This window comes from Trichosurus vulpecula, chromosome 9 (genome assembly GCF_011100635.1).
Source record: "Trichosurus vulpecula isolate mTriVul1 chromosome 9, mTriVul1.pri, whole genome shotgun sequence".
Classification (NCBI taxonomy): Eukaryota; Metazoa; Chordata; class Mammalia; order Diprotodontia; family Phalangeridae; genus Trichosurus; species Trichosurus vulpecula.
Window position 1 is genome coordinate 122,220,400 of NC_050581.1, and position 139,838 is coordinate 122,360,237.

The 139,838-nt window shown below is 48.5% G+C and overlaps 6 protein-coding genes across 10 annotated transcripts; 3 read left to right on the forward strand and 3 right to left on the reverse strand.

Moving 5' to 3' along the window:
- The first annotated feature begins 948 nt into the window (after nt 1–948).
- On the forward strand, nt 949–2,046 carry GPR62 (G protein-coupled receptor 62). The gene has a single exon (XM_036737624.1). The coding sequence runs from the start codon at nt 949–951 to the stop codon at nt 2,044–2,046; it is 1,098 nt and encodes a 365-aa protein (XP_036593519.1).
- A 932-nt stretch (nt 2,047–2,978) lies between these two features.
- On the reverse strand, nt 2,979–17,191 carry PCBP4 (poly(rC) binding protein 4). 5 transcript variants are annotated; one of them, XM_036737412.1, is made up of 14 exons: nt 17,049–17,191; nt 16,622–16,720; nt 9,273–9,423; nt 8,425–8,448; nt 8,292–8,324; nt 7,888–8,004; nt 7,152–7,283; nt 6,826–6,954; nt 6,101–6,175; nt 5,828–5,857; nt 5,588–5,651; nt 4,933–4,985; nt 4,550–4,719; nt 2,979–3,997 (listed from the first exon to the last, which is right to left on the reverse strand). In XM_036737412.1, the coding sequence occupies exons 3-14, from the start codon at nt 9,396–9,398 to the stop codon at nt 3,688–3,690; spliced, it is 1,263 nt and encodes a 420-aa protein (XP_036593307.1). In that variant the 5' UTR covers nt 9,399–9,423; nt 16,622–16,720; nt 17,049–17,191; the 3' UTR covers nt 2,979–3,687. The 5 variants fall into 5 exon arrangements, with proteins under 5 accessions (XP_036593307.1, XP_036593304.1, XP_036593305.1 ...); XM_036737409.1 differs by having other exon boundaries at nt 3,131–3,997; nt 5,828–5,872; nt 17,049–17,190; XM_036737410.1 differs by lacking the exon at nt 17,049–17,191 and having other exon boundaries at nt 3,131–3,997; nt 16,622–16,734.
- A 1,349-nt stretch (nt 17,192–18,540) lies between these two features.
- Nucleotides 18,541–24,290, reverse strand: ABHD14B (abhydrolase domain containing 14B). Its single transcript, XM_036737481.1, has 4 exons — nt 24,210–24,290; nt 22,589–22,820; nt 20,279–20,520; nt 18,541–19,530 (listed from the first exon to the last, which is right to left on the reverse strand). Exons 2-4 carry the CDS (start codon nt 22,797–22,799, stop codon nt 19,351–19,353), a joined length of 633 nt encoding a protein of 210 aa, XP_036593376.1. The 5' UTR covers nt 22,800–22,820; nt 24,210–24,290; the 3' UTR covers nt 18,541–19,350.
- A 151-nt stretch (nt 24,291–24,441) lies between these two features.
- ABHD14A (abhydrolase domain containing 14A) lies at nt 24,442–39,652 on the forward strand. Its single transcript, XM_036737414.1, has 5 exons — nt 24,442–24,793; nt 36,898–37,106; nt 37,905–38,020; nt 38,177–38,412; nt 39,232–39,652. The coding sequence occupies exons 2-5, from the start codon at nt 36,901–36,903 to the stop codon at nt 39,412–39,414; spliced, it is 741 nt and encodes a 246-aa protein (XP_036593309.1). The 5' UTR covers nt 24,442–24,793; nt 36,898–36,900; the 3' UTR covers nt 39,415–39,652.
- Nucleotides 39,653–43,259: 3,607 nt separating this feature from the next.
- On the forward strand, nt 43,260–54,172 carry LOC118831529 (aminoacylase-1A-like). Its single transcript, XM_036738900.1, has 15 exons — nt 43,260–43,346; nt 44,570–44,707; nt 45,063–45,127; nt 45,306–45,410; nt 48,112–48,206; nt 49,206–49,282; nt 49,459–49,548; nt 49,639–49,695; nt 49,859–49,932; nt 50,033–50,082; nt 50,218–50,362; nt 50,549–50,617; nt 51,801–51,880; nt 52,042–52,102; nt 52,404–54,172. Exons 2-15 carry the CDS (start codon nt 44,602–44,604, stop codon nt 52,566–52,568), a joined length of 1,239 nt encoding a protein of 412 aa, XP_036594795.1. The 5' UTR covers nt 43,260–43,346; nt 44,570–44,601; the 3' UTR covers nt 52,569–54,172.
- Nucleotides 54,173–58,105: 3,933 nt separating this feature from the next.
- On the reverse strand, nt 58,106–63,659 carry RPL29 (ribosomal protein L29). The gene is made up of 4 exons (XM_036737442.1): nt 63,579–63,659; nt 62,296–62,340; nt 61,962–62,026; nt 58,106–58,796 (listed from the first exon to the last, which is right to left on the reverse strand). Exons 2-4 carry the CDS (start codon nt 62,330–62,332, stop codon nt 58,215–58,217), a joined length of 684 nt encoding a protein of 227 aa, XP_036593337.1. The 5' UTR covers nt 62,333–62,340; nt 63,579–63,659; the 3' UTR covers nt 58,106–58,214.
- Nucleotides 63,660–139,838: the final 76,179 nt, after the last annotated feature.

Genomic DNA, 139,838 nt, shown 5'->3' on the forward strand with positions numbered 1-139,838 from the left:
TTAACCATGGAATGGGCTGTCGAGAGAATGAGTTCCCCATCACTGAAGGTCTCCAGGTGGAGGATGGGGAACCTCTTGAATAGGATGTCAAGAAATTTTTGTTCAGGTGCAGAGTAGACCAGGTGTCCCAGATGTCTTGGGGAGCCAACAAACTCGGAGGGTCCGGTTCTATTCTTGATGCCTGGACTGATCTGCCCCCATCATTCCAGAGTGACACAGACCTAAGGCACTAGAGAAACAGCTGCCACTGCACTCCAAGACAAAAAGGCTGCTGCTAGGACCCAGGGGTGGCCTCATCAGCCCCCCCAGGGATCGAGCGATCTTTAAAGGGCAGCGCCAAGAGTGACAGCCTGTACCATCTCCGAGAAGAGCGGCTGCAGCCCTGGGTAGAGGGGGGCGAAGATGAGCCCACAGGGCCCGGCCTTCCTCATTGTGTGCCCAGCTTGGGGCAAGACAGTGCCCCCCAGGGAATCTCCAGCTCCTGCTCCCCCCTGCCTCTTCCTGGGCAGGGGATGAGGTGAGATCTTCCCAGCGGACCCTGGGGAACAGGAGGGTGGGGTGATGGATGAAGGATGAAGGGGTCAGGTGGGTGGTTAGAATCGTGAATTTTAGCACTAAATGACCCCTGGGAGCCTTACCAGTCCTATCCCCTCCTTTTACAGATAGAGAAGCAGAGGTCCAGAGAAGGCAGGCAAACTGTCCAAGGTCACGAAGCTTCGTAAGTATCAGAACAGAATTCTGAACCCAGACCCCATGACTCCATTTCCAGAGCTTTTTTCCCTGATATCATTTTCCCTTAGTCTCCCCAGTTCAGGGGCAGGGCACAGCCCTGGAACTCAGCTCCGTCTTTCCTTTTCCCTCCCCTGGCCCAGCTTGATGTCATCAGGATGCTAGGGCTCCCACCAGCCACTTGGATGCCGAGGGCCATGGCATAGCCCCTGAGGGCAGATGGCCAACTGGACTGAGCTAAATGAGACACTGGGGGCAGGATCCCCATCATCCCGTCTGGTTGGGCTCATCCCAGCTGCCTTCCTGGAGGTGGTGACCCTTCTGGCCAACGGAACCGTGCTGGCTGTAGTGCTCCGCACCCCTGCCCTCCGAAAGGCGATCTACCTTGCCCACCTGTGCCTGGTGGACCTGTTGGCTGCCATCTCAGTGATGCCCCTGGGCCTGCTAGCGGCTCCCCCGGGCCTGGGAACCGTGTACCTGAGCCGGGGCCAGTGCAGAGCTGCCCGCTTTGTCACTGCCACGTTGGTATCAGCCTGTACCCTGACGCTGGCTGCCCTTGGCCTGGAGCGCTACCGCTACATCCTGCATCCGCTGAGGCCCCGGCCTCGGCCCCCGCCGATCTTGGTGCTAGGGATCGTGTGGGCTGTGTCTGGTCTCCTGGGGGGGCTTTCCCTCCTGGGCCGGCCTTCTCCAAACTGCTCCTTGGTGGCTGGTCCCCCAGGACCTTTCCGGCCTCTCTGGGCTATCCTAGCATTTGCCCTGCCTGCTCTGCTCCTCCTGGTCTCCTATGGCAGCATCTTCCGTGTGGCCAGATTAGCAGCCCTCCGCCCACCACCCCCTGCTCCTGGCCCACGGCCCCGCTCAGACTCGCTGGACAGCCATCTGTCCATCCTGCCACCCCGGCTGGCCAGCCCCCACCTGGTAGGGGGCAAGGCAGCCCTAACATTGGCACTGGTCGTGGGTCAGTTCCTTGGTTGCTGGCTGCCTTTCTTTGCTGCATGTCTGCTGCCTGGGCGCTGGAGCATAGGGGTAGAGGTGGCCCTCACCTGGCTGGCCTACTCTTCCTTTGCTGCCCACCCTTTCCTCTACGGCCTCCTGCAGAGGCCTGTGCGTGAGGAGCTGAGCCGTCTGGCCCGAGCCTGGCTCCGAGCAGTACCAGGACCCTGGCACTGCCCACCAGGAGCTTGGCTCCCCCAGAGCTTCCTGAAGCTCCTCCGGGGAGACCCAGAGAGCCCAGCCTTGGATCCTTCCGCTGGCCAGGAAGCAAACACCATGACTGCAGAGGGGCCTGGCCTGGACCAGGGAGGGAGCACCTGAAGGAGGAGACTGGGGGAAGAAAGGAAAAGGGAAGGAGGAAATCCTGAGATACCAGAGAGACAGAAGTTGGCCAGCCAGCCGATACACACCCCTGCACTAGCAGTTGTTGAGGTGGTCTTGTGCTGTGTCTGGCCTGGGCCTCCTCTCCCCCAGGACTTTGCTGGGGACAAGAGCCCCTGGGCAGCCTCTGCCCTGGCTGGGTGTGTATGAGCTCTCCTTCCATCTCATGGGCCTCCCCTGACACAACCAACACAACCTCGGCTCCTCAGAGGATGCCATCTGGCAGCTGGGAGCCCTAGGAGTCTTCCCCTTCCTCCTGGGCCCCTTCTTCCCCAAGGCCCCCCAAACTGGCAGTGGACAGTGGAGTCCTCGTACTCCATCCTTCACTGCTCCACAGTGTGTCCTGCCCAGAACCTTCCCCACCCCCGTCCCACACACACACACCTATTTTTCCTGTGGTCAGATAAACAAAAAGGTTTCCTGGACCACCTCAAGGAGGTAACTCGAGTCTGTGGAAGCCTCCTCTGGGTTGGGATTGGCTTTGAGACTCCAGCATATTCCAGGAATGGGTCATCACCCTGGCGCAAGAGCCTGGGTGGGATGACCTTGAAGTGCCTGGCAACCAGAGGATCAATGCCTGGGAGGAGTATAAAAAGCCAGGCTGGCCTGGATGGGGCCAAGAGCCAAAGCCAAGCCTGCAGGGGCAGGAATCCTCAGACAGCTACTCGGGCTGCGGGTCCATCCCGATGAGCAGGGGAGGGGACAGCTGAGATGTGGACAGACCCTCTAGGTGGCCTCAAAACAAGGATGGTCCTCGGGCCATGGAAGCGCATGGGAAACGGGTTGTTAAAGATGCCTTCGGTCTTGCCACCCCACCCCCCCCTTAGCGCCCTGCTTATCCCTCTCCTCAGTTCAAACTGGAGACATCCAGGTCACTGAGAATATTTATTCAAAAACTGGATTGAAAAAACTGTACAGAGTCTTGGCTGCTGAGAGCGCGCCTACCCCGCCCCCTCCCCTGTTCCCACCCCCAGCTGCCTGGCAGTGCCCCCCAATCCTGGCCCCTACCCCCCGCTATGCCCCTTCCCAGCCAGCCTGTTCCAGTCAAGAGGATGTTGCTTAAGCAGCAGGAGCCCTATGTGGGTGGAAAACAGGGGGAGCCTCCTTGGAACTCGCCTTCCCTTCCCCCTAGGATGTGAGGGAGCCCCTCAGAGAGGGGGGCACCAGAGGCTTTTCTCTCCCCTGGACTTTCCTGTGTCCCAGTCAGGGATGAGCAGAGGGCAGGGAAAGGGAAGGAGGTTCAGTCCCCTTGGACAGGCAGTTGGTTTGGGGCTACATAACTGTCTCTGCCATCTCTTCCCTCTCCCGCTGGCTTCCTAGAATTGGGTCAGCACCTCCCCCCTCAACTTGGCCTGAGATAAGAGATCCTGGATGGACGGCACTGGCTGAGGCCAACGGGGCCCTAAAATCCATGTGTATGGGTGTCAACATTGCTAGGGAATTGTCTGCCTTGGCCCCTAGTATGGATGTGGTGGGGGTGGGGGTCAGGGGAGAAGCAGAATGGGGCTCCTGAGGAGCAAGAGTCAGGGCTGTTCCCCGCCCCGCGGTGTCACTCCCTGGCTCCCGGCTCCTTCCCTGGCTTTAGTAGGGGGAGAACTTCTGCCTTTCTGACTTCTTGTTGCCATTGGCGGCTGCCATCTTGGCAGTGTAAGCGGTAAGGCCGCTGGGAGGCGGCCCTGGCGAGGACGGGGGCAGGGCCAGGAAGGGCACGGGCTTGAGGCCGATGAAGTTGGAAAGGGAGATGGCGTAGGGCGTCCCCAGCAGGCCCGGAGGTGCCGCCGGCAGGGCAGTCAGGGCTGGTGATGGGGCCAAGGGGGGGGAGAAAGGGGCCGACAGGTCTGCAGGACCCGAGCCTGGGGTCCCTCCTGAGGTAGATTTGGCCGTCTCTAAACTGGAGGCAGAGGTAGAGAAGGGGAACGGATGGGGAGAAAGACATGGGCCAGACGGGGAGAAAGAGAAGGAATGGGAAGGGGAGGTAGATTATCAGGGGCAGGGGATGAGGTCAAAGAAACAGAGACAGGAGGGAATGGGGAGAAAAATAGAAGAGGGGAGGAATGGCCAGGGAGGGGTAGGGGGAGAGCAGACAGAAGGGGAGAGTAGAGATGTGGAAAGAGGGAGTCACGAAAAAGGGAAGGAGAGGGGAGGGGAGAGCAGGAACAGGGGAAGGCAGAGAGACAAGGAGAGGTGGGAAGGGGAGAGCAGGAACAGGGGAAGGCAGAGAGACAAGAAGAGGGAGAGAAACAGATGATGGGGGGAAGGGGAGCGAGGGGGAGACAAAAGTCAGTGTCAGCCACCGTTCCCAGGTCTTGGGTCACCCACGTGTCCTGCACCTTGAGAAGGCGCTTGGAGTGGGAAGAGGAGTGTCAGGCTGGGGGTGTTCCTCTCCCTCTCCCCAGGGTCCCCATTCTGGTTCTCCCCTCCCCCAGTCTCCCCCAAAGCTCACCAGGCAGTGATGAGGTACTGGGCCAGAGCGATGGAGACAGGGGAGCCCGTAATGGTAACATGCCTCTCCCCTGAGCCCTCTGCCTGATTCCCGATCTTGATGTGGGCCCCAGACATCTGTCGGATCTCACTGATCTTGCTGCCCTGACGCCCGATCACACAGCCGATCAGCTGAAAGGAATGGAGAGGCGGTCAGTCCTGCCCCTCAGACCCAGAGTGGGGATAGGGCAGGCCCCCTCCCCTAACTTGCCCACCCCCTGGAGTTGCAGAGATGACAATAGGGAAGCGGTTCTTCAGACCCCATCCTTATCTTTCCATTCCCTAAAGCACCATCCCCCCCACCCCATCCCCTACCCACAAGCACCCTGCCCACACTGGGCTCACGTCATTGGGAACCAGGAACTCCTGGGAACTGGTCTGGGCACTGGGATCCAGTCCTAAAGGAGGGGAGAAGAACCCAAAGGATTGGGACAACCTGGACATTACAACCAAGTCACTTCACCCCATCCCTGACCTAAGAGCCCAGGAAATCCAGGGAAGCACAGATGGTCAAGACACAAAGGGCCCTAGAGACCATATAGTCTTGTCCCTCATTTTACAGGTGAGGGGATGGAGACCTGGAGAGGGAAGGGGGTCTGCCCAAGGCCACCCAGCGGATCATCTGCAGAGGCATGAGGAGATATCCAGCGTTTCCCCCACTATTCAATGTTGCCACTCAGTGTAGACCCCACAGGCTCAGTGGGGAAGAGTGCCAGGTTTGGAATCAGAGGGACCTGGGTTTGAATCCTGCCTCTGCTTCCTGTGGGTATGATCTGGGACAAGTTTCTCCCCCATTCCTGGGCCAGGTTCCTCTTCCATAAAATGGGAAGTGGCAGGCATAAAACTAGAGAGTCTGTCTCTACAATCCTTTCTAGCTTCACAGCCTGGCAGTGACTTCCTCCCAGGAGCCTCTTGGGCACTGTGAGGTGTGGGGCCCAAAAGCAGAGTGGACCCTATTTGTGGAGGCATTTGCCCCCTGCCCCAGCCTGCACTCACTTACCTGGCACCACACTGGGTGAAGCAAAGGGGACGGGATGGCCAGACAGCTGCTGGAGCTTGCTGACCTGAGCCAAGGAGAAGGGGGAAGGAGATAAGAGGGCATGTCCCCTGCCCCACCCCAGCCATGGCCCAGCCTTAGCCAGCTTTCCCTCTGCCAGCCTGCCAGGCCCTAGCTCTGGGAAGGGGAGAGAATATAGAGGGCATGGAGATAGCAGGGGTAAGGGGGCCTGGCCCCACTCACCTCTGCTGGAGTCACTGTTCCATACTGGCCCTGAACAGAGAAACCCTGTGTGGGGGAGGGAGGCAGTTACCATGGTAACAGCCAACCTCCTTTTCTCTCTGCCTCTCCATCTCTCTGGAGTAGTGGGGGCAAGACGTTCAGGCTGCTGAGGGGATGTTTGGGGAATCCAAATGCATCCTCCTACCCCCACCCCATTCCTTGGACCCACAAATCTCCTTGTCCCCTCTCTCCCCTTCCCTTGTAATCCCCCCTACTGTACCCCCTTCTCATTACCTGGTTGGCGGAGAGCAGGACGGTGCCCAGGGAGAGGCTGGGGTGGTAGGGGATGGTAGCTCCTTTGGGAGGGGACTGGAGGGGATGGGGAGGGGGGTATTTGGACAAGGTCCCCAGTGACCATAGGCCCCTCCACCCATAACCCAGCTGACCCCCATAACATCTAATGACTCCCCATACCTCAGAACCTCACTGATCCCTAAGTCCTCATTGAGGATAACCCCAATACCTTACTAATCTCCTACTGATTTATTCAATATCCCAATGACCTCCCCTGCTCCACCTCTATGAACTTTTCTAAAAAATTACCATCTGGTTTTTCCTGACTACCCACCCCCCACCTCCACCTAAGACGATTCAGAAACCACCCATGCCATATCCCTCCCACCCCCCAGACCCCCCACCCACCCAACAGGTATAGAGCGAGAGTAGGTGCCCCAGTCCTGGGACCTTGATACCTACCCTCACTAGTGGGTACATAAGAGCTGGTACCCAGACTCAGCTCATAAACTTCCTACCCTCACTCTCTGGGATCCTCCTCAACCATCTGCCACCCCCCCCATTCTCCACATCCATTTATGACCTCTGACACTGCCCTCTCTAAGCTCCTGCCCCCTTCATCTCTCCATGCCCACAGCCCTGTTTCCAGAACAAACCAGCTGTAACCCCCAGGTGGATGGAGGCAGGGATAGGGGGAGCCAGAGAGGGTCCATTCAGTCCAGTACCTCTAGGATCACTGCACAGATCTGGCGAACACAGAGGATGATGGCATCTGGGACCCCAGAAACAGTGACTGCCCGCTCTGTGGAGTTGGGAAGCAGGTCTCCAGCCACCTGTACCTGAGCCCCTGTAGTCTGGGTCAGGGAAAAGGAAAGACTCAGACCCTTGCTGGCTGAGACGGAAATGGGGGGCTCCACCTAGCTCCTCCATGGTGGGAGGCTGGGACCCCTGGATTCCCCCTCAGTAGGGAGCAGAGAGGGAGGGACATCACCCTGGGCAGGGCTGGGAAGGCCAACTCCTCCCTAGACTTACCCCAAGAGGGCTTCCATACCTCTCGAATCTCCTTAATCTTGGTCCCTGCTTTCCCAATGAGGGAACCACACTGACTGGCTGGAATGACCAGCCGAAGGGTAACTGGAGGCTTAGAGATGCTGCCACCATTTGGGGGGCCTGTACATAAGTCCTAGAGAACAGGGAGGGGTAAGTCGGTCATCTCCCCCCACAAATGTACATCCCCATCTCCAGGCTTCCTTATTTCCATTATTCTATAACTTTCCTCAACCTCAGAAAATGTAACTCAGTACACTTCATGCAGGAAGATTTAATTAATATCTGATTATCTCTTCCCCTCCAATGCCACTCTCTGGTTGTTCTTTATTCTTTAACCCTTCAGGCCTGATGGACTCAGGGCTAGATGCATGGGTGGACATTTGTTCATGCTGTCTTAAAAGAATACGCAGGGGGTGTTGTCTCCCCTTTAGACTATGGGCTCCTTGTAGGTAAGGACCCGATTTCCCCTTCAGGTCAGGGGTTCCATGAGGGGCAGGTCTTCCCCAAGACCAAGGAACCCAGAGAAGAGGGACTGTGTCTTCCCCTTATACCATTGGCTCCTGAAGGTCGGGGTCATGTCTCCCCCATCCAGCCAGGGCCTGTATCTCCCCAGTTTTGTGGCTCAGTCCCCAGCCTAGGTTTCATAATTCAGATACTGAAGGTCCGATGCCTGACTCTGGCACAGGGGGCGCTGGAGCAGAGACAGAAGCCCAGGGCCTTGGGTTCTAGTAACCCACCTCATCCAATTTGAAGGCAATCATGGACACAGCGTGGAAGACAGCACCCGTGGAGCCGGTGATGGTGGTGATTCTCTCTGGACAGGAGCCCTCGGAGATAGTGATCCGAGCACTGCTCTGGGGGGTGGAGGGTGGGGAGGGAAGAAGGATGGCAGGACAAGGGCAGCAAGGGCCAAAGCCCCAAGAGGAGGGCAGGCACAGCCATTTGGCCACAGCCCAGCCCCGTTTTCCCCAAGAAAACTCCCTCCGCTGCCTTCCCTGTCCTCCCCAACCCTCACAGAGACTGGGAAATCCCTCTTTTCTCTTCTGGGAGCCTCTTCTTTTCAGCCCTGGAGAAGGACATAGCTGTGTCTGTTTGTCCTTGTCCCAGGGAGATCTCAGATCCCATACCCTCAGCTACTCACCTGCTCCCGGATCCTCTTGACTGTCTCCCCTTTCTGTGGAAGGAAGGAAAGTACAATCCTATGCTCTGGCAGGCATGGGGGGAGGACGGGCAGGGGACTTGAGGGGAGGGCTGGGAAGACGATTATCACTCACCTTTCCAATGATGCTGCCCACCTCCTGTAGATACAAGGAGACAAGTCTGGCTCAGAGAAGCCCTGCCCTCCCTCTCTCTTAGCCATCCCCTACTTCTGTGCCTCTAAGGCACCAAGCCTCCCTCTCCCTCCTACCTAGCACTGAGGCACCTTGAGCCTATCCAGGCCACAGTAATCAATTTTTTAAAAATCTGTTCTATTGTAGTGGATCTAGGGTGCTTGACTTCTGGAAGTACAATGCTGGTCCAGCCCCAGTTCCCCTCGGAGTACAGGTCCATGGGCTCTCCCACCCCCAGATTCCATTGTTCCCGACAAATAAGAACCCTAGACCAGGAACAAGGAGGCCTGAATTCTAGTCTTGACTGTGCCACTAACTACACAATCTTGGATGCTCCCATTCCTCCTCTGGGCCTCAGTTTCTCTATGTAAAATGAGGGGGTTGGTCTCTAAGGGTCTTTCCAGCTCTGATGTACTATGATTTTGGAATGATGTTCCTTTCAACTTTTTTGGCCTGATACCTCCTGCCTCCCAGCTCCCCAACCTCCTCCCCAAGTACCCCTTGCCCATTTCCCTATTCCCCTGCACCAACACTGGACCTTTCCTTCCAGGACTTCTATTTTGGAAAGGGACTCAGGCTAGACACCTTCAATCTGGGGTGCAAGGCTTTCTTCAACACTGCCCCAACACTACCTCGACCCACCGTTTTCCCACTTTTCAACTCTCTTTTGGGTGTAGTCTTCCCTCTATTAGACTCTAAGCCCTCTGAAGGCAGGGACCACCTTTTCTTTTTGCCAGCTCTTTGCACAGTCCCCAGCACACAGTAACCACAGAACAAATACGTCGCTTTACCTTTCCATGCATGATCATGCGCAGTGTGAGGGTGATGCTCAGCTCCGGCTCCTCCTCAAGCCCCGGGTCAGAGCCGCTCATCCTGTCTAGGGAGGTTGCCACTGAGGAGGTGGCCCGACAGTGCATCCACCTGGCCTGATGGCCGCCTGCTCTGCAACGGCAAAAGAGAGAGGATGGAATGGGCCCCTCGCACTGTGGTGCCAAACATCACTGAAGACACTCAGGGCAATGGAGAGGGCCTGTCCTTGGGAGGTGGGAACACTGGGCTCTCAGCATGCCCATGGCCCCGGCCCTAGTCTGGGTGAGCAGTTTCCCTTTTCTGGGCCTTACCTCTCTCACAGCCTTCCCAGGGAGTTTGTGAGCATGAAATGAGAGGAGAGAAAATTGGACTCGGTCAGCTATTAAGCTCTGTATCAATGTGAGAGACTATCACTATAGAGATTCAAATTATTGCACGTACTTCCTACTAGTACCACAATTGTCAGGACAGACTAATGGTAGAATCAGCTCTTGGTGCCATCTAATGACCACAGCTGAGGGAAGGGAGTTGGGGAAATCCCTAGCATTGGCAAGAGGGGCTGCTGTCAGTACCCCAAAGATAGGCATCCTCGCCAACCTTCCAAAGGCAAGATAGACCAGTGGGGCCTTTGCCAAGTGGGAGCCACCCTACCAATAGTTGGTGTCATCCATGGTACTCCTATCATCTCCTCACTCTGTATCTTTCTGGGGCTCCCTAAGGCCTACTGGAAGGCCTACAGCCTGGTGTGAGGCCCCCCCATTACCTCCTCACTCAGTATCTTTCTGGGGCTCCGCAAGGCCTACTGGAAGAGCCCCAACTCAGCCTGATGTGAGGCACTCTAAGATACAGCTCCAGCTTCATTTCCCACTCCTCCCTGTATGGCCCCTCAGCTTCAACCTGGCTGGTTTCCCCCTTGTCTTTCAGAGGTTTCTTGCCTCCAGATCTTTGTTTACAGAGGTCTTTATTTGCCTTCTCACCCACTTCTCCAACTTCTTCATTCTTTAGAATACAACTCAAAATCCACCTTCTCTGGGTTGTGTTTGTCCTTCGTTTTCAAAGAGGACCATGACATCAGGGAAGTGATGGCACGACTAGCAGTTGACTTTGATTGGAGTGAGGAAGGCTGTGCAAGGTCACCAGCCTCACTTTCTCGTCCAGAGTCATCTGGGTCCAGTGGCCTGATGTTCATCAGGATGACTGGAGTTGACCCAGGATGCATACCCCAGCCCAAAGTCACTCCTTCAACCTACCACCCTTGGAGTTTGTGCTTCTTGCCTGCACAGCCTTTGGACTTGGTCTCCCCCAGAATGTGAACTCTCCAACCCTTCTCTACCTCCCCCAGGTTGTAAGTTCCTGGAGGGAAGCACTATGCTCTAGGAGGAAATCTATGTCCTGCCTAACTACGAAATAGAATACAAAGTCTCCTATTGATCAGCAGTGTCAGTGAGGCAGCAGAACCAGCCTTAGAGCCTGGAGAGCTGGATTCAAGTCTCACCTCTGATAGATTGGCTGTGTGACCCCAGGTAAGGCACGCAACTTTCTCAGGGGCCTAGGGAACTGCTGAGGACTAGCAAGTGCAGAGAAGGTGCCAACCTACATTAGTCGAGGGAGCTCCCCATACCAAGGAAGTCACAGTTCATGAGTTCCCATCTCTATTAGAATTCTTAGCCTGGGAGGCAGGAGTCAGTGGCCATAGGTTCCAAGAGGTTCTAGCCCTTAACCCGCTGTGTGACTTTGGACAACTCACTTTCCTTCTCTGGGCCTCAGTTTCTTCATTTGTAAGATAAGAAGCCTTTCCCGATTCCCCTTCATGCTAGTGCATTCCCTCTCTTTCCAATTTATCCTGTATGAATCTTATTTGTACACAGTTGTTGGTATGTTATCCTCATCAGACTGTAAGCTCCCTGAGGGCAGCAACTGTCTTTGGTCTTTCTTTGTATGCCCCTTGCTTAGCACGATGCCTGGCACATAGTAGGCACTTAAAAGTTTACTGACTGCTCTATCACCCCACCAGACTGTGAAATATGAAAGTACTTGGAGAGGAGCAGAAGGCACCATAGAAATGTCAGGGGTTATTAATGTTATTACCAGGACCCCCCTGAAGAAGGTGGGGCTGAGCATAAGGCTAGGATTAAACCCCTAGGTTTGGAGCCCCTCCCAGACACCTGGTCTCCCCTCCCAGGTCTTGGCCCCTTCCCCCCCCCCCCCCACCAGTTTTAATCCTAGATCTTAATCCTGTTTGGAAATCCTTGCCCAGCTTGCCTTGGCCAAGCCCCCACCCCCTGAAACAAACCAACCATCCCAAAGATGAAAGCAGCCCAGGGAATGGGGTGAGCTGGACACACCAAATGAGGGGGCCACAGTTCATATGTGTGGTGGAGAGACACACAGGACCCTGACTTTGGCAGTAGACTGAACCCAGAGTCCCATCTCCAGTCAGACAGAGCCGTGACCCTCTTACCCAAGTGGGCCATTTCCCACATGCAGGTAATGCGGGCTGGCTGGCTCTTTGCATACCATCCCTACTGCTGGGGGTGAGGTGTCCCCACTGATAGGCCAGACTCATTGAGGGGGGTGTGGGTGACTGTAGAACTCGGATTGCCATGTTCACCGTTACTCTACATAGAAGCACACTGGTCTTGAACTGCTTGCAGCTCCTGAGGGTGGCTATCGGCCCTCTCGTCTCCTCTCTCCTCTGCAGGGGAGAGGATACAAAGAAAAGACCCTGGTCTCCCTTCCCCGTCTCTGTCACTTTCTTGCCTTCTCTGGCCTGTTTCCCGATCTATAAAATGAGAAGTCCAGACCAGAGAGTATCTGGGGTCTTTTTCGTCTCTGATGTTCTCAGGGTAAGATCTGCTCCCGGATGGGGTCCCTGGTGTCTCTGTTCACTGCTTGGCAGCGCTCTTCTGAACCCAGCCGGGGGCCAGCTCCTTCAGGGCCCTTGGGATCTGGGAGCCCACTGCTTATCTGTCATTCCAAGCCTGGCTTTCTGCAGTTATTTATTGCTCTGGCCAGGTCGGGCAGGGTGACAGTGGGCGTTGGGCCCCTGCCCAGGGCCATGTGGCGGCCACGCGTCAGGACAGACTGACCTCACCCTCACCTCTGGGGTTCTGGGGGGCATGGTTCCCTCTTTATAGCTCTCTTGTCAGCAAGAGACTCCCTATATAGCTCCTACCCTTTGTTTTTCTAGGAAATCCTCTCCACGGGCCCCCAACCCCCATGGAGCCAGCTCCCAGGGTCTCTTCCCAAGCCCCCAATGCCCCCTGTTCCTATAGTCTTCTCCCACTCCCACCCCCTACCCACGCTGCCGGATGGGGCACAGGGGTGACAGCTGTGTAAGCAGCCTGACCCTCCTCTCTCCCCTCCCCCTACTTTCCCTCCCCCTCCCCCCTCCAGCTGTCTCTCTCTCCCGTGACAGCTGCCCCAGCAAAGGGCTGGGGGCTTAGCTAGCCCCGCTCCCCCTCGGATCGAGTGTCCACCCAGGCTTTGTTCTAGGGCAGAACAATCCAGTGGGGGTTGGGTGGGTAGGGAAGAAGGCTCTTGGGGCTAGGGAGAGGGGTTTGGTTGACTCCAAAGTGCCCATGGAGGGATTCCCTCCCTCCCTCTGCTGTCTCTCCCCTTCAGTTCAGGCTCCAGAAGGAGGATCCCAGTGGCATGGAGTGGGGGTGGGCTTCTGTGCTTGGCTGCAGGGCTCAGGCCAACTCCTTTCTTAAGCCCCATTCTCCAAACTCCTTTTGCCTGCTACACATCCCTCACCAACCCTAGGGATGGCCTAATGGCAACTGCTTTTGAGTTGGGCTATCCTAGACTGGAGTGATCTCTCCTACCTCTTGCTCAGCGCCTAGTCCTGGATGCCAGCTCCTAGCTACTCCATACTTAGTAGGCCTCTCTCTCAAGTCTGGGACCAGTCTCAGGGCCCTCAAGCCATCTACTAAGAACGGAAAACCCCAGGGACCGAAGGGGAAACAAACAGAGTAAGTCCCTCGCAGATGGGAAAGGAGGCAAATGCCCAATTTCAAGGCCCCCCTCGGCAAACACCCTCCCTCACAAGCCCACTGGATTCCTTAAAAATGTTCTTCTACCTGCGTGGCTAAGACGATCCTATAAATTAGCTGTCATTAGTTATTTCTGACCTTTCCCTCCAAAAATGCCAAAATGTCTTTAACTAGCCCTAGAGAAGATCACCTTCACAAAAGATGCTTAGTAGTGGACACAATGAAAGAGCAAAGTTTAGAAATCTGAATGTGTGGCACTTTGCGGATACAACCCAGGAATCTGAGAGAGCTCACCATTACATACCACAAATCGACGACTGCTTTTATAAAAGGTGGTGTGGTGTTGTGGGAAGAGCTGTGGACCTAGAGTTCAAGGGCCTGGGTTCAAATTCCGGCTCCGACCTTGGGCAAGGTGTAAGTAATCTTTGGCCTCAGTTTCCTCATTAGCAGAATCTCTATGGCCCCTTCTAGCTCTAAATCCCTGATCCTTTTATTCTGGACCCAGTTTTGGAGGCTCTGTATCCTTATCTTCATCAAAATCTCCCAGAAATGGATGGTCCAGCTGAATGCCAGGGCAGTCAGGGCCCAGCCAGGAGGCTGTGGATCTGGCAGGTCGGGACGGCCGATCAAGCAGATGAAGTCACTTGCCTTGGTCTCCTGGCTCTCAGGTCTGTCTCTCAGGCTCAGCTCCAGACAGGGAGGGATGGGCCATGAAGGCACCAAGCTCAGGGCAGGCAGGGAGGGACAGAACACCCTTAGAGATGCTTCAAGCTCTTCAGGGCATTAACCTGACAATCCCTGGATTATTCCTTCCCACACTCCCAAGGATTGAGAGGAGACCAAAGCCTGGTTACTGACCTTCTATCATCTCTTCTCTAAGGGAGGCAAAACAGCTGGGGGTGGGGGGTGCGCAATGATTGAATGGAGCTGGGATCTGGGAGGGATGGGAGAGGTCCGTCAACCTCTCACTTGGGGAACCTCCATTGACCCCAATCCCTGCTCCACTGAGTCATGGACAGGAGGTGGATAGACTACAGGATGAGGAAGAGGGAGAGGCGGGGAAAGAGACAAGAACCAGGGAGTAGGCTTAGGGCAAACATTGGTGGGCAGAAAATGGGTCCTGAGCCACTGTCCAGCACCAACCCAAGGGGTGGGGGGAAGAAGAAAGTGGGTGGCTCCTCCTGGGCCCCCTTGGGCCTGAGGGAGCTAAAATGGTCATTGCATCATTTAAACAAATCTTACAGCTTATACAGCCCTTGAAGGGGCTCAGGTCTAAACCCCCTTCCCCATTTTGTAGATGAAGAAACAGACCCAAGAGGTTCTATGACTTGCTCAAGGTCAGGGTCAGAGCCAGAACTAGAACCCAGGTCTTCTTATGTACGACCTAAGTATCTTTCCCTTGTACTAACCTAGAGCCAGTGGGACAGTGATAGGAGAGGATGGGAAGGGACCAAACACTAGAATAAGGGGTAGCTGCTGAGCTAGGGGGCAGAAGGGCTGGGTCTCAGCACAGGCTGTCTGCCTTCATCCCTCCCTCTGCTTTGGCCTGGGCCTGGCTGGGGTGTGTGAGCTGTGGGCGTCCCCCCCCACCAGGCCTCCCTCTCTGAGCAACCAGGGAGAACAATCCCCTTGTGTTTGAGCCATCCAGCTCTGCATGCTGATGAGGGGGGGCTACTGGGGGAGGGGAGCAAGGACACTGGGCAGCTAGGACCCTGGAAGGGGTATCCCTTGGTGGGGGGTACTGGGATAGAGGATCCAGAACACTGGGCAGCTAGGACCCTGGAGGTGGTATCCCTTGGTAGGGGGACGGGGATAGGGATCCAGCACACTGGGCAGCTAGGACCCTGAAGGCGGTATCCTTGGTGAGGGGACCTGGAATGGGAATCCAGAACACTGGGCAGGATTGAAGCTGGGACCTCTAGAAGGCTGTTCCTTGGGAGGAAGAGAACTGGGACCCTGGGTAGGGAGGGGTCTTGGAAAGGGGAAGGGAACTGGGGTAATCTGACTGCGCATAAGGATAGGGGTGGGGTTGCCAAGGCCAGGAGGGCTAGGAATGGAGGTTGCAGGGGGTCAAGGCCCTGGCATCTCTGGGTACCTAGTGCTCCCCCTTCTGAATGCCACTTCCCCCAGAGGAAAGGGATGAAATGGATAGAGAGAGGCAGGGGCTCTGAAATGCCAAAGGTCATAAGATGGCAGGCAGAGTAGGACAGGCAGTGGGCACCTCCCTGCGTTTTCTGGGGCTGGCCGTGGTCCTGCTGGGTCTGGGGCCCTACATGGTGGGGGCCACTGAATCCAAGCTAAGATGAAAAGCCTCAGAAGTTGGGGGAAAGAATAGGAGGTGCCTCTGATTCCAGGTTTTGGGACAACAGGGGAAGATGTCCAGCTGCCCAGAACTCCAGGTCTCCATCCTGATTAGAGCAAGCAATAGTCTAAGTTGGGAGTCCAGGAGCTAAAAGACTGGAGCTACTTGGCTGGAGGAAGTAGGGGTGTCTGGGCCAGTCAGGGCTGGAAGTTGACTAAGGTAGTAAGGCAGAAGTGGGGTCTGGGGTTGGCATGAGACTGGGCCAGAAAAAGCTGAAGTTAGGGAGCAGGGACTTGGATAGAAAAAGTAGAAAGGACTAGGGAGTTAGGAGAGCTTCAACAGGGTTAGGCAGCCTGAGAATGTGGGGAGTGGGTGATGGGGGTCAGGTGCCCTGAGCAGAGGAGCTTGGCTCCAAGTATTACAGGTGTCTGGGTGTCAGACTGAGGCAGAGCTGGGGCTCAGGGGATGGGATGGCGAAGCTAGGGTAGAGAAAGCTGGAGGAAGGGGACTGAATCAAAGAACCTGGGGTTGGGGGGGTGGGTGCAGGGCCCTGGACAGCAACCAAATCAGTACCTGGACTGCCAGGCCCACCCCTCCCTAACCCCCACCCCAGCCCCGCCTGCGCAAGCGTCCTTGGTTCTGCCCTGTCCCTTGGGGGCCAGCAGGGTGTGTTCCCTGCAGCCCCGGGTCCAGCACTGCGGCCTCTTCCCTCCCTGGCCCCCACCCCAGAAATCTGAGCCCCCTAGAAAAGGCCCTCACCCCATCTCCAACTTTCCCTAGGGCCCGGCTTGGGGCTGTGGTTGACGCCCCTGCCTGCTGGGGCCCTGGAGTCACCTGCTGGGAGAAGGGTCTCTCCCGAGTCCCCCGGCAGGGCCGGGTGCCTGCCGTGCCCCCTGCCCGCCTGCTCAGCCCAGGGTGCAGTCCCTTTCCTCCCCAGGCAGGGTCCCTGCCCCTTCCCCCTCCCCGGTCCGGCCCAGCCCAGCCCAGCCCAGCTCAGCCTAGCCCAGCCCAGCCCAGTTCAGCCTGCCGGTACCTCTGGGGTCTGTCCTGCAGCGCTGGGGGGGTGGCTGGGCCGCTCAGTGCCACATTGTCCCCGGGAGAGGCGGCCGCTCACAACTGCTAGTGACATCAGCTGCGAACAATGAAGTGTTTGACAGGCGAGCCTGAGCCGGGCCAGGAGCACGGGAATATGTGTGCCCCCCCCTCGCCCAGCCTCCCTCCCTTCCCTCCCTCCCCTCGGCCTGCCTGCCTGCCCGCCCGCCAGCCCCTCCCCTCCCCCCAGCCCCCTCCCCTCCCTCTGGGATCCGATTACAGCAGATAAAGGCGCCAGGGCCCCAACAATGCCGCAGCCTCGAGCTCCGGCCCAGCCCAGATGCCAGGGAGGCCAGGGCTGCCCCCTCCCCCGGGATGCACTGACCAGGCTGGCACGGGATGCCCAGTGCCCCCTCCCTTGCACCCACCTGCTTCTCTCTGGGCCACTGTCTCCTTTCTGCTCAGCTCCCTGCCCTTGTGGGCTTTCATCCTCCTCTGGCCCCCTCTGAGCAGCTTCTAGCCTCTGCCTCCTGCCTGGCTGCCTGCGGGCTTCTTCTCTTTTCTCATTTCTCCTCCTCTCCCTCAGTCTTAGAAGGAAGGACGTGCAGTAGAGGACTCTCTGGTCTCCCTATCTGGGTGTGGGCAGGGTGCTGGGGGGGGGGTGTGAGGAGGGAGGGATACACACCCCCAAGAACTGCTTTAGACCTAAGCCACATTTTTCTGTGCTCTAAATCCCAGTGGCCCAAAGTACCTCCTTGTGTCTGTCACTCCAGCTGGAACACCTAGCATGGGGTGTGGGGCGGGGGGGGGGGGGGGGGGGGGAGGAGAGAAAGAAGGCAGAGGGGGCAAGGGCTTATATTTAGCAGAAGGAAAGGCTGCTCGAGGTGGGCCCACTCCTCCTACCTGGGGCCAAGGATGGCAGTCGGCAGAAGACTCATTTGGTCTCAGTTTCTCCTTCTGACACCCCTTCTCATTATCAATAATCATAAATACAGTACAATAATACAGTACAAGGCCTCTGAGTCAGGAAGGCCTGGGTTCAAATCCTAGCCCAGAAACATACTGGGCTAGAAACCCCGCCCCCCCCCGGGGGGGGGGCAAATCACTTAATTGCAAGTGCTTCGAAATTAGGGAGCAGGTCATGAAAGTACCTTCTTTTGGACGGGAAGTGGGAAAGGAATAAGCATTTATGCAGCACTATGTGTCAGGGACTATGGTAAGCACTTTTTACAAACATTATCTCATTTGATCCTGACAAAAACCCTGCTCAAGCAGGTGCTCTCCCTCTGGTAGAGGGAATGTCCTCATGGGGAGTTTCCTAGATCAATGAAATCACGGGTCTGGTTTTAAAAAATATGTATTTGAAGGCTTTCAAGGTGTTTTCCTTCAAACACCTGCAAAGTGGGTGCAGTATGAATTATCATCCCCATTTTACAGATGGTGGAAAGTGTTCAGAGCTGAAGTGGCTTCCAGTCATGTGGCTGGGACGCCTGGGAACCTGGAACCAGTTCTTCTAACACCAACCACCAGCTCTTCCATTAGGACTCTCGGGGTGTGTGTGTGTGTGTGTGTGTGTGTGTGTGTGTGTGTGTGTCTAAGTTCAAGAACTTTCTACCCACAGAGGCCAAAGCAGGAGGGAAGGGGAGCAATTAACCCTCCGGTATCTCGGTATCTCGGGATGCCCCACCCCAAGCAGCAAATTCCCTTCAAGGTAATCGGATCATGCTGGGTGCTCTGATCTCCCTGCACCCAACTGAGCCTCTTGGGACCTTGGAGGGGGGTGGGGTGGAATCCAAGTCCACTCTCCATCTGGACAGGAGGACAAGGGTCACAAGGCCATCTGCTGGACGGGGGCGGGGGGGGGGGGTGGTGGAATGAGGAAAGGATCTGGTCAAGGTAACAAGGTCTGAGCTGGTGAGACAAGGACGAGCAACTAGAGGTTCTTATCTCTTTATTTTTCTGTTCTTCTCCCAACCCCCCATGATTCAAGGGCAGGAAGAGGCAGACCCTATGGGTGTCAGGGACTCAGGTGTCAGGATAGAAAGAGGAAGGAGATCCCCTCAAAAATTGCCTCCTTCCTTCAGCAAAGGCCAGAAAGAAGCACTAATGGAGAGCTGAGCCCCCAGCCCAGGGCACCTGAACTCCAGAGCCGCATGCCCCAGAACCCCGGGGGCCAGGACCTTCCCCACCATCGCAGGGAGCTCCTCTGCCCCTGGAGACCTCAGGCTGGAGTGTGTGTGTGTGTCCATGGAGGTGCTGCTACATGTGCAGATGTTCCTAGATGTGTGTCTATAGGTGTGTATGCCTGTGTGTACATCTGTAATCCTATAAGGGCATGGGTGGGCAGAGACAGAGGAAAATGGAGATGGTGTGGAGCTGGGAAAGGTTGGAGTTTGGAGGGGAGCAGAGGAAGCACACTGAGAGGAATGTTTCTAATCAATTACCCTCCATGTGGATTGGATCCCTGGTTTTGCACCTTGTTAATTCTCCGGATTCTTCCCATCCACTTACAGCTCTAAGGAAAGAGAGACAGAGAGAGAGCAGGCACTAGACAGACAAGTGGAGAGATGGACAGACAGCTGGCAGGTCAGCCATGCAGGCAGGGAGATTGTCAGACAGCCCAACCAGAAGGAGAGGTAAGACGCCAGGTGAAAGGGGGAGGGATGTGGCTGAGTGTCCCCTCAATCAGGAGAGGGTGGGGCCAGGGGAGGCTGGGACCAGCCAGGGCCCTTATGACAACCCATTCAGGAAATTCAGTAGCCCAGAGTGCCATTCATCTGGCTTGTCCAGGTAGCAGGGGTGTCCCGCACCCACTATCACCATCACCTGGTGGTTGGGCAGCTGTTGCAGGTGCTTGAGGCTCGATTCCCCCATGGGATCCTGGTCTCCATACACTATCAGGGTGGGAGTCTGGGAGAGAGGAGAGAAAGAGTGGAGGAAGCCATCAGAGACCTGTTCACCTTGGCCTAACTCCTGACCCCCAGGTCCCCTGACCCTAACTTCGTCTACCAGGAGGGCCTCCTTTTTGTTCTCAACCTGCAGGTCGGTCGGATGAGAAAAGAGATGAGGAACTTGAGGGGGTAAAACTATAGGATGCTTCCCCTAATTAAGGGGTCCCACATCAAAGGAACGATAAAGATCAACCCAGAATGGCTGGTGTCCTCTAACTTTGGTCAACCCTTCCCCTTCCACGCAGGGTGGACAACCCCTTAAAAAAGGTCCATTCTACATTCAACAATTATTTATTAAATGTCTATAGTATACAGAGCACTGTGCCCTCACCACTCTGAACCCTGGAGACTGGAGGGTGCTAGGGAAGAGAAGGGAAAGTTTAGGTAACTGACTATATTTGTTACAAGGGGTTCTCTCTCTCTCTTTTTCTTTCTTTCTTCTTTCCTTCCTTTCTTCTAATGGCAAGGTAGGAGAGAAAATAAATGCTTGTTAATTGAAAAAAAATATAAAATGAAAGTTAAATTTTTTTAAAGAAGAGTTTCATTAATTCCGAGTCCCTTTGCTCATGGAGCTTCCAGTCCAGCAGGGGAATATACTGACAACCTCAGCCCTTGCCTAGTGGGGGCCCATCCATTCCCTTGGTCATTCCTTCTCTGCTCCGTTCTTACCTCTGACTCCCTGTTACCTTCCCCTCAAACACACGTACCTTCACCCGGCCATAGTCATCGGGGCTGATTTTATCTGTGCAGATTGGGGCAACAGGCACATAGCCACAGAGCTGGGAGCCGGGGGCTATGAGGAAGGGTAGTGAATACATTCCACTCAGAGACGGGCTGACCAGGGCCGTGGAACCCAGCTCCAGAGCCTCCAACACGGCTTGCAGAAAGCTGCTGGGGGCCAGCTCCCCAATGGGTGTGGGGGCAGCTGCCTCCTTGGAATGTCCTAGACCTGGAGGGATGCAGCGGGGGAAGAGAGGAAGAGGAGACAAGATGGCGGGTCGGTAAAGCTGGGGAGAATAAATGGTTCATCGACTCCAAGAAACCTCCCCTGATGTTGATCCCAGCCCACTCTGGTCAATCAGCTATTTTGTATCAGATAGGGTTTATAGCTAAAAGGGACTAAAGATACTGGGACTATAGCGGACAGGGCACTGAACTGGGAGTGATGAAGAGCTGAGGTCAAATCTAGCCTCTAACCAGGTGTGTGACCCTGGGCAAGTCACAACCTCCTAGAACTTCAGTTTCCTTCTGTAAAATAGGGAATAATAGTAGCACCTCTCTCCCAGAGTTGCGAGGATAAAATGAGTTACCATCTGTAAAGTGCTTTACAAACCTTAAAGTATGAAAATACCCACGAGCTACTATTATTTAGCCCAACCCATTCCCTTTACAGATTGCAGTGTAGAAAGTGTGTTAGACTTGGGGTCAGGAGAGAGCTGGGTTCAAATCCTATTTCCAATACTCCCTAGCTGTGCGACCATGGGTAAAGATTTGACCTCCCTAAGCCTCATCTGTCCCGTCTGTAATATAGGAATAAAATCAATAAAATTGTCTTACTAGGTCCTTGTAAAAATCAGATAAGGTTATTCAGTGCTTACCAAGGACCAGGAAAGGGAACAAGCATTTATTAAACAGCTACTATGCTGTGCTAATTGGGAAAGGTAGGAAGAGGCCAGGTAATAAAGGATTTTAGATGTCAAAGCGTGTATATTTGACACTGGAGGCAATAGGCAGCCACCGGAACTCAAGGAGCAGAGGAGGGATGATCTGGTAGCTGACTGGAGAATGGATCAGAGTGTGGAGAGACTGGAGGGAGGGAGGGAAGGAGGGAGGGAGAGAGGTCGGAAGGCTGTAGTCCAGGCAAGAGGTGTAGAGCGCCTGAAGGAGGATTATGGTCATATGAGTGAAAAAAGGCAAAGGATGTTGGGAAGGTAGAAATGACAAGATTTAGCAAGGAGCTGGATCTGTGGGATGAGCAAGAGTGTGAAGCTGAGGATGCCCCTGGGGTTGGGAGCCAGGGTGACCAGGGGGATGGAGGTGCCCTGACAACAAGTTTGGGGGGTGGGGAGTCGGGGTCATGGTTACAAAGCAAGAGCTGGCACTAGAAGCCAGAAGACATAGTGAGTGTGAGATGTGTGTGGGACACCCAGTTGGAAATGCATGGTAGTAGTCCAGCAGAGAGAGCTGGGCTGAATAAATAGATCTGGAAATCATTAGCAAAGTGATAGACTACTTGGGTATCTGTATGTGCAAATAACCATTAGGTTTTTTATTGTACGCAAGCATCCTGCCTTCTTTCCTGGGTGGGGGGGGTGTCCTTGAGAGTGGAGCTGTGTTTCCATCCCCCCATTCTCTCCCCTATATTGCCTAGCTTAGGGCTCTATCTGTGGGGATGTGGAGGGAGAGGGAGGACATATAGTTGGACAACAGGGTGGAGATCTAGGGCCTCCCCCTCCCTTGAGTAAGCCTGCTTGGACACCCATCACAGACACACTTGTTACGTGTGTGGTTCTGTGGAAAGAGTCCTAGGCTGTAAGTCGGATGATCTGGATTCTGGTACCAACTCTGCTATCCATTAGCTTTCTCTGGGCCTGTTTTAAATGAAGGAATTGTACTAGATTATTCCTGAGGTCCTGTCCAACTCTGACATTCTATAAAACTTCCCTTTTGGTGGGGTAGGTGGGATCAACAGCTGTCTAGAGAGATGTCTCTGTTTTCAGGACTTAGAAGTATAAGATACAAGACCTCTCATCTTCCTAACCCCCTCTGACACCTATTTAGAAGGCTCTGAAATCCTATCCCAAACAGCTTCATTTTTCCCAATCACTGCCCTTGTCTCCTGTTGACTGAATGAAGGTACTTTCATCAACAGGGCCTGTAACCCCATCCATTGTGACACAATTTGAATTAAGCTCCCATAGCCATGCACTGCTTCCCAGGCCCATGCATACACTTTTCCACTGAATGAAGGCATTAAACCTGTCTGCTCCAGGGAACTGAGGCCCCCTTGTCCATACCTGGCAGATCAATGCCCACGGCCCGGTAGCCAGCTTCAGCCAGTTTGTCCAGAGTGCCCAGCTTGAGCCAAGTCTCAGAGGAGAAGCGGATGCCATGGAGTAGGAGCACTGAGAGGCGTGGGGTCTGCCCACCACTAGGCCGGGCCTCCCGGTAGAAGAGCTTCTGTCCCTGCACAGAGATGCTGCCTTCATTGGACTGTACACTGGTCATGTTTCACCTCCAGTGCTGGGCCTGCTGGGGTACAGAGCACAGGGGGATTAGGGCCAGAGCCTGATGGCTGAGGTCCTGGGAGAGGCTGGGGAACCAAGGACTGGGGAGGTGAAGTGGCTCTGAGGGGAATGGGCAACAGGCCCGATGATAGAAAGGAAGGCAAGGACCATAGGACAAACAGAAGGGAACACAGAAGGTATTTGTACGGTCCTGATACATGCTAAGTATGTGGAAGGGAAGAGAAAGAGAACAAGCATTTATTAAGCACCAGTATGCCAGGTATTGTGCAAAGCATTTTACAAATATTATCTCACTTGATTTTCACAACAACCAGGGTGGGGGGAGGGGGAGGTGAATTTTTTTATCCCCATTTTACAGCTGAGGAAAGTGAGGCTGGCAGAGGTTAAATGACTTGCCCAAGATCATACAACTATTAAGTATATGAGGCCAGTTTTGAGCTCAGGGCTTTCTGACTCCAGAGCCACATGGCTGGCCTTCTCCAAACCAAACCAAACCCAAGGCATCCAGTGAAACATCAGGGTACTCTTTCTCCACCTGTAAGATGGTAAGGACATAGGTATGACCCTTAGACACGCAAGCCTCCTATCGATCTGAAGATCATGGCTATGGAGACTTCATACACCAAAGTCCACAGGGTCTTGCACATAGGTGTTTCATTAATGCTTATTTAATTGAAGGCCCTATGCATATAAAGATGGGTACAGGCCCTACACAAACCAAGGCTGTGAAGACAGGCCCTGGACCCACTAGAACACAGGTAGGTATGCTATACAGTCCTATTCTGGGACAAATCATGGCTGCTGATCCTGCTTGTCCCAAGCTGGGCTGGCAGGTGGCCAAGGACACAACAGACAACTTCCTCCCAGGACTCATATTCTGGCCTAGACTCAGCCGCCAGGGGCCCACCTGGAGGAGAGGGGGAGCAAAGAAGGATGTGGGGGATGGGGAAAGGGGTTCCTAAGAAGACAAAGGGAGCCGGAGGGGTCAGCAAAAGATCAGGTATTGGGGGCAGGGGGGCGACAAGTGTGTAGTCGGGGTGGGGAGAGAGTGGGTCCATCGGACTGGGGGACCAGGTATTGGAGAAGAGGGAGGGGAGGGATCCGGGTGTAGTGGGGGTGGGGAGAGAGGGTCCATCGGACTGGGGGACCAGGTATTGGAGTGGAGGGAGGGGAGGGATCCGGGTGTAGTGGGGATGGGGAAAGGGTCCATCGGACTCGAGTATCAGGTATTGGAGAAGAGGGGTAAAAGGACCAGGGTGTACAGGGGGTAGGGGGAGAGACCAGAGGGTCTGGGGGAAGAAAGGCGGGACAAGGTGGGGCCAGGGTGCCCCGGGGAGGTCGCGAATAGTTCGGACTGGGTGCCCGAGGGGGGCAAGAGCCGGGGCGATACCTGGCGGGCTCAGAGGGCTCAGTGCAGGCGGGCCAGGGCCAGGGCGACTGTGCAGGAGGGCGGTTCCAGGGGCGGGGCGGGGAGGCAGGGGAAGGGGCAGGGCAGGGACCGGGCCCGCGCGCGAGCCCTCTGGCGGCGGCACCCTGAACTAGCGGGGAGGTGGGAGGCGGAAGGCGGATCCCGCTCCGGCCCGGCCCGGCCCCGGGCCCTCCTCCGGCTCTTCCCCGCCCCATCGGGGAAGGCTGCTCAAGGGAGGTGGGGTCGGCACTGCCCTCTCCGGCGCAGGCTGGGCTTGCCCTCGCGCGGACCCGCCCTCCCAGCCCCCTCCCACCCCAGCAGCCCCCGGCCCCAGGCTCCATCCTTCCCAGGGGCCCGGGCCTGGGGAGCCCCGGAGGCAGCAGCGAGAGCCGTGGCCCAGGCGGGCCGGGCGACTCTGCAGCCACTTCTGGAACTCCGCGTCCCAGGGCCTAGTGACGCGCCGCCGTCCGGCGCCCTCATTGGCTGCTTCTTGCCCCGCCCTCCCCAGAAATCTGCGTCCGCTGCGGAGTTGCCCGGCCCCCGCCGGGCTTTCGGGGCGGGGCCCGGTGAGTGCGAGCGTCCGCGAGGAGGGGGCATAGGGACCCCTCCTAGACTCCTGGGCCGACCTGAGTCCCGTAGCGCTCCGGTCTGGCCCAGGGTGCTGGAAGCGTGGCTGTGTGCGTGTGCGTGCGTGCATGGGTGCGGTACGTTTGTGCGGGCTCGGGCTGGCGAGTGCGGATCGGGCCGGCGAGCTTTAACATTTGTGCCCGAGAGCCTTTATGGGGATTCCGTGCGCAGGAGAGCGAACTGTGTCGGGGTGCAGGGACGGTGCTGGGGCTCCGGGCCTCGCGACGGGCGCTGCTGGTGCACGTGCGAAGAGTGCCGAGGTTTAGCGGCCCAGGCTTAAAGCTGGAAGGGACCTGAGCTGCCTCCGTTAAAATTTTATCTTTTTGTTTTGCTTTTTATTGGTGGTTTTTGTGAGAGACACTGCGGTCGTGTCCAGGTACCCCTTCCCTCTAAAACAAAGAAGTTAAGCAGGACCAGCCAGCACCTCTGCAGCCTCAGTGTCCAATGGCGTGCCACACTCTGCAGGGGGGCAGTAAATCTGCCCAGTGGCTGGAGCGCCAGACTTGGAGTCCAGAAGGCCTCACTACCTTGGGCAAACGTGTAAAATGAGCACGATCATAGCCCCCACCTCCCAAGATGGTGGTCAGGACAGTTGTAAAACCTTTGTGCTATCGTATAACATGCTACCGGTTGTTATTGAAGGCTAAGTGGACACCCTCCCCGACTTCTACTTAGAGGGAGGATATGATTTTCATTAAGTTCTCAATTGAGCTGCCTGATCCAGCCGTTTTCAGGTACAGCTTCTGACCCTCCGTGACCCCATTTGTGGTTTTCTTGTGTCTGAGGGATTTGAACCCAGGAAGATGAGTCTTCCTGCCTCCAGGCCCGGCTCTCTAGCCCCAGCAGTAGGAGTTAATGTTCTGATTTTGCCCATTTCCATCATGTGATGTAGTTTTTTCCATGTTGCCCCAAATTCTTCATTTTCCTAGTTTCTCACCCCAAAGTACTATTCCGTTAATATACCACATCCACTACCAATATACCACAATTTGCTCATTTCCCGGTAGATGGGTACTCATTGTGTTCCCAGTTTTTTGTTATAATAATGATAAGTAGCCAACATTTATATGAAGCTCCCCACATTCCAAGCATTGTGATCAGAGCTTTCCAATTATTATATGAGCCTCCTAACAACGCGGGGAGGTAGGCACTATTATCCATGTTACAGATGAGGAAGCTGAGGCAAATGGGGTGAAGTGACTTGTCAGGGGTTACAGATCTAGTAAATATCTGAGGTCAAATTTGAACTCGAGTCTTCCCTCCTTCAGGCCCAATGCACTATCCACTGCCCCATCTGTTGCTGACTTAGGAGGAGAGAGTGAGGCTGATGACTTTGCACAGCTCTGCCTCACTTAAATCTAATTCACATGCAAGTCAAGCCCTCACCCTTGTGATGTCCTCGGTCTTCTTTGAGAAAAACCACAGAAAGTGCTGCTGCGAATATCTTGGTATAATATATGGAGACTTTCTGTTTTTCACCTCCTTAGGGTAAAGGAAATGAACACTTTAGTGACTTTAACCATAGTACTCTAAATTGTTTTCCAGCATATGTGAACCAGTTTCCAGCACCACCAGCATCATGTCAGTGTGCCTGTCTTCCCATGGTCCCTCTGTCTTTAATCATTTTTGCCACTTTGATGGGTGTGAGGTAAAATACCAGAGTTGTTTCAATTTGCATTCCTCTTATTCAAAGTTATTTGGAGATTATTTTCCCACACTGTGGCTGATAGTTTTCCCTCCAAAACTACAAGCTGTTCATTCGTAGCCTTTGACTGCCTACCTATCCGAGAATGGCTATATTTGAGTGCCTTTTTATCTTTCACCAGTGAAATTGAATGCAAAGATTTTTCTCCTGCTCAACCCTTCCTCTTATTCTAGTTGCATTGATTTTATTTTCATTTTTTATGTAGCTGAAATTATTTATTTTATCTTTTATAATCACCCCTGTCCCTTGTTTGGTTAAGAATCGCAAACCCATCCCCCTTTACCCCCGGCCGTAGTTGTGAAAGGCACTGACTTCTGTCTTCTGATTTTTCTTTACGCTTTGACTGTTTGTTTCCATTTAAGCAGTTTGGAGCCTACTGTGCTGTCCCCTGGTAGCTGCTCATCTGAGTATACTTTCTGCCAAACTGCTTTCCAGTGCGCTCAGCAGTTCTGGTTGAGTAGAGGGTGCTTTCCCAAAGAGTTTGTGTCTGGAGTTTAGGGGACACTAGCCAGCTGCCCATTATTTTGCAGAGGAGAAAACCCAATTTGAGGATGAGTGACTTACCTAAGGTCATACGGCTTGTTTAGTTGTTTCAGTCATTTGGGGTTTTCTTGGCAAACATACTGGAGTGGGTTTATCATTTCTTTCTCCTGGTAAGTGGCAGAACTGTATTCAGATCTATGTTTGGATTCCAGTCTTTGTTCTTTCCAATAGAAGAACATCCGCTCTTGGGAATTTTCCTGTTACTACTGAAGGCACCATCATCTTCCTGGTCAGCCAGGCTTACAGCCCTGGTATGATCCCTGACTCCTCCCTCACACTCACTCCATGTGGCCAATCTGTTGCCAGATCCGATCTTCATAACCTCTCTCCTCCAGGTCCCCTTCTCTATATTCACATAACCACCCCCACCTCTAATTCAGGCCCTTATTATTTCTCACCAGGGCTAATTGGTCTCCCTGCTTTAACTCTCCTTACTCCAATCCATCCTCTGGTCAAGGAAAGAAGGAAGGGAGGGAGGGAAGGACAGAGGGAGGTAGGAAGAAAGGAAGGAGGAAAGGAAGAAGGGAAGGAAGGGATAGAAGGGGGAGGAAGGGAAGAAGGAAGGACAGAGGGAGGGAAGGAAGGAAGGAAACATTAAAACTATGATCCAGGTGTAGTAAGCTCTTTAGAAACATCTCATCTGATCCTCACAACACTTCTGGGAGGTAGGTGCTAATGTAGAGGGGGAGAAGAAACCCAGGGATGCAGGGATCCCAAACCAAAGTTCCCAGGGTGAAGCCGCCTGGAATGAATTCACAGATGCAAGCATTCTTTAAGTCAAGGAGGCAAAGATTTATTACGCTTTTCAGCGGGCAAGGGTTCTTAGGGAACCTGCTTTAATTTTTACTGCAGCCCTGGCTTGGTCAGAGACAGGATGGCAAGGTGAAAGATCTTAATGATTCTGACTTTTTACTCAAGTAAACTTCACTTTTGTGTTCACTCCTTAAAAACTTTTGAAAGTGAGAACTTTGAATTTGCCAGTCAAAGGTGAGTGGGACTCTGGAAAAGATCCAGTGGCGCCTTGTCCCTTCTACTGGGGAGCTCAAAGTGTCTCTTTTTCAGATCTATGCATTTTCCCAATTTGCCTTTGTGCCAAATGGTATAATAAATTCTGACTTATCTTAAGCATCAAATTAGAAGTAACACATTTCACTTAAATTTAAGGGAAAAGTTTCCTGCTTTCTTTCTTATCTCTCTTCACATTCCAAATTGGCCAGATTTGGAATGGAGGAAGAAAGAAAGCATTTTTCCAACAACTTCCCAAAAGTTTCTAAACCTTTTACTCTCAAAACCTCTATTCACATGCTTAAACTGTCTTGCCTTTTTTTTCTGGTAGACTTTGATCAAAGCCTCTTTAAAACTGCACATACCCTCTTCAACTTGCCTTTTCCATTATATAACATAAACAAGAAAACACTTTTCTCTCTCTTTCTCTCTCCCCCGCCCTCCTGCTCCTCCGAAGAGACTGGAGTGAGGGAGGGAGAGAAAGACAGAGATAATGGACATTACAAGGCGTTAGATTACACACACACAGAAACACAGATACAGAACACAGACTGAAGAAATCTCTGGGAGTGGAGAAAATTTTCCCATGTGTCCAGCCTGCTCAGCAAACAGCCTGTGACTTCTTCTTACCTTCAGGAGCACATATAAAGCTACCCACCTTTCCAAGTCTCTTTATACTTTATTTCCCTGCACATACTCAACAATCTGTATTAATCTTCTTGCTACCGGGTTATCCCACACGGAGTCCCTCCCATTAGAATGTGGATTTCTCAAAGGCTAGGGCTGTTTTTTCCTTTCTTTCCCTAGCCTAGGCCCTTTGCACAGTAATTGACCAGGAGTAAGTAAGTGGTATGTTTTTTGATCCACTGATCTACTGGTTATTAGGGCAGCTAAGTGGTGCAATGAATAAGGTCCTGGGCCTGAAATCAGGAAGATCTGAGTCCAAATCTAGCTCCATGTACTCCTATTTGGTGACTCTGGACAAGTCACTTAACCTATGAAGAGGTCAGGGAACCAATATGAAGAGGTCAGGGAACTATATGTTTTTAGGGGTGCTTGAGATCCCAAAATACCTACACACCGGGTCCTGCTTGAATGAATTTGACTCAAGCCTTCTCACAGCCAAATATAGGCAAAGTTTATTACAGATTTGCCATATTGGGTTGTTGTTGGGATTTGGGTGGGGGTGGGACGCCGCTTAGGGCTGGGTGGAGGGTGGGGCAGGGACTACAGCTTTCCGGGTATAACGCTTTTCCGGGTATATCGCTGGGCGGTGCCGGCTTAGGATGAAGCCCGTCCATATAAGGCAATGTTATAGCTCTCGCCACTGGATTGGCTGCAATAGGTTATATAATGTACGGGGATAGGGGAAGAGAGTCAGAGTCAGAGTCGAGCAGTCGCCGTGGAAGATGTACCAATAAAGACCGTGAGCGAGATCCTCTGGCGTTCTGTCTGGTGAATTCCGGTCTGGGTGGAGGCCAGGCCGGCCGGTGACGACCGAAGGCTCGGTGTAGGAGCAGAAGAGGTCCCCCGGGGAGGACTGCCCGCGACCCCCGGCCCAGGAAGAGGCCTAGGGGGAACGCGGCAGGTTGGCCCCCGAACAGGGACCGGCCTAGGACGGCTGGACCGTTGCAGAGTTCCGGAAGAGCCCCGGTGATAGGGGGGACTAGCCCGACTAGGGCGGACCAGACAGCTTCTCCGTGCAGGTAACGGGGGAAAGGCCCGGAGATGGGGCAAGCGCGCAGCCTCCCTTTGCTGCGGCCAGAGGATCGGGACTTATTAACTTTACAGGTCAGAACTGCTTTGTCTAAACGGGGGTTGTCCGCCTCCACGGAGCAGCTAAAGCGGCTCGTGGAAAAGTTGCTGGTGGTGGCTCCGTGGCTCATACACTCGGGGTTTCAGCCGGACCGTTTTCCGGTCTTACAGCAGCAAATGCTGTCTTATCAAAAACAGTGCCCGGGTTTTCTTCTTCCGGAGGACTTTGGCTTGATGGCCGCCATTAAGGGGTTGCTCGACCCCAGGCCTCCTCCGGACACCAGCACGGCAGAGACTCAGACGGAGACCCGGCCGCTCGGTGGGGGCCCGGGAGGGGAGACTGATCTGACTGAGGTGGTGGTAACTGGGCCAAGGCCCGCGGCCTCTGCTCCCCCGTTGTACCCTTGGGAGGATATGCAGGAGGCGGGAAATGAGCGGCCTCAGGCGGAACATACAGGACAATGGCCCCTTTTTGAGACGAAAAGACTAGTCTCGGAGAACTGCTACCACGCTTCAGGCGCAGTTCGACTTTTTGGAGCGGTGGGCGCACCCAGCAAAGATGGCGCCGGTTTCCGGCCGAGGGAGGAGTCGCGGGCGGTTCCCTCCTGCGGGGAAGGGGAGGCGCGAGGGAGGGGTGGTGTGCCAGAGGGCCGCCCACTGCCCCGCCCTCCAGAACAGGAACGCAGATCTACTTCCTCTTTTCCCCACTCTGACGGCGAAAGCGAAAGCTGCTATGAGCGGCTCAGCCCGGGGGATAGATCAGGCGGGTACCTTCCTCTGATACCTCGCGCGATCCGCGAAGCTATGCGGTCCGGAGAGGTGGTGGACTCAGAAATCTCTGAGGCATTTCCATTATTTCTGGATAATGGTACCCGAGTTTTTCAGCCCCTGCCGCTGAAGACCATTAGGGAATTTAAGCAGGCGGTGCAGGAGAATGGCCCCGCTTCCCCGTTGGCACAGCGCCTTCTTTCTAATATGACTGTCTCCACAGTCTGGACCCCGCGTGATTTCGATGACCTCGCGTTGGGGGTCCTGAGCCCTGTGGACTACACGGCGTTCCAGGCTATCAAAGAAGCGGAGGCTAGAGCGCTCCAAGCGCGCACCGAGGGGCCCCCGGGGCGGGTAGACCTGTTGTTGGGCCGGGGACAATACAGTGATCCCCGGGTACAGGCCACTTTTAGTAACCAGGAGCTGGAGGATGTGCGGGTAGTGCATCAACAGGCATGGCAAAGGCTGGGGCGTACCTCTGCAGGAACCCCAGCTGGCCTGGCCGATATGCGCCAGAAGCCAGGGGAGAGCGCACTTGAGTTTGCCACGCGAGTGCGGAGATACGTGGACAGCACGTTTGCAGGGCCGGGCCGGGAACTCATCATTAAGCAGATCCTCCGAGAGGGGTTCCGGGGGGAGGCGAAGACAGCTCTGGCGGCCTTGCCCCCCGACGCCACCCCGGACCAAATGATAGAAAAGGTGATGTCCCTCGCTCCTCCCTGTCCCATGGAAGTCTTGGCGACGGCCATAGAACGGGACCGGAGGGATCGCTTGAAAGAGGAGGCCGCGAGAAATGACGCCCTGGTAGAGGCTTTGAACCGCCTCGCGGTCTCCCGGGACTCCGGATCCGACCGTCGGTGCTTTAAATGTGGTCAGCTGGGTCACTTTCGGGCCCAGTGTCCACAAAGCTGCGGGTCGGGACGAGGCACCCCAAATTGCTTCCGCTGCGGAAAGCCTGGCCATATGGCGAAATTTTGCCGCTCCGACCAAAGGAACCCCACCCAGGAGTCGGGAAACGAGCACGGGGGGCCGAGAAAGCGGGCAACTCGCCCCCCCCGGGTCCAGTCCTTACGGCCCGAGACTCAACCACCCTTCCCTCGTGGGGGGCAATAGAAATCCCGGTCCAAGGGCCAGCAGGAGTGCTCCTGGCCACGGGGAACCCTTTTCAGTCCCGCTATACCGTTCCCACCCAGGTGCTGGCCCCCGGTGACCCGTTACTGGTAGTTAACCCACACCCTATTCTAGTTGATATTTTCCCAGGTGAGGTCCTCGCTCAGGCAGTGCCGTTCCAGGACACAGAGGCTGATTCTTGCCTTTGGATGGAGAAGATCACAATGGACCGCCCCATGATGATCCTCCTGGTGGAGGGACAGCCAGTGCGGGGTCTCGTAGACACGGGAGCCGATCGCTCCGCGCTGCCCCGCAACCAGTGGCCTCCTCAAATTCCACGCCGACGAGCTGGCAAGCCAGTAAAGGGAGTGGGAGGAGTAGTGGAGGCATGGGAGGCCGCCAGGCCTATGACTTGGAGACGGGACGCGCTTGAGGGCCAGTTTAGCCCTTTGTGCGTTCCGGGTCTCACCTATGCACTATGGGGTCGTGACATCCTTGCACAGCTCGAGGTTACCTTGTCCGGCCCGGATACTTTAAACTCTTGAGGGCCACTGATCGTGACACGGGCACCCCCACACCCCGAATCACTTGGACATCTACCACGCCAGTGTGGGTAGACCAGTGGCCCCTCCCGTTGCAAAAGCTTCACCGGGAGCGGCGGTTCTCTCTTGGGAGAAAGAGGGAGAAAATTGGACCTTGACTCCTCAGACTGTTCCCCCCCCCCAGGACGTTTGCGTCCAACCCCCTTTCTTCTGGCTCCTCATCAACGCATCTCTCTCCGACCCCCTTCTCAACTGTTCAAAGGTTGAATGTCACCTCTCCCCTTGCTGGAATGGCCCCTTTGCGCCGACTGCGGTGGTGGCCCTACCTGGCTGCTGCGGCGGCCTTCCTCGCCCTGCTTATTGCGGTCCGCGTTCTTTGCGCCAGCGGGTTGGTTACCGCGCCCTGCGGGCCGTAGGTGTGGGGGAGGACCCCTCAGGTTGATTGGATCTTGATTCCGCTTTGTGAGCACTGCCCTATGTTTCCCCTTCTTCCTTTTAATTTTAGTTTAAGGGGTGAATTGTTGGGATTTAGGTGGGGGTGGGACGCCGCTTAGGGCTGGGTGGAGGGTGGGGCAGGGACTACAGCTTTCCGGGTATAACGCTTTTCCGGGTATATCGCTGGGCGGTGCCGGCTTAGGATGAAGCCCGTCCATATAAGGCAATGTTATAGCTCTCGCCACTGGATTGGCTGCAATAGGTTATATAATGTACGGGGATAGGGGAAGAGAGTCAGAGTCAGAGTCGAGCAGTCGCCATGGAAGATGTACCAATAAAGACCGTGAGCGAGATCCTCTGGCGTTCTGTCTGGTGAATTCCGGTCTGGGTGGAGGCCAGGCCGGCCGGTGACGACCGAAGGCTCGGTGTAGGAGCAGAAGAGGTCCCCCGGGGAGGACTGCCCGCGACCCCCGGCCCAGGAAGAGGCCTAGGGGGAACGCGGCAGGTTGTCTTAAGAAATCTCACCTTTTGTGAGCTCATTTTCACAAGCAGGCCAGATGCCATCTGAGCATCTTCATGGAGACAAGACAAAACTTATATACACAAAGATTGTGGGAGGGATCTAGGGTGGTCCTGGGGTGATGGGAGGAGGGGTTTAGGGAGGGTCTTGAGGAGGAGTCTAAGGAGGAGCTTGATGGGACTGGGATGAGGTCAGACTCCAGGAACCAAGAGAATGGATTAAGAGTGGGAAGTAGCTGAAGGCTACCTGGAGTTAATAGACCTTGCAGAGCTAGGCTAGTTTAAGGGTAACAGATTTGGGCATAGACGCTTTGACAAGATCAAGAGTGGAAACTAGCCAGACAATGGAGGGCTAAGCTAGGTTAGAGTAATCTAGCCTAGAGATTTGTGCCTAGCAATAATGAAAGGCTTATGGCCTCAGGCAAACGCCTCATCAAGTGGGAAGATTCAAGGGGAGTTCAAGTGGGCTCCTACAATCTAAACCTCATCACTCTGCCTGCCTCAGTTTCCCTATCTGTAAAATGGGGATGGCACAGTGGATAGAGAGCCAGGACTGGAGTCTTCCTGGTTTCAAATCAGGCCTCAGACACTTACTAGCTGTGTGACCTTGGGCCAGTCACTTAACACAATTTGCCTTAGTTTCCTCACCTGTAAAATGAGCTAGAGAAGGAAATGGCAAACCACTTGTTTCAACAATCCATCGAGCAGCTGCTGTGGGGGTGTAAAACCAACAACAACCAGCTCACAGAATACTGTAAGCCCAGGTTCTTTTGATCTGCTTTACTAAGGAAAGCAACGTTAAGGGGTTAACAATCTTATTTTAATCCAGCATACAAACATCATTCACTTAGTTCAGGGGAAAAATCCAGCACCCTGAACTTCAGAGCAAATACAAACAAATTACAAACATCGACAGACCAAATATAATTCATAGTTACCAAGAGAACCATCAACATCTGAATTTAGCCGGAAGGCCCTTACAGGCTGCCCAGAGTCCCAAGCCTCCAGGAGTGAGAGCCTTTAGCAAATAGCTCTGTTCTCCCTTTTTATACAATTTCAGACGTCATCAAACATCATCTGAGGGACCAGAACGTAGGCTCCTATGATTGGCTCTGATGTTAGCCCCTCACTTCATTGGCCCCACCTGGAGCCCCACCTTAGTTACCAATTCACACCCACATAGTCTTAGAACCTAATAGATAGGGGTTTGGGCCCAGGGCTTAGCACCTAGTAAGACTCAATCAAAGACACTGAATTAATCAAAGGAAACAAAGACCAAACTCTTCAAGGGCACTTGAACTAAGTGCTAAGGAGCCCATTTTGATTGCCAATACCAGTATCTCTGCCAAGAGAACCCCAAATGGGGTCATGAAGAATCAAACATGACTGAACAGCAAGAAAATATGTAAAGGGCAGTGTGTATAGGTGCCAGGGGCGTTATGTGACGAAGCTGCCAAGCTAATTAACAGTGCTGTCCCTCTTCCCTGTCCCCTTCCTCCCCTCCTTTCCCCCTCCTCTCTCTACCTCCTCCCTCTCTGTCCCTCAAGGCCTGGAGACCATTCCCAAGAGTAGAGGAGGGGTGTCCCAGAAAGGACAGAGGCAAGGCCTGGTTTAGGTTGTGGTAAACACAGGAGGCTTTAACCAGATTAAGAGTCTTTGGGATTAATAGGCTGGGGGTGGCTGGGAGTGGGGAGGGGTGGAGTAGATGGGGTGGTTAGGGAAGCGAAGAGTTCCTTCGGGAGGTTTAGAATCTTTCCAATCATGCCAGACTCCTTGCCCAGAGGGAATGGAATATGTTACCAGTGATGTCTGGGCCAAGTATTCCAGTTACCTCTAGGGAAGTTAAGTGACTTTTCCAAGTTCTTACAGTTAGCAAGTAACAGCTGGAATTCAATCCCAGGTCTTTGGATTGAAAATCTAATGTTCTTTCCACAGCTGAGAGATAGAGTGGATAGACTTGTGCTCTTGGATTCATGAAGATCTGAGTTCAAATTCTGCCTCAGATGATTACTTCTCTCACCCTCAGTTTCCTAGGATTTAAATGGAGATAATAGCATGAGGAGCAAAGGAGGTGATACATGTAAAGCACCATATAGATGTTAGCTATCTTTATTGCTATCATCCCAATTTTACAAATACATAGGATCCTTAGATTGTGGAGCTGGAAGGGACTTAATTAATTCAGCTGTCTGGGTTTACAGAACAGGGGAGTGGGTCCCACAGAGAGGGGAAGGAGCTTAACCAAGATCACACAAGTGGCAAGTGGTATAGCCAGGATTTTGGTTGTAAATCATCTGACTCCAAATCAAGTCTTCCTTCCACTATTCCAGGGGTAGGGAACCTGTGGCCTCCAGGCCACGTGTAGCCCTTTAGGTCCTTAACTAACTAGGGCCACACTTGAGGATCTAGAGGGCCACATGTGGCCTCAAGGCGGCAGGTTCCCCAATCCTAGCCACGAGTTGTCAGATTCCAGCCATGGAGGGGAACACAGACACACACAGAGAAGTCCAGTTTGAGCAGGGGAATTCTCTTGCTCAGGGTGATGGTTTTGTGGTCCCTATTTTTCCCTTTGCCTATCAGTAAGTGTTCCTTTGGTGAAACTCTAGTACCTGCTGAAGGGTGACCAGGTTTTTTCTCTCTGACCCCCTGAATTCCAGAGGGAACAGTACAGGCAGCGCTGTACCTCCAATGGCTGTGGGTAGTGGCAGTACACTATTCTGATCCTATTCCCAGGCATTAAGCAGGAGGGGACAGAGACCAGGCCTGGCGCTACAAGCTTCTCTCCCCACCACAGTAACTCATTGCTTGGGATGAAGAGGACTTTCTGTGATTTGGGCCAGTGAGCCCCGGGGACTCTGGGTAGTTTATACAAGGACCACAGGGGCTTATGGAGGATGCACAGGCCTTTTTGGGCTCAATGTGAAAAGTGTCTTTGCCATTCAGGGGGTGCCGTGAAAGGGTGGGGCCAGGATATGGTATCTGTGTGTCTAAAGTATGTGTATGGGAGATGATGTTTCTATAAGAGATGTGTGTATGTGTATGTAAGAGGCATGTGTCTGTGCATGCAAAGGATAGTGTCTGTGTGTAAAACCGTTTGGAAGGGACACTGTATGCCTGAGGAAGGGACATAGAATCAGGTGGGCAGAGTTGGAAGGGGCCTCAGAGAGCACTGGGTATATAAGCTGTCCCTGGATAGGAATCTTCTTCCCAGTAGTATCAGCCAGTGATCATGCAGCCACCACTGGGGGGACCCTACATGCAGCTACAGGTTGCTCTGTTGGCAAGGAAGGGCAGCGTACCTGTTCCATTGGGATGTCCAATATGGGCAGGGGCGTGTGTGTGGACCTTAGTACAGATGTCTTGAGAACCCAGAAGCCTTTGACTATTGGGGTGGGTCCCTGGAAAGGTTGAGAGGCTCAGCCCCAGTTCACACTCCAAGCCTGGGAGAATGAGGGAGCAGCGCAGAGGCTGAGCTGGGAGTTCCTGAGCCCCAGAGCTAGCTGGGCCACCCTAAAACTAGCGTTGGCTCTGACTACCCCTGGGGGATGGGCTAGAACCCTTTCTCCAGCCAGAGGTTCCAGTGGGGTCAGTTAGATGTAGAGTCCGTTGAGAAGTGTGTGGGAATTCCTTCCCTGACTCTCAGCCATCCTGTTCCCTGCAGGGCATGCAGGGCACCCCAAAACTGCCCAAGGGGGTCCTGCTGGCCCTGGGCCTGCTCATTACTATACTGCTGTACCTGGGACTGCCTAATCTCCCCCATCCCCTCATCTGGACCTGGGACAGCGACAATGTCACCATCCTGGCTGGTCTTACACACAGCAACTCTTCAGTCTTCTACCGGGAGGTACAGCCCCTTCACAAGCCCCACAGGTGCGTGTCCATTGTACTTGGCTCAGCCACTGTGTGACAGAGCCCCTGTATCGGGGTCCTGGCCTCCTGGGGCCACCCCTCCCCCTTCTGGCTGGTGCTTCAAGGATGCCGGGCTTCCCCACCCTCGGGCTGAGTGAGCATCATCAGCCTCGGTTTGAATCCTAGCTTTGCTGTGAACTCGCTGTGTGACCCTTTAAGAAAAGCCCAGGCTTTGGAGGCAGTGGACCCAGGTCCGAATCCCAGCCCCTTTCTTACTACTTGGATGATACCCTGAGCAAGTGACTGTAGGTTTCCTCATCTGAAAATTCAGGGGATTGGATTAGATGGTCTCCAAGGTCCTCTCCAGCTCTGATTCCTGATATCCCCTAAATCCTCTTACCTTTCTCAGTGTCAGTTTTCCCATCTGTGAAATGGGGATCATAATTCTGGCACCATTCACCTCACGGGGTCAGATGAGAGAATGTGTAGATAAAGTGCTTTTGTAAATTGTAAAGCGAGTCTCTCTGTCCCTGGGACTGAGGCTAAGCCTTTCTCAGGCCCATCTCTTCATGTCACCCTCTCCCCCAATGGGACAGAGTCCAGTCTTGATACCCTATCCACTGGGGGGAGGATTGGAGAGGGGGTACCTCTAAAGTACATAGAAATCCTCAGAAGGTCAATGTGGTGGAGACCTTTCTCACTTCCCCTTTTCTGCCTCTCCTCGTCTGGCTGAGCTGGTCTGAAGCTGGGGAGGCCAGGGTGTGGGAGGGGACATCAGGCTCCTTGAATCTCAGGGTCATGCATCCTGTCTTTCCACAGGATTGAGGTGGTATTACTACATGGGAAGGCCTTTACTTCACACATCTGGCAGCAGCTGGGGACACTGGAGAAGCTGTCCCGAAGGGGCTACCGGGCCATTGCTCTAGACCTCCCTGGTGAGACCCAGGATCCCTGTGGAGGATCCTCTAGGGAAAGAAAGCTTGGTGGCTCTAGGGCTGAGAGAAGGGCCTGAGGGGGAGGGCCATGGGAAGCCTTCAAATCCTACCTTCTCTGTGTCTCTCTCTGCCCCACCCCCCCATCCCTGTCTCCAGGTTTTGGGAATTCATTCCCCTCCCCTGCAGCCAGCACAGAGGCTGGACGGGCAGATCTCCTGGACAAAGTCCTGAAGGACCTGGAGGTCAAAAACCCGGTGTTGGTCAGCCCCTCCTTGAGTGGCCTCTACTCTCTGCCCTTCCTGATGCGTCCTCACCAGCAGCTTTATGGCTTTGTCCCCATTGCTCCCACCTTCACTGAGAACTATACACAGAAGCAGTTCTCAGCCATCAAGGTACGTCTGATGAACAGGAGACCAGCAGAAGGGAAGGTGCATGGGCTGGTGGGCGGTGGAGGGGTGGCACCTGATGAGTCAACAGGAACCCCTGGTCAGAGTGGGGAGGCACAGCTTCTAGAAGAGACCTCAGAGGCCAGGAGTCCAACCCCCTTTTTTTTAAGTGAGGAAACTAAAGCCCAGGGAGGGGCAGTAAGTTTCGGAGGCAGGATTTGAACCCAGCCCTCTGCCTTTGGAGCCACAATGTCCTCTGACCTCTTTTGGAGGTCCTGTCCTCAGGAGGCCTTGGACTGAGGAGGAGACCAACAGCCAGGATCAGAAGGGTGGCGTTACAGTTGGAGAATGTAGGATAAAATTTTGGCTCTGCTGCTTCCTACCAAACTGCTAAGCCTCTCTGGACTTCACTGTCTTCATCCTGTGGCCTCCCCTGTTCTAAGAGTGGGGAGACATTGTCTCATCCTCAGGGAGCCCCAGGACCAGGAGGGGAAGTGGGAGACATCCCAAGCACTATGGAAGCAGCTCCAGGCACATATGCTACCCTGACAAAGGATCCAGTTTATACATTGGCTGATGGCATTGTGCTGGGAAGGCTTCCCTGTGGGGGTATACCTCAAACCGAGCCCTGAAGGAGGGTAGGGACTCGGGATGAAGCTAGAAGGTGGTGTTGAGGAAGAACGCCAAGGACTAAAGGCTTCTTGACAGGAAGCCCAGAGGATAGGGCTGCAGGCTAGTGGCCCCCCACTTCCTGGCTGCCCTCGGGGCTCCCTGCTCTGGGTCAGCTCAGGCTTTTTCCTTCCTCTCTACCACCACCCCCTGCAGACACCCACACTTATTGTATATGGAGCTCTAGACAAAGGCCTGGCCCAGGAGTCTCTGCGGAAGCTTCGATACCTCCCCAACCATTCAACAGTGAAGTTGCAGGATGCTGGCCACGCTTGTTACCTCCACCAGCCCCATGACTTCCACGACGCCCTGCTGACCTTCCTGGACAAACTGTCATGAAGTCTGCATCTCTGTGATGACCATTCTGTCTCTGGGTGGAGCAGGGTGGGCCCCGGGAATCCCAAGAGACTGAGGTAGGGGTCAGCAGACCTTTGCAAGACAATGTGTTTCTGTTCCCCAGTACCACAGAGGTACACCAGGCAGAAGGCTGGTGGAACAGGGAATGCCTGGTTGCCCTCTTGGGGCCTTGCCAACCCTCCACTCATTTGGACTTTAATAAATGAACTTTGTCTGCTTCCAGGGTATACATCCTGTTTGGGGTTGGGGAGGGCATGAGGTGGAGGGGGAAGGGTATGAAGGAAGGACGTCCTTGGAGACAGTTCACCCCACTCCCCTCTAGCATCTGACTTAGAGTTGTTTGGGGTTCTGAGGATGGGGGTGGGATGAACTAAGCCCTGGGCCCAGGAGCTGGGAGAACCTGGGTCCTTGCCCTTCACTTGCTGTGTGTTTCTGGCTAAGTCCTTTCCCCTGCCTAGACTGGTTTCTTCATCTATATAAAACTCACATCCCCAAAGAATCCTCTCTACAACATAATTGAGAAAGTTTCAGTCTATGCTTTGAGAAAACAAGGTCTTCTAAGGAAACTCCAAGGCTGGCCAGCTGAGGTGATGTCTTTTAGTGGATTCTCATAATCTTGCCAGGCAGGTGCTCTATTATCCCCATTTCACAGCTTAGGAAACTGAGGCTGAGAGGGGTTTGAAGTGACTTACCCAGAGTCCCACAATTAGGAAGCAGCTGACATTTGAACTCTCTTCTTCCTGTTGCCCAGTCCGGCTCTCTCTTCCTGATGTCCCCTAATGCTTAGGCTAACAACTGCTGAAAGCGAGGGCCTGTGACCCCACAGAGATGGCTGACTACGGTAATTTAGAGGATTCTTCATATCAGGCACCCAAAGGATAGCCTTGTCTCTATCCCAAATCAAGTATGGAATCAGGAGACTGCCAGGGGTTGCTGGCCCTGTCTTTAGGAGATGGTGGCTCAGTAGAGAGGCCTGCCCAACACCCCCAAAGACATGGAACAGCCCTCACAGATGACCCCCAATTTCCCTCCTCTGCCCCCATTAATGACTGGGGAAGCAAGGAGGCCACAGGGATGGTGATGGAGAGCAGTTGAAGAAGCCTTTTAGCCCGGGCCAGGACAAGCTGTGAGGGAGAGAGTAGCCTCCAGTCCCTGCCTGTGCCTTCTTTTCTCAGTGTGTCCAGGCTCCCAGGACCAAGCCACCTCTGACCAGGCTTGGAGGCTCATGTGTCCTGCTTCTGAAAATGAAGCTTGTGAGACCCTGCTCACTGTGATCAGGGCAGGGCCCAGAAAGGAAAGAGATTGGAGGGGGCGGGACAGTGAGACCTGATCTCTGTGGCTTTTGACGGGGGTACTCATATTGCGCCAGTGGGGTGGGTGACCTTTCATTGCGTGCTCAATAGAGTATGCGGAGCCAGGGGAGAGAGGATTGGGACAAAGAAGCTCAGAACTTGAAGGTGGGGGAAAGATGAGGGTAAGTGAATCCAAACCCCAGGCTGTGCTGAGTGGGTCAGTATCTTCCCCACCCCCACCCTCCACAAGCACCACTGCCCTGAGAAACACACCCAGCTCTCAAGTGAAAGCATTCACAGGCGGAGGGGGGGGGGGAGGGAAGGGGGCGTGGAGCTGACTCAGCACCTTGCACTGGGGAAGGGTAGGGGGAAGGAGACCTCGAAGTGAGTTCAAAGGCCTCCAGTGATGAACTGGCTGTCCAGGGAGAACAAAGGGCACTCGTGGTCAAACATTAAACATGCTAGCATACACTCTTGCACCCATCCATGTCCTCACCTCCACTAGGGTCCTGGAGTTTGGCAGCGGCTCGTCTCATGGGTCCTGGTCCTGCTATCCCAGAGTCACTCAGAGTAGGATGCCCACTGAGCCGCACCTGCAGGGAACCATGGGCGGTAAGGACTGCACAGGCAGCTTTCTTGTTAACAACACAGTCATCCTCAATAAACATTTAGGCACATTGCTTCGTATACGCAGAATAGAATTTATACGGCATCTTAAAGTTTGCAAAACATTTTCCAAATATTAGCATATTTGATCCTCACAACAACCCTGGGAGGTGGGTGCTATGATTATCCTGGTCTTACAGATGAGGACACTGAAGCAGACAGGATTAAGTGTCTTGCCCCAGGGTCACAGATATAATCAATATTACATACACTTGGTGATGAAGAGGTCAGAGAACCATATGAAAAGGTCAGGGAACCATATGTTTTTAGGGGTGCTTGAGACTCCCCAAATACCACCAGGTCCTACTCGAAAGAATTCAACTCAAGCCTTCTCACAGCCAAAGAGAGAGAAAGTTTATTACAGATTTGCCATATTGGGTTGTCTTAAGAAATCTCACCATTTGTGATGCTCGTTTTCACAAGTAGGCCAGATTTCGTCTGAGCTACATGGTATCTGAGCACCCTCACGGAGGCAAGATGAAACTTATATACACAAAGATTGTGGGAGGGATCTAGGGTGGTCCTGGGGTGATGGGAGGAGGGGTTTAGGGAGGGTCTTGAGGAGGAGTCTAAGGAGGAGCTTGATGGGACTGGGATGAGGTCAGACTCCAGGAACCAAGAGAATGGATTAAGAGTGGGAAGTAGCTGAAGGCTACCTGGAGTTAATAGACCTTGCAGAGCTAGGCTAGTTTAAGGGTAACAGATTTGGGCATAGATGCTTTGACATGATCAAGGGTGGAAACTAGCCAGACAATGGGGGGCTAAGCTAGGTTAGAGTAATGTAGCTTAGAGATTTGTGCCTAGCAATAATGAAAGGCTTATGGCCTCAGGCAAACGCCTCATCAAGTGGGAAGATTCAAGGGGAGTTCAAGTGGGCTCCCACAATGTAAACCTCATAAGTGACAGTGTGTGCATCATACAATTATATCTTGTGCTGCCAGTGATAAGACAGTTTGATGATATTACAGTTTACACCTAGTACAGTGTTAATAGTGGGAGGTACTGTTGTGTCCGATGACAGAATCACACGCGCTATGTACAAACTGCTGTATTAGTCCCAGGGGAAGAAAAGAAAATCAAAATAGCTCCTGCCCTTATGGAATTTCGGTTCTGCTGGGGGAGGGGCGGGGGGGGAGGGGAGGTTGAGAATTGGAAAGAACATGTGTACAGAAGAGTAAATGTAAGGAGTATACAATACACTACAAATTTAAAGAGGGAGAGTGTTTACAAAATTGGGATCCAGAGAGGCTTGGAGTAGGAGATGGCACCAGCAGTTGGTGATATAGGAGTTCAGGAGGGAGACAGGAGTTGGATATTATAAATTTGGGAAACCTCTGCAAAGAGATCATTAATTTTTTAATCGTGGAAATTTATTTTATTTTTTACAACTACAAAAGAAACCAGTTATATTGAAATACAGATATCAAAATATTTTTAAAAACAAGTTCAAAGATCCTAAGGATAAAAATCCCCAGTATAGATACAAACAAATAAGCAGATGATATAGTGTTTTAAAAACAAGCCAATTTTACACTTATATATAGAAATTAAATCTAGGGCAGGTAGATGGCACAGTGAATGGAGTGCCGGTCTGAAGTCGGGAAGACTCAACTTTGCCCCCAGACCAAAGAGACCATTTTGAACCCCGGTGAGCCAAAAGAGGGAGGGAGAGAAGAGTCCAAGACACTGCTCTGGGGAGAAGACCTGGTTACAATGTCTCTACTGTCATGGTGACAGTTACACATAGATGGGGGAGACAGAGCGACGCTCACACAGAAAGATCCTCACACCGGGACATTGCGTCCCCGTGTCCCGCCTCCTGGCCGGCCCGGAGGCGGGGTCTTCCGGGGGTGGGGTGGGGTGGAGCCTCTCACTGATATTGGGCCAGCCCGGGGCAGGCCGGCCAGATAGTATTGCAGCGTCTGGACTGGCAGCTGGGAATCTTGGCGCACCGGGGTAACAGTTCGGGGTTGGGGTGGGGGGTAGGGAGAGGAGCCCAGCGGGGCAGTGGGCCAGGTCGAGGCGGCCATCGCAGAAGCCTGCCCCCGCAGGCCTCCACATGCAGCGGAAAGTAACGCCTCCCCCATCTCCCCTAGCCGGAGACTGCGCTGAGGGCGGCGGGGTGGTGCTAACCCTGCTCGGGCCAGATGTGCTGTCGTGGGTGGGACCCAGATGTTGTGGCCTCGAGTCACCAGCTCGGGCTTTTAGACTGAGCCCAGGGGTGGGGGTGGGGGGTTGAAGGATTTATTGGGGCCGAGAAGAATTGGGGGCCCAGAGGCAGCAGAGAGAAATGGGAGGGCACTGGGCAAGGGTGGGAAGGAATCCTGAGGGTCTGTGAGAATAGGAAGGGAAACCTGGCCACCCCTGGTAAAACAGAGGTCTGAGCGACTGTGGGGAATAAAAGGATGTGGAACGGAGAGACTGAGGGGAGAGAGGGATCCGAAGTCTTCCAGGGGAACAATCAACAAGTGTTTGTTCGGCTGTAGGTAGGGAGGGGTTAGGGATGGGGGTAAGAAGAGGTTTTGGGACCCTGCAGGAATGGAGAGAGGTCTGAAGGATTTTAGAGGTAGGAATACAGACCCTGGGAGAATGCAAAGTGGTCAGAGAGGCTCTAAGGGTAAGGTAGGGAGAGGTTGAGCTAGGTGGCTCCTTGGATAGAGTGTAGAGCCTGAACTCAGGAGGGACTGATCTTAAATCCAGCCTCAGACACTTACTAGCCGTGTGACCCTGGGCAAGTCACTAAACCTGTTGACCTCAGTTTCCTGATCAGTAAAACGAGTGGAAAAGGAAATTGCAAACCAGAGCAGTATGTTTGCCAAGAAAACCCCCAATGGCGTCACCAAGAGTTGAATATGACTGAATAACAACAGGGAGAGGTTGGAGGCCCACATGGGGCAAGGAATTGGAGTGGTCTTTTGGGGAGGAAGGCTGAAGTTGGGTTGTGTTGATCCACAATGGAGGAGTCTGAGATGGTCTCTCCACTATTGGGCAAAAAAGGAAGTTCATCCTTGGATCTACTCATTCCATGGGCTTCCTGCTTTAACAGATTATAGGCTCAAGAGACCAAGATCTGGGGTTCCTTTGTAGGTGAATGGGAAGCTGCGGGGTGCAGGGCCCCTTGAAAGCCAGCTGGAGTGATCTCCAAAGAACTGCTGACATTCTGTTTTACCATCCGGCAGGGGAAGGGAGCGAGGCATCCAGGACTACTACCATGCCTGGCCAAGACCACCACCAGCTCTCAGAGGGGGAGCATCCGGCTGTGACACTGTTTCGCCAATACCTCCAAATCCGGACCGTGCCGCCAGAGCCCAATTATGGTGAGAAAGCTCAGATGAGGTTCCCTTGCAGAAGGTACTATGTGTCTGAATGGGTTGGGGATAAGACCTCTCAAGCATGGATGCTAAAAGCAGGCTGGGGAACCTTGGACATCAGCCTCTTACTAACTACAAGACATCAGGCTTTCATGGCCCCCATCTTGGTTGGTACAGTAACTGAAGGAATGGTATAACAGGCCTCTAAAATTTGAAACTTGACCTAGACTCTGCCCCTTGTTGATCTTGGACTGAGGCAAAGATCCTGGGGAGAAAAAAGTCCCCAGCCAGATTCCTGAATGGGATGGGTTCTTGTCTTTTCTCCCTTTCCCTCCCACCAGAGTTTCTGTCTCCTCTGCAGATGAAGCTGTGCTTTTTCTGGAGAAGATAGGCAAGGACTTGGGCCTTGAGTGTCAGAAGGTGGAGGTAAGCAGAGATCTATGACCTGACCTGAGGCTTGGGTGTTAGAAGGTGGAGGTGAAGGGAAGGGGTGGGGGAATTGTGCTCTGAGCAGGGGAGGAGAGCCAGCAGGGCTAAGAGGACTGGGAGCAGAAAATTTCTTCCTCATGTTCTCAATCCTCCTCCCATTTTCTCCTTTTGCCAGGTGGCCCCAGGCCGAATAGTGACTATATTGACCTGGCAAGGCACAGATCCCAGGCTTCGATCCCTTGTGCTTAACTCCCACACTGATGTGGTGCCTGTCTTCAAGGTAGATGTCTGGGGGTCAGAGATGGGTGGTAGAAAGCTCCAGTGCCGTCTCTCCCACAGTCCCTGGTGACGCTGCAAGGTCCGGCACCTCCGATCTCCCCCTTTCCTTATCACTCAGGGAAGTGGCAGGTAGGCACCCTGAGTGATAAGCAGGTACTTCTGTTCGAAGGCTTATTATGGGCTTTCCTCACAACCACCTTATGAAACAGGTTGTGCAAATATGATCCCCGTTTTACAAATGAAGCAACTGAGGCTTAGAGAGGATAAAAAACTTGTCTCTGGTCCCCGAGTAGGTGTCAAAGCCAAGACTTAAACTCAGGTCTTGCAACTTTAAGAAGATAACATGGTCCAAGAGCTTATAGCCTGGTTGGTGGGGACTAGAGCAATACATCCAAGATGGAGAAGAGTATGGGAGACAAGAATGATTGTAGGAGTCGTTAGGTTAAGATCCCAGCGAGTTGGGGTTGTAAGCAATGGTTTTCTGGAGGCCACTTAACCTGGAATGTTTGACGGTCTGGGGAACAGGAATGAGAACAACATATATGTGATGGGAGTTTGGTGAAGTGGTCCGTGAAGGAGGCCCCAAGGGCCCTTATCCCCAAAAGTCACAATCCTCAAGAGCTGTACGCTGACCACTGATCACACATTTAAGGGCTGAAGGGCCCTTGGAGGTCGGCTAGTCCAATTCCCTAATTTTACAGATGAGGAAACTGAGGCCCAGAGAGGTTTGGTGGCAGGGTGTGAAAAGTTGGTACTTGAACCTGGGTGCTCTGAATGCCAATGCAGTATATCTCCCCTGCTCCACTGCCTCCCCCACTCAATTGTTTCTAAAATAAGATGCCAACTTGTGTGGCTGGCGTTGAAAGCCCTCTGAAAATTGGTTCCACTTAGCTTTCCCCTAGTCTCATTTCACCTTCATCTCCTTCATGTGTATTCTGTGCTCCCCATTCCCAGTATTCCATTTTCTTCCTACATGCCTTTGCCTACATGGCTCCTTTGTTGGGGATGGGGGGGAGGGGATGCACGATGCTCTAAAGCATAACTCTGGGACCACCCAAGTGAGGTCATTTTGTTATAAATATACTCACATTGTTGTCTAGGAAAAACAATACTCGTTGGGAAGCCTGGAAGGTTTTAATTACATTTATTCATTCTGAATAAATGGGTAACAACCCCTGGACAGAGTACAAGAGAGTACAAGGACTCAGACAAATGCCAGTCCTTTTATTGACTCCCAGTTGATCTCCCGCCTGGCTTTTCATTGGCCAGATGCAACCCCCTGACTGCCCACATCATGCCCTCCTCAAATGGCTGGTCAAGCATTCATACAGGCCTCTAACCTTTCACCAGAAGAAGCTGCCTAGATCACAGCTCTGATTAGAACCAGTCACCTGACTTACATTCTGCTAAAGCTGGGGGGGGAGGGTAGATACTTTCAACCCTGAGGAAACAAAACGGCTCCCACCATTTCTCACAATTTCTTGATGTCCCAGGTTGTTCAGTGTTTTCTCCTCTTCATATATTTATACACACACATATATGTACACATATACACACATATATACATATATGTATGTGTGTATACATGTATATATGTGTAATTTACCTTGTATATATTCTGTGTTTATTTTTCTTTATATGTGGTATATTTGGTCCAGAGGGATGTCAGCTCCTTTGAGGGCTGTTTTTGTTTTTGAATCTCTTAGCACCTTGCATATATTTGACATTTAATAAATGCTTGTTGAGTTCAGTTGAAATGAGGAACCACAGACAGAGGTTAAGTGACTTGCTCACGATTGTAAAACTGAGAAAGTGTCAGAGGCCTAGGGTATCCAAACCCAGGCCCATCCATTGCTTTTGCTGGGAACCATATGAATGAAAGCTGAGGAAGGAATGTTTAGGGTGTACTGAGGTCAGGAAGGAAGCTGGTGTGGATGGAGGGGTGGGAAGAGCTGGGGATGGTTTAGAGAACGGGTGCTGGTTAAATGTGGGATGGGGGTAGGACACTGCCATCACTGAAGGACGTGACACACATAAGATAAAGATGTACAGATGGAGGCACACAATGTGAGAGCTGGCAGGAAGAGTTGTGGTGGAAATGAGGGAACAGTGAGTTTCAGTTTGCTCTGAGAGGGCCATAGCCTGGAGGCCTCACAATTTAGGAAGGCTTCCTGAAGGAGGTGGGCTTTCTTTTTCTTCCTCTTCTAAAAAAAATTTTTATTTAATTTAGTAATATTTAATTTAATTAATTTAAAATTTGGTTTTTAATTTAGTTTTCAACATTCACTTCCATGAGATTTTTGAGTTCCGAATTTTCTCCTCATCTTTCCCTTCTTCCCACCCCAAGATGGTGTGTAATTTGATATAGGCTCTACATACATATCGTGTTGAACCTGTTTTCGCATTAGTCATGTTGCGAAGAAGAATTAGAACCAATGGGAGAAACCATGAGAAAGAAGAAACAAAAAAAGGGAGAGAACAAATACTATGCTTCAGTCTGCATTCGGACTCCATAGTTCTTTTTTTGGATGTGGAGGAGGTGGCTTTTCAAGGGCCACTTTATGTTATGAGTGGCAGATGGGGGATGCAGATGACCGCTAGCATGGGGGAAGGCTATTCTGGGCAAGTCACAAGAATGGGATTGGACAAGACCAAGGTGAGCAGGACTTTTGCATCCAACCCTATGCTCTTTTTGTCCTCAGGAACACTGGAATCACGATCCCTTTGAAGCCTTCAAGGACAGCCAAGGGAACATTTATGCTCGGGGTACCCAGGACATGAAATGTGTTAGCATTCAGTGAGTCCCTAAATCCATAGCCGCTGGGGAGACTGGACATTTCCACACCTCTCTTTCTCTATCCACATGGCCCATCTCCTTTTCTGGTTTTCCTCTGTGGCCACTAGAGGACCAGAAGAGTGAATCACAGAATCTGGGAATCTGGAGGGACTTCAGAGGCCATGGAGTCTCCTGCTGCCTACACAGGAGCTTATCTTGTCCTGTGCCTTGCAGCTGTCAGCCTTTGGTTTGAACTGTCTAGCATTCCCTCAGACTCAGCTTGAGCTTAGATCTATAGGGACAGGGTACTCAAGGCTTCCCTGGGGAGATAGCACTTTTCTCCTGGGCAGGATAGTGCAGATTCTTAGAGTTTCTCCTTATAATGGGTAGAAATTACCCTCAGCAGATATCTCTAAGCTCTGCCTTCCTGGCTGGGCCAGGCAGAACCAGTCTGATCTGCCTTCCACAGTTCGGTGCCTCTAATATTGGAAGACAGAGATGTCCCTAGTACAGTGCTTGGCACATAGTAGGCACTTCATGTTTGTGAACAGGCTGTGCTTGATGTGGGAGCTGTCTTCACAGACCTGAAGGGTTGTCATGCTGAAGGAGACAAGACTGGTTCTGTTTTTTCCTGGAAGGCAGGATTAGGAGCAACAGGTAGAAGGTCAAAGAGGCACATGTCCTTTTGATAAAAGGAAAAAAAAGTTCTCCCTCCTCTGAACTGCCCCAAAGTTGGAATGGGCTTCTTCATGAATCAGTGGGTTCCTCATCATTGCACTCTTTGAGTGGGGGCTGGAAGAACCCTTTGGTTCTTCCTTGAACAACCCTTTGGGATATTAAAAAGGTACTTAGAACTAGATGTCCTCAGACATCTAGTTTCCAACCCAGATCCTTTGATAGCCTGAGATTCTTGGGTGGCCAGCTGTGGGACCTTGGCCCATGGGTTACCTGGATGCCACACCTGCCTCCCCCTTGAAGGGACTCCATGCTTCAGAGTCTTATCCTTGTGTGTCCCTCCAGGTACCTGGAGGCTGTTCGGAGGCTAAAGGCAGAAGGGAAATGTTTTCCCAGGACCATTCACCTGACATTTGTCCCTGGTATGGCTGTGGTGGGGGTTGAGAGTAGGGGCGTAGCCTAGTGTCAGGGGTCCACTGGGGGCCTCCATCCCTGCTGTGGGAAAATGGGCTCCTCTAGCCCTAGAGTGGAGAGCAGAAAGTGGGCCCAGAGTTGTGTGTGTGTGTCTTTGCTTCATGGTACTCTCTTGCTTGCTTAGAAGAGGAAACTGGAGGACATGAGGGCATGGAGCTGTTCGTGAAACGGCCAGAGTTTCAGGCTCTAAGAGCTGGCTTTGCCCTAGATGAGGGTGAGTCCTGACACTGGGCAGAGGTTTTGGATGGCCTGGGCCTGGGCCAGAGACTCCATCTTGACCTTCCACTAACTTCCCACTCCCTAGGCTTGGCTAGTCCTACAGAAACCTTCAACGTCTTCTATGGTGAACGGAGCCCTTGGTGTGAGTATAGCTCCTACCCTGGTTCAGGTGAAGTTGGGGGAGGAGACAGGAGGGAGCACCTAGCCCCTGACCTTGGGGAGCCCAAGTCCAGGGTGCAGACATCTCCCTTCTTCAGGGGAACTCTTAGTCTGATGAAGCCTCTGGGCCTCCCTCTGCCCATCAGGGCTCAATGTTACAAGCTCTGGGAACCCAGGCCATGGCTCACATTTCATTGAGAATACAGCAGCAGAGAAGCTGGTGAGTTGAGAGTATTGGGAAGTCTGGAAGATGGGGGTGGGCTATCAGTGGAGTGCCCCTGGCTGACTTCCCTCCCCCCACCCCCTGGGTGGCTCTACAGTGCAAGGTGATCAACTCAATCCTGGAGTTCCGAGAGCAAGAGAAGCATCGGTGAGAGCTTCCCCTTCCACTTTCCCTGGTTTCTGTCTTTTCCCTCAACTTTCACCCACCTCTTTTTTGCTTGGGGGGCCCTCAGGAAGGAGACCATTGGGAAGTGTTGGGGCTGAGCATTATACTTTCCCCCAGGCTTCAGTCAGACCCCAACCTGACCCCGGGGGTTGTGACCTCTGTGAACCTGACCATATTGGAGGGAGGAGTTGCCTTCAATGTAGTACCGGCCACCATGAAAGCCAGCTTCGACTTTCGAGTTGCTCCAGATGTGGACCCCAAGGTGCTGGGGGTGGGGAGGGCCTTCATGTGGTTCTGCTTTGGGAAACTAGGGGGGAAGCCCTGGGTCAGGATATTATTATCTGTCCAGGATTCCCCTCTCCTCCTTTCCCTCACTCCCTAGCATGGTTTTGGGGGTCAGATATCAGGGGTGGGAGTGCCGCCTGCTCCCTATGCTTGTGTCTCCTAGGCCTTTGAGGAACGGATTCAGGGCTGGTGCCAGGAGGCCGGGGAAGGTGTCACCTACCAGTTTCACCAGGTACATGGGCCCCCACAGATGGAGCCTTCTGGTTGAGTTTCACAGTTGGAGTCAAGGAAACGGTACTGGGGGTGCTCCAGGTGGGGTTTGGGCCATCTGAGTTTATGTCTGTGTATATGTGAGAATGTCACAAAGTGTATGTTTGTATGTATGTCTATAGATGTGTATATTTGGGTCTGGGTACAGATTTGTGTGTGTTGGTTTGTGTTTGCCATTCTGGGTATTTGTGTCCCTGCATGTATCTTCCCACATGCTTGAGTGCGTGCTGTGTGTGTGTGTATGTGTATGTATGTGTGTGTATGTATGTGTGTATATGTATGTGTGTATGTATGTGTGTATATGTATGTGTGTATGTGTATGTATGTGCGTGTGTATATGTATGTGCGTGTGTGTACGTGTGTGTATGTATGTGTGTGTATATGTATGTGTGTGCATGTATGTATGTGCATGTACATGTGTGTGTATGTATGTGCGTGTGTATGTATGTGTGTATATGTATGTGTGTATGTATATGTATGTGTGTATGTGTATGTATGTGTGTGTATGTGTGTATATGTATGTATGTGTGTATGTGCATGTGTGTATGCATGTATGTGTGTGTATATGTATGTATGTATATATGTGTGTATATGTATGTATGTATGTGTGTATATGTATGTATGTGTGTATGTGTGTGTATATGTATGTGTGAGTATATGTATGTGTGTATGTATGTGTGTGTATGTATGTGTGTATGTATGTGTGTGTATATATGTATGTATGTGTGTGTATATGTATGTGCGTGTGTGTACGTATGTGTGTGTATATGTATGTGTGTATGTATATATATGTATGTATGTGCGTGTACATGTGTGTGTATGTATGTGCGTGTGTATGTATGTATGTGTGTATATGTATGTGTGTATGTATATGTATGTGTGTATATGTATGTGTGTGTATGTGTATGTATGTGTGTGTATATGTATGTATGTGTGTATATGTATGTGTGTATGTATATGTATGTGTGTGTATGTGTGTGTATGTATGTGTGTGTATATGTATGTGTGTGTATATATGTATGTATGTGTATATATGTATGTATGTGTGTGTATATGTATGTGTGTGTATGTATGTGTGTGTATATGTATGTGTGTATGTGACCCTTTTTTTTTTTTGACCCTTGTTTCATCTGGCACCTCCCCAGAAATGGACAGAGCCCCGAATTACAGCCATTGATGACTCTAACCCATGGTGGGTTGAGTTCAGCAGAGTCTGTAGAGAGATGTAAGTAAGACCCTGGAACAAAGCTTCTCCCTGACCCTGGTCCCATTCCCTGTTGTGCCATTTTTTTTTTTCCTTCTGTTTCCTCCTTTTGACATGGTCTTCTTCTGAGGTCCCCTATTCCCTCTTGGAAAGACCTTTGTGTCTTCCTCTGCTCCTGCTAGGAATCTCAGCTTGAAGCCTGAAATCTTCCCAGCTGCCACTGACAGCCGCTACCTACGGGCCGTGAGTATCCCTACCCTCCTGCTTTGAGATCAGGGCAGTGGGAACCAGCTAGCTAGTGTTAGGATTAGGAAGGGCAGGTAGGGCTGTGAGATGAAGCTAGAGGACATCCTCCAGGACTTCCGGTCTGTGCCGGAACACAGAGTGTTGACTTTGTCTCTAGGACCCTGGCGGGGGAGTGGGGTATGCTCTGGAGAGTCCCAAGCTGCAAGGGAGGGAATAGGCTGGCTTCTTCCTGTCTGGACCACTCTCCACCAGGCAACAGTGTTAGCCCCCTATCCTGAAGCCATCCACATGCTTGCAGGCAGGGGTCCCAGCGCTGGGCTTCTCTCCGATGAACCGAACTCCAGTCTTGCTGCATGACCACAATGAGTTCCTGAATGAAGCCGTGTTCCTTCGGGGCATTGATATCTATGCCCGACTGCTGCCCGCCCTGGCCAGTATACCAGCCCTGCACAATGAGTGCTAATGGCCGCACCTAACAGTAGCTTCTGGCTTCTCCTAGTGCCTTCCCCTCCCCAACCTGCTTAGGCCTGGGACTTCCCTCTTAGGAACGTAATGCCAAAGACCCTGACCTCCAATAAAACCTTGTTTTGGTGCTGAGCTGCACTGTGTCCCCCCTCCACCAATAGACATACACTCCTACTCTCCTTCACTCACTGAGCATCTTCTGCACAGCCCTTGCTAGGGACTGCGGGAGGAGGAAAGGGGTGGCAAGGGGAGGGGCACAAAGCTGAGGAAGACCAGTGATAGAAGTGTTGCGGGACCTGGAGTCTGGAAGACCTGGGTTCAAATCCTGCTACGGGCACTAGCTGTGTTCATGGGCAAATCACTTAATGTCTGGGCTTCATTTTCCTCATCTGTAAAAAGTATTTGTTGTGCCCCTTTTTTTTTTGTAGTAGTGAAGGACTGAAATGAAAATGGACGCCCATTGATGAGAAAATAATCGAACACATTCTAGTTCATTGTACAGGGTGTCCCTAAAGTCTGGACACATAGGCAAAAATGCATATTTCCAAGAAATGAAATGAATGAAATTTTCAACATTTTATTTAATTGGAATATTAACAAATAACATCTTCGATACGATTTCCATCATTTGTGATGCAAAGGTTGATGTGCTTTGCAAGATTCACGTGAACTTGATGCAGTAACTCCACATTGTCGTCAGCTTTAGCACATTCACTCTTTATGAGTTCCATCAAGTGTGTTGCATCTGTGATTTTCGTTGAGTACACCTTCTCCTTTAGCATACCTCAGAAAAAGAAGTCAAGGGGGCTAAGATCTGTTAATATTCCAAATATTTCAAAATATGCATTTTTTGCCTGTGTCCAGACTTTAGGGACACCCTGTAGCTGGACTGCAGTGGTTTGTCCTGTCCTCCTCTAGCTCATTTTCCAGATGAGGAAACCGAGGCAAGCAGGGTTAAGTGACTTGCCCAGGGACACGCAGCTAGTAAGTGTCTGAGCCCGGATTTGAACTAGGGTCTTCCAGGCCCAGCGATCTATCCATTGTACCACCAGCTGCCTCTGGCGTGTTACATAAATGATTTACACCAGTATAGGATAAGTTGTGGGAGCGGGGAGAGAAGAGGTGGTGACAATTTAGAGAGCATTTATTAAATCAGAATGGAGCTGAGATACAAAATGTGAATAAAACAGCATGTTCCCTCATGAAGCTCTTAGCCTGTTGGCAAAAGTGGAAACACCCTCCGAGAAGACAGGCACTGTTTTTGGTCTAGGCATTCTGGAAAATATTTTGGAATTGTACTAGAAAAGCTGCTAAATAGCTTGGCTGCTTCCATGATACCGCAACCAGTCATGTGCACCAAGGAGGTTAATGGCCGCAGGAGGGGGCCCAGAAAGACAAGCATTTGCAGGGGCACTTTTTTGTAGTAGCAAAGGGCTGAAATGAAAGTAGTTGCCCATTGATTGGAAGAATGAACACATTCGGGTCCACTGCAGTTGGACCAACATTATGCCATAAGAAATAATGAATGTGAGATTCAGAGACTCTTCACAAATAAAAGTCATGTGAAAACAAGAGATGCCAATAAAATATTTTTTAAAAGCATTTGGAGAAACCTGGGAAGACTTGTGTGAACTGATAAAGGGCAAGCCAGAACCAGGAGAGCTAGTAATAACACTTATATAGTGTACCAGGCACTGCGCTAGGTATTTTAATAATTATTTGATCCTCATGACAGTCCTGCAAAGTAGGTGCTATCATTATCCCGATTTTATAGGTGAGGAACTGAGGCAAACGGGGGGAGTGACTTTGCCCAGGGGTACAGCTAGTATCTGAGGCAAGATTGGAATCTAGGTCCTTCTGGCTGTAAGCCTGGCACTATCCACTACCACCTAGTTGCCCTATTTATGACTTTATATAATGACCACAGAAAGGTAAAGAAAAAGACTTCAGGACTTGGTGGTGAAGCATGTCTTCCACTTTAGGCAAAGAAGTGGTAGACTACAGGTGTGGAAAATGAGACACATTTACGGACCTGGCCAACGTATTGGTCTTTTTTTGCTTGATTGTAGTTATTACAGAGGAGGGTTCTGTTGAGGAAGGGATGGTCCTTGCAAAGTGACAGTCATGTTGAAAAAAAAAAGCATCAATGAAATTATTTTCATAAAGTGCCTTGGGGGAAGCTCCATTAGAGAGCAGGGAGATCAGAGAAAATCTCATGAGGTGGCATTTGAAGTGGGCTTTAAATGACAGGAATCCAAAGGTAGGTGTGGAGGGCTGGGCCAGGGGGGGAAATCTCTCTTCTAGTGTACCAAAAGCAAAGGAATGAGCTTAGGAGTCCATAGTGGAGCTCACTGAATGCTGAGGAGAGTCCAAAGCAGCTTCCTGGAGGAGGGGGATAGGATTTGGATTGGGGGGGGCAGGCATTCCAAGTGAGTGTGAAAAAAAGAGCTTTGGGGTGGGGATGGTGGTGGTGGGTTGAAATCTCCCCGAGGTCTAGAATTTGTAACCCTGTGGGTAAGGGAAGGCATTGGAAGCTTCTGATCAGGAGAATCACACGTTTCCCCAACCTCCTTGAAGACATCCTGCTTTTTGGGGTGGGTGACTGGAGTCTGTCCCCCTAACTCCAGCTTTCTGAATGTTGCCAGGCTGGGATAGGAGTCGGGACACATGAATCTGAATCCTACCTCTTTGACTTTGGGCAAGAACGTGTTCTGAACCTCTGCCCTCATTTGCAAAATGTGGACATTAACTTTGAAGTACTCAACGCCCAAGGTGATGGTGGTGGTGGTGGTGGTGGTGAAAAGAGCTTTATACACCATAGGAAATGGGAATTAAGTAAGGAAATAAACATCCTATATGCTCAATGCAATAGAGAGCCCCTGGAGTTTACTTGTAAGGGGGTAACATGGTCCTGATGAGCAAGCAAACATTGGCTGCCCCTCACACTGCAGATGTCCTAAGGCCAAATTGGCCTCTTCCTCCATCTGCTGGGTTTGTCCTACTGGTACTTTTGTACCCTGTATCCAGAATGCAGCCCCTCATTTTCCCCTCTAGGAATCCTTCCTTTTGGCTTAAGACTCAGCTCCAGAGTAGCTCCTTGCCTGTCATACAGATGGCAGAGCTACACCTGTTAAGTTTCCCCAGATTACCTTGTGTTTACATTTTTTATGTAAACTGAGTACTGTGTACTCAGAATGTAAGCTTCCTGAGGGCCTAGCACAGTCCCTGGAACATAATAAATGCTTGTGGATTGCCTTCAAAGGGAAAGGAGATCGGCGATATTACCTAGAATCTGTGATTTCCCGTCACCTCTCAAACAAATATAAAACAAATCTTTGCTGAGCATCTTGGAATGTTAGAGCTGGAAGGGACCTAGGAGACTGAATGGATTCTAACTGATGCCCTAATGAGGAAACGGAGGCACATTACATGGCTGCTCAACTCTCCTGATGCCCAGTCCTGGGAGCGCTTGAAGAGCCCCACCCTATTTTCATTCTAGGGAGACAAGTCTGCAAGGCAGGCTGGGAGGCATCCAAGGGTGTTCAGAGCCAAGTGAGAGGGGTGGAGCCTAGAGGCAGAGATCCAAGGAAAAATCCATTATCTCAGTGCTTATAAAACATCCTTCTGGAGGACAGCAGAGGGGAAAGGCAAAGATCCTGCTTCTTCCAGCATCCCTGGCACAAGATAGTGAAAAATTAACTCAGGTAGGAACACCATGGGACCTGGGACAGACTAACTGCTTGATGCAGCCTGGTCTAGCTAGTCCTTTGAACTTGGTCCTTGATCTTCAAGGAGTAGCCTACCCTGAGGGCATTAAGAGGCACAGGTGGTCCTATGACTGGGAACATGGAAGATTCCTAGGAGTGACCGAAGCAGCTCAGAGACAAAGCAGCCAGGTGACAAGACTAGGATTAGTGTTTTCCAACAACGGCTGGAATTATTAGGTTCCTTTCAGCCAAGACCCCAGGATGCAGCTGTGTTCAGGGGCCCGAGACCCTAGTTTCCTCTACCATCATCCATGCCCCAAATCCTCAGTCCATTGTGCAAATTATATGCTAAGGGCCTCCTTGGCCATGACTTTTGCTCTGCTCACCTGCCAGGCCATCCCTAAAGAATCTCGGCAGAGCAAGTTCCTTTCCCCAGACCCCTACCTTCATCTGGGCTCTTGGGGTTTGGGTCCAGCAGTGGGTAAGGGTATCACCATTCCTGACTCAAAGCTTCCCAGACTGATGAAGGCTTGGGGCTAGAAGTCACCAAACTGTTCTGTGACTCATTCTGAGGCTACAAGCTTATCTAAAACTAGGTATTAAGGAAGCTCTGGTACTGGGAAGGTCTTGGACAAGTCTGTAACTTAGTGATACACTTGGAGTTAATGATGGTTAATGTTCCTAGAACACCAAGTACCTACACTCTTCAGAGCTCCCCAGGCATCTGCAGAATATGGGACACTGGGCAGGAAATTGTTACACACTCACCCTGCTTGCTGCCCTTCCCTGCAAGCATGGAATGTGAAATAGTACAGTCCAACATCCACTTTGAGAAATGGTTCAGGGTGGACTACCTTAGAGAAGGTAAGAAGCCTTGTTAAGGATAGGATAACCCCCAATCTAGCCCCCAGAGTGACACACACACACACCTAGGTGTCTGCAGTGAGTTTCTCCCTTGGTCATGTGGCTAAGGAAAGCAGGAACAGGATCCCTGAGCCTGAATTGAGGCTCAGTCCTCTGCTGGATGGGATTGGCATGGGGTTAAGGGAACTATGACCTTCAAGGTATTCTGATGGCTTTAGATCATACCTGGGAGGGATTTGACAGATCAGATCCTCCAACCTCAATGAAGATGAAGAAACTGAGGCCCAGAATGGGTGTGAAGGACAGGTGTAGATGAGGATGTGGTCACTTAACACAGAGAGTGCAGAGGGCACAAACTAAGTCCCTAGGTTCCAAACCCCATACCCTTCCCACTAAGACCGTCTACGTTTTCTGTTGGCAACCTCAACTCACATTCTCCTTTAGATAGTGTTCCCTCATCTCTTCTGCACTCATCTTTTAAAGGGTTCCTAGCCCCTGATGATTTGAGATACCTTTACAAAAACTATGCATTTGGAGCTTGGAAGGTGATCAGTCTACGCCCCTCACATTTTAGAGTTGCAGAAATTCAGGCCAAAGAGGTGAAGACTTGCTTCAAGTCAAAAAGCGCAGTTAAGTTCACACTAAAGGAGACATTGACTGCCTCTGTGACCTTGGCAAAGTCACTCTTGGAGCTTCAACCTCCTTATCTGAAGAAGCGCGAGCACGTGTCTGTACATGCATACACACATGATGCGGCAGGGGTGAGGGTGAGGGCTGTGGCTCACAATAACTCTGAGCCTATTTCCTCCCCTATAAATCACTACTGTATCACACCTCCTTTAAGGTAGTGATGTGAGCAAAGTGCTTTGAAAACCCTGAAGCACAACAGTGATGCTCCCGAGCTGGGCTTGTAGGCCCCCTCGCCTATCCCACCCTTTGATTAGAGAACAGAAAGACTGATGGATCTTATGATTCACCATTTCCTTTATTTGTACAAAATAGTGAATAATCATACCCTGGCTAGGAAAAAACGGTGGTTTAGGGTTTAAATAAGTCCTTCTGTCCTGAAGCGTCTACTTTGAAGGCTTGGGACTAGCAGCTTTAGCCCCAGCATCTTTGGGTTTGGACTCGGCGGCCTTGGGGTCAGTAGGCTTAGCAGCCTTGGAATCACTGGGCTTCGGGGCCTTAGAATCAGACTTGGCTACTTTGGGACCGGACTTGGAGGCCTTAGCATCAGATTTGGTGGCCTTGGGGCCAGATTTGGTAGCCTTGGGATCAGACTTACTGACCTTGGCGGCAGACTTGGTGGCCTTGGGGTCAGTGGGCTTGGCGGCCTTGGGGTCAGTGGGCTTGGCAGCCTTGGGGTCAGTGGTTCTGGCAATCTTAGAGTCAGGCTTTGTGATCCTGGAGCCTGGACGTTTGATGCCGACCCTAGGGCCTGGACGCTTGCTCGCCATCTTGTGGCCAGCACGCCGGGCACTGGCCTTGGGGATCTTGGGCCTGAGGAGCTTGGCCTTGGAGGCCTTGGTGCTCAGGGCCTTGATGGCCTCTGCTCTGGCCTTGATGGCTTTGGCGTTGTTGGCCTGCATCTTCTTCAGCCCCTTCTTGTTGTGTTTCTTGGCAAAGCGCATGTTTCTTAGAAACTTGGGGTCAACCTGGAAGACAAACAATGTGTTTACTAATTTCATCCTAGACAACAGAAGCCCCAAGCTGCTGTGATTATCTCATCCTGGGTCCTTTCCTCCCTGGCTGGGTATCTTCATTCAAATCATACCCACCAATCATGGTTACTCTGACTGCCTCATCAGCTCTCACCTATTCAACGACCATCTCTATACAATTGATCTAGGCCTAGTCGCTCTCTGGAGCTCCAGCATCATATCAACAGTTGCCTTCTGGACACCTCCAATATAACCTCCTCAAAGCAGAACTCATCCTTCTCTCCAACTGTCCTGTTGCTGTCAAGGCATCACAAGTCTCCAGTCAGCAGGCTAGTCATCTCATCAGTGTCATCCTCAACCCCTTTTATGTCCACCCCAGCCAGAGAATGTGAGATCTTGGGGGTGGGGGGAAGGGACAGCAGGAATGCTTTTGCCTTCCTTGTGTCCCCAGTGTTTAACACAGAATAAGCATTTAAGTGCTCAGCAATGAACTAAATTGAACTGCTACCAATGTGCTGTGTATCTCTGGGACAAGCCCCTCCTATTTCCTTTCTCTATTTACATGATGAATGAGTTAGACTAGATCTTCAGTGGCTCACCTAAGTATTTTTTAACCTAATCAGCTCATGAATTAGCAAATGGTCCTTAAGCACCTGCCCACTGACTACTAAGGCAGTGTAAGTGACTATCAGGTGCCATGCTAGCCACCTTCAGTTATTTAGTCATTTTAACTGAAGCTGAATGTAATCTTTAGATTCATTTGCTTCAAACAGATTTCTCATACGGCTTACTCATAAAAACCTGAATGTTCTTGGATCACATAATCTCTAAAGTCCCTTCCATGTCTAACCATCATGGATTCTAGAGCCACTGCCAAATCTGGAAGGGCATATTTTAAGAACTGTTTCCCAAGGGTCTAGCAGTACCAGATCTCAAATTGTCCGACAAAAGAGTAATCATTAAAAACAATTTGGTATTGGATAAGAGGTAGAATGGCTGTTTAACGGAACAGATTAGGTACTTGGTAGACAAAACAAGCGAGTGCAGTAACCTAGTGTTAGAGAACTCACTATCCGACAAAAACTGCTGGGAAAATGGAAAGTAGTCTGGTCAAAACTAGGCACGGACTGACATCTCACACCACAAACCAAGAAAAGCTCAAAATGAATACACGATATAATCATAGATGGGGCTATCATGAGGAAATTAGGGAAGCATGGAAGAAAAAAATACCTATCCGACCTACAGAGAGAGGAAGCATATGACCAAACAAAAGATAGCAGGTATACGGGAGGCAAAATGGATAATTTTGGTTATAAAACAGAACCAATGCACCCAAAATGGTCTCATCTCTCAAAGAGATATGGAACTCAGCTAAATTTACAAAAATGAGCGCCATTCCCCAACTAATAAATGGTCAAAGGGTTCTAAACCATAGAGAAATGCAAATTAAAACCAACTCTGAGGTACTATTTCACACCTATCAGATTGGCCAAGATGACAGAAAAGGAAAATGACAAAGGCTGGAAGGGATGTGGCAATTAATCCAAGCATTCTAGAAAACAATTTGGAATTATGCTTCAAAGGCTATAAAATGGTATGTTTTGACCCAGCAATCGTGTTATTAGGTTTGTACCCCAAAGAGATCAAAGAAAAAAGGACCCATATGTACAAAACATTTCTATCTGCTTGTGTTGGGCAAAGAATTAGAGACTGAGGAGATGCCCACCAGCTGCAGAAGGGCTGAACAAGTTGTTGTATATGACTGTGGAGGAATAGTCTTTGTGTTATAAGAAATGATAGAGGGGATGGTTTCAGAAAACCTGGAGAGACTTATATGACACAGTAACATTGTAATCTATGTCTTAGTAACTCTGATCAATACGATGATCCACCACAACTCCAAAGGACTCAAAATGAAAAATGCTATCTACCTCCAGGTAAGAGAACTGGTGGGTTCAAGAGTGCAGACTGAAGCCTATTTTTTCCCTTTATTTTTCTTCTAGAACATGGCTAGTACAGAAATGTTTTGCATGACTTCATATGGATAATGGCTATTCTATTTCTTGCCTTCTCAATGGTTGGGGGAAAGAATTGGGACCTGAGAACTAAAATTTAAAAAACAAAAACAGATCAGGGACATTTAGCTAAGTGACTGGTACCCAAAGGTGGCAATGAAGTTGGCCTTTAAACACCCCTGCAGGGGGTAAATCATTTGTTAAAGTATAGTCACCAAGAAATTAAAAATTACCTTTGGAAAAAATTACCTTTGCTTGAATACTGCATACTATATAGTTACTTGAGTACATGATTTTTACCTCCTACTGGACTTTTGGATTCCTGAGGGCATCGGTCAGATTTTGTGAATATATCTCCCCTACCAGCTCAAATCACAGAACACAATGAGCATGACTGACAAGTGGTTAAAGGATTAATACCAACTGTTCAAATCCAAGACCAAATGAGCTCATGTGTCCCAATTATTAACAAGCTGAATGGCCTATGGCCCCAACAGTAACACACCTAGGTGGTACACATTTAACCATATTCTGGAACAATCAGAAGCGATGCCATGTATTTAATTCAAACTTTTGTCAAGCCCCTATTACGTGCACAATACCGTCCCAAGAACACCAGATAAAAAGATGAGGCCTGAAGGAACACATGGAAGTTTGTGCTTTGTCCTACTGTGCTGTGTACATCTTGTCTTCTCTCTTAAGCAGACTGTGAACTCTTTTAGGGCTAGTAGGTGTTCCTTTCCTACTGACAGGCTAGTGTCCTGCAGAATATCAAATAGCTAAAGGAGACCCAGAGGTCATCTAGCTTAACCCCAACATTTTATAGGTGAGGAAACTTGGGCCCAGAAAAGTTAACTTGCCCAGTCACATGTACCAAATGATAGAGCCAGGCTTCTAATCCAAGTCCTTGCCTCCAGAGCTACCACTCTTGCCAATGTGTCACAGTATGGTGTAAACTCCTAGATAACTTTTTTAGAGAAGCCTCTTATGCCAAGGCTGACATAGAGTAGCAGCCTCCCCATACTTTGAAGGTGAGATGAGGGCATAAAACAATGTAACAAAACTGACCATTTAAAGAATCAAACCAGCAACCCAAGTCTCTCATCAAAGAACCATATTCACACAGTATATGCACACTCACCCCTTTCAGAGACTCGTATCTCTGTGACCTAGGCTTCTTGATGCCATTTCTGTGCCATTTTCTTGCTATAGACAAGAAGGGAAAAAGAGACCCAAATTAGGGAGTTTGATTTAACACAGCAAATAACAATAACCTAGAGTATTTTACATTTAGATTAGCTGTTTTTCCTCTTTCCTGTAAAGTGGCACAATCATCACTATTTAAAAGATGGGGAAAAAAAAAAAGGTTCTGAGGTCAGCAACTTGTCCAAATTCAGAGCCTGCAGATGGTCTTGACGGTTAACTCAATCCAGTTACACCACAAGCTACCTTTCATTTACACTCGGAGAACTTACACTGGTTGTGAGTGGTATGGTTCTTAGACTTAGCCATTTTTACACCTGTAGAGGAGAAATGAGAAGGATTTCAGAATTAAGATCCAAGAACTAAACATACTGCCATGAATCTGTCATCTCATTTTCACAGCGTACTAATGAATTTTTCCGGGTCACAAAGCTAGAAAGCTCTTTGTGAAGCAGGATTTGAACCCGTTTCCCCATTCCAAGTCTAGTCCCATCTTTTACAGGAGGCCTTTCTCAATGTCTCTTCATTCTAGTGCCTTCCCTGTGTTAATGATTTCCTATTTATCCTGCATGCCATCTCCAACTGACTGTAAGCTCCTTGAGGCCAAGGACTGACTGTCTTTTGCCTTTTAGCCAGCTGTTAGCACAGCACCCAAAGCAAATGATTATTAATAAATGTTTACTGATTGGTAGTCCTTCTCTTCAATCAAGCCCCCAAATATAATAAGATGAAATTTAATGGAGATGAATTTTTAAACTTGGGCTTTTAAGAATGCAAAAACCCAAGACGGGAGGAAGCATCAGCGGCAGTTCATACGGAGGAGGGGTTGGACACCAAGTTCTAGAGAGTATGGTTGTCAAAAACGTTAATGGAGTACTGCGCTCAGTTCCGGGTACCACACTTCGGGAAGGTTACTATAAAATTAGGCTCAATGACATTACTATGGGACTTCAAAGCTTCTCTCGTTGATGGCTCTTAACTACTCTGAAACAAGACGGGGGGGAGGGGGGGAAACTGGAGATTCTCTCATAGAAAAGCCGGCTGAAGGATGTTTCTAGCCTGGAGAAAGTTTCCAGTATCAGAAAACAGGAATTAGGGCTACTTTAATCGGCCGCGACCGCGCAGAGAGGTGGTCGTAGAAGCCAGAGAGAAGGAAGGTTTAGGTTCCCCTGTTAGGGAGGGGAACAGGTGCCCCGCGTGGGATTCCGCTCCTGATACTTCACACTGGGGGCCCCGAGGTTTCTCCAGACCCTGCAGGACGCACAGCCCCATGTGGCCCTCTCCTTCCCTCCTCGACGCCCCGGTCCTCGCCCCCGCCCCGGGACCTGGACCTCACAATCCCCGGCCGGGCCCGGGCCTCCCCCGACTCTCCTACCAAGGCCCGGACTCAGCCCCGACCTGCCCCCGCCCGCCGGCCCGGGCCCTGCCTTCCTCCAGCCCCCTCCCCGCCCCCCGGCTCAGAATTCGTTCACTGTCTCCGAAACTATGTGCCGGTCCCCCCCACGTCCCATCCAGGCCACGGATGGCGCCGGATGCGACCCCCAGAGCTCCTCACCGCAGCCTGCGCTAACAGGCGCTCCACCGACCGGAAGAGGCCAAAGCGAGAGAGAGAGAAAGAAGGAAGGAGCGCGGGGCAGTGTGGGAAATAAGGGCCGCGTGGGAGGAAAATTCCTTAGGAAAAACCTTTCCCCTCGGAGTCTTGCGCCTGAGCAGAAAGGTTCCGGGAAGAAAGGGTCCGGATCGCGCTCTTCTGCCAGAGGATCGAATTGAGCCGTGGCCTCGGAAGTCCCGGAAGCCGGCCCCGCCCGTGGCCCCTCCTTTCCTGTCTTCCACGTAAAATGGCTGTGATGTGAGGGGCGCGAGCGACCCAGCCCCAGGGTCTGAACGTCTTTCCACGTCGCAGGCTGTGTGACCCTGGACGACTCCCCGAACCTCCCCGAGTCTCGGTTTCCCCATCTGTAAGATGGGTGTAGGAACGATTTGGCCCTTCTGTTCGGCTCCGTCCCCGAGCCTAGCTGGTCCTCAGTTTCCCCACCTGTTAAACGAGGGGTTGGATGAGGTGCCCTGGAAGGCCCCTCCCAGGCCCTGTTCTGGAGGCAGGTCTAGATCCTGGAGTCGGATACTCACGCGCTGTGTGACCCCGGACAAGGCGCCTCACTCACGGCTGCCCGCCTCGGCGTCCTCATCTGTGAAATGGGTACAATCATCGCGTTGCCAGCGACGTTCTAAGGGCCTTCGCTCTCCCCAACCTCCCACTCCCCGTTTTGGAGCCCGGGGCACAGTTAGACTCCGCCAAGAATCCAAAGCTCGCGTTCCAGGGGAGCGCTTGGGGTTTCTTTCTCTTTATCAGAAGAAGCAAAATCGGAGGCTTAGGACCCTGCCTGCCCTTCTTGGGAGGCGGGTCCCAGAATAGAAGAGAATGTCAGCTCCGGCAGGAGCCCGCCACCCCCACCACCTCCCCTATAATCTGTAAATTCCGTGTCAGCATGGATGGGCCAGTGACCCCTCCCTCCCAGCACCCAGACCAAAGGAGTGAATGAAGCTAGTTATATTTCATCTTCGTCATTTTCCGCATAACGAAATTGACATCTGTGGGTGAGATGATAAAGGAATCCTCCCCAAGGACCAGAAACAACAGGCGGGCACTGCCTTAGTGGCCTCTAGTTGTGATATCTGAATAGCCAGCTTTTGTTAGAAAAACCCTGCCCCCAGCCCCTAACTGCAAACCCCAGTCTGCATAAGAAAAAAAACAGACTAAGTTCCTGCCGTTTGGCGAGTGTCCTGTGCCCCTAAGACTTTTCCAAGGAATGTAAGCTAATTACCAGGAAAAGCCTAATGCCTAACGATCTTCCTTTGTCTAACTGAGTGGGCTTAGAGATGTCTCTATCTTATATCAACACACTTAGAGCATTCCTTGCTCTGTCCATGGCCATTAAGGGTGAAAACCTTGACCCCAGACACTATCTTGAATTACGTGCCTTTTCCTTATCTTAATATTTTATGGGCATGTACTATATTATGGAATGTTAATGGCAAATTAAACACAGAGATCCTGGGTTGTAATTCCAATTGACACTTTGTCAGCTATCTGATACGTTGTATTTACAATCTATTCAGGAGGTTCCTCTTATTGTATCATGGTCATAAAAAGTGAAATAACACAGGCTTGCCGAGTCTGCAAAATAACATGTAAACTTCAAGAGATAATTAACCATTGTAGCCTGTATTCGCTATATAAACTACACTTGCACTTCAAGATGAGGCCATTGATTGGGAAGACCCCAATGGCTGCCGGCTAATTAAATTCTCCACTTAAAACTTATACTCTGTGGCGTGTCTCACTCGCTTCTGGTATAACATAGTCTATTGTGAGATTTGGGATTAGACAATTCCTTTCCATTTCTTTTCCACTTCTTGGTCGATCCTGGTCTGTGTATTTGTCGTTCCCCCTCCCCACAAGGGCAGGACTGAGTCAGGTTGGGTAGAGTTGGTGATGCTATTACCCTCCCTACATAAATGTCACTTACCTTCGAAAGACCAGTGTGGGACTTAAGACCCACATCTCTAACTACCTTAGAGGCAGTGCGGTGGCTGGATGGACAGAGAGCTGGAACTGGAGTCCCGATCCAGTTCAAATATGGCCTCAGACATTGCTTAGCTGTGTGATCCTGGGCAAGTCACTTAACCTCTGTTTGCTTCAGTTTCCTCAAATATAAAATGGAGACTAATAATAGCACCTGCCTGCCAGGGTTGTTGAGGATCGAAAGAGATGAGGTTTGTAAAACTCAGCACAGTGCCTGGTATGTAGTAGGTGCTATAAAATGCTAATTTCCTTCTATTCAAGTAAATGTAATAAACATTAAGTACCTACTGTGTGCCAGATAATTTTACATAGAAACAGGAATAGTGAAAGTCCCTGCATTCAAAGCGTTTATAATCTAAAAGATATCTCTACTTAGATGTTCCAATGCCACCTCAGGCTCCATTATGACTTAAGAATCTGGGTATGCTTTGGGACCTCTCACTTTTCTAACCCATTGTCCCCACTCGAGTGGGATCTGCAATTTGTGGCGCCCCCCTGAAGGAAAGCCACCAGCTCCATTTACAACGACTCAGGCTTACAGAGCATTTCATCATAGAATAATTAAAGGGCTTGTATCTGGGTCCACATAGTCAAGAGGACTTTTCCTGTCTTCAGTGGGCCATCCGGCTTTAGAAACCTGTACAGAGCAGATGACTTCTAGGGCTGGCCAGGTTAGGGCTTCATTGAAGGAGAAGGTTGGCATTGCCTCCCTCACTGTCCTGTGATGAAATGTCTTTCCACCAGCAATTCAATTCTGGTCCCTGCTTCATACATTGGCCTCGATTCCCAACAGATATCCTACGTAGCTCTTTTTGGCAAGTACAGAGACTGGTTTACTTTGCTTCTTCCTCATTTTCAGTTCTCCTCCAGCAGATGGAGCCTGTCACTCTTCTCTTCTCTGGGTACCAGAGCCTGAGCATCACCAGCTGATAGCTTAGAACTCTTCTGTGTCTCTGAGCATCAAGTGTTTCCAGCCTAGTTAAACTTTCATTTGTTTTTAATTGGTGGTCGCACAATTGGTTGTTCAAAATTTTTGGTTAGTTGTGAGAGCATTTCTTTCTTTGTCAAATCAAACAAATCTCTGTTTTTCACTTTAAGGCAGCTCACAGTGAGTCCATAGATGTTTAGTAGATTCTGTCCCTCAGTGTCTAGACTCGGCCATGCCAGCTGGTCACATGGAATCTTTTGGAATTTGGAAAGGCACTCAGGCTTCCAGCCTTCCTCCATGCCAGCTGGACCAGGTTATACAAACTACTTGGAAATGCTTCTTTGGAAATCTCCAAAATTTTCATTGGCTACTTCCAGTGCAGGGGCCTATGACTCAGGGGGAAAAAGGGAAAGTCCCCAGTGCCTATGTATAGAAATGGACATGCTACTAAAAATATCTAGTGGTTTCCTTTTGTTTAAAAGTCCAAATTCCTCTCCTTGGCACATAAGGCCTTCTATAGTCTGGTACCACATTGTCTTTCCAACTTGATATCATATTTTTAACTTTGATTTTAAAGTTGAATTTTATTTTCAGATCCACATCCTTCCCCACTGCCCCCACTGAGAAAGTTAGAAAAACAAAACTCTTTACAAACATGTAGAGTTAAGCAAACAAATTCCCACATTGGCCACACACTTACTTATGCCCTGCAATGACCAACATTAAACTCTGGACTGATAAAATCACAGATGTGTGTGTGTGTGTGTGTGTGTGTATGTGTATGTATAAACACATACATACATTTATATATATGCCTATATATACATGCACAACATATATATGTATATAGCTTAATTTGCATTTTGAGTCCACCATCTCTGCATCAGGAGCATGTTTCACCATGATTCCTCTGGAACTGTGGTCGGTCATTGTGTTGATCAGAGTCCCTGAGTCTTTCGAAGTCTTGTTATCATATAAATCGTTTTCCTGAAGTTCACTTCACTTTGCATCAGTTCGTACAAGTCTTCCCAGGTTTTGCCATTCTCTTCATCACTTCCTGTAGAACAATACTATTCCATCACATTCATATCTAATGTCACCGGCCTCCTTCCTGGGATGCTTTCTCTCCTGGCTTCCCTCACTTCCATCAAGTCCCAGCTAACAGCCCATATTCTACAGGAAACCTTTCCACATCTCTCTTACTTCACGTGCCTTCCCTCAGTTTATGTATGTGTGTAATGGGTTTGTTTGTACATCATTAGACTGAGTTCCGTGAGAACAAGAATTGGTGTTTTTTTTTAACCTTTCTTTGTATCCAGAGTTGGAACCCTTGGTCTGCTAAAGAAAAGCCTTTTAAAGATGACACCTGTAAAATGAAAGGCAAAGTGACATCTAAGGTCTCTTCCATCTCTAAATCTATAACCCTCTGGTCCCAGGGAGCTGCTGGGGCAGAGAGAAGCAGGCTAAGTAGTTAGGAACCCTGGGTCTACTTTCGGCTCTTCTGCTGAATGCGTGACCTTGAGTCACTTTCCCATTTTAGGCCTCTGTTTTCCTATCTGTAACATGACAGGGTTAGACCAGGTGATTGCTGAGGCATCTCCTTTTCATCTCCAACATGATATCACAGTTCAACCGGACTGTGGTTCTATGATTCTGGTAGAATTGCCCAGGCAAACTGGTCTGAAGGAGAAGATGATGGGACACTCATCTAAGGGGGTATAAGCCCTTGTCCTCAGGGACCCTCTACTCTGAAACAGTTCCAAGGCCTCTGCTCTCAGGGAGTCAGTCCTGAGATCATAGACCTATCAGAGACTTAAGAGGCCCAGTTCAACTCCCCCTGATTTACAGATGAGTAACCAGGCCCAGACTCCTACAGCCAGTCAGTATCTGAAGGGAGATTCAGACCCTGGTCTTCCTGACTCCACATCCCCCTTACACTACCCACTTCACCACACTGCCTCTTCATTGGGAGGAATAAGGAATATTCTGGTGAATGTCAGAGTGGGGATCCCAACAGATATTGACAAGCAAAAGCATTGGGCTGAATCTAATAAGATGGAATTCACCAGAGAGAAATGGAAAGTCCACCTATGTGAAGCTAATTATTCTGAACTCAAGTACAAGATGAGGGAGGCATAGCTAGAAAGCAGTTTGAAGAAGGAAGACCCGGAGGTCTTGGTGGATCCAAAGGCCCAATATGAGTCAGCAGATGTGATCGGGGAAGGGAACAAGCATTTATTAAACACCTACTATGCGCCAGGCACCATGCTAAGCACTTTACAAATGTTACCTCATTTGATCCTTATAACAACCCTGGGAGCTCCTATTATCCCCATTTTACAGATGGGAATACTGAGGCAGATAGAGGTTAAGTGACTTACCCAGGGTCATAAAGCTAGGAAGTGACTGAGGCCAGGTTTGAACAGAGATATTTTGGACTCCAGGTCCAGAGCTCTATCCATTTGACCATAGTTTCCAGGAAAGAAAAATAGGTGATATCCTCCTCGCTGTCCTCTATTCTGGTCAGATCATATTCGGTGCGTTGTTTTTAGTTCTTCGTGTCAATTTAAGAAGGACAGTGGAAATCTGGAGTGTGTCTGGGGGAAGCAACTAGAATTGTGAAGGGTCTCGAGTCCATATCATACGAGGATGTTTGCCCTGAGAAGACAAGACTTGGGGATACCTGGCAGGGTTTGAGGGGACAAAGGGAAATGGCTGTTTTCAGGCATTGGAAGGATGGCTGGTAGAAAAGGGATTAATTTGTTTTATTTGACTGGGAGGTAGAACCAGGAATAATAGACTTAGGAAAAAACGACTTAGGGCTAATGTTAGGGAATTTGATTGATCCCAAAGTGGAATTTAGGCTGATTTGGGAGGTAGTGAATTCTCCTGACCAGTATGATATATTATAGTGTGGATTCTTTTAGAGTGTGGTTTGGATTAAATGACCACTGAGGGTCTTTCCACGTCTAAGATTTGATGATTCTCAATGAGTCCCCAGTCGGAGGAGACACACTCAGCCCTGTCTTCAGAGAGCCCCCAAATCTGAAAGTGGAGAGTAAGATCTGTCTTGGGTCGGGCATAGGGAGGTAGGATGGTTAAAGACAGGAAATGCCAGGCCATCCATGCTCTTGTTTCCTCACTTGGTGGCACTGTTGGGTCAGGAATGGAGTGTCTCACATCCACTCCCTTCAAGCCCGAGCGTCTAGCTCCCGGCTTTGTGTAGCTGTCCGTCCGATTTCTGGGGCCCTAGGATAGTCCAACCTTCCTCTGAGGCTGTAGCAATGGCCCCCTTTTCCTGGGTCAGGCTTTTCATAAATCTAGCATTTTAGTGGTCTAAAGAGGGTTCCATGTCAGTGTGTGGCATGGAGTAAGAGCTTAATAAATGCTGTCTCTGTTTCTCTCTAGGCCTCTCCCCTACCTTGTTCTGTCTTCTTCACTCCCTGTCCCTAATTCCAATTCTGGTTCTTTCTCATTGTCTCTTTGTCCCAGTCACAATATCTAAGATGCAGCCCTAGACCTTTCGGGGTCCCTATCTCTCTGTCTCTACCTTCATCTCAGACTCTGTTCTCTCCCGTGCACATCCTTCAGGATCCATCTCAGTCCCACCTTGGCCAGAAAGCTTTTCCTGACATCCTGCTTCCCATAAACCCTGGGGCTTTTAGCTTGCTGTAACACACTTTGAAGGAACTAGAGTCCCTCCCTATGGTCTTGAGTGTTCCTCATTTATCCAACTACACTGGTAGGGTGTCTTAGCTACTTTTACTTCCCCAGAGCCAAGTCCAGATCACTCTTATTTCCAAGTGGAAGAAATAGACTGCTAACTGAACACAGGAGCCTGCTGAAAGGCCAGGGGCCAGGTGTGAGCGACCTGTGTTCTACTCCGAGTTCTGCCACTGACCATCGGTACAACCCTGAGGATATTGTTTTTGTTGTCCAGTCATTTCAGTCCTGTCTGACTCTCTGTGACCTCATACCGGGTTTTCTTGGCAAAGATACTGGAGTGGTTTGTCATTTCCTTCTCTAGCACATTTTCCAGATGAGGAAACTGAGGCAAACAAAGCTAAGTGACTTGCCTGGGGTCACACAGCTAGTAAGTGTCTGAGGCTGGATCAGAAAGATGATTCTTCCTTACTCCAGGACCAGTACTCAATCCACTTTCTCACTTTGGGCTTCCCTTTCCCCATAGGTACAATGAAGAGGTTGAATTGAAGTACTTTGATGTTGAACTGTGGTAGTCTAGTGTTGGGTTTTGAGATGGGAGAGAGATAAATACCAGCCCTCAATCCCTCTCTCCTTCCCCCCACATTTTTCCTACCCCACACCATGTTTTCTAGGGTTTCCTCACAAAGACTAAGAGTGAGATTCAGAAACAATTCTTGAGGTTAAAGATAATCTGAAGGGTGGAGCAGATCTTGTCCATTCTGAATAGGGACGGGGGAAGTAGTTTTCCCAATTATCTAAAGCAGATTATTCTCTCTTCAAAGCCACATCCCCAGGAAGCCTTCTTGGACCAGCCTAGTTGATAATGCCCAGTCTCATGAGTGCTCAGAGCTAAACTCCTATGTCCAGGCTCATGAGAGAGTCCTTCTTTCTTGGGGTCAAGCTTTGTTTGTAAATCCTGTAGTGGGCAGACTCCATGGCTAGGCTGGTTTCAGCCAGCATCCCCTGAACTCTGAAGATCAACACAACTGTAAAGTGTTCGTGTAAACCCTTGTGGGACATGTAATGGTGGGATGGGGAAGGAGCAATGGGAAGGCAGACAGGTCTGGATCTCACAGGTCTCAGTGGACTATCTTATGAGCCAAACTCCAGTGTTCAGCCCCTCAGGCAAGAAAGAACAAGTCTTTGAGACCAATCGATTAATCATAAACAAGCATTCCTTAAACTTATGTGCAAAGTACTGTGCTAACTTCAAGTCTTACTGGTCTTTATCAGGTTAAATAAATCCTTCCTAGGGAAAGGACATTTAATCAGGTAAAAGATAGTTGTAGTGGTTTTTTTCTGGGCTCCTGAAAATTCAGGAAGCCAAGGAACGATAAATCAAGAGACAGAGACACTGATAAAAAGAGAAAAAGACGACTGAAATGGGATTAAATTCAACAATTTAAACCTACTAAGTACAGACAAATGGGCAACAAGCATTTATTCAGCACTTATTGTGTGCCAAGTTCTGTGTTAAGTACTGAAGATAAAATAAAAAAGATAGTCTCTGCCCTAAAAGAGCTTATATTCTAATGAAGGAAGACAGCACATAAAAAAGGGGGAGTGGTGGGCCATGGTGGTAAAGTCTGGAGAGTCAGAAAGAAGCACAATCAGGGAGAATGAAACACGTCGTCTAGGCCCATGCTCAAACGGACACCCTATTCCAAGGGACTCACCAAGTGGATAAAGGTTGGCAAAGGGAAATTCTAGGGTGAATAGGCAGCTGAGTCATGGTGACAAAGTCCAGAGAGCACATGGACAGAGGATACAGAGGTAGAGATGACCAAGTACCTATTCTTATGGAACTTATAATTGAAAGGAGATGCCTAGGAGGAGCCTAGAAAGACTTTTCCTCAATTCCTCTCCTGTCTCCTTAAGACTAGGTGTCAATGCCTTGCTGAGGTCAGCTTTTCGATAAAGTGTGGGATCACTTGGACCTAGGTGCCACATTAAAACTGATTGATTGATACCAGAGCAGTTCCTACCTGAGCTAGCATGGATTTGGTACTTCAAAGGGAGAGGAGAACCAGATGGGTAGAATCAGCTAGAGATGGAACCTCTTTGGCTCAGTCTGACAAGCCTTGATCCTGAGGTCCTCTCTCCTTGGACAGGGATGAGGGGGAGACTCAAGATCCTAGGAGAGGGAGTAGGAAGTTATAGAAGTCAACTGGAAATGTGCTGATCCTCAAGGCCAGATATAGCCCATGGGACTAAGAGGTACCATGACATCCTAAAGTACTGGATTTGAAGTGAGAAAGATCCAAGTTCAAATTCTGCCCAAGACACTTAGTTGTGTGATCCTGGGCAAGTCACTTAAGCTCTCTTGGGCTCAGTGCACTCAATTGATCTCTAAGGCTCCTTCTAGCTCATGATCCCAAATCCCTAAGGACCTTTAGCCCTCTTGAGGTTGGGTTGGAATTGCTCTAGGAGCTGGGGAAGGCTTCCTTAGACAAAAGATAGAAGGGAGGTGCCTCTGGGGCCTTTCAGTTCTCATTCCAGGGAGTAGGAGCACCTTAAGGGTGTTGATGGGAAGGGAGATGTGCTTTTTAGCACTGCAATCAGTCTGGGGAGAGGAATAACACAGTTCTGGGGTAATTCTGGGAGGATCAGTGGGCTGGAAATCAGGAATCAAATCAGGAATTTTATGTGTGCGTCCATTATCGCTGCTTCTTGTCAAATGAATTTTCTCAGAGTTTCAGAAGTTATGTCTCTATGTTTCTGCTCCGTAAGATGCGGAAATTGGACCAGACAATCCCTAGCCAAGGTCACTTCCCATTCTAAATCTCAGGTCCAGTATTAGGTGATGTCAAAATGGATGGGAATAAAGACAGAAGGAACAACATTTCCCCTGCTTAAGATGACTCCTTTTCTAAGAAGTCTTCCTAATTTGACAGCACGTATAGTCTGTAACTCAAAAAATTTTAAGCACCCACTATATGCTGGAGATGAAACAGGAAAAAGAAAGATAGTTCCTGCCCCCAAGTAGTTTAAGATATAATGAGGGAAGACAACACATAACAGGAATCTGCAAAGGGTAGGGGGATGGTACCAGCTGGGGGCAAGATGGAGTCCAGTCCAGAGGAGTACAAGCTGGTGAGAAACGAAGAGACACCTGTCCTGGGAGCCCTCTTTAAATGGAGGTTTTGGAAGGAATCCCTTGCTTTGCCCTCCAGCCTTCCAGTCTGGATCAGACCCTCTTCCGTCTGGTTGGGGTCCTTTCGTCTATGTTTTGTCACTATTTCCTGTTTGAGTCCAGTGTCTGTGGCAGACTGAGTACTCTATGAGGTCTGGGACTTTTCTCCTTCCTGTGTGGGCCTAGGATTGCTTCTTCTGTGTGCCTTTATTCCCCTTTCTTGTGTCTCCCAATTCCCCTAGCCCTAGGAGTAGAGGAGAAGGGGAAGGAAAGCTCAGAAAATGCATTAAAGTTTTATGTTCCAGGTTGGACCTCAGAAGTCTGGAATCCTGGGTGGAGGAAAGCTCCAGGTTAAGCTGGGCCTTAGGAGAACCTGAGACTGGCAGCTCTCAGTTGGATGGGAGGTGGTGTCCCTACCCATCCTCTTCCCAGGGAGGTCTGGGAAGGAGCCTGTTACTGAGGGGAAGTACCATCAGAGAAACTGCCATCAAAGTTCATTCAGCAGATATTTCTAGGCCCAGAAAGTCTTTGAGAGTCTGTACTGGCCCTGGGGATATAAAGATGAATAAGAAACAGGGGTTGCCTTGAGGGACCTTGTGCTCAACCAGTCGGAGATAAGATAGGAACACAAAAGAATATGGTACCAATTATCCCTAGATATGTGGACAGAATTGTAGATATGGAGCCATAAATGCATAAGATCAGAGTGCAATGCAGAGAGAGAGCCAAAGAGGGAAACATCCCTTCTTGTTGGGGGGAGAACTTCCAGGAGCTGGTGGTCTTTGAGCTGGCAGGGGTGGGGGTGGGGGGCTCTAGGAAAGAGGAAATGGGGTGGGACATAGAAGGTCAAAGTTGGAATCAACCTCAGAAACCATCTAGTCTCACCCCCACATTGGAACTGAGGGCTCAGAAAGGGGAAAGGTCTTGCAAGTCATGTCTTCTTCTATCTCCTGATGATCTTCCCTGACGCAGAGGGCCGGACAACAGCTTTGTAAATAAACTCTCTGCAGCCTCTACAACCTCTGTGTCCCCTTATCCAGAAAGGGGCAGGAGATGGAGGGTGGGTGGAGATAAGGGAAGAGGCTCTGACCATATAGGGTCTGCTCACTGTCCTGGATTTCCAGGGCTAACCATCAGAGTGCTGTGGCCCTGTAAATAGGGGAGGGGATGAATGGCTGTGCTGTCTGAATGAAGGAAGGGAGTTGGGTAGAGAATGAGAGATAGATGGAAAGAGCAAGATTAAGGAACCAGAACAACTGGCAAGCAACCCTTGCCCACTAGAGTTCCCGGCCCTGGTTGGGGAGGGACTGCTAACCTTGAATGAAAATAAAACTGAACCAGTTGATTTCACTGGTTTTTTTTTTTTTAATTCAAACAAGGAGGAACAGAAAAAGAAGAATGAATGAAGAGGAGTATAGCCCCTGTCTCTCCCCTCCCCCAAATAGCCTCCTTTGGCTTGCCTGCTCTTTGCAAAGTCATCTCCATGGCAACTCACCCCTCTCCCTTCATCAGACCCAGCGATTCACTAAATCATCAGGGACCTCAGAGGCCATTAAGTACAGCCTGCACCTGCCTGAAACATCCTTCTTCAACATACCTGAAATCATCCAGGCTTCCAGTCCACCCATCCATTCATCCAGAAGCATCTATTAATCACCTCCTGTATACGTTAGGCACAGTGCTAGGAGCAAGGGAATAGAAAGCCAAGGATGAAGCAATCCCAGTTTTCAAGGTGCTCATATTCTATGAGGTGGGGCAGGCCACCCACACAGCTATAGGTACATACACTGTATATACAAAATAAATGCAAGGCTGTGCACACGTTGGAGAATTAGCAGCTGGGGATCAGGTGAGGCATCATGGAAGAAGAGACACGTCAGCTGAGTTTTGGAGGAAGTCAGGGATTCTGAGAGGCAGGGGTGAGAAGAGAATATATTTCAGGCATAGGGAAGGGCTTGAACAAAGGAGTAGGGATAAGAAATGATGTGTGATGATGGGTGAGAGTGTAAGGAGGCACTTTTGGCTTGCCTGTAGAATGAAGGGCCATACCTCACTGATAAGAGGGTGGGGAGCAGGGATTCTTGAAGGCCCCTGGACACTCGGCTCCCATACCTGGCCTTCTGGGACCAGCTGGGGACATGCAACTACACAGGGCTGCATTGGTCCTTTCTAGGCCATAAGGGCAGAAAAAATAGGATAGGACGCCACCAAGTTCTATCAAGAATTCCCGGCAGCTGAGAGGATTGGGTCTGTGAGGACAGAGAGTGTGAAAGCAGAGTCATCTGTTGCTTTCTTCTCCCCACCTCAACTTGAGCCTGCTATAATGCTTCCTGGAAGGGCTTTGCTCCCAGCAGGCGGGAATGAGCTGGTTAGGAGATACCATTTTACAGGTAGAGAAAGAACTCACAGCTCTCTTCTCCCCCCACTTTCCTCTACCAAACTCTGCCCTTAGTTAACTATATGGGGCCAGAGGTTTTAGAACTGGAAGGGCCTTTTAAGATAGTCTGGTTCAATCTCTTCGTTTTACAGAAGAGGAGACAAAGGCCAAAGAGATGAAGGAACCTGTCTGAGGTCACCCAAGTGGCAGAGACAGGATTAGAACCCAAGTCTTGTAGGTTCCAGGTCCAACATCTGAGAGCTTTTGTCCATCATATCCCTTGTTGAGAAGGATCTGAAATGGATTTCGTAGGAAATCATTAGCACAAACTGTGTGAAGGCCTTAAACCAAAGAAATGGTGGAATCCCTGACAGTGGAGACAAGTCAGGTCAACAAGCATTTATTAAGAGCCTACAATGTGCCAGGCACTGTGCTAAGCACTGGAAAATACAAAGAAAGGCAAAAAACAAAACAAAACCCAGATAGGCCTTGCTCTCAAGGAACTCACAATCTAATGGGGGAGATAACATGCGAAAAACTATGTTCAAAGGAGGTATATAGAAGATAAACTGGAGATAATCTCAAGGGGAAGGCCTGGAAAGGCTTCTCGCTAAAGGCGGGACTTTGGCTGAGACTTGAAGGAAGCCAGGAGGCAGCGATGAGGAAGGAACATGAGGACAGCCTGTTCCAGATGTGAGAGACAGCTCGTGAAAATGCCCAGAGTTGGCAAATGGAGCATTGCGTATAAGGAGGCCATTGTCACTTGATAGGACAGTGGAGGGGCGTAAGGTATTAAAAGACTGGAAAAGTAGTTGAGTCATTTTTCAGTTGTGTCCACCTCCATTTGTGGTTTTATTGGCAGAGATTCTGAAGTGGTTGGCCATTTCCTTCTCCAGCTCATTTTACAGATGAGGAAACTGAGGCAAATAGGTTTAAGTGGCTTGCCTTGGGTCACACAGCTATTAAGTATCTGGGGCTGGATTTGAACTCTCAGAGATGAGTCTTCTTGACTCTAAGCCTTGTGCTCCATGCATCTAGCTGCCCAGGAAGAGGCTAGGATTTTGTATTTGATCCTGGGGATGACAGGGAGCTGCTGGGGTTTATTGCCTAGGAGAGTAACATGGCCAGATCTGTGCTTTAGGAAGCTCAATTAGACAGCTAAATGTAGCCTTTCTCTTAAATTGAAGGGATTGCCCTATCATATCTTGTATGAAAGGACACCAGGCATGGACCCACATGTGTAGGATGTAAGCAGGGCAGGGAGCCCTTTCCCAGGAGCAATTTGTCAACTAGCACTGGTGGCTGGGACAATACTAACCAGGCACCAAGGCATGACCAGGGTCCGAACTGGGTTAAGACAAATGAATGCCCTGGGCGAGGCTGGAAGACCACGTAAACCAAGCTACTTGGTAATCATCTAATGGAAAGCATAGTTTGATCCGATGGCCTATCTTGTGCCTGTAGTGAAGACCCCCTCAAATGAGGAGCCCTAGAATCTATCTTCTGTTTCAAGGCATGCTTTGGATTAGTTGTCTATTCAAAACAACCGTTCAGAGTTCGCATCCAACCATGTTTTTTAAAATCAGACCAAGCCAGAGGACACATTAGCTAAAAATAAAGACAGAATCATAAGCAAAATAAGAAGGAAAATCTCCCTCCACCCCAATCTCACCTTTACTGGAGCACACTTTCCTACGGATTTCCACACCACCAGCGGGTGGTCTGTGATCCAGATAGCATGCGTTCGTAGGACGGCATCCAGATGGTAAAGCCTCTCTACCCCTCATTCCTAACTTCCTAAAATGTTGGTGTAATAAAAGGACCAAAGGTCTCCAGTTAGTTTAGGTTTAGGTTTAGGATGGAAAGGAAATGAAACACCTGGAGGTCATTCCCCAGTTTACAAAAAGAGGTTTTTCTTGGTCGTATTTTAGAAAATGTATTCAACAAGGATTCTGAAGCACTTGGATGGGGTAGACTGGATTCCTCCCTAGGAATACGTTTGGTCTGAGCCATGGATTATGGCCCAGACTTCGTCCCAAGGGGCAGTGCAGTGCCGTGCAGTGGAGAGGGCCCTGGATTTGGAGTCAAAAGACCCGGATTAAAATCTTACCTCTGCTATTTAATATTTCTGTGTCATTGGTCAAGTCATTTAAACACTCCAGACTTCCATTTCCACTTCTAAAAATGAAGGGCTTGCGTTAGATCGAGGTGGGGGACCTGCGTTAGATGACCTAGGGATTCTGGGGACAGATTAGCTCCTGAGAGAGAGAGCAATGGGTTGAAAGCACAGAGAGGCAGATTTTAGTTTGATAAAAAGGGAAAAAAACTCTTAACAATGAGAATAGCCCCAAAGTAGAATGGGCTGCCTTGGGAGGTGGTCTGTCAGTCAGTCAACGAACATTTATTTATCAAGCATTTACCTGGAGGTCTTTAATCAAAGATGGAATGACCACTTATTAAATGTATTGTAAAGAGAATTCTTTGTCAGCTGTTTAGTCCCTGCCTGGAGAACCTGATGGTGGTGTGGCTGTGGAAGGGAATGTTTGAATCAGATGACAGGGAGAGGCTTTAAGGTGGGGGCAGGCAGGACTCCCCACCACCCGCCCCCAAACCTTTCACCTTTGGCTCTTAATCAGCCATTTTCTGTCATCAGCAACTGGCTGGTGGGAGGGGGACCGGCTTTCCCTTGTCTCACAGACTTGCAATTCCCCCAGAGCCTGAGAGCTGTCTAAAAATAATCCCAATTACAGCATGCCCAGAGGGTACGGGGGGGGGGGGGGAGTGCTGGGGGAGGGAGGGGGAGCCCGGAGGAGGAGGAGGAGGAGGAGGAGGAGGAGATTAACAGCTAGAAGGAAAGGCCACGTTTCCCGGAAAAAAGAGAGGAGGGAGCGTTGTGGGGAAGCCTTCTAAGGGGACAGAGCTCCTCTCCTAGTTACCGCTGCCCCCCCCATCCCCCCAGTCCCCTCCCCTCTTCTCAGCCTTGTCAGGCTGGTGGTGTCTTGGGTATTTTTCACTCTGGTATCTTCATGACTGGTGAGAGGATTTGGGTTTGGAAAGCTCTGGTGTACATCCGGCCTGTGGAGATGGCCCCGTCTATATTTCCTGGGGTTTCTACTTGGAGTGTCAGTGTGGTATGGTGTAAGGAAAAGAGGAGAGTGGGGTAGAATCTCAGCTTTGCCACTCAGTAGGCAATGAAAATCTCTCCTTAAGTTTCCTTCTCCCGCTATGGATCACAGATGGGGATCCTCAGAGCAGCCATGAGCTCTGCCTTTTTCCTTTGGAGATCTTCTGAGGAGCAGTCCTCAGTAATGGGTATATGGCCTGGCCCGGCTTTCCTTGAACATTTAAAACAAATTTAAAATTCTTATTATTTTTGGATATCTTTTTTTAAACATCACCTTCATTTCTAGATATACCCTTCTCCCTCTCCTCTCCATAGAACATGGATCCTTAACCTTTTTTGGACAAATCAACTCACATGTATTAAACACTATGTGCCAGGCATTGGGTTAAGCTGAAGTATTTTTAAAGAACGGCTTACGAACACAGTTTTTACTCTCAAAGAGCTCACCATCTCATGGACCCTTATGTCACGGACCACTTGGGGAGTGTCTGGTGAAGTCTCTGGACCTTGTCTCAGAATCACACTTTTAAATGCATAAAATAAAATACCGAGGGATCACAAAGGAAAATACAGGGAAAGACAATTATCAAAATATTTTTAAAAAATACTCATGAGTCTACAAAACACAGGTTAAGAGCCTTTGCTACAGAATCATCCCTTGTTACAAAAAATCAAAGAGAACAGGAAGAATAAAAAAAGAAAGTTTAGCAAAATGAACCCGCATTTCTTTTTTTATTTTGTAAATTAAATTTTTTTCCACTTTCTAGTATTTTATTTTTTCCAATTACATGCAAAGAAAGTCTTCAGCATTCACTTTTGTGAGATTTTGAGTTCAATTTTTTTTCTTCCTCCCTCCCTTCCCTCCTCCCTAAGACATCATTCAATCTGATACAGGCTATACATGTACAATCCTATTAAACATATTTCCACACTAGTCATGTTGTGAAAGAAGAATCAGAACAAAAGGGAAAACCACAAGAAAGGAAAAAAAAACCCAATAAAACAACAAAAAAAGAGCAAATGGTATGCTTCGATCTGCATTCAGACTCCACAGTTCTTTCTCTGGATGTGGGCAGCATTTTCCATCATGAGTCTTTTGGCGTTGTCTTAGCTCCTTGCATTGCTGAGAAGAGCCAAGTCCATCAAAGTTGGTCATCACACAATGTGGCTGTTACTGTGTACAATGTTCTCTTTTGAACCCACATTTCAATTGACTGTGGCAAAATGAAGAAGGGGGAAGAGTATCATGGGGATGGGGACCAGGAAAAGCTCCTCGTAGATGGGGGTGCATTTTGAAGTGGCTGAGGTAGATGAGGCAGTGAGTTCCAGATAAGGGGATTAGCTCGTTCAAGGATACGGCAGAGGGAAAGTCAGGGAAACAAATCTGGAAATGTGGGTGAAAGCCAGACTGGACAGCTCACATAGCTTGTGCTTCAAATCCGTGTTCACCCTTTGGGTTCACCCAGTTCAAAGATATGTAGAGAAAATGCACAAAAGTGGAGCTGAGTAACTCTGACTTCTCTCGGTTGTATTTTATCATCATCCCTACATATCCCATACACATACACATATGTACATAAATGTAGACACACTCGCACATATGTGTGTATGTAAATCCCTTCCACCCTCAATAAGAGTCCTGTCTCTTCTTTGACTTGTCTCTTGACCCAGATGGTACTAGAAAGAAACATACAAACCAACCCTTTCTGTAATCTTCAGCCTTCATCCCATCCTTGACTCAGTCTGATTGGACAATTATTCTTACAGATCAGTGCCGCTGTGTTACTCTTTTATATTCTGATGTACTCCTTATCAATCAAATCAATCAATCAATAAACATTTAAAATACCTACTATGTGCTACTCTTCCACATTCTGTATTTGTCTTTTTTTTTTTTTAAAGTAAGACTCAGTCTCTCCTTTCCCAGGTTGGCTGTATAGTGACTGGCCATTCATAGATGCAATCCCACCATTGATTGGTTGGCTGAGCTTTGACTTGCTCTGTTTTTGATCTGGGCCAGTTCGCCCTTCTCATATTGATGACTGGACCAACATAACCCGCTGTAGCCCTGAACTCTCAAGCTCCAGAAATCCACTAGCCTCAGCCTTCCCAACAGCAGAGATTACAAGTGGTTTTCATCATTCCCTGTCTCATGTATCTTTTAAATGTCTGAATTTGTTGGCAAGTCATGCCAATTCCTTTAAACATCTCCTTCTTTTCCTTCCTTGTTGGGATAATTTGACACTGGATCACAGATTCAAAGCTGGAAGGGAACTCAGGTCATCTGATCCAACTCTCTTATTTTACAAATGAGGAAACCGAGTCCCAAAGAGGTTAAAGTGACTTGCCTAAAGTCACATAGATCTTACGTGGCAAAGATGGAATTTGAACTTAGGTTCCCTGATTCTGCCTCTAAATTGTATTGATAGAATTTCATCTAGAACTTTCCATTTGCATTGACTAGGGACAAGTAGGAAAGAAGAAATACTTGGAGATGTAAATGACACCAAGCACTGGTTCTGGTGTCAGATGGCCAGAATTAGAACACCTCCTCCGAGGTTTATTACCCGGGTGAATTTGGATGACTCACTTGGCATCAGTTTCCTTCTCTGTAAAATAGGGGGGAATTAGAAAAAGTGATCTCTGAGTCCCTTGTGATTCTAGTCTGTGATTCCTTATGGATTAGCAAATCGGATCTTACCTGGGCTTTATTGAAAAGTTTAAAAATCTGCTCTCCTCAAGGCCAGGGTATTTATTAGACCCTAACTGGTTTTCTATTTATCAATAGGCATTTAATAAATGCTTTCCATGTGCCAGGCATTGTGCTAAATGCTGGGAATACTAAGAAAAAATGAAAACAATGCTTTCCCTCGAGGTGCTTACATTCTAATGGGGGTGGGGGGAGGAAGGTAACACACACCTGAAAATATAGTATACCTACAAGATACATCCATAGTGTGTAGACAGAAGGGAACCTTAGTAGGGAAGCACCAGCAGCTGGGGAACCAGGGAAGACCTGCTCTAGGAAGTGGCAGTGATGCCAAGTCTTGAAGTAAGCCCAAGATTCTGAGGGGCAGAGGTCCGGAGGGTGAGCACTCCATGCATGGGAGATGGTCAATGGACAAGCATGAAGATGAGAAATGAAGCATCCTGTGTGTGGAGCAATCAGTGGGACAGTATGGCTGGAACACAGAGAAGAGTCTCATGGGAGAAGACTAGAAAGAGATGAAGGGGACTACTTTGTAAAGAGTTTTAAGAATAGTTAGTATTTATTGGCAGGTTGACAGTGGATAGAATGCCCAGACTGGAGTCAGGAAGACTCATCTTCCTGAGTTCAAATCTGGCCTCATACATTTACTAGCTGTTTGACTGTGGGCAAGTCACTTAACCCTGTTTGCCTCATTTTCCTCATCTGTAAAATGAGCTGGAGAAGGAAGTGACAAGCCACTCCAGTATCTTTGCCAAGACAACCCCAAATGGGGCTATGAAGAGTCAGACACAACCGAAAAACAACAGTATTTGTATAGTTCCTACTGTGTGGCAGGTACTTTACAAATATTATCTCATTGAATCTTCACAACTACTCTGGTAGGCAGGTGTTACAATTTTTCCCATTTTATAATTAAGGAGGCTGAGGTTAAGTGACTTGCCCAGGGTGACACGGTCACAAGTGTCTGAGTTCAGATATGAACTCGGGTCTTCCTGATTCCAGACCCTTCTTCATCTTGAATACCAGACGGAGAATATGATCCTAGACGTAATACGGAGCAACTGGTGTTTACTGAGCGGGGAGCTGACGGTCAGACTTGTGTTTTAGGAAAATTACTTGGGTGTCTGTTCAGCAGATGGATCGGAATGGGGAGAAACTTGAGGCAGGAGAGACCAATTAGGCTACAGCCACAGTCCAGGAAAGAGGCGATCAGGGCTTGAACTAGGGAGATGGCTGCATGAGTGGAGAGAAGAGGATGTACTCGAGAGAAGTCGTGAAGAAAGAAAAACGATTTGTCAACTGAATGACTGAGGAGTGAGTCAGAGTGAAGAGTCACGGGTGACACTGATGTTTCGAACCTGAGTGGCGGGTGGAGCCCTTGAACCTAGGAGACTGGATGTTCTTCTGAACAGGGGCGGTTGGGGTGGAAAGATGATGAGTTTTGTTTGGGATGTGCGGAGCTTGAGATGCCTTGGAGGCTCGAAGAAAGCCTGACTGAGGAATGGGGGGCGGTGGCTGTGTGTGTGTGTGTGTGTGTGTGTGTGTGTGTGTGTGTGTATGGTTTGTGTGTGAGCAGCCCCTTCTGCCATTCCAATCATCTCTGTTCCAGCATCTGGTTACTTCTTTTTGGTTGGAATCAGGTCTAGGCTGGCACTTCTTTTCACTGATTTCTCCACTTTTCAAAGAAGGAAATTGTCAGGCGAGTCACAAATTTGTCGGCTGTGCTCACCTACCTGTCCTCGGCTGAGCTGTTTTTCCAAATGTGACGTGAGGGGAAACAAAATGATTAGTCAGTCAGATCGACTTGTCATACCAAGTTCCCTGAAGCTATAAAGCCTGAATCATCTCCCAGAGACTTTGGTAGAAATTCTGACGCCTCAGCTGTGGATGGGATGATGAGGGTGGGATCAGAGTCTGGGTGACTGATCTCCAGCTGCCTGCTGCTCATAGCCCCTGACGTGCCCCCTCTGATGGGGAGCATCTCCTCCTCTCCCCAGCACCCTCAGTCCTGTCCCTGGAGAATCAGAGACTCTGAAGTGTCTCCCCCAGGGATGAATAAGGTCCCTGGAGGGATATTTTGATGTCTAGATATCTTAATGCTTTGAACGCTGCAAAGTGTCACTTCAACCTTGCTTGTCCCAGGACTGTCTCTGTTGTGAAGGAGAAGCATCTCTTCCGTGGGCTTCATCCTCACCAGCTTTTTTTTTTTTTTTGAGGGGGAAAGGCAGGGCAATTGGGGTTAAGGGACTTGCCCAAGGTCACAGAGCTAGTAAGTGTGTCAAGTGTCCAAGGCTGAATTTGAACTCGGGTCCTCCTGACTCCAGGGCTGGTGCTGTACTCACTGTGCCACCTTGCTGCCCCTGCTTACCAGCTTTTTATATGCGACCAACTTGACTAAAACTTGAACTGGGACTCTCTCTATAGCTGAGTAGAAGACTGTCCCCTCAAAATGTCAGAGCCTGAGAGAAAACAGTGACCGTGACTTAGTTATGACACCTCCCACGCCCCAATCATCTACTAGCCTGTCTGTTCCATGAGAGCAGGGACTGAGTTTTATCTGATGTTTTACCTCCAGTCTAACCATGTCGGAAAGATCACAGGTTTTGGAATTAGGGACCTGAGTTCAAATTTTGCCTTTGAAACTTACTATCTGTGTGACATTGGACAAATTATTTACCCTCCCAATGTCTTGGTTTCTTTATCTGTAAAATGAGGGGGTTAACTAGATAACTAGATGGATTTTCAGGTCTATACCTGTGATCCTATCATTTTCCCTAGGCATCGGGCCCAGCATAGGGCCCTGCCTCTAACAGGCGCTTAATAAATGTTTGTTGAATGAATGAATGTCAGGAGAGATTAGAAGGAAGAGGCAGGTTCCTTGTCCTTAAGAACCTCAGTCTAATTCGGGGTGGATGATGGGAAAGAGTTAAAGGTATGAATCACTGAATTTAGGGAACATTTGTCCTTAAGTGGTACTGACAATGCGGTGGAGGAATGCATGGGAGGGAGGGAGGGAGCAGGAAAACTTCATTGAGCTAAACCAGAAGTAGGGGAGGCAGGAGGGAGAAGGAAGCAGCTTTCAGAGGCCAGCCAAGAGGCAGAAATAAGCCCAGGGTATGGAAGAGGGCCAGGAGATCATGGGATCAGACATGGACAGCTGGAAGGATCTTAGAGATCATCCAGCTCCCTAATTTTACAGGGAAGGAAACTGAGACCTGGAGAGCAGATTGACTCGTTCAAGGTCATTCTGTTAGGGGCACCCTAACACCCAAGTCCTCTGGCCCCAAGTCTAGCACTCTTTTGTCACAACACCCCATCTCTTTGCGTTTCTAGCTTGATCCTTTCCCCTGCCCAAAGTGCCCTGACACTCAGCTGCCCTGCACTTGGGCACTACTCAGGTGCTTGGCTCTGCTCCCTGGTCCCCACCCCTCTCCCCATAGGCTGGAGCTGTGGGCAGATGCCCCCCCCCCCAGCCCTCAGGGGGTGTGGAAGAAGGCGGGTAGAAATCCTTATAGTATCCAAGAGGGTCAGGAAACCAGACACCAGGAGTTCTGGCCAGGTCTGGAGGGTGGTGGAGGAGATCCCCAGCCCCAGCCCCAACCCCCAACCCCCTCACCCCCAGCCCCGTCCCCCAGCCCGCATTCTATCAGCCAGAATCTCAAACGTGCTCCCCAGCCCCAGGTCCCGTCGGTGTATACCGGTGTGACATTTTACAGTGTTCAAAGCATTAAATAAAAATCCAGTTAACCTGACCTTTTAAGTAATAATAATAATAGATGACATTTGTGTAATGCATTAATAAGACTTTTTAACCTTTCTGGTGACATGGACCAATGGGCAGTGTCTGGTGAATGTGTTTAGATGTGTCAGATTACCACGGAAACCGATTACATGGAAATGTGGTTATCAAAATATAAAATAAAAAAAATAAGTTCAGAACTCTGGCTTTTAAAATTTGTAAAGAGCTTTACCTGCATTATCTCATTTAATTCTCACAACCTCCCTATGAGGCAGGTGCTCCTATTATTCCCATTTTAACTGGGGCTGAGAGGTTAAATGAATTGTCCAGGGTTCCAGAGCCAGAGGCAAGATGTAGGTTCAGGCCATCAAGGCTCTAAGTCCAATGTTGCACGCTCTTCACCAAGCTGCCTCTTTTTACTGTCACACACACACACACACACACAGAGGCACACGCGTGCACACCAGTCCATCTCCCATCTCTGAGTTTTTGCCTAGGCTGTCCCTCATGCCTAGAACACAGTCCCTCTTCAATTTTCTTTAAAGCTCAGCTCAAGTGCCAGCTCCTACAGCAGGCCTTTCCTGATCTCTGTAGTTGCCAGGGCACTGGAATGACTGTGTTTCTTCCCTGCATTCACTTGGTGTTTGTGTAAAACAATTATCTCCCTCCAAAGAAAGTGAACTCTTTCAGGGGAGGGATTATTTAAGGCATTCTCCGTATGGGTCTGGGAGAGGTTCCTCCTGACCGCCTTGAGAGAGAGCCTGGGAAGGGAACATTGTCCCCACTGAACAGAGGTGAACACTGAGGCCTGGAGAAAAGAAAGGACACGGCCAAGGGCAAATAGTAAGTCAGTGGTGGAGTTCCAAGTCTCTTGCCTCCAAGGCCTGAGGTCCATTCCTAGGGGAACTGGGGTGAAAATCAAAGTCAGAAAAAAACATTTTGGGAAGTACAAAGCTTGGCTTCCTGGCGGAAAGAGCCCTGGCCTGGGAGTGAGAAGACCGGCTTTGCCGCTTCACAACTGTATGACTATCTACAAGTCAGTCAATGAACACTTATTAAATGCCTACTATGTGCCAAGCTGGGAATACAAGGCAGTCCCTGCTCTGGAGACTCTCACAGTCTAATGGGGGAGACAACATGTAAACAGCTATGTACAAACAAGTTATATATATAGGATAAATTGGAGATAATCAACAGAGGGAAGGAGCTAGAATTAAGGAGGCCTCAGTTACTTTATCTGTGAAATGGAACTGAAGAGTAAGGTTTGGACCAGAAGGTCTCTGAACTTGGGACAGTCTGTCAGCTGTCACAGTCTAGGTTTCAAAAGTTGTCTATGAAGTCAGAATTGTGTTTATTATTGGTAACAACTAACATTTATTAACTGTTGTCCCTACCCTTGGAATTTGTAATCACTCAGGGAGGCAGAAAACGCCTCCTCTGAACACCTGGATGACGATTATGAGCAAGATATCATTAAGGACAAAGTTCTCTAGCTCAAGCAGGGATAGATAAGTCCTAGGGACCTCTAGGGCAAAGGAGAAGCCAGAATATGGGAGAGTTTATTATCATGGAAGACTTACGTATAGAAGAAGGAAAATTTTAAACTAAAATTAAATTAAATCAAATTAAAACTAAAACTAAACTAAAAATTGAAGGAGGTTGATACACCCATGTTGCCGGCATCCATTGTCCTGATGGTGCTGATGATTGCCATCATTGGGTCGGCTAGGTGGCACAAGTGCTTGGAGTCTAGTCTACCCGAGTTCAAATCCTGTCTCAGATACTGGCCATGTGACTCTGGGCAAGTCATTTAATCTCTCTGAGACGACTTTCCTCATCTGTAACATAAGGGTGGAAACTCCAAGCTTTCTTTCTGCTCTATAGCTATGATTCTAGGCATTCCGAGATAAGGGGAGGGAAGGGGCCAAATCGCCTTGAGGAAGGTTGAGGCCAAGAAGCTATGGAGAAGGAGATAAAACCAAAAAAGAAGGAGACCTGGTTGCCCGAAGTGGAATGAGCTTCCCCCCAACGTTGTGTGGGGAAGGAATTTCTGCTCAGGTTGGGCTAGATGCCTTCGGAAGCATGATGTAGTGGGGAAAAAAGATCTTAGATTAGAGTCAGAGGGTAGAGCTTGAATCCCTGCTCTGCCGTTGTGATATTGGGTCATAATCAAAGGGATTTGGATTTACAAGATTTGGGTCAAAACAGGCCTTGCTACTTACTGACCTTGTGGCTATGGGCAGATCCCATCACTGCGTTGGGTCTCAGTTTCCTCATGTGTAAAATGAGTGGGTTGGGGTGACCTCTAAGGTACCTTCCTCTTCTAGATCTAAGATTTTGTGACCTCTCTGGGCCTCCATTTCTCTCTCTATAAAATGAGGGGCTTAGATTAGGGGATCTCTGAGGCTCCTTTCAATTGTCGATCCTGTGATTCCGCCAAGGTCCCTGACAGCCCCAAGGAATGCATGCCCCCATGACCCTCAGGGTTGCCTACCTGGCATGAGGGGGGCGGTTGAACCCCTGCCAGTCTTTCTCCTGTTGCAGCCTCTCTGGACAATCTGTCCTCTTTGATGTACTTTTCAGTCCATGTCATCCCCTCCCCTCCCATACCTCCTGCTCCAACCCCAGAAGCAAAGTCCTCAGGCAGAGGGTCTGCCTCCTTTTGGTGCGAAGGGATGAAACTGGTTCAGAAGCCAAAAGTTTTGTCTGGTCGTTTGAGTCTTGTCTGACTCTCTGTGACCCCATTTGGGGTTTTCTTGCCAGAGATACTGGAGTGGTTTGCCATTTCCCAATCCAGCTCATTTTACAGATGAGGAAACTGAGGCAAACAGGGTTAAGTGACTTGCCCAGAGTCACGCAGCTAGTAAGTGTCTGAGGCCACATTTGAACTCAGGTCTTCCAGGGCCTGTGCTCTATCCACTTCTCTACCTAGCTGCCCCCTGAAGTCAAAAGACCCAGATTTAAATCCCACCTCTGAAGCTCACTACCTGATTGACCTTGGGCAAGTCACTGGATCTCAGTACTTCTTACCCTTAAATCACAGCTTAGACAGATTTTTTTTTTATATTTACAAGAACGTAGACACTTAAATCCGCAACCATGGTGAAATGAAGTGTGTTATCCGTTTAAAACCATGAATTTTTAGCTGTGATGCAAAAGCAATCCCCAAGGAATTTTATTCATATTTAAAGTACAGGAAGACAGAACCAGGAGCAATGAATGGAGTTTGAGAGGAGCAGATTTTAGCCTGATATGAAGAACGTCTTCCTAAGAATAAGCTGTGCTAAGATAGAATAGACTATGTTGGGAGGGAACAGGTTCCTCCTCCTTAGAGGTTTTCAGAGGAAGGTCGGAAGACCAATTGTCAAGGATATTCCAGAGCAGATTCCTGCTTCATTGGTCTACATGAGGTCCCTTCCACCTTGGAGACTGATTCTCGGATAGCTAGAGGGCTAATATTGATTATTGATAATAATGATCAAGTCCATTAGGATCTTCAGATCTTCATCACTGCTGCCCTGCTGCTCTTCTCCAGACTTCTCCATCGTATCCCCTGGCTAGGTACCTTCCTTTGCCCTTCCTCCTCCCTTTCAGCTTCCTTTTGGGAGTTGTCTTCCCCCATTAGATTATAAGCTCCTTGAGTGCTCTTTCTTTTCCATATTTGTATCCCTGGCACTTAGCACAGTGCCTAGCACGGAGTATGTGTTTAAATGTTTTTTGAATGACTTGACTATTTAACAGATTGAACTCATCTCAGTAACTGTGGGCTGTGTTCATTTCTGGTACATCTCAGTTCTAATGCCAGGATCCCATCATTAATAATGCTTCTGCTTCAATTTCAGCACTTTGATGAAAGAAGATATGCTTTCCTGGTGCCTGAAAGACCCAACATTGCCCCAAGTCTGGCCACAAAACCAAAACCAGAAATTCCAGATCATCAGATACTGACTAGCTTATGTAAAAAGATGTTTGAGGTAGTGGAAAGAACCCTGGGTTTGTAGTCAGAAGTCCTGGCTCTGCTGTTAATTAGCCATGGGACCTTGGGTGAGTTACTTTAATAACTCCGTGCCTCAATTTCCCCATCTGTCAAATGGGGAAAATAATACTTATATTATTTCTCTTCCTTCTCCAAATTTTAATGCTACCCTGGGTGTCTCCCTCTGCTTCTGTAACGGAAAAGAACCTGGTATTGTGAGGGAACCTTCTTTTGTGGCCATCTACCTCCTCTTGATGCAAACACTCCCTCTAATTTTTACTATTATCTCCCATCCTCTCCCTCTATTTGCAAGGGGAAGGAATTCAGGGTTTCTAGAGGTCCAAACTCAAACTAGAGGTTCTCAGTCAAACTGAGACCTGAGAAAAGACCTTAGCTTAAAAAGGCCAAGGTCTCCCATTGCATCCAGGGCCATCTGCAGTCGTCCTGATTTACATCTTGCTACTGGACCCAGATGACTCCAGAGGAGATAGTGAGGCTGGTGACTTTGCACAGCCCTTCCTCACTTAAATCCAATTCACTTGCAGGTCGTGGCATCACCTCCCTGATGTGATCTCCTCAAGGGCAAGGCTGAGGTCTGTTCTTCCTTTGATACAGAGCTGGATGCATGTGCGTGTGCACGTGTGCATGTGTGTATGAGTGTAGAGCGTGCTTATTGGCGGACCCATCCTATTAAAGGACAGACTGATGCCATTTTAAATGTGACCTCGATTAGGTGATTCTCAGTTTTCATTGAACATTAGAAATAGAAATGCTAGAAACTCAGAGATGGAAGAGATCTCAGCACTCATCAAGTCTGACTCCCTCATTCAACCTCTGGGAAGAGTGAAGGCCAGAGGAAAGAAGTAGCTTACCGAGTCCCTCAGAGAGCTAGAGACAAGGCAAGAACGCAGATTCTTGCCCTCTGGTCTCCCAGACCAGAGCTCTTTCCAAGGCACCAGACTTTCCTCCTATGTCTGATCTGTCTGCTGTGGGTCTATGTAGCAGCTGGGGCACTGTCAGGTCTCCCACCCCACAATGCTGCTGAGTGAACTGGTGGAGGTGCTTGGGGACAACCACTGGTACAGAATTGGGACAGGGGAGATCTTTTCCTCAGGCTTCCAGGACCAATATGCTCATGGTCAGGAGGGCCTGCCTGAGGAGGTGGAGAAAGACAAAGGCCTTGAACCATGCCCTCCATATTAATTCCCACAAATGGCCAGAAACATTCTGGGAAGGACATTTGATTAGTGGAAAATATAGGGCCATTTTATCACCGTCATTTTAGATATTCAGAAGGCTCCCGCCCCAGAGTCCAGCTAGGAGAGGGTTCAGGACAGACAAAGACAGAAGTGCCCATAGCTCAACCTAGCTGTGCCTGGAGAGGTGGTATTTGTCCTGGAGTCCCCAGAACTCCATCGTTGCTGCACTATACCCCTTCTTAGAGGTGGAGTAGTGCAGAGGAAAGAGAGTGGAGTATAGAGTGATAGGTCCTTGGTCTTATTGTTCAGTTGTTTCAATTGTGTCTGATTTTTTGTAACCCCATTTAGAGTTGTCTTGGCTAGGATGCTGGAGTGGTTTGCCATTTCTGTCTCCAGTTCATTTTACTGTTGAGGAAACTGAGGCAAACAGGGTTAAATGACACGCCCAGTGTCCCACAGCTAGTTATTGTCTAAGGCTGGATTTGAACTCAGGTCTTCCTGACTCCAGGCCTAGCTCCCTATCTGCAGTGCCACTTAGCTGCCCACCTTGGTCTTATGCCCAGATCTTCTGATGATTATGTATGTGATCTCAGAGATGGACAATAGAAATGGACAACAGAGGCATCTTTGAACTCCTGCGGGGTAGCCTCCTCTTGCCATGTGACCTGGAAAATTTCAGTCAGCTTTTGTATGAACAATGCCCCCCACCCCCACCACCCCCACCCCACACCCCCTTGTAAATCTTAACAGGAATAGGATCAGCACCAGGTGCTTTGTCACACAAAAGGGGCCTAAGGGCATTCAAACTTTTCTTCAGTTGGAATTTCAGCTAGGGAGGGATTGATGGTCAATGGCTTCAGCCCTGATTGACGAGGGTGTGTTGAGAACACTATGGAAGTTTGAATCGTCTTAGAAAGATTCTGAAGATCACCCGGCAGGATGAGACACCAGACTCTGAGGTCCCGTCTTCAACCGAACCGCCAGGTATTCAAACTCTACTGGAGAGAGCGCCACTCCGATGAGCTGGCCACGTTGTTCAAATGCAAAATGTACGCTTGCCAAAAAGTCTATTTTATGGAGAACTCACACAGGGCAAGCGTTCACACTGCAAGGACACATTCCAGCCTCTCTTAAGAGCTTTGGAATTGATTGTGTGACATGGGAGACCCTGGCACAGGACTGCCCATCATGGCGTGCCCACATCAGAGAAGGTACCACGCTCTACGAGCCAAACAGAATTGAAGTAGCTCAAAAGAAATGCTGAGATGCAAAAATTTAGAGAATCCACCCCAAACGTTCCCATGGACTATTTGTGCCCGACCTGTGGTAGAGCATTCTAACCTCGTATTGGTCTCATCAGCCGCAGTCGGTTGTATTGTAACTCGACTCTAACATGGTGATGTCATTTTGGTCCTCTTCGAGAACGAAGGACAGCAACCGACCAACCAATGTGATCTCAAGATGGTCACTTGCCATCTCCCAACATTTTGAAAAATAAGGAGTTAGCTGAATAATAATGGTAACGAAGATGATAGCAACAACTTCTATTATGATAGCGCTTCAAGGGTTACAAACCTCACAACAACCCTGTAAAGGAGGGAGTACAGATACAGGCTGACCCTGCCTTCAAGGACAGGACACTCTATTCCTAAGTGGCAGAGATAATCATCTAAGGTTGGCAGCTTGTCCATGGTCCCCTGCGGTTCTCCTTTAGTTGCCTTCAGAGTTTGGGGCTCTCCCGTCTCCCACCATGGGACCAGTCACTTTGCCCTCAGAGCCGGCAGCTCCGTCTGCATGGCTCATTTCCCAGGGGCTCTTTTACTCTCACTGGGGATGGAAAGGCTCTAAGGGATTTCAGGACTTAAATCGGGCTGTACGGGAGAGTTATTATTGTTTTAATCTGCCAGGGCAGGAGTCGGTTGTCTTGTCTTCAGTGTCTCTGAAGAGTCTGCCTCGCCCCGTGGGATACAGGAACGATCCCTGGGTTAGGAGTCCGGGGAACAAGGTTTTTTTAAACAAGGTTTAGTTCCAGCTGGCTGTGTTATTATGCTAGCTGGGTGACTTGTGTGAGTTCCCTGGGCCTTAATTATCATTTGTAAAACAGTGGATGGGGGCGGGGAATAGAGTGCCAGGTCTGGAATTTTGAGTTCAAATGTGGCCTTAGACACTTACTAGTTGTGCATCCCTGGGCAAGTCACTTAACCTTGTGTACCTCAGTTTCCCCATCTGTAAGATAACAGCACCTACCTCACAGGGTTGCTATGAGGATTGAATGAGATAATATTTGTGAAGAGGTAAGTACGTAGTGAGTACCCACCCATGGTGAGTGCTTAATGATGCTCATTCCCTTCCCCCTCCTTAGGAGAGGACGTAGGACCATGGATTTAGACATGAAGGGACCTCACACATCACTTGGTCCAACTTTTTCATTTTCCAGACAAGAAAACTGAGGTCATATGGATGATGACTGGGTGGGAAAATAAGAATTGGAATCCAAGTCTCTTGACTCCAAGTTCACACTAATGGGCCTGACATAATAAACTGCCTTCAAATTATTTCAAAGGCTGTCACCCCAGCTCTGCCACTTACCACCGGTGTGACCTTGGGTAAATCACTTAACCTTAATGGGCATCAGTTTCCTCATCTGTAAAATGGGCACTTAACAGATACTGTACATGATTTGGGTTGGTTCCCAGGATCACATAATTGAGAGCTGGAAGGGACCTTAGAGACCATCTAGTTCCCCCTCTCCCAATTTTACAAATGAGGAAAGTGAAGGCCAGAGAGGGCAGAGTCAGGATTTGATTCTGGATTTTCTGACTCAAAATGCAGAGCTCTGTTTACTATACCTTACACCTTTACCAAGCAGCAGGAAAAATAACATCTCACACGTTCGTAGTGAGTGCTTTAAGGGATTCAGAGTACTTTACATACATTATATCTCATTTGATCCTGACTATAACCCATTTTACAGGTAGGAATACTGAGTCTCAAGTTGAATGGCTTACTCAGGGTCACACATCTAGTAAGCAACTGAAAAACAGACCATCAGCTTTGAGGAAGAAGCAGAGAGCAGGGACTCAGTCATCAGAGCTGGGGCTTGGGGCTTGAACTTCAGTCCCTAGGAGGACCAGGGGAACCAGGCAAGGCAAAACATGGTCCTGCCTCTCTGAGCCTACAATGAAGTTTCCTTTAGTGCAGGGTATCAGATCCTTCCCATCTACTGTGAGTAGCAGCTTGCTTTTATATAGTGCTGCAACGTTTGCTGGCATTTTACATATGTTATTTCATTTGGTCCTCACAACAGCCCAATGATGTAGATATTATTATATTTCCTAGTTTAGATGAGGAAACTGAGGCCAACAGAGGTTAACTGACTTGCATGGAGTCACACAGCTAACGAGTGTCGGAGGCAGGATTTGAATTTAGGTCTTCCTGACTCTTTGTGCCCTGTTTTATACTTAACAAGAGGAGTTGGGGGCTGTAGACTCCTCTGTATGTAGATAAGAAAGGTTGACTGGCTGGACTTAGGAACCCCTAGGTTTCCATCTCTGTTCTGCTTATAGCACCAGCAATGGGCAGGTAAACCTGAATCCTTTTTCTCACCCTCTGACTGAACCTGGGGGAGGTGGAGAGGGGGAAAGGAGGCAGTGGGGAGATTGAGGCTGGCCTAACAAGAAAGTTCTGGAGAGCTGAGCTGAGTGGTGGACAAGGGATGGCTCCACCATGCAAGGCTGGGGAGTGGTGGATCTCACAGTTTGCTTCAAATCCATCTGGTCAATAGGCATTTATTGAGTATCTTCTATATTCAAGGCATGAATCTTTGTTGAGAGGGAGGAAGGACTATTGGTGGGACTTCAGGTCCCTGATGAGTAGAGAAGGGGTGCAGGGAGGCTCTGTTTACAGAAGGAGTGCAGTATTCCCTCTGCCTCCTGTTCTGAGGACCAGGCAGTTCCTAGGTCCTGAATGGACTGCTCATTTATACTGTGTGTCTCTCATGTGTAGGAAGTTGTTTGCCTATTGTCTCCTCTATTAGAATGTGAGCCCCTTGAGGGCAGGGATTGTTTTTGCCTCTATTTGTATCCCCAGTGCTTACTTTGAACAGTGCACATAGTAGGTGCTTCATGAAGGCTTGTTGTTGACAATTATGATGAACCTAATTATCTTTAGGCTTGGCCTTTGGTGTTCCTCCAGTCCCCTCAACAGAAAATGATGGTCTAAAGACCTTTAATAAACAAACTTTCTTGACAGTCTGTCCTTATCTGTCATTAAATCCCAAGGCCCTGGGGAGAAAAGGTAAGTGAGATGTAATAATCTGTTCACTTCTACCTAGCATTTCCGATGCCCTACTCTCCATCAAACCAGGCTCTGGGCTTAGGGCTCTATTCTCCCCACCCTCATCCTGCAGTAAACACTCAAGGGCCCAAACAAATGTCAAACTTTCTGCTCACTCCTGGAATGTTATCTCCCCTTTTCTGGCCTCCTGACCTCATCACATCTGGGATAAAGTCAGCTATGACCTGGAGTTTGGCCAGAATGTTAGAACAGACAGCCCTTGACAGCTGAGACATGCAACTGAGCAATAAGTCTCAGAGTGACAGAGTCTGGGTGAGTCATATTTTAAAAAATTAAATTAAATTTTATGCAATTTACAAAAATATACTCTCTGCCTTGCACTTCCTTCTCCCCACCCTGCTGAAATAAGAACAAATATGCATTTTTGTGACAAATATGCATAGTCAAACTAAAAAATTCGTGCATTGGCCATGTCCAAAATATCTATATGTCTCATTCTACATCCTCAGGCCTTCATTTCTCCATCAGGAGTTGGGTAGCCTACTTCATTATTGGTCCTTTGGATTCATGAGTAGTCATCATTTCGAACACGGTTCTCAAGTCTTTTCAAAGTTGTTTGTTTTACAGTGTTATCCCATACATTGTTTGCTCTATATTACTTTGAATCAGTTCATACAAGTCTTCCCGGGTTTCTCTGAAATCAATCCCTTCCATTTTTTTTTATAGCTCAATAGTATTCCATTACATTCATTTGCCATAATTCGTTCAGCCATAATTTGTCCTGAATTCATGGCTACCCCCTTAGTTTCCATCTCTTTGCTGCCACAAAAAAAGGCTGCTACGAATCCTTTTGTACCTAGGAGATCTTTTGAAGGACTATTTTATAGTTGTTTGGAGGTGAATTTGGGAGAGTTCAGGTGAGCTCTTGCCTCATTCTGCCATCTTGCTGTGGAGACCTTTTCCTTTTTCTTTGATTTTTTTGACAGCTTCAGGCTTATCCAGTGGTAAGTCACATTTTAAACTCACCCACCAAGTGAAGCTTCATTCCATCTTTCTGACCTGATATGTTAGGACTGGTTCCAATGCTTAGCACAGGGCCTGGAACATTGTTGTTGTTGTTTGTATTTCATTTTTGAAGAGGACCATGGCATCAGGAAGGTGATGCCGTGACTTGCAAGTGCATTGGATTTAAATGAGGGAGGAGTGTGCAAAGTCACCAGCCTCACTTTCTCCTCTGGAGCCATCTGGGTCTGGTGGCCTGATATAGATCAGGACAACTGGAGATGGCCCTGGATGCAGTGGGTAGCCTTGGCCTTTTTAAGCTAAGGCCTTTCCCAGGTCTCAGTTTGACTGAGGCAACTCCAATTCAGCGGTTAAGTCTAGGTAAGAGTGAAGACAAAGAATGGCCTCTTTTACCCAGTCCAGGCCTGCATAACATATGGCCCTTGGGCCATTTGTGGCCGTTGCCAAAGGATTGTGGGTGGCCCATGAAAAATGTAGAGGATGTAAAAGAAAGTAAAGATGTAAGGAGCACTTTGTCCATGCCCCACTTAACCTGCTTTCCACTCATTATTGTCCCCATTGTGTAATTGGGCAGGTGGGTTGCCACTGTGCCCTCTCTCCCGTTTAACACGTGACCTGTGGCCATCGTCAACCAACCATCATCAGTCCGTCTCTAGTCTATGAGGTTCTCAGTATCCCTATCTGTTAAATAAGGGATTTGGAAGGACTGAGATCCCTTCCAATTCTGGATCCTTTGGTCTTACGATTCCAGTTGATGGAGACCGCTTCTGGAGGGCAAAGAGAGGGACAGTATAGTTTTGTCCCATGAGCTGGACATAAGGAAGAAGCTTCTTCTTAGTGAAGATGGTTGTTGGGAGTTTGTTGACACATCAATGGTTATTCACTCCTCCCAGGGCAATGTGATTATGTGGGACTACTTAATTCCAGAGGGGCTCATCTGGAAGAGTCTCAAGAAGTCTCAATAGTCTCAAAAAGGATTTTAAAAATTCTATTTAAAAGATAATTTTATCAAGATTTTCTTTTTTTTTTAATATTCCCTGCCTTTCCCATTGCATTTCTCCCTATTTTCCCTTCAGAATCATACTTTATAACAAGGAAAGAACAAAGGAAGGAAGAACAAAAGCAGTTCAGCAAAACTAACATATTAAATGAATGAATGAATGAAAAAGGTATTTATGAATCTCTTCTTATGTGCCAAGCATTTTGCTAAGTGCTAGGGATAAAAACAGAAAAAAAGGGACAATCCTCACTCTTGAGAAGCTTCCACAATAATTAGGGAAGATAACGTGTCAAAAAGCACAGCTGCAGGATAAGAATAGCAAGGCCCAGAAATGCTAATGGTGTACCATCAGTCTAGATGACAGTGACCAAGGACCTGGAGAGCATGTCATCAGGGAAGACACTAAGGCCTCCATCCCTCTAGAAAGCTTGTGGTTGGTACCCCCCAGGTCATCCAAATGGTTTTCTGAGATCTAAAATCTGATATTATATGCAGTATATTATTTTATATGCACTGTATTATATTCCACAATCATAATCTCCCACATTTACAGAGAGTCAAATGGGGTAGAGGGAGGTACCTTCTCATCTCTCCTCTTTGGGATCAATCTTGGTTATTACAACTGGGCAGCATTCGGTATTATTCGTTCTATTGCTGTTTCTATTTACCATGTTTCCCTACATATAAGACGCACCTTAATTTTGGCGCCCGAAATTTGAAAAAAAATGTATTACATAGAGTTATTGAACTCAAGTTTTATTCATCTGCTCATAGCTTTCAGGCATCTTTTGGGCAAGTCTGGTGTGTGTGCCCATGCTTAGTCCATTCCGTTTCATGAACCTGAAGCACCAATTATGTCCTCCTTTGAAATCAGTAACTTCTTTTTCATCAGCAATTCTTCTTGCCCCATGCTGAACAATCTTTGTGAACACAGGAATTCCAATTGCCCTTTGCTCTTCAATCCATATCTTCAATTCCCTCTCTAAATCAGGCCATTTTGCTGACTTGCCTCTCATGGCCTTCTTCTGCTGTGGCGTTTTCAGAAGGGTTTCTTCTTTCTGTAGCCAGTCTCAGATTGTTTTCTCAGTTGGAGGAGGACCAAACTTAAGTTCAGCAGCATGATTTCCATTCACTTTTGCAAACTGGATCACTTTTAACTTGAATTCAGTACTGTATGAAAATATTTTCTGAGCCATTTCTGGGCAGAACGTGGCAAAACGTAACCTAATATACCGGTAACAAATGTGAAACAATGAGCGCAAAGACCACAAGCGTGAAAAAGCAGGAAATGCAAGTAAAAAAATCTACAACCACTGTGTAAGACTCACCCAGTTTTTAGACCCCAAATTTTTTGAAAAAGGGTGAGTCTTATACATGGGGAAATACGGTACATCATTGTCATTATGTATATTGTTTTCCTGGTTCTGCTCCTTTCACATTGCATCAGTTCACATAAACCTTCCCATGCTTCTCTGTATTCAACCCATTTATGGTTTCTTTTGGCCAGTAAAATTCCATTACAATCATGTATCACAATTGGTTTGGTCATTCCCCTATTGATGGGCAGCTACCTTGTTTCTAGTTCTTCACTACCACAAAACGTGCAGCTATAAATATTTTGGTGGACATGAGACCTTTCTTTTTCAACAGTGAGCTCCTTGGGTGCATGCCTAGAAGTGGAATCTCTGGGCCAGAGGATAGGATTATTTTAGCATTTTCAAGAAGACTTTGCAATCAATTTTTATTTGACTTAGCATTAAGAGCATTGGCCTAGAAACCTAGCTCTGGGCCTTGATTGTCATTAGCTCCCCGTATGACCTCAGGAAGGTCCAGTAACTTCTCTAGGCAAGAGTTTCCTCATCTGAAAAATGAGGTAGTTGAATTAGATGATTTCTACCTTCTGGACAGGTCAAGGGTCCAAGTCTTTCCGGAGCCCTGCTGTGCTCAGCTAAACTTTAGTGGGGGCGGGAGGAGGAGAAGATTGTGACTTCCTTGAGAGCAGGGAAGTCACAATCTGGCTGGAGAGACAAAAACATGCAAAGGGGAAAAAAAATCAAATCCCAATAAGAGTTTTAAGTTGTCCAAAACACCAGCAAGAGAGATGCCAGAAGGCCACATGTCTGAGTGTTCTGGGCAGTAAGGACTCTGGAAGCTGGGTGGAGATGTTTGTTATGTGGAAATGGAGAGAAAGCTCAGGGGCCCTGACTCTATCTGGGCAGGGAGTGGGGCCAGGAGGTACCTCCCAGCCCTCTCTCTGCACTCCCTAATTGCACAGTAAATTAATAGTGTTTGCTGGTAAATACCCTGCCTGCCGGCTTAGCAATTATAGCCCCCGATTGTGTGTAATTACACTTGGTAATTGTCAAACAGCTCAGGGCCTGGGGAGAGAAGCCATCACAGCCTCTGGCAGTGGCCTTATTTCTGCTACCTCAAGGGCAGCAGATTTCTTGCTGGATACAGAAACTGGACTACCCCGAGAGATCAGGCAAGGTCATAGAGCCGAGACCTGGAAGCTTCTATGTCCAGGTTAGGAGAATAGCACCTCTTCCCCCAGAGGACTTGGAACTGGGAGCAGGCTTGTAAGCATTATAGGTCACTAAAGCTTTGTCCCAGGGGGTTGGTGTGTGTGTGTGTGTGTGTGTGTGTGTGTGCGTGGGCAAATACTGGGGAAAGACTATAAGACATGGAGGAAGCATTCTTTCCCGGACCCAGGTGCCCTGTGTTGATGTGTGCCCTTCCCTTCGAAGGAAGTGGGCATCACCCTCCTTCCTCCAGCTGTCCTGGCACAACTTTACTGGACCAGAGTGGGCTGCCTTCATGACACCTGGGAACTTGTACTAGCCCATTATGCCTGAAATCAGAAAAAGATGGCAGCACACCAGATGCCTGAAATCAGGGTATACAGGACTCAAGCTGGAGAAGGGAATGGCAAACCATTTCAGTATCTTCGCCAATAGAACCCTGAATGGGGTCACCAAGAGTCGGACACGACTGAAATCACTGAACAACAACCCCGCCCCCCACCTGCCCGTAGTGAATTGGCCTCAGATGTTGGAACTCCCACTTATGTCTCTGGTTGGGGAGAATTAGATTCAAATCCCTGCTTTGCCATTAACTTATGTGATAAGTCCCTTCTCTGAGGTTCAGTTTTCACTGCTACAAAACAGGTATAATTATTCTGTTTCCTATTTCAACTCAACATTTATTTTGCATCTAAATGTAGGGCTCTGGGGAAGCAAAGACGAAAAGCAACACAGTCCTTGCCCTCAAGGAGCTCATAATTAAGTAGGGAAAGGGTAAGTATATATAGAGGGTGTGCTAAGGTGGAAACTGGTAAACTCCTTTGTAATGCTTCTTATGTTTATTATTTTGGGGCAGTCAGGTGGTGCAGTAGATAGAGTACTAGACCTGGAGTTAGGAAGACTCATTTCCCTGAGTTCAAATCTGGCCTCATACACTTCCTGGCTGTGTGACCCTGGGCAAGTCACTTAACCCTCTTTGCCTCAGTTTCCTCATCTGTAAAATGAGCTGGATTGGGAAATGGCAAACCACTCCAGTATCTCTGCCAAGAAAACCCCAAATGGGGTCACAAAGAGTTGTGCACACAACTGAACCGATTGAACAACAATAACAATGTTTATTTGTTTGTTTGTTTGTTTTATTCAGGACTTGGATTTCTTCTAGACCGGGGGTCTCTCAGTGAGGAAACTCCCAGTACCAATGCAGACAGGCAACTACTCTGAAAGCTGTAGTATATCACCTCAGGCTCTGAGAGGGTGAATGGATTTGTCTAGGGTGCCACAGTCAGTACAGGTCAGAGCCAGGACTTGAATCCAAATTTTTCTGTCTCTCAACTGCCTCTCTACCCAGCTACTCTATTCTCCTTCTATTCATTTATCTTGTTTTTCTTTAACTAAGTGGTAAATTCCCTTGAGGAGGTGAGATGTGAATGTCCCTGCTTAGGTTTCCCTCTGCCTCTTTAGCCCGGATAGCAAGGATGATGAGTTGATGGGAGGCCAATCGGCCTGAGTTCCAGGGGCGAAGCTCCTTTCATCAGAGATGTTAGACAGTAAGAGTTAATCCTCCTCACTAGGCCTCATGGTAGCAAGGGAAGATCAATCCTAGGTTGGTTCTGCCATGTTGTGGCTCCATTCCTTGCTGTTCCTTAGCCATGGCTCCCATGTAATCTGGAAACTTCTCTTCTGTCTCCAGTAGGCCCGTTCTAAGAATTTTCCTATTTGTCTAGGGAATCCTCCTTCCCCTCTCCCACCTCCATGCTACTGCTCCTGGCTAACATTCCTTTAGCTTCCAGCTTGTGATCCTACTATGGCCAGTCTGCAGCCATCCCTGGAGCCATATGGGTCCCTGGTGCCATGTATGTGGATGCCTAAGACTTGCCCCACCCCCAAGGCACTGAGTCAGAGTCTGTGTAGCCCCAAATTTCTGCCCCCAGCTCTTATGCTTTCTCTTTATTTCTTTCTCTTGTCTGTTTCTTTCTCTTGTCTTGGTTTTCTCTTTTCATGGCCAAGTCCAAGGGCACAGCCCTGGGATATGAATTGGACGCGAACAATCAATCATTCTTACCACCTCCTTACCCCAAATCCTCTCCATCCCAGCAAGCTCCCTAGGAGCAGGATTTGTCTCATCATTTGTTGGTATTTGTGACCCCAGAGCCGAACACAGTGTCTGGCTCCTGGCAGGTGCTTAATGAATGCTTGTTGATCGATTCCCTTTGCTTGCCTTTTCTCTCTGAACTGGGAGTTTGGAAACTTGGGCTTTAGTCCCGGATTTGCTGTGTGACTTTGTGACCTTCCTCTCTCCCGCTCTGTAAAATAAAAGGGGGCCGGACTCCATGAACCCTAAGTCCCCTTCCAGTTCTCAAAGTCTATTATTCTCCTTAATGCTACCTGACATTTACGTAGCGTTTTGGCAAAGTGCTTTACATACGTGATCTCTCCTGATTCTCAAGGGCAACCTATGAGATAAAGACCATGGGTATTAATATTCCCACTTTACTGATAAAGAAACTGTGGTTCAGAGAGCTCAATTGACGTCGTCCTCATGGATATAACACCAGGAAAGGTCAGAGGCAGGAGACTCCAAGTCCAGAATCCTTCTATGATATCAGGTTGTCTCTTTAGTAAAGAATAGAAATAATCTGGGGGAGAAGCCCTGAGTTTGAATTTCGTCTCTGCTTTTAACTTCTAGCTCCAAGCTCTACCCGAGGGGACCCCCCTCTCAATTTGGGCAGTGGTCAGAGGAGGAGCAGACCCAGGCCCTGCCCTCATGGAATTCCCCATGAAGGAGACAAAGGAGGAGAAGACCAGCTGTTCTGTCCTCTGGAAATTCCCAGTCTGGACAACACAGGGCTCTCCCGCTGGAAACAATGAGTCCCATGATAACCTGTGATCAAGTGAGTTACTAGGCATTAAAGACAATTAGTAGGACTGGGTGTGATAAGGTATCCAATTGAATAGTACAAATAGCCAGAATCTAGGAAGTTAGAATGATCAGTATGGACTGGTGTGGTCATTGAAGGCTTCTTGGAGTAGTTGGGTCCTGAGCTGGGCTCTGTATCGTCTCCTTCGATGTTTGGGATGGTGATGAGGCAGAGTGGAATGAGCAGATTTTACCTCTACATCAAGGTTGTGGGACAAGCTCTTAGCTCCACTCTCTCTCTCTCTCTCTCTCTCTCTCTCTCTCTCTCTCACTCCCCTCTCCTCTCCCTCCCTTCTCCCTTCCTTCCTTTCTGTTTTTCTGTCTTTCTTTCCCCTCTCTTCTTTCTCTTTCTCTCTCTTCTCTTCTTCCTCTCTTTTCATTCTTTTTCCTTTCTCTCCTCTTTCTCTCTCTCCCTCCTTTCTTCTTCATTTCTTTCTTTCTTCCCTCTCTTTCTCTTTTCTCCTCTTCTCTCCTCTTTTTCTCTTTCTCCTCTCTTCTTCTTTCTCTTCTTTCTGTCTTTCTTTCCTCTCTCTCTCTCTCTCTCTCTCTCTCTCTCTCTGTCTCTCTCTCTCTCTCTCATTAATCAGCTTTCATGGATAACAAAGTGAGCAGACCTAATTGTCTCATTCTATGAGCAATTAGCTGGCACCCTCCCCCCGTTCCATGCTCACATGGGGGTGGGGCTGTGGCTGTGCCAGGGCTTCTCTAGTGTTTTCCTAGAGATGCCTTCTTTCTGGGTCCCTGAGCGGCTCATTGGCTAATGAAGCCAATTAGCAGGCGCCCGGATGCTGTGCCAATTAGCTGGCTGCAAAAAGTCATTGGGAGCCGCCAGGACCACCGGGGAGCCTGGTCATTCCCAGAGAGTTCCCATGGGGACAGAGATGGATGGAAATCACAGCTGGTTGTCAGGAAGGCACCAGCTTTCTGTGACTCATGGGCTCAAAGGCCTATGGAGGTGGGGGGTGGGTCAGCGGGAGAGTGCTTTGAGATCCTCAATCTTTTGTCTCTCCATATTGCAAGTGCCCTCCCTTCCTTCCTTCAAATAGTTCTGATTTTTTACACATGGCTTTCCTTCTTCATTTTCCAGTCCTTTGTGCAGGCTGTCCCTCATGCCAGGGACACACTCCCCTGCTTCTTAGATGCCCTCTTTCCCTTCAAAACTCAGCTCACGCGTCACCTCCTACTTTCCTGATCCCTTCTAGCTGCCTTTCTCCCCCAAATTACCTTGCGTCTGTTTTTAAAAATCTTCTTTTGTATATATACTGTTCTTCCCTACCCACACCAGCATATAAGATCTCTAAGGGAAGGAGCTGTTGAACCCTGGTGCTTGTGTACCCCAGCATGGAGTTGTTGTTGTTGTGGTGGTGTCTAATGCTTCATGACCCCATTTAGGGGTTTTCTTGGCAAAGATACTGGAGTGGTTTGTGATTTCCCTCTCCAGCTCATTTGACAGATGAGGAAACTGAGGCAAACAGGGTTAAGTGACTTGCCCAGGGGCCAAATCTGAGGCCAGATTTGAACTCAGGAAGTCTTGTTGACTTCAGATATGACACTGTACCCACTGTGACACCTGGCTGTCCTCAGCATATAGTAAGCACTTAATAAACGCTTACTGGGTGACTGACTGATTTATAGAACACTTCAGGATTCACAAACGGCTTTACTAATATCTCTGTAAAGTAGGAAGTGTTATTACTTCCGTTTGACAGTGAGGAAACTGGGGTTCAGAGCCAGAGTGACTGACCTGGGCTCACCTGGCTCACAAGTGGCAGAACCAGATTTGGATCCAGATTCCTTCTGGGTCCAAGTCCCTGGTTCTTTCCAGGTAGTTTTATCCAGGATAATAAAGTGCAATAAAATACAATCCTCTCTCGGTGAGAAATACCAATAAAGGAGAGTCTTGACCTAGATAATTCCCAAGTGATGGAGGAAGAGGTAATAGGTCATAGTGGAACCAGCTCCCTGCTCTGCTACTAACTAGCTGTGTGACCTTGGGTAAGTCCATTCCTCTCTCTGGGCCTCAGTTTCTTCATATATAAATTGGGATAATAATGCTAGCACAACTGACTTGACAGGGGCTATCAAGCAGAAAGTGTTTTAAAAGCCTTAAAATATGATATGAATATTAGTTATAGTTTAACAATACTAATAATAGCTCTTACATAGCTCTTTAAGATTTGCAAAGCTCTTTACAAATATTAATTTATTTGATTTTCACAACAGCCCTGGGAGGTAGGTACCGTTGTGATCCCCATTTTACAGTAGAGAAAACTGAGACAGACAGAGGTAAAGTGCCTTGCCCAGAGTCATGCTGCTAAACAGTGTCTGAGGCTGGATTTGAAGTCAGCTCTCACTCCAGGTCCAGAGCTCTACCCACTGTGCCCCATAACTGCTTGCCCATGGTCTAGCACCACAGTGCCATAAAACTAGTAGATGCTGATTGGATTGAATTGAAGCATAATAATTATACCAGGTGACTTTGGATAAGAATCTTCTGTCCTCTGGGCCTTGGTTTCTTCATCTGTAAAATGAGGGGTTTGGACCGGAGTCACTTTGAAGTCCCCCCCTGCCATCTTGCAGTCTGGGAAATAAAAGTCATCTCACAAAGGGGTCCCAGAGCAAAGAAGGCTGATGATCTTCCCATTAGGAAGATCTGCTTTCGGAGGGATCGTAGAGAGGATGGGATGGGGAGCTTCTGGTGTTGTAGGTGGATCTGCGCCCCAATAGAATATAATGAAGAAGCATGAGGGAATTGCATAGACACAGAGAGTTTAAGGGCTTTGCCCAGAGTCACACAGCATCAGGGGGTGGATTTGAGCCTTCCTAACACTGCATTCTAGCTTCACTTTCATCGAATCCACTCCAAATTACTGAGAGCTGCGGGAAACTCCAGGCACTTTAAAGTCCAGCTCCCCTGAATTGCAAAAGGTGGAAGATGAAGGTCGGAGGTAGCTGAGTTTCAGCCTCCTCGCCTGTCAAATGAGGGAGGTGGGCTCCATCTCTCCTGTCCCTTCCAGCTCTACAGGTCATACCCCTCTCTGGGAGCATCAGACCTCTTCAGGCTGCCTCACAGCTGCTGGGGGAAGGGTGGGGTGGCTTCCTGAGGGGGCTGCAGGTAGTGCAAGGGAAGTCTGGCCTTCTGAGGATGAGCTAGAGAAGGCTGGAGACAGTTTTCCAGGGAACGAGCCAGAAGGGAAGTAGAAATTCCTTAGGAAATGAGGCCAACTCAGGCACTGGTCAGCTATGCCCTGGCCAGGCCAAAGTAAATTCATGTAGGTGGGGAGGGAGACTTGGAAGTACCTCCCTCCACAATGACATAGTTTTGGCTCCTCTTCTTTTTGGGGAGGAGGATCTTGGAATCACCTGTAAGAGCCACACTCCCCCCTCCACTTCCTCATATCTTTGTATCACCCTAGGCCAGACTGTGGATGACCACAGTGGGGTCCTGGGATGGGCAAAAGAGCCCAGGGCAAGTATGGCACCTTTCCTAGGCCTGAGATCAAGGGCTAGGGCCAGGCAAACCCCCACCAACACCTACAGCTTTGCAATTATATCTCCTGGCTTCAGGTCAGCAAACAGTTATCAGGGACCTAGCATATTAAGTTTAATTTTATTATTATTATTAATTAATTATTAATATTACTATTGAGCATAATAAGTATATTAAGGCTTTGTACTTGGTGATGGTGGCTTACGAGATTCATGCCTCAAGGAGGAGAGCCATGTGATATTAGTCATTGACTCTTGTCACCCCCATCATGAAGCATTTCCTGATCTGAAGTGTAGTGGATAGAGCTTGGAGTCATGAAGTGCCTTATCCCAGGCGCTTACTGTCTAACCTTCCAAAGATTTCTAAAGTACTAAATTTTAGTTCTAAATCTATGACCCTTTGGGTCAGAAACAGCCTTTTCCCCACAGACTCCATATAGTCTTTTATTCTCACTTTTTACAGAATTCTGTGCATTATAATTAGTTATCTGCCCATTAGACCATAAGCTCAGTGAGAACAGGAACCATTCCTTATCTAAGCTTAGTGTGGTAGGTACTTAATACATATTTGGATGGATAATAATAGTAGCCAATCTATACAGTTATGTGCCATGCACTGAGGTAAGGTTTACATTTATTTCATTTGAGCCTCAAAACAACTCTGGGAGGTAAAGGCTGTTGTTAGTCTCCTGTTACAGAAGAAGATACTGAAGCTGACAGGGTTAAGTGACTCGGCCAGAGTCACACAGCTAGTAATTGTCTGAAGCAGGATTTAAACTCAGGTCTTCCTGTCTCCCCCCTCAAAATCTATCTGCCTCAATGAATAATGAATGAATAAACGAATGAATTGAATTGAGAAAAAGTAATATGGCATGTGGGGCAGCTGGGTGGCATAGTGGTTAGAGTCTTGTCCTGGAGTCAGGAAGACTCATCTTCATGAGTTCAAATCTAGCCTCAGACACTTACTAGATGTGTGACCCTGGGCAAGTCACTTAACCCTGTTTGCCTCAGTTTCCTCATCTGTAAAATGAGCCAGAGAAGGAAATGACAAACCCCTCATATATCTTTGCCAAGAACACCCCAATGGGGCCATGAAGAGTCGGACTCGACTGAAAATGACTGAACAGCAACAACGGGGTGTGTTGGGGGCTGTTGACCAGGAAGGCGGTACTCTTGGACACATCCTTTTTGCCTTTCTGGGCCTCAGCTTTTTTCTTCCTAAAGGGAATGGATTGGATGAGATGATCTCTAAGGCCCTCCCTGGCTCTGACATGTTATGGATTGATGGTTATTCATGTGGGGGGGGGATAATGATGCTTATGCTGCATATATTGATGATAATGGCACCTCGCAAGGTGAAGAATTTAATACCATCATTAGAGGCAGTAGAGAAGCTAAGAGTTTCTCCCACTTGGCAGGTAGGAGAGTTAGTAAGTTCTAAATGCAACGAACATTTGCCTTTCTTACCTCGGTTCAGGTTCCTCTAGACTTGGCTTAGGTTTTTTTAATGTATGAGGATCGTCTGCTTAGACCAATTACCAGCTCCCATAACAAATTCAACTTGTTCTCTGTCCTCCCCATTAGACTCCAAGGAAGTCTCCCAATACAATTTCTGTCTCATTTCCCCATTAACATTCTTATTTGTACCCTACCTTTGACCTAAAAGGAAAATCCTCTCTTATCATAGTGTAGGTACATTTGCTCTAAGAAATTACAATGTAATAGAACAGCGCTTCAGCGCTGCTGCTAGAGTTAACCCCAAGGAATCAGCTGCTTGTAAGCCTGGCCCCTGCTGATGCATTCAGAGGCTGAGGTCTCCCAAGGGTTTGGGCTCTTCCCAAAGGAACAGGACCCCTCACAAATGAAAATTACCACCCTCCTCCCCCAAACACACACACAGATATTCACTCTGGGCCTGCATGTGTCCCAAGCAAAAAGGGAGGAATGGGAAAGAAGGATTTTTTTTAAGAGTCTGTGATTTGACAGGAGGGCAAATAGAATGATGAAAGGCCTAGATTTCGTGCCATAGCGTTACAGTTCTAGATCTGAGAGGGACCTCGGCACAACCCCTTCATTTTATAGATAAGGAGACAAGCTAGGGGAGTGTATTTGCCCAAGGTCTCACAGGTTGTAGGCATCAGAGGCAAAATTCGAACCCAGGTTTTCTGTCTTGGGACCCAGCCCTCTTTGCATGCACATGAAGACTGGTGGAAGGAAGTGGGAATGTCTAGCCATTAGAAGAGGAGTCTTAGGGCAATTCGTCAAGTATTTGAAGGAATCTCACACGGAAGAAAGATTAGACTTGTTTTGCTTGACGCCAGAGGATAGCAATGGGTAGAAAATGCAAATTTAGGCTTGAGGAAAAGAAACATTTGCCAGCAATTAGCACTGTCTCCAAAAGGAAGTGGTCGTCTTAGGAGGCAGTGAGCTCGACCTCTGGAAAGTCTTCAGGCTGGATGCTTTCTTGTTAGAAATATCATAAATGGGATTCTTTTTCAGCTAGAGATCGGACCAGACCGCCTCTGAGTTCCCTTCCTGCCCAGAGATTCTGTGATTGGATACTTAATAGGGGGGGAAGGTTAAGAATTTCCCAGCAGACATAGAGGTTCCACCCTCAGGGAGGACTCTTCTCTAGCTGAAGCCCGAGTGAGGAAAGACATCGACATGGTCTGGGTTTCTGCTCTCTACACAAGGAAATTAGTTCTTTCTTAAGGCCACTTTTTTTTTTTTAAGGGGTAATGAATGTCTCAGACATAGGCTGGGGAGATGGGGATTCTGGCTGTCATCCACCATGCCCTGCCTCAACCTTTTCCTGGTAGGCTGATGTTCTCTACCACACATTTGGATTGGGATCCCACACTCCAAGGCTGGCAAAACTCATGGAAACAGGGAAGGAGGGGCCGGGGCCAGTGATCTTTGAGATGACTTGGAGTGGGGGTAGTGAGGAGGCAAGCGGTCATACAGCCTTCACTTGAAGAGTTCTGGGCAACCCCCTCCCATCGGTGGGAAGACTGGACACATACGTGGAGCACCCTAGTAGAGAAAAGCCACATCTAGGAAAGACATGTAGCCCCGGGCAGCTGACAGCTCTGTCACCACAGGACCCTAATGTCTCCTTTCCTTCTCATGATGCCTCATGCTGGTTGAAGGATGGAAGGGGTGGTAAACCAGAAGAAAGGCTGCCGAAGGGGGAAGGATCCTCTGGAAGCAGAGGCCAGTATCTTCTGGAAGAGTTCGGACAGATTCAAACTTGTGTAAAGGGGGCAGTTTTTGGATTATCACTTTAGGAGCCTTGTTCCATTGAGACACTGCCCTCTCTAGGCTTCTTTTCAAAAACTCACTCCCTCCTGAGGTGGGTCACACACTCAGTCCCTTAACCACCCACCTTTTGAACTTTATCCAACACATTCCTGAGACAAGAGGAGGTAGAAGCAGAGGAGGAGTGAAGGGAACCCAAAGGGAGAGAGGAGAGGAGAGGGGCTCACGCTGACTTTAGCCCTTTCTTCTTTTCTTCCCTGAATCCATCACTATGTAACAGTCATAACAGCTGACTTTATATAACGCACCAAGATGATAGGATTGAGTGTATTGTAGTGTCTGCATGCTTGTGACTTTGGCGAGTGTGCTTCTACATGCCAGCGTACGTGTTTCTCTGAGTGCCAGGAACTGCACGTCAGTATGTGATTGGATGTGTCTGTGTGTCTCTCTTCCCTTCCCTTCCCCTCAAACCTTAATGCTGCCAGAAGCCAAAACCAATAAAAAAAGCCAGCCCAGAAATAGTCTGTTTCTTTCTCCTTTCCCGTCAGAGTCATAAATCACACTCCGTAATGGTCCAGTGTGTCATCTTCCTCCAAAAATTGGGGGTGGGGTGGGGGGAGGGAATAGAGAGACCTTTTGAAGTGGCTAATGTAAGGGAAAGGGGGGAAGGGCGGCTCAGGGGAAGGTAGAGAAGCCTCCTCTGCTCAGGAAGGGGGAGGGTGAACCATCCTGTCCTAACCCCACCTGCCTTCCCTTAGCTTCTGTACTTGGGAGATCCTTTCCAGGCCCCTGGACCCGCAGGAGATGATGAATCTAGAACTACTCGCTTCCTCTCTTCTCCAGTAATAAGACGCCTCCCAGTCAGGTACCCCTTGGTGCCCCCCTCACCCCATTCAGCTTTCTTTTGTGTCCCCCCCCCCACACCTGTTAGATTGTAAGCACAGTGCCTGGCACATAGTAGGTACTTAATAAATGTTTATTGAATTTAGTTGAATTCTAGATCCCAGCATAATCCTCAACCTCTGGGCCAGATTGTTGAGCTCTTAGGGTGTAGGCTGAGTCTGTGATCGATGGTATCTATGGCTCTGTTCAATATCAGGTTCAGGGCTCAATCTGTGACCAAAGCCAGAACTCAGGAAGGGACCTGGGTCAGGGCTCAATCTGAATCTGGGTTCAAGGCTCTTTCTGTGGCTCATTCTGGGACTAGAGTCAGGGGCCTAGCCTGGGACCTGGATCAGGGTTCTAGATTGAATCATGGCTAGTGCTCAGTCTGGAACCCAGGTCAGGCTTTGTTTGGGATCAAGGTCAAGGCTCATGCTGGGGCCAGGGTCAGAACTCAACCAGGCTCTGCATACAGGATTGACTCATTCTTGGACTGGATCTGGGAAGTCAGTAGGAGCCAATATTATTCTTTTCACTTGACATAAGGTCACACAATGAGCTGCTGGGAGAACTCTTTGCCTTGACCTCTCTTTTCCCTGTATCTTCTTTTTTATAAGCTGTCCTTGAAAGTTTCACTGAGAGGGAGGACTTTGGGAGCAGAGCCTCAGCAGGTGGAGGGGCATCATGAACTGCCTCGAGAAAAAAGCAGCGCATAGTAGGATTGGATGAGGAGGCCTGATTTTGTCACTAACTCTCCATATGACCTCCAACAGGTCACTTTGCCACCCTGGGTCTCAGTTTCTTTATTTGTCAAATGGAAATAATAACTCCTTACCCTGCCTGTCTTACTGGTTTGGGGAAGAATACAAAGGCAGGTTCTTTCAAAAGTGGAAAAGCCTGAGATGCATGGAAATCTTTCCTTATCAGGCAGGAAAATAGGTCAACCCAGGGAAGGGAGGTAAATGGCTGGAAGGGAAAGGCCTAGTTGGGGGAGGGCATTCAGGAATTCTCAAACATTCTTCCTGCTGACTGGGACTCCCTTTGATCTGCATGGCTGGGTCCCTGCTGGCCTCACCACATCACACATATTTTTCTCAGTCAGCAAATGATGGGGATTTGGGTAGGGGGTTAAATGGCCAGACCCTGGCCAGGCCCAATGCCCATGGCTTCCTATGGCCAAGCTGGTACAGCCCTGGCATAGTCAGGGTCTTATGCATCCTATTCCACAACAGGCTTAGGTGGCTTCCAGGTTGGGGGGAGTAAGGAGAAAAGAAGGAAAAGAAGGATGGAAACCAATTTTTCTTTTCTGGAAATCAGGGTTGTATATATGGGGGTGGGTAGAAGAAAGGGGCTTTATCGGTTTGCTTAGGGCTAGGTTCCCATTTAACTGCATGCGGGGATGACCTGAGCCTAGAAAGGGTTGGAATCTCCAGGTCTCTCCTCTTTGTTCGTTCTTTTTTTTGAGGCATTTGGGGTTAAGTGGCTTGCCCAAGGTCACACAACTAGTAGGTATCTAAGGTCGGATTTGAATTCAGGTCCTTCCTCCTGACCATCACTTGGTGGTCTGGCCATGTGCCACTTAGCTTGCACCACCCCACCCTCATTCATTCTAAAGGCTTTAGAGTAGAAAGAGACATTAGATTCCTTAATCCAAGGGTCCTGAACATTTTTAGTGTCATGGATTCCTTGGGCAGTGTCTGGTGAAGCCAGTGGACCCCTTCTCAGAATCATATTTTTAAATGAATAAAATACAAAAGGAAATCAATTGTCTTGAAATACCTAAAAATGTTTTTTAAAAAGAAATTTGTGGACTCAGGTTAATTCTAATCCAGTCTCTTAAATTTATAAATGAAGAAGCGCAGGACCCAAGAGATGAAGTAACTTCTCTAAAGTCTCATTGTCAGCAATGTATCTGGGATTTGAACCCAGACCTTTTGCCTCTTATTAGAAGCAGCTGGGTAGCACAGTCAGAAGTAGAATCAGGAAAACATGAGTTCAAGTCTGACCTCAGACAGTTACTATCTATGTGACCCCAGGCAAGTCGAGTAACTTCTGACTCAGTTTCCTCAAGTGTAAAAGGAGACAATGATAGTATCTACATTCCAGAGTGGTTGTGAGGACAAAATGAAATATTTGTAAGGTGCTGAGGATACTGCCTGCTAGGTGGTAGGCTTCTTTCCTTCTTTCCTTCCTGCCCTCTGACCCTCAATCTAGTAATCTTTCTACCATATTGAGTTTCCTCTTTTTTCCCTGACCTGTTAACCATGACAGTTTTTGTTGAGCAACAAGGGACAGTGGGTTGGAAAAACTTAGTGAATAGAATTCCACTGGCAATGATCAGAATCCTAGAACTTTAGAGCTGAATGGGGGCAACTGAGGCCCAGAGTCCACACAACAAGTCGGAGGGTGATCCGGAACCAGAACGCAGGTGTCCTAACTCCCAATCCAGGACTCTTTCCATCAGGCCAAGCTGCATCTCTAGTACTGCTCCTGCTGGTAGAGATTTGGATGGGAGCCTTGGAGCTGAGGCCCAGAGAGTAGGGGTGGGAGGTTGAACATGTGGGGTTGGTACAGGAATGAGAGGTCAGTGCACAGTGTGCCTGGGGGCTGGAGGTGGCACGAGCCCCATTACAGGCCTCATTGTTTCTCTTCTCCCACTGGGAACGGAGATTGGGGCCAGCTTTAGCCTTCCCAACCGGGTTCTAGAAGTGCATCTCCCTTCCAAATTACAGCTTTGGGTTTGTTGTTCAGGAGTGGGCGAAGTGGGGGGTGAATGAAAGTGTCCTGGGATCATAGCAATGTGGTTTGTTGGAAAAAGGACTGGATTTTCCAAATCCTATGTCCCTGGTCACTGCCCAAAGGGGATGGGGAAGGAAGGTTTTCTGGAATCCTTGCTCTCGGTGAATCCTGGGGCTTTGTGGCCAGGCCAAAGCAGCCATTCATTCATTCATGTAGTGCTTGCTGCATTCAAAGAGCCTTCTTTCTCCCCTTGGGTTTAATCAGAGAAGGCTTCCTGGAGGAGGTGAGGTTTTAGAGCTGAGACTTTTGCCTGGAAGAGAAGGAATTAGGCTTCTGAGTAGGGTAGTACTAAGTGCAGAGGTATCTGGCCAAGGGACAGGTGAAACTAAAGACTGGTGACTCTCTTTCTGTCACTTCACCCCCATCTCCTGTTCCCCTTTCACCCTAACATGTCACCTCCTCTTTCCCAGGGTGAGTGTTCCCCCACTGGAGTCTGGGGATGAAGCTAATGCTGATCCCCTGGGCTTGCCTGGTCAGCTGGCACCCTGTGAATAGAGACTGGGAAGGGCCCGGGGCCACCTCCCACGGTAGAGCTAATAATACCAGTGGCCACCCGCGCTGCAGGACGCTGTGTTCCACTCAGGCCTAAAAAAAGGTCCATAACAGGGTTTTTGGCAGGACATCTCCCCATGCCTGTCTCCTCCCCCTGCCTTCCTCCCCCAGCTAGGCTCCCTCAGGCCTTGCCTCTCTCCTTCAGAACCTAGAGTCAGAGCTGGGCAGCAGCACAGGCAGGAGCTGGGATCCTAGCATTTAGAGAAGGATGAGACCATAAGTCCTCTCTCCTCATTTTGCATAGGAAGAAACTAAGAGAAAGGTTCTATCCAGCTCCAGCTTTCCATCTTCTATGTTCAATTCTAACAGCCTGGTTCTTTGTTCTAAGGTTTCTTCTTCTTCTAACAGACTTTGTTCTATGTTCCAAGGTTCCTTCCAGCTCTGATAGCCTGGTTCTGTGTTCTAGCTCTGTCAGCCTGTGTTCTAGCTCTGACAGCCTGTGTTCCATGTTTGAAGGTCCCATCCAGCTCTGACAGGCCCTGTTCTATGTTCTAAGGTCCCTTTCAGCTCTGATAGCCTGGTTCTATGTTCTAAGGTCCCATTTAGCTCTGACAAGCTGTGTTCTAGGTTCCAAGTTCTCTCATAGTGTTGCTATCCTTTGTTTCTATGAGTCTCCCAGGAGGTAACAGCAAAACCCTGTCTCTCCTTCATGCCAGGTGTTGCCTGATCCCCTGGGGACACTCGCTGCAGGCTTAATTTCCCATGGCAGTCTAGGTTTAGAACAAGTAGGCTGGGCTACAGCTCAGTTTCACCACCTACTTAGAGAACAAAATCCCCAAATAGCCAGGAGGACGAAATTCGGCCCTGGTCAGTTTCCCAATGGGATTGATTCATCATGGCCTTTGAAATGCACACCAACAGGCATCGGAAATCCTGGCGATGACCTGACATACCCCATCTCCTAGGAATGCAGGGCTGTGACCCTGGGGGATGGGGTGGCAGGAGCCTAGTGTTCCTCGAGGTCAGGAGAGGTGAGAGCTCACACCTGAGCCAGCAGCGTAGTTGAAGGGCAGCTGCCACTGACAGGGTCCGTCGTTTGTCTACACCTGTTGTTCTTTGCCTTTTGTTTCCTGGAGGGTGGGGGGTCAGAAATAGGACTGAGTAGTTGGGAAAGAGGAGTTCTAAGGGATCCCTAATCTAAGAAAGGGAGAAAAGCATGCTGTGTCCTCAGGGAGATCCTGGCTTGAGGGGAATGGCAGTTGCTGCCCTGAGGGTTCCCCTGGTGTGGATGGGGTGAGAGAGAAGGCCCAGACCCACTCTCAGGTACCACCACTCTGGTCTGAGGGTCTGGACATAGCCCCATTCTCAAAGGGCCCCTGGTCATCCGCACTCTCAGAGGTGCAGGGGAGATGGCCCTAAACTTAGGAAGCCCCTGGTGTGAAGGGGAGATACAGACTGGACCTCAGAGAGCCCCTGGTCTGAGGAGGTAACACAGTTATACCCCCGGGGGCTCCTCACCTATGGGCTCATGCTATGAGCCAATCTTGCCCACTTCCAGGTTCAAGGAAGACCAACCTGGGATGCTGGTAGTGGGGGAAATCTTCCTTTTTTGGCTCATCAAGTGACTCCTTTAGTTCTGTTTGTAGGAGGAAAATATGAAGAATAATTCCAGTGTCCCCCCCCCCTTCTAAGGGGACATGAGACCATACATCCTTCAGAAACAGTGACTTGGCTACTATGAAAGTGGCATGATCCCGTTGGTACTCAGAGGGAGAAGTGAGCAATCTGAAGGCGCCCGCTCTGGTTGGATCAGGTCTGGAACTCTGGGTACCACATTTTAGGGAGGATGGTGGCTGTCTCCCAGATTGGTGAGGGGACTTGGAATCTTTTCACACGAGGGACAGTTGAAAGAACTGCAGATATAATCTTGGACGAGTCTCTTACCTGCCCTGGGGCATGATTTCCTTCTCCGTGAAAAAAGAGGATTGATCAGTTGTTCCTTAAGTTTAGGGAACAGGCCAGTGATATAACTCTGGTCCTGGAGTCAGGAAGACTTCAGTTCAAATCCAGCCTCAGACATTTACTAGCTGTATGACCCTGGGCAAGTCACTTAACCTCTGTTTGCCTCAGTTTCTTCAACCATAAAATGGGGGGTCATAATAGTACCTCTCTCGCAGGATCATTGTGAGGATTAAATGAAGTGTCATTTATGAGAAGTCAGTGCAGTGCCTGGCACATAGTAGGTGCTTAACAGATGCTTGTTCCCTCTCTTCTCTAGATCCTATGCTAGATTCAGAGGAAGATTTATTGACGATGTAATCTCTGTCTTCAAATAGCTAAGGGCCGACATGAAGAAGAAGGATGTCATTTACTCTGGGTTGCTCCAGAGGCCAGAATCACAGTTGTACAATTTCAGAGTGGGAAGGCACTTTAATGGTCATTTAATTCAACTCAAATTGGAAAGGAATTCCCTCTTTAAAAAAACCTCAACACGTGGTCGATCCATCCTCTGCTCCCAAGTCTGTAATGGGAGAGAACCCACTGCCTCGTAAGGAAGCCTATTATGCTTTCGGACAGCTTGGATTGTTAGGGAATTTTTCCTGACATCAAACCTAATTTGCCTATTGCTCCCAGTTCAACCAATCAATCCATCAGCCTTTATTAAGTACCTACTATCTGCCTCGAACCGTGCTAAGTGCTGGGCATACAAAAAGAGGCAAAAGACAGTGACTGCCCTCAAGGATCTTACAATCTAATGGGTAAAACAGCATATGAACAAATATACACAAAGCAAGCTACAGACAGGATAAATAAGAGACAATTAACAAGGAAGACACTGGAATTAAGATATGTAGGGAAAGTTTTCCTGTAAAAGATGGGACTTAAAAGAAGTCAGGGAAGCCAGTAGGTAGAAATGAGGAGGGAGAGCATTCCAGGTGTGGGGGGCAGCCAGAGGACATCCTGGGAGCTGAGAGCCAGCTTCTGCCCTTGAAGGTCAGGCAGAACAAGCCTAATCCTTCTTTCACATGATAGGCCTTCAGATATACGAGGACTGCTATCATGTTCCTTCTGAGTCGTCTCCAGGCCAAACACACATGCCCTGGTCCTTCAACTGATACTCGTTATAGCTCAGCCTCCAGACCCTGATTCATGGTCTTGGTTGTCCTTTTCTGGACTATCTCGATTTTACCACTGTCTTTCTTTCTTTTTTTTTAATGCCTTTTTTTAGGCAGTTGGGGTTATGTGACTTGCCCAGGGTCACACAGAGAGTAGGTGTCAGAGGCTAGATTTGAACTCAGGTCCTCCTAACTTCAGGGCTCCAGCTGTACTCACTGAGTCACCTAGCTGACCCCACTGACCAGAACTGAAGATAATACTCTAGGTGTGGATGGGCAGGGGCAGGGTGCCAGAGGGATTATCACCTACTTGTTCCTTGGAAGCTGTGCCTATCTTCATGTGGCCCAAGGCAGAATGAAGACACAGAGAAGGGAGGTTTAGTAAGATGCTGGTTCCATAGCTAGGATGAACCTTCTAACACCTAGAGAGAGCTATGTCACTGTGGAAAGGGCTTCCCTGGGTGGAAGTGCTCAAAGCATGAATTCTTTCTACCACATTCCTAATGGAGAGTCACCCAACTTCTGACAGCAGCTCTCCCAGACCTGCTCCTTCCCCCTACATCCTCTCCCCAGCCCCAACCTCCCAAATCCTAATCCCTGCAATTTTGCTTCTTGGGATCATAGTCCAATGGTTCTCAAACTTTTTTGGTCTCAGGACCCCTTTATACTCTCTCTTTTTTAAGGCAATTGGAGTTAAGTGACTTGCCTAAGGTCACACAGCTAGTAAGCGTCTGGGGCTGGATTTGAACTCAGATACTCTTGACTTCAGGGCTGGTGCTCTATCCACTGCACCACCTAGCTGCCCCTACCCCTTTATATTCTTTTGTTTGCTTTTGTTTTAATACTTTTTTATAATTACAGATAAAGTTTTCAACATTCACTTTTATAAGATTTTGAGTTCCAAACTTTTTTCTCCCTCCCTCCCCTCCCCCTCCCCAAAACAGCAAGCAGTCTGATACAGCTTATACTTTTTCAATCATATTAAAAACATTTCCATATTAGTCATGTTGTGAAAGAAGAATCAGAACAAAAGGGGAAAACCAAGAGAAAGAAAAAACAAAAATAAAAAAGGTGAAAATAGTCTGCTTTGATCTACATTCAGACTCCATAGTTCTTTCTCTGGATGTGGATAGCCTCTTCCATTATGTGTCTTTTGAAACTGTCTTAGATCATTGTATTGCTAAGAAGAGCCAAGTCTATCAAAGCTGATCATTGCACAATGTTGCTGTTACTGTATACAATGTTCTCCTGGTTCTGCTCACTTCACTCAGCATCAGTTCATGTCAGTCTTTCCATGTTTTTCTGAAATCTGCCTGCTCATAATTTCTTAGAGCACAATAGTATTCCATTACATTCATGTACCACACCTTGTTCAGCTATTCCCCAATAGATGGGCCTCCCCTCAGTTTCCAATTCTTGGCCACCACAAAAAGGGCTGTTATAAATATTCTTTTGCATGGGATACAGACCTAGTAGTGGTATGGCTGGACCCCTTTATATTCTTAAAAAATTACTGAAGATCCTCCCCTCACCACAGAAAAGAGCTTTTGCTTATATGGATTATATCTATTGTTATTAGTTGTATTAGAAATGAAAATATCTTCATATTACTATGAAAATAGTTTTGACCTTGTGGACTCTCTGAAAAGGTCTCAGGGACACAAACTATGCTTTGAGAACCACTTATTCTAGTCCAGGGGTGAGGTGGCCTCAGGGCCACATGTGGCCCTCTAGGTCCTCAAGTGCAGCCCTTTGATTGAATCCAGACTTCACAGAATAAATCCCCTTAATAAAAGGATTTGTTCTGTAAAACTTGGACTCAGTCAAAAGGCTGCACCCGAGGACCTAGAAGGCTACATGTGGCCTCAAGGCTGCAGGTTCCCCACCTCTCTTCTAGTCCACCTCATTCATTTTATAGATCAGAAAACTGGGGCCTGGAGGTTAAGCGACTTGCCCAGGATCACACAGTAGAAGAGACAGGATTTGAACTCGGGTCTTTAGACTCCAAATCCAGCACCCTTTCTATTACATCATTCCTATTTACCCTATTCTTATAGTTCTCTCTCTGTAGCCATTTTTAAAAAAAGCATCTCTCTCTCCCTCTTTTCTTCTATCTTTGCATCTTTTTCATTTTCTAATTTGCATTTCCCTATTTCCTGTTTTAGTTTCTCGTTCTAGCTATCTTTTGTAGATGTGCTTCTGTGTCTTCTCAATCAACAAGCATTTATTAAGCACTTACTGTGTTCCAGGCAGGATGATAAGCTCTGGGGATGAGGCAAAAACAGTCCCAACCCTCAAAGAGCTCCCACTCTAATGGGAAGAGAGACAACATGTGAGTAAGTAAGTCGATATAGGATACTTGTGAGATAGATAGAAAGTGATCTTAAAGTAGAAGGCTCCAGCTGCTGGGGAAACAGGAAGTCTTCCTGCCCAGTTCTAGGTGGAACCAGCATTTCAGGAGTCACTCCCTTCATGCCTCTCTACTCCTTACTTTGGGGACTTTTCCATCTTCATGCCAGCATCCCACGTGGGCACCCTCCCCTTCTCCATTCTCTCTCCCCTTTTAGTGTTATTTCTCTCCATCAGAGTGGGAGCTTTTTGAGGGTAGGACTGTCTTGTGAGCTTGTATTTGTATCCCCAGACCTTTGCACAGTGACTGGCATATAATAATATTTAATAAAGGCTCTATTCATCTTTACCTATTGATTTGTTTTCCCATCTGCCCCTGTCTCTGTTTGTCTGTCTCTGTCTCTTTGTCTCTGTCTGTCTGTCTCTCCTCTTTGTCTGTCTCTGTCTCTCTCCCTCTCCCTATCTATCTACCCAGTCGTAAGGCTTGGTCCACTCTGTGCCTGGCCAGGTAAGATCATCGGTCCATCTTTGTAGCATCTATATGCTTCAGTACTGCATGATTTCAGCAACGTCCTCCTCTGATGCAGGTCATGGGACCCACGACTCTGTTTAATGAGCTGTTATGGCCAAAAACTTCATCACCTGGATGGTGGGTCCCTGGGTGACTGTCCTCTCTGACTGGACCTAGGGCAGGGCATTGCTGGGCCCTTTACCCAGAGCCTTTCTGTCTTGGAAAGGACCCCAGGGCTTCCCCTGGCACCTGGAAACCTCTCCTTCCAGTCTTCTCCTTCTCTCTCTTCTTCTCCACATGCGATTCTTTCTGTCTGTCTCGGGGTCTGTGTCCCTCTCTGTCTCTTCCTTTTCTTGCTTTGCGTCTGTGCCTCTGGGACACTCCCCACGTGGGGACCTCCCCTGCAGCCCTGCCGTTAGCTGGGGGAGGATTGAGAGATCAGGCAATACTTCTAGGCCAGGCCTCTGGCGGGCTTCCCAGGTAATGGATGTGATTCCCAGAGGTCCCAGAGGAGGGAGGGAGGGAAGGGGGGAGAAGGAGAGAGAGAAAGGTAGACAGGGTTGAGTTACAGGCTTTTCTAAGGGTCGTACATAGACTGTTTTTCACCAAAGGGCATTGAATGTCATGCCTGACAAAGGATTTGGCCGTCGATGCCCACTCTTGGAGAAGAGTCTTCGTTTTGCTGTCTGAAACCAGTGTCTTCCTTCACAGCCCTGGCTTTCTGATCTCTGTCCAGGGTCCTTGCCTGTTCACTTTGGGAGTGATCCCTGGGGGCCCTGGCCTTAACAGAGTCTGATTTCAGAGAATGATTCAGGAGAGAGGAGAATGGAAGCTGGAGTGGAGGGTTCAGATTGAAAGTTCTGTGGAGGCCAAAGGTTCATGAATTCTCCCAGACCCCATACACTGGAGAACTAGGGGCAGACAGACCCGGACCAGGATGGACCTGGGCTGAGGACAGAAGCTGCTCAGGGTATAGGGAGGTTTGGAGAATCAGAGGGAATGAACATGCTGTAATCTTCTTGTTCAAGGATCAGAGATTAGAGGCTGAGGGGATCTCAGAGGTCAGCTGGTCTAACCCTCTCATTTTACATGCATGGAGGGGAACAAGACTGGAGGAGTCTCTGGATCCCCTAGACTGGGGCTGTTTCTGTGGAACGAGGTGAGATTGCTTTTGGCTCCTGCTCAGGCTTAGCCTTGAGGCGTTCTGGTCCAGCTGCTGAAGGTGGTAGTGAGGGGGCTCCCCTGTTACACACAGATGAGGACAATGAAGCCTGAGAGGTGAAGTCACCCAAGGTCATCCAGGGAGTAAGCAGCTATGGCAGAATTTGAATCCAAAGCTTTTGGCAGCAGAGCCAATATTCTTTCTTTAGTACCAAGCTATCTCTAGGGAGAAGAGGAGTCTGGGGCCAGGGCTACCCTTCTCTGGGTCCTGTGTTAGAGGAGCCAGACAGGAGAATTCCTCATGGTCTGACACCCCCAGTCTTTAAGATCCTCCCCACATACTCCCACTTGGTGTCCAAACTGCCTAGGCACTCCAGGGCCTACAATCCTGCCCACTGAGGGTCCCTTCGTTTCCCAAAGCCCTGGCAGAGTGGAGGGGGTGGGGGCTCACACCCCCCCCCCCCCAAGACCCATATCCACTTGAGCTGTCTGAAAGCCAGCGCAGCACTTTTCACCGAATTCATTCCCACAACCCAGGAAATTTTTGTTTAAAAGGAGAAATTTCAGGAGGAAAAAAGTGCCGAGGAGGAGCTATAATTAGGCCCTTTCCCTTGGGGAGGGGAGGAGGGAGGAGGGAGGAACAAGGCAGCCAGGCAGGGAGTGAGTCACCCAGCTCTGGTGATAGACAATGGGAGCCTGCACGTGTGAGAGGCTGAGGGAGTCTTTGGTGTGGGGGAGGGGCCCCCAGGATTCTAGTCTCTCCTGGGAGCAATAGAACAGCTATAGGAGGCATGCTTGTGGGGAGAGGGGAGAACGGGGTTCAGTCAGGAGTGGGTGGCCTAGAAGCAGTATTCGGTATCCTCCTCTCCCCTCTGGCAGAAGGTGCTGACTTGATACCCTGGGGGACATTAGAAAAAGAATGGATGGCCGCAAGTATTAGCCCTGTACATACAGGACCATTACAATCCTCTTCAGGGGTGTGTGTGTGTGTGTGTGTGTGTGTGTGTGTGTGTGTGTGTGTGTCTGTGTCTGCGTCTGTGTCTGTGCGTGCTCGCGCACGTGCACGCTCTGCCCCTTCAGAGTCCAAATGGCTTTCAGCATCATCCCTTCCCAAACCCCCTTCCTTTTGGTGGGTGCCAAGGGTCTGCTGGGAAGGATTTGGAGTAGGAGGGCTAACAGTTTGTGCTGTTTGATTTCTCCACTAACAAGCACCCTCTCCAGCCATGCTGAAGGCTGTGGATACATAGAAAGCCAGGTTATAGGGACTGGTACAGTTATACAGCTGGAGTCACCTGAAGGGACCAGGTGTTAGAATAATGCCTGCCTGAGGTCAGCAACAGAGCAGTCCATCAAAGCTCCAGTTGGGGCCCAGCAGGGATATTCAGTTGTTCATTCTGGTATCGGTCACCTCTGCCTGACTAGCAGCCTCTTCCTCGACATTACGGGAAGTGGCACGGGTCTGACTGAGTCCTTGGCCCCTCAGCCCCAAAGCCTGTCTTCTGAGGGGTGATTAACCTGCTCTCCTGAGAAATGTCCTTGACTTTGACTGGGGCTAATGGTCCTGGTGATTCATCTTTTTCTTTGGCAATCTCGTATTGTCCGAAGTCACAGCCTCACAATAGCACCTGTTAATGCACTTAGGGATGGACCCACCAAGGGTGAGGAATAAGCGGGGCCACGAGGGCCTTCCTCCTGGCAATGGTTTCGGCTGTCCTTGAAAGGAGGGAATGACAGTCACTTATTGGGTGATCCCAGTGGTAAGTCGCCAAGGGGCCTGGCCTGGGCCTTAGGAGGTTACTGAGTGTACTGTAGCCTGTGGAGGGAGAGAAGGAGGAGGAGGAGGAGGAGGAGGGCCCAGGCCGTGGGGTGGTGGTGGGGAACACTTCCTGCCCGGGGAGCCTATTTGGACAGAGTACAGTGTGAAGGGTGTATGTGGCATTTAAATAGACTGTGCCCTTCAAAAACCAAAGACCAAATTAGCTTCCTAAATTACAGCCCTTGTTTCCTCTTGGCTTTGGATTTCTCGGTGAAAACACAGGGCCTCTTCTCCCTCTCTGCTTCCTGCCTGAAGCCCACTGACACGGCTCAGATTGTTCAAGTCTGAAATCAAAGGGCTGAAGAGATGCCCTGGTACAGCCCAATAGCCATAGTCAGGAGGCTAATGCTGGCTCAGGCCCTTGCTGTCCCTGTCCTGTCGGAGGGGGTGCCTGCTGGCCTCTGGTATGGGAATGAAAGGGATCCTCCTTCCCCGAAGATGACGTTTAGGATGCTTATTCATTAATTTGAAACAAAATTAACCCCTTACTATGTGTTGAGCCCTTTGCTTAATATTGGAAGATAGATAAGGTTTAAATCAGGGATTCTTAAGTTGGGGTCCACAAACCCACAAGGATTCCATGAATAAATTCCAAGGGGTCTGTGAACTTGGAAAGCAAAAAATTAAATCTTGATTTTCACGTACCTTGAATTCACATTTCACATTTCCTTCAGTTATTTAGGAATATTATTCTGAGGAAGAGTCCATAGGTTTCATCATGCTACCAAAGGGGTCCATGACCAAAAAAAGGGGAGGAAAGGAACAAACATTTATTAAACACCTACTATGTGCTGGGCACTGTGCTAACCCTTTACAATTATGATCTCATTTGATCCTTGCGACAGTTCTGTGAAGTAGGTGCTGTTATTTCTCCTATTCGGCCCCATTTCTCCAGGTAAAGAAACCAAGGCAGATAGAGGTTAAGTGACTTGCTCAGGGTTACACAGCTAGGAAGTGTCTGAGGCCAGATTTGGACTCAGGTCTTCCTGACTCCAGGCTCAGCTCTCTATCCACTGTAGAACCTAGCTACCTTCAAAAAGAAAGTTTCGAATCTCTGGCTTAGATAAAATACACATCTCTGTATTCATGGTACTTACAGTCCAGAAAGGGAATAAGAAACTAAGATGTAATAAGTGTGCTTTGAAAAATAAGGACCTGTGATTTTATTGGTATGGGGAACTTGCTGTATGGGAATTGGTTGTGCTGGTGGGCCACTGGTCTGGAGGTTCCAGTTAAGTCTTAGAGAATGGCCTGGGGGCACTGAGAGGTCAAGCGACTTGTCCTGGTGGGTCATCCTAAGACCTGAGTTCGTGTTTCCCAAAGTCAAAGGCTAGCCCTCTGTTATGCCAGTACATCTTGTCCATAAACGCACTAGCAAAATGCAAAGCAATATCATTTGTAAGATCATGGGCAGGGGGCCATGACCCAGCCGGGAGACCAGAAAGAAGGGATCAAGATTCATGGAGTGGATATCTGAGTAGGGGTTTAAAGGATGGGTTTCAACAGGCGGAGATGGAGAAGATGATATTCCAATCACAGGAAATAGGGTGAACAAAGGTATGGAGGTGGTAGAGTAGGGTAAGGTATGCTCATGGACAAAGACTAGTCAAGTTTAGATGGAGCTAGTGTGTGAATAGGAATAACATGAGAGAGGGAAAGATTGTGTAGCACTAAATTGTGGAGGGCTTTGAATGCCAGGGAAGGAAGTAGGGAGCCTCTGAAGGGAGCAGAGGAGTCACATCTATGGATCACGTAGAAGGCAGTGCTGTGAACAGCTAGGCAGTCTGGAAAGGAACCATTCCTCCTAGACACGGTGTGAACTCTTGTCCAAGGTGCTGCCTCTGTCCTAGGAGCTAGTCAACTTGGCTCTTTGATTTGGCATTGACCTAAGTTCCTAGCTATATAGGAGTGATGAGATGAAGTCCAGATTTGAGCTAGCCTTTGGACTAGCATGGATAACATGGAAATATGTTTTTCATGACCGTACATGTATGTATAATCTATATCAAAGTATTTGCCTTTGCAAGGAGGGGTAAGGGAGTAGTGAGGTAGGGAATTTAGAACTCAAAAATAATTTAAAAATGAATATTAAAATTGTTTTCACATACAATTGAGGAAAAAATTTAAAAAAACATTCTTTAAAAAAAAATAACAGCTATCTTTGGTATTTGTGAGGGGACATGGTACGGTGGGAAGGACTCTATCAAGAGACAGGGGTTTGGACCCTGCCTCAGACGCTTATTAGCCACGTGACCTTGTCCAAGTTATTTAACTTCCTTGGGCCTCAGTTTTTCCGTCTGTAAAATACGGATAAACAATAGCACCTGCCTCACAAGTTGGTGAAGAGCAAGTGCATTAAGGCACTATATAAATGTCAGCTGTGGTTATAGCACGTGGAGGTTTACAAAGCACTTTCCTCGAAAAAAGCATTCAGGGCCAAGTATCGCAATGTTCACTTTACATTTGAAGGAACCGAGGAACAGAAAGGGATGGGGACTCAGCCAAGGTCACAGATATATTAGACATCAGAGCCAGGGTTTGAATTCCGTCGCTCTCGTTTCTGTCCCAGGGCCCACTTGCCGTTTTTCCTCAGGTCTGAATCCTCTGCATCCATTGATTTCTTCTTTCTTGACACAACTGTCCAGGACAGTGGGTAGGGCGTGGGAAATGGGGGGAGATCTTGGCTTTCTGCCATGGGAGGGCACTGCTCTCCTCCCTGGTCTGCCGGATGTGAGCCTGTGATCCCGTCTCTGATTGTCAGGGTGGGCTCTCTTCACTCTGCCCGAGGCTCCTGAGTTCCTCAGCGTGCGTGAGGAGCCCCACAGGGCTTGTTTCCTGGATGGGCCACGTCCTGCTGCCTGACACGTCCTCTCCTGTCCTGTCCCATCCCATGCCATCGTGGTGGAGTCTGGAGTCAAGATGGAAGAGAGACAAGCAGGGGTGTGGCCATGACCCAGTCCCACTGGCTCCTCATCTGCCTGTGGTGAAAAGAGGCCCAGGCTAGGAGCCAGGAGACCTGGATTCTTTCTAGTCCTGACTCTGGGTGACCCATGGCAAGCTCTTTGTCCTTTCCCAACTTCAGTTTCTCCATCTGGATTTGGAGTCAGAAGATTTGGGTTAGCCATAGTAACTGTCACTTAATCCCTCTGGGTCTCAGTTTCCTTATTTGTAAATTGAATGGGTTGGCTTAGATGACTTCTATGGCTCATTCTGGTTCTAGAATCTATGAACTAGATGAAGGAATTTTAAACCTAAGTTTGGGAATTTGGTTTGTAAAAATATATCAATAACTATTTCTATATAATTAGTTTCCTTGGTAATCCTATGTATGTTATGCTTTTAAAAATCTTATTCTGAGAGTGGATTCGCAGGGTCCACCAGACTGACATAAAAAAGGTTAAGAACCTCTTGTCTATATGATCCCTCTCCTTCCTACTGGACAAGCACTTGTCCCTTTCCCCCAAAGAACACAGGAATATTCCTTGGCTTTCTTGCTTTTCCCTGATGGCCAAGTGGAGGACTCCTTGGGGCTGGGATAGAGGTGAGATCTTTGTTCAAAGACTGGCAAGTCTATACCATGATCTTGACCAGAAAGTATCCTCTACTTTCCCTCCTACCTGACTGAGCCTTCACTTCCTCAGCTTTTCATAACCACCATCTCTGTCATTGGAGGCCATTGATAACAATTAAGCCTTTGGCCCAGAACTAAATCTCCTTGTCTGTTACTGGGACAGGTAAGATGGGATTTGGGCCCTTTTAGAGACTGAATTTGGAAGCTTCCTTACTCCAAAGTCTATTGCCACACTGTGGAGGAGCCCCTTTCTTCACTAAGTCACTTGAGAAAAGCCATCACTCATGTGACCCTCAAGCCCCCAGGCACCAAAAGTTCTCCCCACCAGTAACAGATCGGGACTAAGACTCAGGATCCAGGTCCTACCAGGAGTCAAATGCTGTTCCATATACACAGTATTATCTGGTTGAGTGTCATGCCCTGTCATCTTTGACAGAACAAAGAAACTGGAATTCAGTATGAGTACAGTCAGCTCACTGGCATCCTAGTTACCAGTTACTTATTGATCCAGAAGACAGAGCAATCTCCCTTTGGGCTCAGTCCCTTCTTCCCTGGCATTTGAGAGATGACTATCTATTACTTCCTTCAGCATCTGATAAGGATTATGAAGAGAGAGAAGCTCCATAGTCATGACACCCTTGAAGGTGGGAGCCCTTGTCTATTGGTCCTTCCCCTTCCTCTGAGTGGTAGGCACCCTTCTGCTTTAATCTCTAGATATGAGGTTGCTGCCTGCTGAAGCAAAGCTCCTCTCCTCCTGAGACCTCTCTCAGATGGCTCATCCTTACCCTTCCTGGGTGCCCATTCTGCCCTTCTTCTCTCTTATACATGGTGCCCTCTGGAACCCCTGTTCTCTCATTAACAAATTTCTACTCATCATAGACTTCTTCCTCTCACACTCTTCTCATCTTCTTCATGGAAACCTCACTCCCTCTGTTCTCCTGAGCCCAATCTCATCCTCTCCAGGACTTACAGTCACTCCACTTGTCCCTGTTCCCTTCAACCCCCTCCCTTTATCCTCTTACAGTCTTGACCCTTCAGTTAACTAGTTAACCAGTTCAACTATATAAAGCCAGGTCTGATTGGTATTAGTTCAAATAATGAATCCCGTATGCATAGAAAATTTATACTAATTGAAGTTATAATTATGAAAAATATGGTCATTGGTTCCAGCCAATGGAAATATTCAGTGTGAATTTGAATAATGTGACCACTTCATGGGATTCGTTATGTGCACAAATTAGGAGCTAGCTGTATACAGTCTGGTAGCCTTGAGTAACCCATTGCTGGGTTAGCCCCACCATTCCACCTTCTCAGCTTCTATTTGTAGACTATTAAAGGCCGCTGGAGTAAGCCATACAATCCTACCAATTGTAGTCCACAACAGTTTGATGTTATCTAATATCCTCGAGAAAATACCCAACAGGTCGTCATTCAGCCTCTGCTAGGAGACTCCCAGTGTGCTGAAACCCACTGCCTCAGGAAACAGGCCAATACACTTTGGATCATTCTAACGATTAGGAAGTTTCTTCTTCTCCTCCCTCTCCTTTTCTTCCTTCTCCTTTTCCTTCTTCTTTGCCTTCTTTTCCTTCTTCCTCTATCTCTACCATCTCTTCCTCTTTTCCCTTTTCCTATAGATTCTACCTTGTAACATTTCTCATATATGCCTCCTTCTTTCTCTCCTCCAACACTGCCACCACACTGGTGAAGGTCCTCATCACCTCATGCCTATACTTGCCTCAAGTCTCTTTCCAATATTATCCATCTTGTACTCAGCTGTGTCACTTATCTGAAAGCACCGATCTGACCATATTATCCCCTATTCAATCGACTTTGGTGGCTCCCTATTACCTCCAGCATCAAACATAAAATTCTCTTTTTGGTATTCAAAGCCCCTTCCCTTCCCACCTTTTCAGTCTTCTGGTTGCCTTACTCTCCACCATATTGTCAACACTTGAGTAACACAGGCCTCCTGGCTCCAGGCATTTCTAGTGGCTCTACTCCATGCCTAGAATCCTGTCCCCCACCCCCACCCCCATCATCTTTGCCTCCCAGCCGTCAAGGCTTCCTTCAAGTCCCAGCTAAAGTCCCACTTTCTATAGGAATCCTTTCCAGTCTTCCTTTATCTCCAATTTATCCTATATCTTGTTTCCATTAGACTGTGAGCTCACTGAGAGCCCGGATTTTTGTGTGTTGTTTGTTTGTTTGTTTTTAAACCCCCAGAACTTAGCACGGTGCCTGGCACATAGCAGGTACTTAGTGAATGCTTATTGGTGAACTTCTTCCCCTTCTCCTCCTCTGCCTCTTCCTCCACCTCTGCTTTCTCTGGATCCATGGGAAGGAGCTCCTGGTGAGGAAACTCCCTATGCCAATGCAGATTGGCCAGCACAACTCATGTTAGAGGACTCCCCGGGGGCACAGAAAAGATAAGTCACTTTCCTGGGTTTCCACAGCCATTGTGTGTCAGAGGCTTCCCTTCAACTCAGATGTTCTTGACTCAGAGGCTTGTTCTCTTCCTCTCTTCCTTTTCCTCTTTACAACTTCCCCACACTGGTCCTAACTTTGCCTCCTGGGGCCAAACAGAATAAATGAAATCCCCATTCTCTGGGACATCTCTTCAAATAATAGAAGGAGGCTATCGTGTTCCAATTAAGTCTTCTTCTTCAGGCCAAACACTCCCCCAACCCCCAGAACCTTCATGAGATCCTCTTATGGCCTGAGCTAGAGGTCCTTCAATCTCCCCCCTCTGGATACACCCCAATTTCTCATGTCCTTCCTCAGCTATGGGACCAAGAACTGAGCACAGACAACACTCCAGGGATAGACTGAGCAGGGCAGAAAAGACAGCAAACCCATTATTTCCTTAATCCTGGATGCTATGCCTCTCGATGCTACTTAAGATGATAATAATGTTAAGCTCCTTTAGTTGCCAGGTCACTCTGGAGTCATATTGATCTTTTCTATCCACTAAACTCCCCAGATTTTTTTTTGACAGATTGCTCACCATGCATCCCCCACCTTGAACTTGTGAAGTTGATTTTTTTTTAACCCAAGTGTAAGATTTTACTTTGACACCTATTCATTTTCATCTTCTTTGATCTTATTCAATGTTCTAACCTTATCAAGACTTTTTGGGGTCCAAAACCTGGCATCCATTAGGTTAATTTTCCCTCCCGGCTTTGTATTAGCTGCAAACTTGGTAAACAGCTATGACTTTATTAAATCCTTGATAAAATGCTAGATAGTTTGGGGCCATATGCAAACTCCTGCTGCATTCCTTTGGAGACCTCCAGTGTCAAGTTGGCATTGAATCATTGGTGATTACTCTTTGGGTTTGGCCATTTGAACAACTCTGAATCTCCCTAAATATATTATCACCCAGCCTACATCTTTCCCTCTTGTCCAAAAGAACAGTATAAATGACTTTGTGCAACATTTTTCCAAAATCTGGGTGAACTCTACCTACTGTATTCCTTGGACCTAATAGTCTAGTAATCTCATAAAAAAGAAATGAGATGAATCTGACAAAGCTTCTCATTGATGAAATCATCCTGGTTCTTTGTGATTGCTGCTTCCCTTTCTCTATTTTCACTAGCCATCCTTTTAATAACACACCTAGAATTTTGCCAGGAATTGAGGTCCAGTTCACTGGCCTTTAGTTTTCTATTCTGTTCTCTTTCCCTTTTGTTTTGGAAGGGGGAAGGCAGGGCAATTGGGGTTGAGTGACTTGCCCAAGGTCACACAGCTAGTAAGTGTGAGGCCGGATTTGAACTCAGGTCCTCCTGACTCCAGGGCCACTGCTCTCTCTTTCCCTTTTTGAAAAATTGAGACGACATTCATGCTTTTCTCATCTTGTGGTGGCTCTCCTATTGCTTATGATGTTTCAAAGAAAGCTGACTGATTTATCAAGAACATCTACTAATTTCTTAGGTACCCTAGGATACGGGTCAGCTGGGTCTGGTGACTTGGACTCCTCTAGGGCAGCAAGCTGCTCTCCAATTACCTCCTTACTTATCTGTGGTATCAACTCCTTATTGGCCGATTTTGTTCAGTCCTTTACAATCCAAAGATCTTTATCCTTAGAAGGGAAAACAGAAATTAAATAAGACCAGACCTGCCCCCTTTTCAGCATCCCTTAGAGTCCCATCTGCCCCAAGCAATCTCTTATCTCTGTTTTGATGCTCTTCTTCCTTCTACTACCTGTTTGACCACTCCTTGGTTTTCTTTACTGGATTAGCCATCTCCTATTCCAAAACCCTGGATAGTTCCCAAAGTTCTATCTTTATCTGCTCACACTTTAGGGGGATTTAACTGGCAACCAACTGAAGGCAAGTTCTATGGTGAGAGCACCACAGGCTGGGTGGGGCGGGGTGGGGGGAGGGTATAATTACTAGGATAAAAGAGAAAAGTTAAAAAGAGGAGAGAGAAGAGAGGCACCCCGCCCCCCTGCTCCCCGAAGAAACATAAGCAACCTCACAGCTTTTCTGGACTCTTGATGGAGCCTGTTCCCTTGCTGGACAGTTCTGACTATTAGAAACTTCTTTGTATTAGACTGAACTGGACCTCCCTGTAATTCCCCCTTAGCTCTCCCAGTTCTGTCTGAGGGGGTCAAGTATTTTCACCATGGCCTTTGGTAATGAGAGCCAGATGGCTTAAGCGAAGCTTAGGTGTCGCAGCCGATAGAGTGCTGGGCCTGAAGTTAGGAAGATTCATCTTCCTGAGTTCAAATCTAGCCTGAGGTGCTTTTAGCTGAGTGACCCTGAGCAAGTCACTTAACCCTTTTTGCCTCAGTTTTCTCATCTATAAAATGAGTTGGAGAAGGATATGGCACACCACTGCAGTATCTCTGCCAAGAAAACCCCAAATAGGGGTCATAAAGAATCAGACCTGACTGAAAAACGACTGAAAAATAAATAGCTCAATGTCCTGTGTTTTTCCAATCATTTCATTTCATTAAATGATTCACGATCATTGGGCGTGATCTGGTAAAGGAAGCATTGGTTGGGCCTGTCAGCTATAGAGCTAAATAGAGAATTACCTCAGTAATATCATGGCCTCAGATGTAGGTGAGAAGGGGTTCATTAAGAGATATAGGTAAATAATAATTCCAGTGGAAAAGATCCTAGGGTTTTTAGCAACTTTCCTTTCAAGGTGAGTCAACAGCGTAACTACCATGACTACCGTGTTATTCAAGGCTGTGTTGAGAGACCGAGGAGTTCCAGTATGCTCCGGCCTGGTCAGACCACATCCGGAGGATCATGTTCAGTTCTGGGCACTGTATTTTAAGAAATGGAAAGATGAACTGGAGCCCTTCCAAACCGAGGTGAACAGGCTGCCGAAAGGCCTGGAGAACACGTTTTAAAAGGATTCACTGGAGGAACTGGGGATTTTTAGCTTACAAATGAGAAAACAGAGAGTGACAAGATAACTGTCTGCTTCTTACTTCCTGTGTGCCTCAATTTCCTCATGTGTTAAAAAAAAAAAGACATTGCTGGACCAGATGACCTCTTAGTCTTCCTCTTCCACCCTGGAGCTTTCTTTGGTTTCAGTCTTTTTCTCACTCCCAAGCTAAAGCCCCAGGGGAATAAGGATCAGGGGTGGCTGTCTAGAATGAATCTGCTTCTCCTGAGCTCCTGATGAGTACTCCTGTATAAGTAATTTGGGTATATGCTGTATTTATTTGACTGTAAGCTCCCTGAAGGCAAGGACTATTTTTTTTTTTGTCTTTTTGTCTGCCACCTAATAGGTGTTTAATAGATGCTTGTTGGATTGAGTTCACAGGCCTCAGATCTCAGTAGACATCTTCACAGATTCTATACCTGTTCTCTTCAATGAGGTCCATGAAGGTCAATAGGGCATCCCTTCAATGGACTGGCTTAGGTGCCAATAATCTAGAATGTTTCCCCGTTTATCCTTTGTTGTCAGACAGGGAAGACTCTGCTGGCCAGCAGTGGGGACCTCCCTGAGCTCAGAGTCATTTATTAGGATGACCATCTATCAGGAAGATAAGGGACTGGCCCAGGGCATAGCCCCAGGAACAGGAAGGAGCTGTCAGCTGCCTGCAGAGATAACCAGTCTGGGCAGCCTGGTCCCCTGCCTGAGGGCAGGGATCCCTGGAGGAGCTCACGTCTGCTCATCACCCAGGCTGGACAGGCCTTGCTCAGAACCACCTCTGGGCTTCCCATAGGAAGGAAGACGCCCTGTCAATGGTGATGACTATCAGCATGTCTGTCTGCCTGGGTGTGGTGAGAGGGAGACAGAGTCCTCTCCCCACGTTCATCACGAACTCATGGAGGCTATCTGTAACCTTTCGGTTGGCATTCCAGATCTGATACTGTCTGGCCTCCAATCTATGGGGGCAGGACGATAGATGATGAGCTTGGAGGGGCCTTAGATACCATGCAGGCCAGACTTCCCATTTTACAAATGAGGAACCCAGGCCCAGAAGGAGCCACCCAGGCAATCCGTAGAAAGGCCAGGATCTGAACCCAAATCCTCTGAAGGAGCAGATCCTAAATTTTGAATGTCCCCCCAGCACAGAGGCTAGTGCTCTTCTCAGAACAGATGCTTAATTAACATTCAATACATGATATTTTAATGAGGAATGGTAATAAATTAAATTTTCTTTTGAATTAGTATATTAACAATAATAATTCAAGTGTATAGCACACTCTATTATCTATAAGGCACATTATCTATTTTTTCACAATAGCCCCATAGCTAGTGTAAGTCAGGTCAACTAGCCTTTGTTAATGGGCTATATAAAAATACGATAATTATTATACACACACATGTACACGTACACACACACACATATTCCTACTCTGGGCCAGGTGCTGTGTTAAGCATTGGATTTAGAGTATTATTATCCCCACTGGATTGAGCAGGAAACTGAGGCTGAGAAAGGGGGCAGGGCCTTGTTCAAAGTCACAGAACTAGTGTCAAAGCTGAGAATCAAACCCAGGTCTCCTGAGCACCAGTACAATGTACTTTCCGTGGTGCCACATTGCCTTTCAAGTCAACACACACTCAAAGCCACCCCTACCTACCTTCTACTCCCATGCTCCTCTGTATAGTTTTCCAAAGATATTTGAATTATGCTAATCATTAATTTCATGGAACCATAGAATGTCCAGTCTGGACTGAATCTTAAGGATTATCTCATACAACTGCCATCACTTTATTTTTATTATTTGAGGTTTTATTATTGCCTTTTGGTATTGCCCAATACTTATTTCTGCTAACTCTTATAGAGAACCCTCCCTTATAGCAAAGAAAATAGCATTTAATTTAACATCATAATCTCTTTATTTTGGAGAATGTGACTGAAGCCAAGAGATAGGAAGAGCCTTGTTCCTAGTGCCCCGGAGTGAGGACTAGACTCAGGTATCATGATTCTTTCTATGATGTTGGTCCCCTCTTTATTCCCAAATAGTTAGCAATAGCAGCCATGACCTACATTTTAGCAAAGTGTTTGATAAAAAGTATCTCACGTTATCTTCATGGAGAAGATAAAGATATGAGTCAGACAATAGTACCGTCAGATGGTTGGTACCAAACTGGTTGGATGGCCAAACCCAACAAACCAAGTTCCAAAAACTTAGAGAGAGGTCTTCAGTGCAGCGTCCCAGGAATCTTGGCTTGGCTCCATGCTGTTTGTTTAGCATTTTTATCAATGATTGGGATCAAGGAGTAGAGGGTGTACTCCTCAGTTCTGCAGAAGGTACAGCCAGCTTATCAAATTTGTAGATGGTACGAATTTGGGAAGGATAGTTAATATTTTGAATAATAGAATCAGGGTCTAGAAGGATCTTGAGAGGCTGGCTAGAGCATTGGGCTAATCTTGTAAGATGACATTTCACAAAGATAAATGTAAAATCTGGTAGCTGGGTTTAAAAAAAACCCAGTGTCCTAAGTACTAGATAAGGGAGGCATGTTTAGACTTGGGTTCATCTAAAAAACGATCTGGACATTTTAATGGACTACAGTTTCTCTAAAAATCAACAGAAGTGGTAGCCAAAAATGCTGATGTGATCTTGGGCTGCTTTAATTAAAAAAAAAAAAGCTTCCAGGAGTAATGTCAGGGTGGGGGGTGGGGCGGGGAGAGTCCTGCTGTATTCTACCCTGGTCAGACCACAGCTAGAATACCACATCCATTTGCAGGTGCTGTGGTTAAAGAAGAACATTGTTAAGCTACAGATGGCCCAGAGAGGGGCTATTCTAATGGTCAAGGGCCATGAGTCCAGGCCATATGAGGATCAGTTGAAGAAAAAGGGAGAAGAGTGGACCCAGAGGGGAAATGAGAGCTGTTGTCAAATATTTGAAGAGTGATGATATGGAAGAGGGAGCAAACTTTTTCTCCTTGGCCCTTGAGGGCAGACTGAGGAGTCCTGGCTGGAAGCTGCAAAGGTCGTTGATGTTTGAAAAGTTGATATTTGATCAGTGGAATGGATTGCCTAGAGAGGTAGGGTGTTCCTTCTCAAACAGAGCCTTAATGGCCTCCTGTAGGGGATATTACAGAGGGTATTATATTTGCCATATTGGTTGTGCCATTGAAATTCCTTTCACCTCTGAAATTTCACCTCTGTGAAGCCCCACCGGTAATACACATGCTAAGTCATACGCTCCCTCTCCATTTTCACTGAAAGGGGATTTTAGCTTCTCTGTCTATAGTCCATACCCTTGCAATTGGCTCTCTTTACCTGACTGCTGAGGAGGTGCTCATTCAGATGGTCTCATGGGTTCTCTGCAGCCTGGGATGCACCTAGGGTGCAGGAAAGACAAAGGGGAGTCTTGCACAAAGTGAATGACAGCTGATTTGAGTCCTGCACCTCCAATCCCCACACAAAACAATTCTAGGTTGAAGAAGATGGGACATCCCATTCTATAACCAAGGAGCTATTTGCTTATGACACTGACTCCAGCTATGATAACAAATAAGAATATGCTATCTAAAGACACAAGAGAGCTTAGGTCCATCACTTGGGTGAAGCTTTTCTTGGTTACTGCAAGGGCAGTTTTTTCTTTTCATTAATGGGTCAGACGGCCCTTAACAGCAATTTGAACTGTGCCAAAAACCCAAATGGAACTGATTTCTTTGTAAAGTAGTGAGCTCCCTGTCACTGGCAGTATTCAAGCAAAAGCTGAAGGACTACCTGTCCAGATGCCTCTTGCAAGGGCATAAGAAGCTGGTCTTACATAGCTTTGAGATTTTTCTCTTTCTATGAGATGGGTAGTTGTCCTTTGCCTTTCCAAGGACAATTGGGTCCCAACTCTCATCTTGTCTGGTCTGAGATCAGGTTTTTTTCTATTTAATTTAGCAAACATTAAATGCCTACTGTGTACAGAGCACTGTATTCATCAGTAGCAGGAAGTGGAAGGGGAAGAGAATGGAGTAAGCCTTAATTAAGCACCTACTACATGCCAGACACTGTGCTAAGCACTTTTATAGATATTTTCTCATTTGGTCCTCATAACATCAAGCGAGGTAGGTGCTATTATTGTCACAGAGTCAGAAGTTACGTGACTTGTTTAGGGTCACATAGCTAGTGTTTGAGGTCACATTTGAATGCAGGTCTTCCTGAGTCCAGGCCCAGGGCCACCAGATGCCTGTAGTGGAGACAAACTTTAGATAAAAAAACTCATGGAGCTCACTGTCTGGCATAAGATAACACAATAGCATTTCAATGGATTGTAATCTCACTGATGCCAGTCAACAAACATTTATCAAGTAAGTGTTTACTGTGCACCAGCCACTGTGCTATGCACTGGGGATATGTTCTAGTCCTTCAGGAGTTCACAATCTAATAAATGATGTGGCTATTTTCCGCTTTTCTGTGGAAAATCACAACCCATACATACTTTCTCATCCTGTGAGGCTTTTGTCCTAGTCTACCTGCCCAATGTGCTGAGTTCATTCCTTACATCTCTAGTTAATAGGAGCAAATGGGTTATCTATCCATCCATTTCTCTCTCTCTCTCTCTCTCTCTCTCTCTCTCTCTTTCTCTCTCTCTCTTTCTATCTATCCATTCATCTAGCTACCCATCCTTCCATCTATCTATCTGTCTATCTATCTATGTAATCTATCTATCTATCTATCTATCTTCCCATCTATCTATCTATCTATCTTTCCATCCATCCATCATTCATCTACCAGGGGTGGGGAACCTGCGGCCTTGAGGTCTTTTAGGCCCTTGGGTGCAGTCTTTTGACTGAATCCAAGTTTTACAGAACAAATCCTTTTATTAAATTTATTTATTAAGTTTATGAAACTTGGATTCAGTCAAAGGGCTGCACTTGAAGACCTAGAGGGGTACATGTGGCCTCGGGGCCACAGGTTCCCCACCCTGATCCCTTTATCTATCTACCTATCCATTTATCTATCTCTGTCTCTCTAGCTCTCCATTCATCTATTTACCTGTCTATTCATCTATCTATTGATCCATTAATCTCTCTATATACAACTATCTCTGTATACATTAACCATTCATCTATCTATCCACCCATCTATCATCCATCCATCATCCTTCTATCCATTTATCATCCATCTATCTATCTATCTATCTATCTATCTATCTATCTATCTATCTATCTATCTAGTTCTTGCCACATGACAGGCCAGTCTTTTCTGCCCCTGTTTTTGGCAATATCTTTAATGCTGCTCCTAGTTTATAGCCCTTCACTGGTCACAAGATTCTAGGATCATCTAGATCATCTAAGACCACAACTGGCCTTAGGGGCCATGTGGTCCAACCCCCTTATTTTGCAGATGAAGAAACTGAGGCCAAGAGGTTAAGTGACTTGCCCAAAGTCATGCAGATAGCAAGAAGCAAGGCTGGGGTTTAAATCCAAATTCTCTGACTCCAAACCCAGTACTCTGCAGCCACCTCTTTCCCCCTCACTGTGTCTTTCTCTTTTGACTTTACTTTTACCTGTAACTTTAATTCTTCAGGCACTGTGGTACTCCATGATTCTCAGATCATTTTCATCCACCATAGTATTGGAGAGACTTAAAATGAAGTGCTCTATGAACCCCAAGGGGGGAGATCCTTAATGACAGGAAGAATCAAGGAAGGCTTCCTGGAGGAAGGCTTTACAATTCAATCCCATGGAGTTTGGGAGATTTAAAGCATAGGCAAGTGAATGCAGAGAGGGAAGATGCCCCAGGCTGAGACAGGAACATGAGTTGAGCCCACTCAGTGGTGCTCCATTGGGCAGCTAGGTGGCGCCACAATGCACAGAGCACCAGGGCTGGAGTCAGGAAGACCTGAGTTCCAATCCAACCTCAAACACTTACTAACTGTGTGTCCCTGGGCAAGTCCCTTAACCCTGTTTGCCTCAGTTTCCTCAACTGTAAAATGAGCTAGAAAAGGAAATAGCAAACTGCTCCAGTATCTCTGCCAAGAAAATCCCAAATGGGGCCACAAGAGTCAGATGTGACTGAGCAACAGAAGCAGTGGTATTCCGTATAGCTGTGCAATCCTTTTCAGTGAGGAGGGCTCCAGCGCTGGAAGAGCCACCCCAGTGGTTGTGCACTCCATTCAACACCAGGGGATGCTCATGGAGAACGCCAGTCTTCTATGGTTCTCAGAGAGCTCTTACCTCTAGGTCTCAGCTCCAGCCTTTTTGTGAGTGGCAGCTGCTGGCCTTCTTAGTCTAGGGGGTGGGGTCAGGGTTGCTTTATCTAATTAGAATCTTGGATTGAGCCCCAACCCCTTGGGGAAAACTCCACCCCTTCCCTGATGCTGTATTTCATTGAATCCTAATCACTTGACCATAGGATAATGGAGCTGACCACAAACATGGCTTAACTATTTACAGCCTTTACTTATGACCAAAGAAGTAAAGGGAATATAATAAAAATACATAAAAATAATTACCTTGAAGACTATTTGCCTACAGTTTCTCTCAGACCCTGGTGGCCCACAGCCTAACCCAGATAAAGTTCACATGTCTCGACTCAGCTGCTCCAGGTCCCAAATGTTGTATTTAGCACACCCCCCCAAAGTTCACCCACATTATGGTCTCCTAGAGGGTCACAGTATGAAATGTAAGCCCCACGAGGACGAGGGCTGTTTCATTGTTGTCTAGAAGAGACCCTGGCATGCAGTAGGTGCTTAATAAATGCTTGCTAATTGTTTGGGGAGCCAGAGACCCAGGCATGGTGGCTACTGATATCAGCTACTACTTTTTATTCACTGTCTGTCCTTTTAGTAACTGCTGAGCCTGCTTTCTGACTTCTTTCTGATATGGATAGTCAGTCACTGCTTGAATGGTCTCTCCAGGCTTGTTCACACCATATAGAGTGAAGAATGTGGTCAAGAACAGCCTGGGCAAGGAGGGACCTCCTTTCTTCTTGATCTGGAACCAGCACACTTCAAACATCTGGCCTGGCTCATTTCTCTCGTTCTTCACACCCCCATCAACTTCAGGTCTTTTGGTCACATTGGCTTTATGGGAAGAATCTAGGAAATAGAGGTAAGTGCTGTGACTTAAGCAAAGGCACAGATGTAGGGGGGCACAGGGTGTGATATAGGGGTATTAAGTGGTACCCACATTGGCCTATTCAGAGGGGAGTAACATGATCTATGCCTAAAAAAGGTATACCAGATTGGGGAGGCTTTGGATGCTTGGTGGAAAATTTTAGTTTTATTTAGAGGGAAGAGGAACTCATTGAATATTCTTTTATATACATATACATATATATATACACACATATACATATATATTCAGTGTTTTATTTTTAATCTACAAGATGTTGTTGTTGTTTGTTTATGTTTTTATTTTTGAAAGACTGGGTTTCCCTGTCTTGCTCATGCTCTGATCGTCCTGAGAGATCCCAATTGCTCTATTTCCTACCTGGCCTAATTCGCTTCCACATCTTCCTCCTGGAGGCTCACCATTTTTCATTGAATCTTCTTCTTCTTCTTTTTTTTTTTTGCAGGGGGGAAGGCAGGGCAATTGGGGTTAAGTGACGTGCCCAAGGTCACACAGCTAGTAAGTGTGTCAAGTGTCTGAGATTGGATTTGAACTCAGATCCTCCTGACTTCAAGGCTGGCTGGTGCTCTACTCACTGCACCACCTAGCTGTCCCACATTGAATATTCTTAAGCTTAAGAGTTGTGGGGTCTAGTCTATTCCAACAGTGGTGTAGAGAACAGGTAGGAAGAGGAACAGAGAAGACCTCATCCATTCCAACCCATACTTGCAGACATACCCAGCAACTCAATCCCAACTGGTCATTTGGCCTTCTTTCTTTCTTTCTTTTTTGACAAAATTTTTAATTTTTACTTGATAGAATAAAACAAACATTTCCATTACATAGTACAACAAAAAAGATGATTGTACATGGAGCTGCATTCAGCCTTATTTCTTAAGAGCCAACTGTGAGCAGGATACTATGCTAGGCATAACAATGAAAAAAAATGAAACAGTCCCTCCCTTCGAGTTTAGACTCTACTAGGGGAGAGGGCTTACAAATGAATACAATTCCAAGTCTGAAAGGCAAAGGGGAGAGCCAGGCAAAGTTCTTGAGGAAAAATGGAAAAGGAAGAGATTGCTTTTAGCTGAGGAATCACGGAAGGCTTCCTAGAAGAGGTGTTGCCAGAGCTGAGGCTTGAAAGAAGAGAGTAGGAGAGAGGATGGAGCCTTTCCAACTTGGCAGATGCCTGAGATGATTGCCCAGACACAGGGGAAGCAGGACAATGTCAGAATACAGCCCGTAGCATAGTGTGGCTACCATGTACCCGCAGGGAAGTACGTGTAGGGAAACACTGTGAAATTGTGCTGGGACGGGAACTGGAGCCAGAGATGATGAGGGGCTGGACCAGGGTGGGGTCAGCAAGGTAGGAGAGGAGAGGATGGAGCAAGACATATTGTAGAAGCACCTGAAACCCAATAGTGTGACATGAGGGAAGAGTCAAACTCCCAGGATCGATGAAAAGGAGGGGCAACATGGGACGGTGAAAAGAATCCTGCCTCCGCCACTCACTACCTGTGTGAGCCAGGGTTAGTCGCTTTAATCTGTCTGGGCCTCAGTTTCCTCATCTGTAAAATGGGGGGATGGGGTGGATAAGATGGCCTGTGCTACCAGTTGAGGTCCCTTCTACGTTCGGAGCTATAATTCTATGGTGGGAGGATGGC

Excerpts from the sequence above, each read along its gene's own strand:
- GPR62 (XM_036737624.1), top strand. The coding sequence starts at position 949 with ATGGCCAACTGGACTGAGCTAAATGAGACACTGGGGGCAGGATCCCCA.
- PCBP4 (XM_036737409.1), bottom strand. The coding sequence starts at position 9,398 with ATGCACTGTCGGGCCACCTCCTCAGTGGCAACCTCCCTAGACAGGATG. Across the intron at positions 8,449-9,272 it reads GCATGATCATGCATGGAAAG|GAGGTGGGCAGCATCATTGG; the intron begins GTAAAGCGACGT and ends TTGTATCTACAG. Across the intron at positions 4,720-4,932 it reads AGTTCCTGGTTCCCAATGAC|CTGATCGGCTGTGTGATCGG; the intron begins GTGAGCCCAGTG and ends CATTCCTTTCAG.
- ABHD14B (XM_036737481.1), bottom strand. The coding sequence starts at position 22,799 with ATGACCAGTGTACAGTCCAATGAAGGCAGCATCTCTGTGCAGGGACAG. Across the intron at positions 20,521-22,588 it reads CGTGGGCATTGATCTGCCAG|GTCTAGGACATTCCAAGGAG; the intron begins GTATGGACAAGG and ends GCATCCCTCCAG. Across the intron at positions 19,531-20,278 it reads ATGACTATGGCCGGGTGAAG|ACTCCCACCCTGATAGTGTA; the intron begins GTACGTGTGTTT and ends CCTCTCTCCCAG.
- ABHD14A (XM_036737414.1), top strand. The coding sequence starts at position 36,901 with ATGCAGGGCACCCCAAAACTGCCCAAGGGGGTCCTGCTGGCCCTGGGC. Across the intron at positions 37,107-37,904 it reads CCCCTTCACAAGCCCCACAG|GATTGAGGTGGTATTACTAC; the intron begins GTGCGTGTCCAT and ends GTCTTTCCACAG. Across the intron at positions 38,413-39,231 it reads AGCAGTTCTCAGCCATCAAG|ACACCCACACTTATTGTATA; the intron begins GTACGTCTGATG and ends CACCCCCTGCAG.
- LOC118831529 (XM_036738900.1), top strand. The coding sequence starts at position 44,602 with ATGCCTGGCCAAGACCACCACCAGCTCTCAGAGGGGGAGCATCCGGCT. Across the intron at positions 45,128-45,305 it reads TTGAGTGTCAGAAGGTGGAG|GTGGCCCCAGGCCGAATAGT; the intron begins GTAAGCAGAGAT and ends TCCTTTTGCCAG. Across the intron at positions 50,363-50,548 it reads CTCCAGATGTGGACCCCAAG|GCCTTTGAGGAACGGATTCA; the intron begins GTGCTGGGGGTG and ends TGTGTCTCCTAG.
- RPL29 (XM_036737442.1), bottom strand. The coding sequence starts at position 62,332 with ATGGCTAAGTCTAAGAACCATACCACTCACAACCAGT. Across the intron at positions 62,027-62,295 it reads CCATACCACTCACAACCAGT|CAAGAAAATGGCACAGAAAT; the intron begins GTAAGTTCTCCG and ends TCTTGTCTATAG. Across the intron at positions 58,797-61,961 it reads GATACGAGTCTCTGAAAGGG|GTTGACCCCAAGTTTCTAAG; the intron begins GTGAGTGTGCAT and ends TTTGTCTTCCAG.